General features: G+C 40.9%; 2 protein-coding genes and 1 long non-coding RNA gene across 7 annotated transcripts; 1 reads left to right on the forward strand and 2 right to left on the reverse strand.

The window, feature by feature from the left end:
- Positions 1-8,922: 8,922 nt before the first annotated feature.
- Positions 8,923-34,631, reverse strand: SAP30L (SAP30 like). 5 transcript variants are annotated; one of them, XM_042451008.1, is made up of 5 exons: positions 34,255-34,628; positions 29,443-29,565; positions 26,875-26,973; positions 21,594-21,761; positions 8,923-9,311 (listed from the first exon to the last, which is right to left on the reverse strand). In XM_042451008.1, exons 1-4 carry the CDS (start codon positions 34,465-34,467, stop codon positions 21,636-21,638), a joined length of 561 nt encoding a protein of 186 aa, XP_042306942.1. In that variant the 5' UTR covers positions 34,468-34,628; the 3' UTR covers positions 8,923-9,311; positions 21,594-21,635. The 5 variants fall into 5 exon arrangements, with proteins under 5 accessions (XP_042306942.1, XP_042306944.1, XP_042306943.1 ...); XM_042451009.1 differs by lacking the exon at positions 8,923-9,311 and adding an exon at positions 16,999-19,856; XM_042451007.1 differs by lacking the exon at positions 8,923-9,311 and adding an exon at positions 16,999-20,212.
- Positions 34,632-45,805: 11,174 nt separating this feature from the next.
- On the reverse strand, positions 45,806-116,768 carry GALNT10 (polypeptide N-acetylgalactosaminyltransferase 10). The gene is made up of 12 exons (XM_042450918.1): positions 116,471-116,768; positions 90,003-90,105; positions 87,813-87,951; positions 86,774-86,940; positions 79,990-80,175; positions 73,893-74,076; positions 72,175-72,292; positions 60,790-60,897; positions 59,006-59,227; positions 56,810-56,926; positions 53,564-53,713; positions 45,806-51,520 (listed from the first exon to the last, which is right to left on the reverse strand). Exons 1-12 carry the CDS (start codon positions 116,642-116,644, stop codon positions 51,353-51,355), a joined length of 1,836 nt encoding a protein of 611 aa, XP_042306852.1. The 5' UTR covers positions 116,645-116,768; the 3' UTR covers positions 45,806-51,352.
- On the forward strand, positions 84,445-89,143 carry LOC121922041. Its single transcript, XR_006102084.1, has 2 exons — positions 84,445-84,589; positions 89,039-89,143. It is a non-coding gene; the product is annotated as an uncharacterized LOC121922041 (long non-coding RNA).
- Positions 116,769-144,179: the final 27,411 nt, after the last annotated feature.

The following is a 144,179-nucleotide window of genomic DNA, read 5'->3' on the forward strand; positions in this document are numbered from 1 at the left end:
ATTTGCTGGAAAATAGCATCTTATTTTAAGCCAGGTAGTTGAGCTAAAAATTGCCAACTTTGATTTCATTGGCTCTGTGATAAAAGAACGTAAGTCTTATTATCCCACGACATTACAGCAGCCTAGTGTCAAGCTTTTCTGTGCAACCCTGAGGGCTGGAAACCTAGGATTTGTTTTTTTAAACGAAGAAGCTGGAACTGTTCATTGTAGAGTGCCCCCTGTATTGCTCATTGCTCATTTTTGCTGCCTTGACAGCCCATAAGGCTGGGACAGTGACAAGGAAAGTGGTGAGCCCTGGAGGGCATCACCCACTCAGTGACTCATGCCTGCGCTTACGTGTTTGGCCTTTTGGCAAATTATCTTCTCTCTTCCCTTCCTCTTCCAGAGATCTTACTTGTTGCTCTCCTCGGTATTTATGAGACTATTTATCTGATTTCAAAGGAGCCAATTCTTATCTCCGAAATGGTAAGGGAAGGGTTAAGCAGGACAGTTCCATAGACAGCACGGAGCCAAATAAAATACCAATCTGACAAAGAAGGGGGGAAAGAACAGAAAGAAAAAACAGGAATGGAAAGAAGCATGGAAACAAAACTAATTTTTTTATAAAGTAGGGTGGGGTATCTTGGGCCCATGAAAAAATGGATGTCTCTGGACCAGGCTCAGGCTGGTTTTAGGAAGCACACTTCACTACTCCCTCCTTCCCCCCCCCTCTTAGATTGACTGACTTAGAATCATAGAATCATAGAACCATAGAGCTGGAATAGACTGCAAGGGCCATCCAGTCCAACCCCCTGCCATGCAGGAAATCCAGATCAAAGCATCTCCGACAGATGGCCATCCAGCCTCCCTTTGAAGACCTCCAAGGAGGGAGACTCCACTCTGAGGGAGTGTGTTCCACTGTCAAACAGCCCTTACTGTCAGGAAGTTCCTCCTAATGTTGAGGTGGAATCTCTTTTCCTGGCGCTTGCATCTATTGCTCCAGGTCCTGTTCTCTGGAGCAGCAGAAAACAAGCTTGCTCCCTCCTCAATATGACATCCCTTCAAATATTTAAACAGGACTATCATATCACCTCTCAACCTTCTTTTCTCCACTTGCCCAAAAAGGACAGAAATGGGCCATTGTTTTGCACAAATCAGAGGGACACAAATGTAAAACTGCTGCTATGAGCGTTCACTTACATTCATAAGAAATGCTAAAGAGTTCACACCAGTTGCATGGATCTAGGTAGATTACAAGCCTAGGGACATTATTGAGAGGCTGTTGTTGTTATTGTTGTTGTGTCTCTCCATGTCATTTTTTAGATTTATGATGACCCCAAGGGAAAACTACCATAGGGTTTTCTAAGCAAGTTTCCTCAGAGGGGGTTTGTCATTTCCATCCTCTTGAGACTGCGAGAGTGTAACTTATTGAAGGTCTCCCAGGGGTTTTTATGCTCAAGTGTGGAATTGAACCACTACAATATACTGGCTCTCTTAATGGGAGATACATACAAACATTTCCACCAATGAAGGATGTAGGGCTGGCTTGCTGACAGACCAGGGTTTTAAAGCTGGAATGGGCATACTTTGGGCTTTAATAATGCAGTTATACATAATTATAACACTTTGATAGTTAAAGTGGGGGCTTTAACAGCTGTGGCTGAATCCTGCAGAATCCTAAAATGTGTACTTTGGTGAGGCATTAGAGCAATCTGATAAAATTCTAAATACCTCAAAAATGAAAATCCAAAAACTCCACAGGAAGGAATTGTTAAAATGGCATCAATGCGCTCTAATTGTGTAGTGTGAAGGGGGGGGGGAATACTATCTGAAGATCATGACCGCTATCCCTTCCGATAACAAATTCAGGAGGCCAATTGCCTGTCCATTAGGATTCAATTGGGGGTCACCTCAAAATAATGCACTCACTTCTACAAACTCTGAGGACTCTCAAGATAAACATAAATATTTAAGCTTTTAAATTAAGGGGGAAACACAAACAAGCAGAAAAACACAACAGACAAAGGCCCTGTGAGATAACAGAAACTGTGCAGTATTCAAGGTAAGAAAATAGCAGAGAAACCCATTGTCTGCAGAGGGAATTTCTTGGGATCCTTTCATATTATATACAGTAATTATAGTGAATATATCCAGTGGTAGCTGTGGGAGCCTACCATACGCCAAAATACAAAACATCCAAAATCCACCAAACAGCAATAACTTTATCAGAACAACCAAACTGCACACAATACATTATACAAGCTTTTGACAAACTGTAGGCTTTTAACTCCAACATCATCATTTTTCTTTGCTTTATCCTGTTTAATTTTCAACTCCTTTTAGAAGATGCCAGTGGAGCTTTGAAAGCCTCCATCATATATTTTATACATTTTACTTGGTCCAATAAAAGTATGACTCTTTTGTGGATTTTAGATGTTATAGTGTTATGATTCCACATTAACTACCATGGCAACATCCTATGGAACCCTAGGACTTATAATTCACAGAGAGGCATCTAGATTTCTCAGCCAGAGAGTTTCTCTAGTGCCTTAGCAGACTACAAACCCCAGAATTCCAGAGGACTTTGCCATGGAAATTAAAATGAAATCATAGTAGTATAACTGTGCAGAGTGTAATGGTCCCTAGGTTCACATTCCACATTCAGAGAAAGGAATTCCTGTCTATGCTGACACCTTTTGTAGAAAACATTGGAGAACTGAGGACATGCTGGTGCTGAGCAGCAGTTACACTGTAATCCTGGATCTCTCAGTTGTTTTCTTTGGCAGCTTTCAACATCTATACTTGTGTGTGTATCTGCTAAAAGGGGAAGGGGGTCCCAAAGAGACTATGAGTTAGGCAGATTGAGGGAATCTTAACAGTGACCTCTGGATGAAGGTGAGTTGAGCCATGCAGTACTGAAGGTGTCTTTGGAGACTGTGAAAGGCTGGAGACAAGCTAGATGGAGAGAATTCAGGGATTTGCATGAGATTCAATAGTCTGAATTGAGCAGTAGAGCTCAGGGAATGCATTCCTGAGATTAAAAATAACTCTCCATGGTATGTCTTCCTTCCAGCTAAATAGTTATATTGTACTCAAGTCAATGGTGGTACAATTCATCATCTGTCCTGAACTCATTACCACTATATGTATCCCAACAAGGAAGATTTCAAAGCGATTGTGAAAGAGAAAAACTCCCCCCCCCCCACCTTTCACACTACAAACTCTACACCAGGTGGACTGAAGTCCTAAACAGGAATGCTTTCTGTTAGCAGAAGAGAAATATGCTGCAATATTTTGTTGCGAGTCCTTACTTGCACCATTTAAAATTCCGAATTCACTGTCAGTTTGTAAGGGGAAGGAGGTCACACTCTAAATTTCTGTGGCCGACAAAAAAGATGGTAGATATGGAAGGCTTGCATAAATAGGGAAGGCTTCAAGCTGAAATCTTTGGAGAGTGTTGCATGTCACTGTACTCTGATGGTTTTGCCAGTTTCTTCCCCTAAAACATTGCCTATTGCACCTGGTGTTCGTTGGTGGTCTCCCATCCAAGAATTTACCAGGGTCGGCCTTGCTTAGCTCCCAAAACCACACAGGATCTGGTGCCTTTAGGATATTTAGGCCCCTGACAAGCCTAGTTAAAGAATTTTGTACCAGCTGGAGCTTCCAGACTACTCTTAAGGGCAGCTTCTCTCTTTCTCTCTTCTTTCTTTCAATACATCCCACATTTCTCCTTGTACAGGATCCTAGTTGACTTACAACTAATTAAAAATATTTGTTTAAAGTTGAAAGGTTAAAATTTAAAAATGATTAAAAACACAAAATTTAAACAACGTAAAACACTTTAAAACATAACAATAACAATAAAATAGAAACTCAAGTCCCATTAAAAGTCCCTGCTGCTACATGAATAAGTTCAAGGTCTTTGCCTGCCAGTGGAAGGAGGAGAGAGGGGACAAATTCCATAAGCTTCTCAGTGCCAAGGATGGCCACAAATGGCATACAAGACAAAGCTGATAAAAGGCACTTCTGAGCCTTTGTCATCTGAGCCTCCAGCGACAAAGCTAGACCCAGGAGTTCCTCTCGTTGTTGTTGTTGTGTACCTTCAAGTCTTTCTGACTTACAGCGACCCTAAGGGGAACCTATCAGAGGGTTTTCTTTGCAAGATTTGTTCAGAGGGAGTTTATCTTTGCTGTCCTCTGAGGCTGAGAGTGTGTGACATTCCCAAGGGCACCCAGTCAGTTCCATGGCTGAGCACGGATTTAAATCCTTTTCTTCAGAGTTATAGTCCAGTGCTCAAGCCATTACACCATGCTGATTCCTTCTCATCATTGTATAGGTTCACAGATACTTGTAGCATATGTTCTGAAAAATTAATCAAATAAATGCTATTCATTTTTTTTTAAATTGCTGTAAAATAATTGCATATCCTTTTACCTCAGGGCCTCTTCCAGTCCTCATTCAGACTCATAAAGCCATTTAAAAAAATCCTTGAGGCCTATTAGAGGTTTTAATCAACCAAAATAGCAACTCTTCCATGATACACAGCAGTTAGACTATGGATATTCCAACACCTTTATTCCCTGATGTTTCTGCGCATTCCGTAGTGTCATGTTAGTTCAGCCAGTCACCAGCATAAGGTTTAATACAGTGCAGCTGTTGTCCCTCTACTTCTAGAGAGTGTCTCCTCCTTTACAGAATAGCCTCCAGAGAGATTCTTGTGGGTTGTAGTGCCAGCCAAGCAGAGAATGAAATGAGCCAGGGATGATTTCTATTTCAACATATAATCCAGAAAAGTGATTTCAAAAAGATTGCCAGGGAGGCTTACTTACAGCATTATGGAAATGATTTCTCCCCTTTACTTTCCAAACAGATGTGGCAAGGGCAAAATACTAGATTCCTGCTATTTCATATTCATGGGAGTGTCTGGCTAATGTCCTCATGGCCAATTTTTCCTAGCAGAAACTGAAACTTGCCAGTGGGCAAGGCTATATGTGTTGCTATCCTCCTTCCTTTCCGTGTCTATTGCATGGAATCAGTAGGACTGCATTCTGATGTAATGGAGTAGTTGTGCTTTTCTTCACCACCTCCTCTTCTTCCCCCTCCTACTCCTCTTCCTGGTGGTTGTCGCTGTGGCGCGCGCATGTGTGTCTATCCTGTGGTATGCCATTTAAAAATATTACTTTCTTGTATGGTTGCATCCCATGAAGTTTCCCAAAACCAATGAACAATTCAGAATACAGTACATGCATGCATGCATGTGTGTGTGTGTACAATTTACGAGGCAACATAAAGACAAACTATACAATGAAGTAATGACATATTCAGATAGTAAAAGAAAAGTAAGGTTTAAAAAACACAATCAAACAAAAAACATCACCTCACAAACAAAATCCAGCATCTTCAAAGAAAGAAGACTTCAGTAAAGGAAATAATAAAATTTGGTATTTCATTTATTTCTGATTTTGCTGGCTTGCGAACAGTGACAAGGGTCAATATGAGGACTTGCCATGAAAGAACAACACAGCACAGATTTCAGCACATTCATTCCTAAGGCCCACTGTTCTTAGTTAGGCAAAGGTGAAACCAATATTATTTATTTATTTATTTAAGTCCCAAAATTGGGGACTCATAGCAGCATACAATTTCAGGAGAGCAATACAACTAAAACACACACAAAAGGTGAACATTAAAATGGAATTATAGTAATCGTTGTATCAAAATAATTAAATATCCTGTGGGCCTCCCTCCTCTTTCGTGGCCATGAGGTTGGGCTAAGGGGCTTTTTATTGTTATTTTTAAGGATGTAGTTGTTATATGTTTTTAACCTTTGTATTTTGATTGCACTTGTTGCAACTCTGTAAGCCGCCCTGATCGTTTGGAAGGGCGGGATACAAATAAAAATTTTATTTATTATTATTAATAAAATGCAATTAAATGATTCTTTCTTTCTTTCTTGTTCCATCATGCAGACTGAGGCAAGAATGGCCACCAAGCTTCATGTGTGAGCAAGAATTTGGAACCAGGTCTTCCAGCTGCTATTGTGATATTCTAACCACTAAACCAACTGGGTTCACATTTATAATTTATTCTTATTTTCCAAATATGGCTTACCAAACATAGCCAGACCTGTGCCTGAAGACTTTCTGTTACATACAAGAAAAGGTTGTCTGCATAGAGTTTAGAGACGGGGAAACTAAGACCCTGACAGAATGTCATAGCATGGAAGTGACAGATAAGGTGAAGTGTGTTATGGTGAACTTAGCGATAGCTGGGCTGGAGTATGCTTTGTGTCCTCATAGGCATGCAATGGAACTATTGATGGGCCAGTGTGAGTATCTTTTCTGAAATAATTTCTCTGACCTCCAGCTGCAATATCAGAGTTTGGGGAACACTGAAGCAGCTGAAGGGGCCATATGGGTCTGCTGCACCCCGTGGGGACTGAAGTCTCCTGATGTCTAGGAGTTCTTGGAATACTGCATCGTAACATTGGGAACAAGAATATATCACATCAGGCCAAAACTTTGCAGAAACTCTGGTTATTGACATATGTAAATTAGCCACTGAATCAGGTACCACCAAGACTTTTTCCCCCTCATACACCATTAAAAAAAAATACTATAGAGTTCTGGGATTTGTAGTTTTGTGAGCTATTTAGCCTTGTCAGAGCTCTGGTACCACAACAAACTACAAATCCTAGGATTCCACAGCATTGTGCCATGGCAGTTAAAGTGGTATCAAACTGCATTATTTCCAAGGTGCAGATGCAGTCTAGCTCAGCGTTTTAAGTTGTAGTTGTAGTCCAGGTTCATAGGTTGAGGCCTGTTTCATCACCTGCTACCTGATTCCTTTTAACTGAGGATGCTAGGGACTGTGTTTGAGACATTCTGTATGCAAAACTTGTGCTTCCCTCAAATTAAGTACAAGCACAAGAAAACAAAACTTTACAAGTGACCAGTTTCGGGAGGGTGCTTGGGTTTGTTCTCTTTGCTTTGTGATGCTCTGGTGGGCAACAGCAGAAGTGAGGCCCAAATTTCTCTGTCAAAACACCAAAAGTCTTCAGCAAATAATCACTCTTGAGCTTTGAAGAAAACCAATGGCTCACTTCTGGTTTTTGTGATTAGACATTAAGACAATAAGGCAGTTGGCCTTTTAGTGGGAATGTTTGTGGATCAGAAGTTGTACTAAGAGGCACTGGCACTGCTGCAGTTTTCCTCTCCATTCTCTTGCTTACATTTTCTTCAAGAAGCGCTTGACAATTCTTGTCATTTAAGGTGCCCCCCTCAGCCCTTTGGATGGCTCCTTCAGGGAGAGTAATTGGGCCATAATTTGTTTTTTATGTCAAGATGGCGTCAAAGATGTGGAGGATGTTTCTGAGTTTGGGGACTGAAGAGACAGGAGAAATCCTGACCTGGACCCGACCTCAACATAATGGCCATAAGCTCCAGTAAGTAACAGTCACAGGTGAAAGATTTACAGCCAGGAAGGCCTTTGATCCTAGGCCAGCCTTACAGGCACTCAGGTCTTTCAAATAAAATCACTGCAATGTGTTGCTTGCTTTTCCTGCTTCTACCCTTTCCCACACATAGGGCTATTGGGATCTCCATCCTAGACACTTGGCTAGACTGACACTTCCATTCTGCAATTTCAGATCCTCCCACAATTGCAAAATGCTGTACATTGATAAGCTGTTGGGAAAACCGAACACCCAATAGGGGAAATCCTCACTATGGAAAACAATAAGCCATAGAGACACTTTTGCCTCAAGAATTGTTCTTCAGGCTCAGCAAAGGCATGTCACCATTCTCAATGTCAAGATAGACTGGGCACTTGCAAATGGTCTGGGAAATGGTCTAGAAGAGCCTTACCACTCCAGTTCATTCATTTACTTTATTTCTTGACCCTAGGCCAAATTTTCCTGGTCTTTGGTTGTACTCCATTTCCTATTTTTGCATTTCAGTTATTAACAGGATCATTAACAGTTCAAAGCCGCGGAAGGCAAGCCCACCTATGGGGAGGGCTGACTGTACTTACAGTAGGTGCCCCTAATCCAGGTATTGTGATACAACCTCCAGTCCTAGATGCAGTCATACTCTCCTCAAAGGACTGTATTCGCAGTGTGGGGGTGCTCCTAGATTCGTCGCTCCAGTTGACAAATCAAGTAAATGCAACGGCCAGGAGCGCCTGTTATCAGCTTCGGCTGATACGCCAGCTGCATCCTTTACTGGACGTGGCGGACCTAGAAACTGTAGTGCATGCGCTGGTAACCTCACAACTCAATTTCTGTAATGAGCTCTACATGGGACTACCCTTGTGCTTAGTTCGGAAACGTCAATTAGTTCAGAACATGACAGCCAGGTTGATTACTGGTAAAACCAGAAACGATCGGATAACACCTATTCTAAAATCGCTTCACTGGTTGCCTATTAGTTTCCGGGCGCAGTACAAGGTGTTGGTTATTACCTTTAAAGCCCTAAATGGCTTGGGTCCAACCTATCTTCAAGACCACCTCCTTCCGTACAATCCACCCTGCACACTCAGGTCCTCTGAGAGGAATCTATTACAGTATAACCTATAAAAACTAAGTAATCGCAACCACCCAGAGGACCTTTTCGTCAACTCCTTCCAGATTATGGAACGGCCTGCCGTAAGAGATCCATCACATTACCAGTCTAGACAGCTTTAAAAAAGCCGTCAAGACAGATAGAAATAGAAAACCCAGCCACCAACTTAAACCATCTTACATCTTTGAATTTGCTACAGTTTATTTATTGCCTGATTGTTGATGTTGATACTGATGTTGTTTTTAATGTATGATTTTAAATTGTTAAGGTTTAATTGATGTTTTAAGGGGAGGGTGGGATTGGAGATATGAGATTGTATGTAAGTTTTAACTTGTAAACCGCCTCGACTGTCATCGACAGAGAGGTGGGATACAAATAAAAGATTTATTTATTTATGTATTTATTTATTCATTTATTTATTAGTATTAGTATATATTTGTTGTGCCATCCAACATGAGAATCTCATCTTCTGACATATTTTGGATTGTCTCATCATAGGATTTTTGTGGTAAAAGACATTCAAAAGACATTCCTTTCCTCCTTCTGCCCAGTAGTAACAGGTGTCAGCTATGGTGCACAGTCATTGTCTCTGAGAGATCTTCCACCAGTGTCACCTGTCACCATTGCTGCTGCCCAGTAGCTGTTTGGTATATTTAGTCTGGCTCCTCAGCTAAATACTGTCTGACCTGGAAGACCCTACAGCACTGTTGTCATCAGAGCCTCTTGTCTCACAGGAGCACACAATCCCATCACCAAGAAGAGGTAACACCACTGGTGGGAAAAACACATACAAAAGTAAAAACATATAGAAACTCATTGTTAAAATGTGATTAAACTATAAAATTAAAACCGTTTAAAACGAATCCATTAGAAAGAGAAAGACAAAAATTAATAAACAGCACATTCTTAAAAGCTCTTGCAGTGAGTTCCTAAAAACCTGTTGAAACAGAAAAGACGCCTGTTGCTGACAGAAGGAGAGCAAGGAGGAGTCAGCCAAGCTTCCCCAGGACGGGAGACCCAGCATGGGTCAGGGGAAACTAGATAACATATCTGGAGAGAATTTCCCCACCTTGGAAAAAAACAGGGGGTTTAGAATAGCCTGGGCAAAACCAATCTTCTTTTCAAATACTGTCGATGTGAACTCAGCTTAGCTCTTGAATTAATATGCCAGAAAAACTCAGTAGTCATTCCTTGCACCCTTTCACACAACACAACTGTAGTACTATGATACTATTTTAACTGCTATTGTTGTATTCTTTGCAATCCTGGGATTTGTAGTGTAGGGCAGGGCAGTTTGGGAAGGCACTCCTCTAGCGTCTCCCCAAACAACAAACCCCAAGATTTGGCAGTTAAAGTGGAATTACAGCACTATAATTGCATCGTGGGAAAGGGCTATTATAACCACTGAATTAAAAATTTAAATCTCAGCTATTATATTATAGACTCAAGCAGGTAAAAGATTGCTTGCAGAACACCCCCCCCCTCATTAAATTCCAGTTTACACTCTCCGCTATCCTCCAATCTGTCCTTTGCAATAAGGATGCTGAGAAAAACCCAAAGCCTGGTTTTTATCACACATCATGGAAACAGTGGAAAAATGACTTCTTTGGGGATCCAATCCACTGTAAATGTTCCATTTCATTCTCAGCCAGACCATTAAAACATAGTCAATCTTTTACATCCATATCCTTTAATACTGCATAATCCTACTTCCGGTATCTGACAAGTACAACCACTCTGAGGGAAAAGAGTTCCATTTGTGACAGGAAAATGGCTGTGATCCTTCTAACATCTGTGGAGCATGTTTTTCACCCAATCAGCAAGAGTGTGTGTGTGTGTGTGTGTGTGAGAGAGAGAGAGAGAGAGAGAGAGAGAGATTGATTGCATAGGCAGACCAGCTGTATTGCTTAGATGATACTGCCCCCCTACGGTCAAAAAGCATACAGGAAGGACCTGAAGAAAACAGACACAGATTCAGATGATAGTGCTCCAGAATAGTTCTCTGGATATTAGTTAGTGGGTTGACAACTGCAGCTGTCACCCAGCCATTTCAAGAACTGGAGTGTGTGTGTGTATTTTCTGTGTATGAAATAACAGTTAGCAATGCTCTAAAGATATTATTTCATTCTGTTTTATCTTATAAACCATTAAGTTTTCCACACCTTTTCATACTACTCTATTAACAAAGCCCAATCTTTTTCTATAATTTCATTTGATTTATGATTTACAAACACAGCTTACCTAATGCTACCATTTCCATTAGCTTTAGAGACCATTCTTCTATAATTGTGATGTTTTCTATTTTTGTGCCAACAAAATTCTGGCATTGGTAATGTTATACAAAAGCACTTTCCTATGCTTTTGCTCTTCATTTTTGGAGATCTTATTTATCATGTTTAATAAGCAGATCTCTGGTTTCATTTGATAACTACTGTAATTTTTAACATCCTGTGTATTTGACTATGCCCCCCCCCCCCAGTATTTCCTAACTTAGGACAAATCCACCACACATGAAACCAAGTTCCTTTGGCTTTCATACATTTTCAAAAAAAATTTTTTTTGATTTACCAAACTTAGCTATACTTTGAGATTTCATATACCATATCTGTGCCATTTTCAAATAATTTTCTCTTAAATTTTGTGGGCCTGTAAATTTATAGGTCTTGCTCCTAGAATAGGTCCAACTGTCCAGATCAATCTCCTCCTCTATATCTCTAACCCATTTTAATAATAATAATAATTAATAATTTGTTTTATTTATATACCGCTATTCCAAAGATCATAGCGGTGAACAGCAAGTAAGCTAATTAGCAAGTAAGCTAAAACAAGTAAGCTAAAACAAGCCTTAGACTTGTTTTTAAGTTTCCACGTTGCTTTTAAGAAAGTAGCTCCACTGATACAGTAATGGCAAAATAGTACACTTTTGCCTCACCTAAATGCAGAACAGAATTCCAAGGTTTTCGGGGACATATACAGTACTGAGAAAGCTGAAGGAGCTATATGCTAGTGTCTTGTTAGAACATATGTGGGTATAAATTGCACTACCCATTTAGAATGATTTTTAGTGGCAATGCAAAATGGTCATATCCAATTGACTGTGGTAGTTTTAAAAGAAGTAGCCTTGTTCGTCTCTTGAAGCATACAAATGAGGAAGGGAGGGAGAGAAATAAAGGTATGTGGCAGCACCATGACTTAAATAATTTCATATATGGGAATTGGTATCTCATACTAGCCTCATAGTCTTGTCACCACAGGTAGAAAATAAAACCAGTTAATGTTAGTCTCTCTTTTTTTTCCTAGTCCTTGTCTCTCATCCTTTGCTCATGGTTCTTTGTAAAAGATATATGGTACATACACTGGCAAGATTTTTTTAGTTGGCTTTCATTTTTAGATTTCTGTGTGGAAATACCAATCTTGCAATACATACTGAAGCAAAGCAAATAAACTTTATTATACTTTACTCCTGTCCTTCACCAAGAAGCCCTCTACTATGCTTTAAAAGCTGTTTCAAAAGTCTATAGAGTAGGCTAAGGTGACAGTGACCAAGTTGACACACTCAGATTTATGGTTGAAGATGGATTTAAATCTGGATCTCTCCATCTCCATCACCCCTTAGTATCACCACATTGCCTGTTATTTAAGCAGCATTTGGGGGCAATTGTAGAGCGAGTGATTAAGGAACAGACAACAACCCACTCACCCTAAATAACTGCACTAAGGGTTACTACCTCTGATTATTACTATTATTATATTTATTTATATCCTGCTTTTTCTCCACTAAGACTCAAGGCAGTTTACAGCACTTAAAACAATGTCGTTAAAATTTTACATCATACAGAAGTTAAAAAGCAATTAAACTGTCAAAAAAATTACAACCAGTTAAACACAAACCATATAAAACAACACCAAATAAAAGTCTACTTATGATTCCACTTTAACTGCCATGGCAACATCCTATGGAAGTCTAGGGTCTGTAGTTTGGTCAATGGCACCAGAAGAGCTCCCTGGCAGAGGATTCTAAATCCTGCCCACCCCCTAAATTCCTAATCCTAGAATACCATAGGTTGTTGCCATGACAGTTAAAGTGGAATCATAACAGTACAATTGTACAGTGTGAAAGTGCTCTAATATAAACATGCCTGAAAGGTATAGAGAACTGCTACAAGGCTAGATCAATAGTGTACAAATCAAGATGTGCTTCTTGGTTAGATGGTTAGGTAATCAGATGCTTCCCAGGCTGACTTTGGATTCTAACATGTATTAATTACACTGTGGCAGAAATGGGGATTGAGTTGTTTGCCAAACTGTTTTTTGTGGCTTCAAGAACCTCCCATTTTTATAGATGTTTAATCTATTTAAAAAAATGAGAATTGCTTCTCCAGAAACTTCCAGAGGGTGTGATTTTCAGCCAAAATAAGGCATGCCCCACATATATACTTTGTCTTAGCCCCCAAAGCAGTTTTTCAGAAACCAAAAGTGGAAGGTACAGCCCCTTTTAGGTCTGAAGTGATAAGAAATGGACTCAGGCCCTCTGTGGTTGCCCAATGCCCACCTTCGCAATGTGAAGTCTCAGCTGTGAGCACAATGCCTAAGATTAATTCACTGAGAATTCAGTCTAATTTGGAGAATACAAACACATTTATGTTTAACTGTGGTCCAAAACAAACTGCAGAAATAATCCAGTTTGAGATCACTTTAACTGTCCTGGCTCAGTGCTAGGGAATCTTGGGAATTGTAGTTTATTGTGGCACTAGAGCTCTCTGACAGTGAAGGCTAAATGTGTAGTAAACTACCCAGAAAACCCTTGTAGTAAACTACCCAGAAAACCCTAGCATTGAGCCAGGGCAGTTAAAGCGGTCTCAAACTAGATGATTTCTGCAGTGTGTTTCAGACCTATAAAACACTGCACATAGTACATAACTAATATTTTACCAGCTGCATTGGCTATTGTTTTTAGCTCAGTTGAAGCATTTGTTCTTCCTTTAGGGCCAGGATTGCCAGTCCATTATATGCAGAATGTATGTGCTTCAGTTATCATCTGAAGTTATGCTCCATTCTATCTTTGCCTTCAAGATCGCCAGATATGAGACCCAAGGTCTTTCCAGACATGGCCTCATTTTACTGCATTCCTTCTATATGGAGAGCCCTTGACCTATTCCCTATTCAATTTTTGGTAGACAAAGGCCTGAACTGGCAGGAAGGGGTTTGGATCAAATTCAGAATCTGCCTCCTGAAGACAGAAAGGTTCCTCCCATCCACAAGGAACCACTGATCCAACAGAAATAACCACTTATGGAATGAGGACAATCTTTGAGAATTTCCTGTGTATTCTACACCCCAAATCTGATCCAGAGGGTTGGGGAACAGAAGGGAAGGTGCCCATCGGAGAGCAAATCAAGGAATTTTCCTGCCAGTAAAGGAGAAGCTGAATCCAACTCAGTGTTTGATGCTTTTATTTAAGGAACGCTTTCTGAATGCATTTTCTATTTTATTTCCTGTTCTCTCTGTAAGCTGTACAGGGCATGCATGTCATTGAAGAACAATTGAAGGATAAGCAACCAAGTGGACCACTACAATCAGGTAATAAAGCTATGGTAGCTAACATGAAAACAGTAGCTAGCATTATATGGGTGCATCAAGCTTCATTATAAAAAACTGTCAGGGGGATTGACTTAACATTAACAGCTTTTGATGAAAGACTGTAGCATTTGATCATTAACAATGAAGAAACCACGAAGACTGAAAGGATCAAGGCCATAATCTGAATGAAGGGTATTACAAGTATTTATTTTATACTACAATTCAGTCTTTGTATTGTTTTCAGCTTGGGGAGACAAGATTCAAGTTCCCTATATTTATAATGGTTTCTTGCAACTGAGATGTTAACTATTACGAAAAGATAGCTATGAAGACGCTTTCTGCCCATACCTTCTGCCTTGGTATCAAAATATTGCTAATCACCTGTCCTAAGACTAAAATAAAGTTTCAATGGTAGCTTCTGATGACACAGTAAAAAAGTATATTGCTAGAACAAATGGAGAAAGGATTTATTCAGGAATATAGCCACATTCTATGCCAAAATGTTATTAGATTGTTATATAATTTATGTTTGCATGTTTGTAGTCTGCATTTACTCCAAGATTCTCAAGGCAACAAAAATTGCTCTTGCTCCCTTCTTTAATTTTAACTTCACAGTCCTGCAATTATGACTGAGCTGAAAGTGATAATCTCAAGTCTGCCACTCTGACCCATAGTGAGTGCCACTGGATCCCCCACATACGGCTTGGCCAAGTTTCTGGCCACACAATTGCAAACCCATATAAGGCAAACTCCCTACTACATGAAGGACTCAGCTCACTTCATAGGAAAAATCAACAATTTAAACCCGGAGACATACTAATCAGCTTTGATGTGGTCTTCTTGTTCACTAAAGTCCCCATAATGGTCACCATGGCACTCATCCGGAGGATGTATTTTCCAGAGGACATCACAGTCCTGTTCAAACATTGTCTGACCACAAGTTACTTCCAGTGGGACAATGAATTCTATGAGCAGAGAGATGGGGTAGCAATGGGAAGCCCTCTGATAGCAAACTTTTACATGGAACACTTTGAACAGCAAGCCCTGGAAACAGCATCAAAAAAGCCCACAAAATGGTTCCAATATGTGGATGACACTTTCACCATTTGGAGCCATGGAGAAGAAGATCTGACTGAGAAGAAGATTCTGAACCATCTGAACAACATCCACCCTAACATCCAATTCACAATAAAAAGAAAAGAAAAGGAGGAAACATTGCCATTCTTGGATATCCTGGCTATCTGCAAACCGAAGCAATGTTTACGCCACACAGTATACAGAAAACTTGCACACAGAGACAGATACCTGCACAAGAACTTCAACCATAAAAAAGAAGCACAATAAAAACATTGGTAGACCAGGCAAAAAGGATCTGTGAACCCCAGTTCCTGGAAGAGGAACTGAAGCACCTAGAATGGGCTCTACAGGCTAATGGTTATTCCAGCTATTCCATCGGATGGGCTGCCAGACCCAGAAAAACCCAGAGGAGGGAAGACAAAGAACCACCCAGGAGGAAGGTATTTTTACCATATGCCGGGGGAGTCACAGACAGAATAAGGAAAGTGGTGAGGAAGCACAACCTCCAAATGGTTTACAGACCAACCAGGAAGATCCAGTGGATGCTGTGCTCAGTGAAGGAGAGGAGAGATCCTCTCACGGTTGAAGGAATTTACTGCATGCCGTGCAGCTGCAAGCAGGTCTACATAGGGACTACCAAACGCAATGTTCAAACATGAGTTAGGGAACATGAGAGACACTGCAGACTGGGTCAACCAGAAAAATCAGCAGTAGCAAAACATATTATAAACCAACTTGGGTATAAGATGCTGTTTGAGAACCCTGAAAATTCTGGACCATGCCAACAACTATCAGGTTGGAATACACAGGGAAGCCATTTAATTCCACAAGCATCTGAACAACTTCAACAGGTTGGTTGGCAAAGTTTAGCTACCAGTCCTGAAAAACACTAAAATCAAGACCCAGCAAATGGAAATGAAAACCACCCAGGATCAGGGTTTCCTAGCAGACCATAGATCTCTAATTCAACAGACACAAATCCTCTTTGCATATCCTCCGACCCTGAGGTCTTGCCATTCAACAACAGAACAATACACAGATTAACATGGAAATCACTCCTCCCAACCCAGGGTCTCACAATATGTATATACCCCACTCACTTCCATGCCAGCATTCTCTGAAGATGTCAGTCACAGATGTTGGCGAAACAAACTCTTCTAGAACATGGCCACATAACCCGAAAAAGCCACAAAAAACTTTCTTCCGAGTGAGCTGCACAGATCTCCTCTTATACTTGTCACACCACCACACTGGTATTCAGTTGTCAGGCACCACAAAGGGATTCAACCAAGACTTTAGATCTTGCAGATCATTCACTGCCAATTCAGAAAAGGGAAGTGCAAGTCATGCTAAGAGATGACACCTAGGTGACAGAGAGCCAAGGTGATTTCATGAGCAAAGATCTCCTAGATGATCTGCCTATTCTGTGCAATTTGCCACTAAAGGAGGCTATCCACTCCTAGCCTCTATATCATCAGATTATTGGATTTATGGTTATCCAGTTTATCTGCTCACTCTTTGACCTGGATGTCTGACACTCAAGTGACAAGGCACAATAATTTGCTCAATTCATTTTGTAGTTTGGAATATTGGGAAGCAACCTGAGTATGGGCGGGTGTTTGGTCCAATAAATCTATATTGATTTAATAATTTATTAGAAATAAAAAGGCAATGCGTAGTAAATTACAGCATCTGAAATTGACATAATTCATATTATGTCTCTGATATTTCCTGCTCTATTACTCATATTCAATTTGGATGCCCCTGTACTATAAAATGTATTATGAGAAAGAAGCAACTGTATATGGCTGCTCAGGTGATCATTTATTAGAAAGGAATCTCAAGCATTTACATCTTTATCCAACAGTACAGAGTTTTAAGTGTTACAGAGTGGAAGGAAGGATACACTATACATCTTAGAGAAAAGAACTCTATAGTTCCACTATAAATTACTAGATTGCTTTAAGTTTATACAGTTATAATCCACAATTAAAGATACAAGTTTACCAAAAACATTTGTCGTAAAGATCAGTACAACACATAAAGACCCACCAGACTGAAGGCAAAAGAAAGTTGATTTCTTCTAGTAAGCCTGTTATAAATCAAAGGGGCATAAAAATGTATTTTTGTAGTGAGCAGGAAGACAAGATAGAGCGGATGAAGGCAACATAGTAAGAGACAAGCTCCATAAGCCTATGATCGAAAGATGGGGGGGGGGGGTGCATAAAACTATTGCTAAATTATTTCATACAACATATTTAATTGAAACTCTGAGTTTAAGGCATAATCCCCTTCCCCTCCACAAACATTTAAAATTTAACATCTAATAAAACAATTGATAAATGAGAATTTTATAGGAGAGCAGAGGTTACCCTGTAGCATTATTGATGATATTTAAAAAACAACAACAGATATACAGAATCACAAAAAAGCATGTGGGTTATCACAAGTGTGAGTGGTGATATTCTGCTTTATCACTGTAAAGGTCCTTTATTAAGTTTTGGGAGTGGTGAAATGTTTTTCTTAAGATTTGTCAATCTCTCATTTCATTGTACAGGGTGAAGTGACAACAAGTGCACCACAGATTTGCCTTCCAAGGCCGGAAATGCACAGGCCAAAAGAAGCGGCTTCTGGCTGCTTTTAGGGCATGGTGTTTATGAATGCCCCAAAAGTGGCCAGAAGCCACTATGAGGCTACCAAAGATGGTCTTAAGCTGTTGGAAAAAGGAGCTGATTAAATCCGGCCCTTGGCGATGGCCGAGTTGGGACTGTGGCAGTAGCCCACTTTGGAAGAAGGCCATGTGGTCATTGTGGCGCAATTGTGGCTGGAACAACCTCTGGCCGCTCCCAGCAGGTTGTATGTTTTGCCCCTAAAGCAAACACCCCAATCACATCAAAGAGTTTCAATATTATTTACATTATGTTTTATCAATATAAGGTAAAGTGCAAGATTTTCCTGTCCCACTCCCAATATTTGCATTTGGCTAATCTACTTGTTACAAAATTTAGAATACTGTTTATTAAGTCCTCTCTTAGACAAATCACCAACAGCTACATTTCTGGGTTCTACTTTGCTCATGGATCTTTTTATTCTGCTTTCGAAGCATGGGGGGGGGGGGACTAAACTCTTGCCATGTGTTATTTTGGCTTTAAGATTTTTTGCTTGCCTACCCAGGAAGTTTTTACTGACAAATCTTTCAGGTGGCAAAAAAACAAACTGTTTGGTTTAGCTTTGTGACTCAACTCAAGGGTTCTGCAAGAATATCAAGACTGTCCCTTCTGAATTATAACATTCCTTGCAAGACAATATCTGAAATTTAATGTAGACATTCAATATGCAATATTTACAATGCAAAGACACACTTGGAAGGTGAACAGGGCCTGATGGTTCTATCAACTGTACCGTATCTTCATAAACATGTCATTCCATTATTGTAAATGTCATTGCACATTCCCCTTCCCTTTGCTCTTTTCTTCATTCAGTTCAAGGGATGAACAAAAATTCTTGTGCTATTACTGTTACTACTACTACTACTACAAGTACAATAATTAACACACTGAGGATCATCATCTTTGATGAAGTCAACCTCAAAGAAGATGTGCCACAGTAAGATCTTTGGCTCTGATGCAAAGCCCATTAAAACAATTTATGGCCCTTCTAGTAGGGTTAAGTGGGTTCTTAGATGAGTATGATGGCTTCAAACAAATATTTTGGTTTGGAATGGTTTCATTCAGTATAGATGTGGTAAGCCCTAAGTGTTAAAAGAGTCACTCCCAGGCTGAGGTTCATTGCTGAACAGCTTAAACTGCATGTAAAGTTTACATCTGACAAGAATACAACCCAAGTCTTAATGAACTCTGTCAATGTGACGCTATTCTTATATATTCTACTAATTTTAGTCATTGCCTAAGGATTCATATCTTTGAAGCTCAAAAGTGCCGATGAAGGTTTTATTAAAACCACAAGAAATAGAAAGTTTCCTTAAATGGCATGCAGCATAATTTGCCATTATATTAAACAACTGCATTATGGTGTTTTTGGTGATTCAAAACAAGATGTTCAAGAATCACAGACTTCTCCCTGAATATAGATATTGCTGTTAATAGGATCTGTTTCTAACATAATAAGCCACAAGAATGGTCCACCCTGGGTACGAAGACATTTGCTCAACATTTGTTGGTCTAGCTGAGTATAAGGCATATACAGATGTTTATAAAAGGCAATAAGACTCACAAATTATGACACCTACAATTTCTCAAATCTGATGCTGAGATCTGTAATCCTCTTCACTTTGAAAGCATTGATTTGCTTGTGTAAGAATTTTTCACTGGTTCATTCATTTGGGGAAAAAGGTTCCTTGATTTGACCTAGAAAGCAGCTCCTTAAAAGAAAGCATTTGCTCTGTAGTTTTCTGTAGACAATCCATTTGTATTTTTGAAACTCTCCAGTTATTTTTCTGTACACAAGCCATGTGTATCTTCTCTAGATTCACTCTGAAACTTTGCAGTTATTTGCAAAAATAAGCCCCAGTGCACAAAAGTTTATATTTTTGGTCTAGAAATGAGGCAGAGGATGCTTATCTTAGAGAAATTGTGCCATGACCTCCAAGCTGCACAAGATGAATCTTATGAAGCCACAATTAGCCAAAGACCATTTCACCTGTAAAGATTATTGAACTGAATTTATGGCTACGTAGTTCAATCTGAAACCATTTAGCAAATTTTAAAATGTAAAGTAGCAAACTGAAGTATTTTAGCACCGTTTCCAATTACACAGTCATACATGTGTTTAAACAAGATGCATTAAATATACATATCCTATGATCTACTAACAGGACATATCTTGCCAGGAAATATCCATCCTTAAAAGTACAGTTGTATCCAATTAACTGGAAAAATATCCACACATGACACAAGCTGATGTTTCTTGAACATCTGTTTGCCAGAGAAATAAACAAATACACTGTTGCATATGAATTCATCATCTTTGAGACAAATTGTAGGCTTCCACATACTCTGTTAGAATTAGAAACAAGTGAAGATGTTAAAACTTCCTCCCTACACTCCTGCATAATAAATACACACAGTATCACTTAAGCAGAATCTTCCCATAGAGTAATTCACCAAAGCATAATATCATCATAGTATTTGAGAAATCATCTTTGGAGCAGGCATCTTGGTATCTTACACAACACCAGACACCTTTTATTTGGAGGCAAGTTTAATTTATTTCAGTGGTACTTAGACTGCAGCTTTTAAAAGCAAAGTTAAGGACTGTGATGTTGTATTAGTTTCAATATTCACTGTGAATAAAATACAACAGCATCAACAAATAGTATCACAATTCTGTTGTTTCAGTAAAGTTTTATTTTAGACCAGGCCTGAGTAACTTGGGACTGTTTTAACAGCTCAAAAAGGGGTCAAAAACTTGTCAACCATGTCCAGCTGGGATTACAAAAAATGGGCAGCAGCACCTGAAAAGTTAAACCTGGTAGGCCACCAATTTGAGGCTATCTTTAAGTCACAATGCTACCTCTGCACTGAAAAGTATGGTGATGCTGTATGCATATGCACTGCAATGTACATCATGCACTCAAATCTCAGAGAATCAAATAGGCCATTAATACTGTTTGTCGAATGGATATATACCTTTGTAAACTTAGATTGAACCTACATCCAAATGGCTTCTAAACAGTACCAGACTTAATGTGGTATTTCATTTATGGATCAAGGCACACAGCAACTTAAATGAAGCCATTTTTAGCATCATGGTGAATACAAACCAAAATATATATGCCAGTCTCTAGAAAAACAGCAGATAACATGTCAAAATTATAGTAACTCACCATTAAAAATTATCCTTTAACAATTTAACTTGTGAATTTATGAAACAGATACTGTATTCTTAAAGAAATTAGCAGATAAGCTAGGCTTATTCATCTATGAAAACTCTCTCTTGCCCGACAGACACAAAGGCTTAGAGACTATAGCACCCATGAAAATGTGAGACAAGTAATCTCATATTGTGCACAAGCAGTGAGATACAATTTAAGATTTTTTTTGAACCAGAAGTCCAGTGCTATGCCTGATCTGTGCTATAAATACTCTCTGGACACAATATGATCCAATTTCAAAATGTTGAATTCATTTCATATGTGACATACATCATAAATGATTTATTTCTATCCTCTGTACAGTTCTTGTCTTTGACATCTTGGTTTTTCCTGTGATCTTTATCCCTTAGTTAAATGTTGGGATTTGACACCACAGAAGTCATCACACACACCCCGAATTGTATACTCTTAACACCATGGACCAAACTTTTCTATATACTTTCTATTGCACAATATAATTTACAAAAAAGTCTATAAACAGTTTAAAAATATTTATAATGCACCTTTAATACCACAACTGCTTATGTCCAGAGTTTATTTAATTTTCATTCTAATTTGCTGCTTTCTGATTTATGATCCAATCTGCTCTTGTTACTTTTTACCATGTAGATGAAATAAGCAAGGGTCTCTTTCTCATTCACTGGGATGTTCCTGAAATGGCGGCTTACCGTCTGAAAGGAGGGGGAAAAATACATTAAGAATCCTTGAATTATGCACCTGATCCACAGTCTATGACTTTTGCATAGCTGGCTCACTAAGCTTTAGAGCATACAGTAGGCCACCCTTATCTGTGGTTTCAGTTTCTATGATTTCAATTACCCATGGTCAGCAACAGCCTGAAAATATAATGTAGACTCCCAGCACAGAATCAAGCTCCCCAGATTTCACAGTGTGGAAAGTGTATGATAACTGAAGTTAGGTTCTTTTAACACCACAAAAGAGTGGTGCATCATATAAAGTTGCTAGACAGACAGATATTCCACGGTGTTTAAAAAAACCAAAATAAAAACCATGACCTGGCAGAAGGAAAAAGGATAATTTTTGCTGAAGGAACTTCAGAATTTTTTTTTTAAAAAAAATATCCCTCAAGGACATCGAATGAATCAAAAATTTTAATGCTAGCCAGGGACTTTCAAGAATCAAACTGAATCATTTGCTTGCTTACTGTTATCACTCAGGTTCATTCACAGAATTGTTGAGGGGTCCAGATAATGTTGCTTTCCAGCATTCCTGTGTTTTCCTCACATGTCTTATCACTAAGTATCAATGAAGAGAAGGATGGAGTTGCTGTACAATATCTTTTGACTAGTAGTGCTAGGAGCTATCAGTTTGGAAGAGAGATGTAAATATGTATATCATCCTTGCAAGTGAGGATGAGTAATTTTCAGAATTTTCTCCCCAATGAAGAGAAAACAAATATTTCTGCACATTTCTCACCAGGTACTTGAACATTTCAAACTGTTTGGGGGAATTATACTGCACAGAAAAACAAATGGGCCTTTTTGCTTGAGCATCCTATCTTTCCTGACAAAAATCAAGGTTTCTAGGAAGCTATGGATATTTTTTGTACAAAACTGCTGTTGTTTTCTTTGCACAGAAAACAGCAATCCTGAGCCAAATATATATATTGCACGGAAATGAAAAATGATTATTTAATTAATTTATATGCTGCCTAATTTATATGCTGACCTAAGACAGCTCACAAATAAGTTTTAAAAGTTTACAATAATTTTTTAAAAAACAATTGAAATCATCTTGCTAAAACAAATAAAGGTTAAAAACATAAACAGACCACACACTCTGTATCAAAGCGTCCCTGACAAAGATTATATATTAAAAGACTGCTTGAATAAAAATGTCTTTGTCTGTTGGCAAAAAGAAAGTAGAGAAAGATCCACCCTAGCCTTCCAGGAAAGGGCATTTCAAAAGGTGGGAGCTGCCACTGGAAAGGCTTTTTCTCTTGTGTCCTCACCAAGCAAGACTGTGATGGTGGTGCTACTGAGAGAAAGCCTTTCCCTAAAGATCTTAGAACACTTGCAGATTGGGATGGGAGATATGGTCTTTCAAACAGTCTGGACCTAAGCCACATAGGGCTTTATAGCTCATGACCAGCACTTTGAATTGTGGCTGGAAATGAACTGGTAGCTAGTGAAGTTTGAGCAAGGGAGCTATATGCTCCCTATAACTGGCCCTTGTCAGACCTAGGTAAAAACTGAAACAACAACAACATGTGGCTGTCTGGAAACAGTGTTTGCATTTAAGAATGTGTTTAACAGAAAATCCAAATGACTATCATGGAAAGAAACCAAGTGTATTTCTGTGCAGGATATTTCTCCAAAAACTTTGGGATGTGTGAATACTGTGAGAAAACTAGGCAAAATTCTCACTGTTTTATAGCTGTCCCTGAAATAGTTGGGTTTCTCAACTATTGGGAAGAAAAATTTTCAGCCAACAAATAATTAACTGTGAATATTCTTTCTGCTACTAGAATGAAAACACTCAGAGTCTTTGTCCCACTTTCAGAGTGCAGTAGTTTCAGTAGTACTTTTTACCATTTGTCAAAGAGAGAAAGATGAAGTCTCAGCTTAGCCAGTGGAATGCAAATGTGGACTAAGTGTATCATTCAATAGGTTGTTACACAATAGGCTGATGTTTGGTACAGCTATTAAAGATCTGAAAGAAATTTGTGTTTCCTGATATTGGCCAAGATCCCACATTACCTTTCAATTTATGTGAGGAACCTAATTCAATGGAGGTTCCCATCAACAAGAGAAGGCAACTTTTCCTTCTTACCAGCAGCACAATCTACTATGCTGTTCTGGAATCACAGAATCATAGAATTGGAAGAGGCCATCCAGTCTAACCCCCCTGTCATGCAGGAAATCACAATCAAAGCATCCCCAACAGATGACCATCCAGCCTCTGTTTAAAGACCTCCAAGGAAGGAGACTCCACCATACTCAGAAAGAGTGTGTTCCACTGTTGAACTGCTGTTACTGTCAAGATGTTCCTCCTAATGTTGAGCTGGAATCTCTTTTCCTGGAGCTTCCATCCATTGTTCTGGAGCAGTAGAAAACAAGCTTCCTTTCATCCTCAATGTGACACCTCTTCAAATACTTAAACGGGGCTATCATATCACCCCTTAACTGTCTCTTCTCCAGGCTAAACATACCCAGCTCCCTAAGCCTTTCCTCATGAGGCATGATTTCCCAGAGCCTTCACCATTTTGGTAACCCTCCTTTGGACATGCTCCAATTTGTCAACATCCTTTTTGAATTGTGGTGCCCAGAACTGGACACAGTATTCCAGGTGAGGCCTGACCAAAGCAGAATAGAGTGACACTATTGATCTAGACACTATACTTCTATTGATGCAGCCCAAAATCGCATTGGCCTTTTTAGCTGGCCCTTCACAATGTTGACTCATGTTCAACTTGGGGTCTACTAGGACTCCTTGATCCCTTTCACACGTAGTCTCCTTAAGCCAGGTGTCCCCCATCCTATATCTATGCATTTCATTTTTCGGCCCTAAGTGCAGTACCTTACATTTCTCCATGTTGAAATTCATTTTGTTAGCTTTGGCCCAGCTTTCTTATTTATTAAGGTCATATTGAATTTTGATCCTGTCTTCTGGAGTATTAGCTACTCTTTCTAATTTGGTGTCATCTGTAAATTTCATAAGCATGCCTTCCATTCCTTCATCCAAGTGATTGATAAAGATGTTGATTAGCACTGGGCCCAGGACAGAAGCCTGTGGCACCCCACTAGTCACTTCTCTCCAGGAGGAAGAAGAGCAATTGGATTCAGCCAATCAACCAGTTACAAATCCAGCTTTTTTGCAAGAATATCATGGATGACTTTGTTAAAGGCCTTACTGAAATTGAGATATGCTATATTTATAGCATTCCCTTTGTCTACCAAACTGGTAATTTTATCAAAAAAGGAGATCAGATTAGTCTGGCATGACTTGTTTCCCAGAAACTCATGTTGACTTTTTGTGATAATGGCATTGCTTTTTAAGTGTTCACAGACTCTCAGCTTAATTATCTGCTCTAGAATCTTTCCTGGACAGTCCCCTAATATTCCCAAGCAAATGTTGATGGTGCAAGAAACTTTAAGGAAATTGGCAAAGATTGGGTCTACTGTAGTTTTTTGTGGGTTTTTCGGGCTATGTGGCCATGTTTTAGAAGAGTTTCTTCCTGATGTATCGCCAGCAACTGTGGCTGGCATATTCAGAGAATTGGGTCTACCCTTTTCACCACCAGGAGACTCTCATGAGCAGAGTTCTCCTAATCAGAAAACAGGACCCAAGCCATTATGTACAATATGCACAGTGGATACCATATATGCAAAAATAATATAGTCAAGTGGACAATGCTGCAAATCCCACACTATGGGGCCTAAATCCTATCATTATTCCTAATTATGGTCCAAACCACACTGCATAAATTATCCAGTTTGGGGCCGCTTTAACTACTAGGGAACTTTGGGAACTGTAGTTTTGTGAGACATTTAGCCTTCTCTGTCAGAGAACTCTGATACCACAATAAACTACAATTCCCAGGATTCTCTAGCACTGAGCCAGGGCAGTTAAAGTAGTCTCAAACTGGGTTATTTCTGCAGTGGTTTTTGGACCTATGTCAGGCCCAATGGTATTTACATAAGTGTAGGCATATCATTCAAGAATGGATTCAATGGGTATTCTCTAATCAGAACTACCAACAGAATTCAAGATCATATCTTGTATTTGCTATCTTTAACCTACTGGCATTAGGCAAGCCAATACTTTTTACAGTAAGATCTCCTTCACTTACAATATTGACCTATCTTACAGGCTTTTTATAGGCATTATAGAGATAAAATGAGCATGGGACACTTTTAATAGTTTAAAGCAGTTTCCCTCAACTGAGTGTCCTCTGAATGTTTAGGAATCCAACTCTCATTTTGGTTCAAGTGATATGATCAAGAGTGAGGTATGTTGAGTTGTCTAAAACACCTGGAAGGCAACAGGCTAGTCAAGATTTCCCTGAAGTCCTAGTCATATGTGCAACAGAACAATACAGAATTGAAAAGTGTTAAGTTCAGCCTAGTTGTTCAACAAAGAAAAATATAAATTACTGAACAGATGCCACTTTTCAATCAGAACAAACCTATATATAACTATCTAGTGAAAAAGAAAGAAAGAATATGAATATTTACTCGGTGTGACATCAGAACTTTTCATAGAATCCTAGAATCCTAGAGTTGGAAGAGACCCCAAGGGCCATCCAGTCCAACCCCATTCTGCCATGCAGTTACCCCTCCATCCAAGCATCCCTGACAGATGGCCATCCAGCCTCTACTTAAAGATTTCCAAAGAAGGAGACTCCACTACATTCCTAGGAAGGAGTGTGTTCTGCTGTCAAACAACCCTTACTGTCAGGAAGTTCCTCCTAATGTTGAAGTGGAATCTCTTTTCCTGAAGCTTGCTATGTTTTGTTTTGTTCATATTAACTAATGACATGTAAGATAATTTACTGGTTTGTAGGGTTTATTAAAGGAATGACTGGGGAAGAAAGAAAAGAGAAAAATCAGATTAACTGAGACAAAATTGCACCCCACACCTGTCCAGATTTCTCCATATGAGAAAAATTACAAAGCTCAAGGCTCTAATAACATACTGAAAACATGTAGGCATTATTAAACACAGTTAATTAGAATTACAAGTGAAAATTAGTACAAAATATAAACATGTTTGACTGCTGAAGTAGACAGCACACTCGGTATACTCTCATAAGCAACTTACTTCAGCTAGTTGAGCTTTATTGAGCCCAGGCCTAGTTTGCAACTTGTAATGCCTTTTGTAACGCCGTAGAGTGTTTACCTGAAGTTGAAACAAGTCAACCTGCAAAAGAAATGACAAGGAAAAGGCATACAGTCATATTTAAAACACATATGCACACTAAGAAGCAGCATACAAGAAACGTGCGCTGTTCCAGCTCAAGATCCACTAAAAAGATAACTAGAGCACAAACAGTAGCACAGTAGTATAGCTTTAGGAGAACTTTTATTTCAACAGATGGTAGAAGTGTCTTGGTTTTGTGTGGCTCTCTACATTGTGGCCAATATGTAGGTTCACTACCAAGAACATACTATCCTAGCAATTTTGTTTGTAAGCTAACAGAAGATTGTTCTTGCTATCCTAAAAGATTAAATCTTTATTCTACTTAAAGATGACATTCAGTTCAAACAATGATTTAACTATTTTTTAAGAATAAAAACCTGTTACTTTAAGAAATTGCATTTTCTGTTTTTAGTATGAACTTGAAGTCCTCCAAATTATGGGAGCCTAAACACCATGTCAAATAGCCAGGGATAATGGGAGTAGTGCAACATCATCTAGAGGACCACTTTCCCAATCTGTATTCTAGTGCATAGGGGCTTAAAAAACCCATTAAGGATCAAAGATATAGCTGTGTTAGTCTGTAGAATCAGTTTGTAGAGATCTTGTAACAGATTTGTGACTAACTAAAACAGGGGTAGGCAACCTGCGGCCCGCGGGCCGAATGCGGCCCAGCAAGGCCTTGGGACCGGCCCCAGCCCGGTCCTGCCGCCGATTGCCGCCGGGGCTTTTGGGGGGGCAATTGTCTATAGAAGCCTCGGAAACATGCATTTATATTAACATTTTTTTAAAAATCAGCAAATTTTTTTGCATGCCCTCCATTTTTTTAAAAAAAGTATCTTGATTTGAAAATTTTGTCCTACACTTGTCCTGGTTTATTTATATATTTAATTTTTTAAAAAAATTATTTAATTATTTATTTTTTGGCTTCGGCCCCCCAGTTGTCTGAGGGACAACAACCCGGCCCCCGGCTCAAAAAGATTGCCTACACCTGAACTAAAAGAAAGAAATTGGCAGCATGAGCTTTTGTAGACTTCAGTCTACTTCTTTAGGTGCATTTGGTGGAGTGGAAGCCAGGCACAGACATATATATGCCAACAGACATATATATGTCTGTAACTGGTTTGCATTCCACCAAATGCATCTAAGGAAGTAGACTGAAGTCTACGAAAGCTCATGCTGCCAATTTCTTTCTTTTTGTTAGTCTCAAATCTGTTACAAGATCTCTCTACATACATTAAGAATCAAGTTATCTAATGAAAGCTTTGTGGTCCAGTGTGTTGTTCTGGTTTGAGCGCTATGACTCTGGAGATTGGGGTTCAAATTGTGTCTTTCCCATGGAGTGACTTTGGGCAAGTCACACTCTCTCAGCCTCAGGGGAAGGCAAAGACAAACCCCCCTCTGAAGAAAGAAAACCCTGTGATAGGCTCGCCTTAGGGTTGCTTAAGTCAGAAACAGCTTGAAAGGACACAACAACAACAACAACAAAAATAAAGCTTATGTGACAAACAGCACATTTTTCTGTGCAGTAGCTCTGATTACATAGTTATGAGCCACTGAGGATGGAACTCAAGACTCAATAAAAGCAATGGTGCAGTAACACATGCCTCCCCTCCTAACTAACTGTGTTAGATGGCAGACAGGTGTCCAGGAACATAGTGTGCTTCCATTATCTCTTAAAGAATTGCTATTACATTTTCAAGTTTATAATCTGAATCATTCTACAAACTTCCACCAAAATGAAAGGACATGTTTGGATTCCAGAAATCTTCTTTGCTATTTCAGTTTGTTTTATGATTCAGAAAAATAATTAGGTAGTCACATGTTTATAATCTAAAGGACAGGAGACACACAGAAATAGACTGAATAAAGAAAATAAAAGCATATGGTGGTGGTGGTGGTGAATTCAGTTGTCAATGTGGATGGAATATAATTCATTTATCGAATTGACCACTCTCCTTTTTTGGCAGAGAGTGAGAACAAAAAGTTGGAGAGCAATTCTGATCAAGCTACTTCACTTCTCAGATGGGCTGGTATTGGCACCCTATTCACACTCAATTCCCGTTTGGCAGGGCCAGAGCACAGTCATGGTTGTAAATATCCACTGGGCTTAAAAGTTTGAGAAAACTATCCTTGCACTTTTTGTTCTGGCTAGTACAATCCAGCACGGTTTAGGATACAGCAAGTGAACTGCTGCTCAGCTCCTCCCTAAGCCCACTTATGACTGATCTGTCCACATGAGATAGAAAAGAATTTAACTGTATGAAGCAAGCAATGAGAGTTTTGTAAAATGCTAGGGAACTGCATAAGTGAAGCACTCTAAAGCCATTGATGGTGAAAAGATTATACAAGATGCAATTATAACATTAGGTAGTGTATTTACTATATTGTATTTAGAATTAAAAGCAAAGGTTGATCAAGATGTGACCAAAACAGAAACTCCTCCTCCTCAAATTTCATTATGTTACTTACCTCTGGGACATCTATGTCATGCTCTGGAGAATCTCCCCCATCATCACTCGTCTTCCTTTTCCTTTTGTTTCGAACACTCTGAATGAAGTTCTTGTGGAAATCACAGATATATAAGTGTCTTACCTAAGGATTAAAAAATGCACTGTGGTCACAGTACAGCAGAGGACTCAGTGAATTATAAAACAAGCAGACAGTTGTAAAGTTTTTATCAACACAGGCTGGATATTTTTCTGAGGGGAGGGGGACAGTGCTGATAGAAGCTTTCACTCTTTTAATTCTGAACTGTCAAGCACCAAGCAACTGAATGAAAGAATAGAACCAACTTGCTTTAGTACCAGAGGGCTTACTCAGTTCTGTCTGTGTTAAGGGGCAAAAGGAGCAATTTTAATAAGTATCTGTAGTCCAAGGAAAAGAATAGTCCTTCTGCAATCCCCTGTCCTAATTTTGTCCCATCTGAGTGAGTTCTTCAGGTATGAACTAGCAGACTTCAATAAGATAGAGTAGGGAACTGAAGCTGTTTCATAAAACGAGGCTGCATACAACTGCATACAGCTGGCCCTCCTTATCCACAGATTTTTTAATTCATGGATTCAAGCATCCACAGCTTGAAAATATCCAAAGAAACTATAAATTCCAAATTGAAAACCTTGAGTTTCCATTTTATATAAGGGACACCATTTTGTTATACCATTGTATTTAATGGGACTTGAGCATGCACGGATTTTTGTATCCACGGGGTGTCCTGGATCCAACCCCTGCAGATAACAAGGACCCACTGTATAGTCTTCCATCCCACTCAAACTAAAACTATGCCCTTCCTTAAACAGTTACAAAATTGGACAAGAGCTTCCAAAGTAGAGTTGAGGGAACTAACATTTGTCCTCATTAACATTAGTCCCATCTACAAAATGGAGACACAAAAGACTGTAGTAACTATAGAACCATATCACTAATCTCCCATGCAAGCAAAATTATGCTCAAAATTCTGAAACATAGTCTCCAACCATACATGGTGAGAGAAATCCCAGACGTTCAAGTGGGATTCAGGAAAGAAAACGGTGTAAGGACCACATTGCAAACATCCAGTGGCTAATGGAGCACAGCAGGGAATTCCAAAAGAAAATCAGCATGTGCTTCATAGACTATAGCAAAGCCTTTGACTGCATAGATCATGAAAGACATGGGAGTGCCAACACATCTGATAGTCCTGATGAGGAATTTCTACTCAGGACAAGAGGCTACTGTCAGAACAGAACATGGAGAAACAGTTCCCAATTGGCAAAGAGGTCAGACAAGGCTGCATCTTATTATACGCAGAACATATTGTAAGAAAAGCAGGCCTGGACACGGAAGAAGGAGGAATGAAAATAGGAGGAAGGAATATCAACAATCTAAGATTTGCAGATGGCACTATAATACTAGCAGAAAACCTCCCAGACCTGGAATAACTACTGAGGAAGATCAAGGAAGAAAGTGCAAAAGCAGGCCTACTGTTGAACATAAAGAAAACAAAAATAATGACAATGGAGAATCTGGACAAATTCAACCTAGACAATGAAGAAACTGAAGTATTAAAAGAGCTCTCAAACCTGCGATCAAACATTAATAGAAATAGGGACTGCAGACAGGAAATCAGAGAAGATTAAGAATGGGGAGAGCAGTTATAAAACAAATAGAAATGATTCTAAAATGCAAAAATATACAACTCAGCATAAAAGTTAAAATCATACAAGCCACTGTATTACCTATTATCATGTACTGATGTGAGAGCTGGATAGTTAAGAAAGAAGATAGGAAGAAAATCAATGCGTTTGAGATGTAGTGCTGGAGAAGTGTGCTGAAGATGGACAGCCAAAAAGACAAACAAATGGGTCCTAGAGCAAATCAAGCCAGAAATCTACCCGGAAGCCAAGTTGACCAAACTGAGGCTGTCATACTTTGGCCATATCATGAGAAAGCATGACTCACTGGAAAAAACAATGATGCTAGGAAAGGTGGAGGGAAGTAGAAAGAGAGGAAGGCCACATGCTAGATGGATGGACTCTAGTTAGGAGATCATAGGTAGGAGTCTGCAGGACCTAAGCAGAACAGTGAAGGACAGGGAATCTTGCAGATGTCTCATCCATAGGGTCGCCAGGAGTTGAGATCAACACAAGGGCAATTAACAACAACAACATCAAGTGCTATTTTGGGCCTGTATAACTGTCTCTATCTTTCAAACAATGAAAGAACCAAGTGCATCAGCAGGTGTTAAGTCATTTAACATGGCACCCACCATGAGCAATGGAGATATAATACAGCAGAAAAGAATAGAAAAGTATAATACAGCAGAATAGAAAAGTTCTGGAACCCCCCCCCCCCGGTGAGTTCCATATTCAAGCCCCATAGGCTTATATGGGACGCACGCCCCGTGCACCGCAGGCACATGCCCAATCCGCATTAATGGAAGTTGCCCTTCCATGCATTTCCAAGTGTGAGGATCTCAAGTCCACAGACTTGGAGGAGGAACCGTATATCTAATTTCATGGGCAGTGGAAGGGCTAAAGAACAATATGCTCTAATGCAAACAACTCTGTTCTCTAAAAAGGATTATCTTTATTGACAAAACAGCTAGGCTAGCCTGGCAGGTATGTCCAACAAAATTAATCAAGCACATATGCACACATGTGTTTTATGTGCTTCCCTGTGTGTTGTAGGTAGCATGCTGCTTGCCTGGAAAGAATTGTTTACTGCAAGGCTGATCCATATCTGTAAAAGAATAAATGAGGTACAGTCAAAGGGACAGAGAAAACCATTTCTTTCTATCATTCCCTCATTTAAGATTTCACAGTTCTGAGAGAAATCAGGCTTACACTGAAGAGTGCTACAAAGAGCAGTAATAATTTATCAAAATGCTGAATGCTACTAATTCCCTACTGCCACAAGCAATAATGCTCCAGTTTAGACGCCAGATGTGACAGATGTCACTTAATGTTAATACTAATTGGCCGGCAGCACTAAGATCTGCATAGTGCTAGCCAAGAAACGAATATGTTTGCAGTTTCCCACTTTAAAAGAGATTGTTTAATTATAGTACAAGATTTCAGGTCTGATAGTTTCTTAATGAACTGTTCCAAGGCAATGGTCTGAACTCTACCAACGCGCATTTATCAGTCAGAACCGTATATACACCAGTTACCAGTATGCAGACACACATCTTTTATTAGAAAGTGGTTTTTTCCCCTTCTCAAAGTGTCAGTGACAAATATTTTTAACTTGTCTGTGCTATGTGCTATATTTAGGCAGTTTTATGGCCCCTCTGCCTTCGCCCTTAAGAGCTCAGGACTGGTTGCAACCTCTTTTATTTCAGCTACACACAGTAATCCTGCACTTTTTACACCGGCTGTTTCCTCACATGCCTAGATGTGATTGTCCCAAGCACCATGCATTGCGGGTTTTATGCAACTGGTGTCACTCTACATTTTGTAAAAACTGAAAACTACCGTAGTTCTACCCTGATTTAAATTAACTTTCTCTGCATTTATTCTCACTACAGTTAAAAGTACTTTTCAAAAAGCCACAGCCCCTCCTTCCCCAAATAACTGCAAAGAGCAACATCTCTATTCAGTGTTCTGTCAATAAACTGTCAGTTGTCACAAACACTGCATGGAAAACACTACATTCTGCTTCTTCCACTCGAAGCTGAGATTGTTTCTATCAATTAGAAACCTTGGAGAGCGAGCGGCAGAGTTCCCTTCTTTGGAAGTCTTATTAAGCAGAGTCTGGATGGCCATCTGTCGGGGGTGCTTTGGATGTGAGTTCCTGCATGGCAGAATGGGGCTGGACCGGATGGCCCTTGCGGTCTCTTCCAACTCTATGATTCTACTCGGGAGGGAAAATGAGGCAGTGTTGAACAGCTATTAAGTAATGCTTGCCTCCAACAGTAAGGGTAGCCTCTTCCAATGGGATCAACTTCCTCCCAGAAAGAACTGCAGAACCCCTTTTCGTACAAACTTGCATCTGAGGAAGTAGGCTCAAGTCTGGCAGGAAACCTCATGCTACCAACTGCTTTCTTTCAGGTAGGCTGCATCTGCACTGCAGAAATAATCCAGTTTGACTCCACTTTTGACTGCCATGGGTCAATGGTATAGGATCCTGGGAATTGTAGTTTCCTGTGGCACCAGAGCTCTCTGACAAAGATGGCTAAATGTCCCACAAAACCTCTGTTCCCAGGTTTCGGTAGCATTGAGCCTTGGCCATTAAAGTGGTGTCAAACTGGATTATTTCCTCAGTGCAGATGCTGCCTTAGTCTCAGAGGTGCTAGAAGATCCCTTTGCAGAGACCTTTAGCAGAAGGGGCGCCTAGATGTCCTCCTTTTCCAGTCCTCTGCCCAGGAAGGAGGAGTCCCAGGGCCAAGAAGCCTCCCTTTGGGTCTCTGTGGGGCTTTCTAGCTGTCGTTTTGCCCTCTCCTTCGTATTTCCCCCTGGACGTCTTACATCTGTCCTCCTTTCCACGGAGGACACCTGGCCACCCAGATCCATTCATTTATCCCCGGGAACACACTGCGGAGAGCGGCGATGAAGGCAGCGAGCGAGGCCGGGCTGCTCTTAGCTCCGGCTGAGGCGAGTCAGCCTGGGATGGATGATGAAGGGCCTTTGTGGCTTCGGCTGTTCTGAGCTGTCCCTCTCTCTCATGGTTTCTAAACACGAGTGTTGCTTTTGCGTGCGCCGCCTGGGGTCCCTTCTGGGCGAAAGGCGGCCTGCCTGCCTGCCTGCCTGCCTGCCAATGCAACGTGTGTCTCTGGGTGGAGGCGGCCTGCCCCCGGGGACTCACGCTCTTGTCGATGTCCAGCCGGAGCTTCTTCTGGGAGATGCTCTTCTGGATCCTCTTGCTGAAGGAGGCGTTGCCGGCCGGGCGCACGCACCGCTCCCCGTCTTCGATCAGGCAGCAGCTCTGGCCGCAAAGCGGGGCGCCGGCGGAGGAGGCGGAGGCGGGGGCGGAAGGGGGCCCGTCCCGGCTGTCTTCCTCGGTGCTGAAGCCATTCATGGCAGCCCCCCGCCGCCCCAGAAACGCCCCTCCCTCCGCCTCCGCCTCCGCCTCCGCCAGGAACACCAAGGCCTCCCTGCTCCCTGCTCCCTGGGCCCGGGAGAGGAGAGGAGAGGGCCCCTCCGCTCCGCTCCGGCCCGCAGGCGCTCCCTCACCCTCACGGACCCGCCTCCTCCATCCTCCCGGAGGAAGTCCCGCCCCCCTAAGGCCATTGGGCGACGCGGCAGGGAGGCGGGAGGCGCCACGCCGATCCCCGCGCCCATTGGACGCGCCGGACGCCCGTCTCCGGAGATAGGAGTGACACTTCCTGCAGAAGGGGAGGGGCTTAGAGAAAAGGGTGGAAGCCCGAAAGAAGGAAGGACTGCTCTCTGACTCGAGGCTCTGGAATTCTGGGAGTTGGAGTTTGTTGGGGGGGGGCTTCCTTCCTTAAGCTCCGCTTCGCTCTGGGCCCACAACAAACTCCAACTCCCAGAATTCCACAGCCGTGAGCCAGACAAGGAGTTAAAGCGATACCAAACCGGTTTATTTCTCAAACCGGAGACCAGAGTTGAAATGCCTCCTCCTCCTCCTCCGGCAAGGAAACATGTTGTGTGACCTTGGCCAAGTCACACTCTCTCAGCCTCAGAGGCAGAGGCAATAGCAAACTCCCTCCGAAGGAACCTGGCAAGGTTCGCCTTAGGGTCGACGCCAGAGGACACGAAGGCACCCAGCAACAGCACAACATTTGCTGGCCTGTGTTTTATGTGCGTCTGCGTATAAGCATATACACGTGTGATTACACATAAGTGTATATATGCATGTGTACATACAGGAGCCAGCCTGGCCCAGCCATCTGAATGTCGGACTACAACTCTGGAGGCCAGGGTTTGATTCCCTGGTGGGCCATGGAGACCCACCAGATGACCTTTGGCAAGTCACACTCTCTCAGCCTCAGGGGAAGGCAATGGCAAACCTCCTCTGAACAAATCTTGCCAAGAAAACCCTAGGGTACATTCACATTAGAGCCACCATAACTCGGATTTGAAGGCACACATCAACAAAAGCCACAGTGTGTGCAAAGGGATCCGAAAGAGCTTTCGTGGACCTGAGCCCACTTACTCAGATGCATGCCACTTAGTAGACTCAAGTCTACAGAAACTCATGCTGCGAGCTTCTCTTTTCCAGTTAGTCTCAAAGTTACAAGACCACTTTGCACAATGATTTTCTAGACTAACTCAGCTGTTTGTTGTATGTATGTATGTATGTATTTTCATGCATAAGCACCAGAGCCAGCTTGTTGTAGTGGACTCTAGAGACCGAATTTGCAAAAAAAGGCACACAAAGTGAGGTTGTGATGTGCTTGAAAGTTAAACTTTTAGCAGACTTTAATTCACAATCCACACCTAAATAAATAAATAACAACATATACAGTATAATGTATGTACTCTATATTACATACAGCCAGCCCTCCATATCCAAGGATTTTCAAGCATCCATGGTCTGAAAATGTTTTAAAAACAAATGAATTCCAAAAAAGCAAACCTTGGTTTTGCCGTTTTATACAAGGGACACCATCTCACTGTGCCATTGCATTTAATGGGACTTGAGTATCCACAGATTTTGGTATCCATAGGGGGTCCTGGAGCCAAACTCCAGTGGATACCAAGGGCCCACTATATACATTAACTATCTAATGATATAAATAGTAAATAACTAATTTTAAAAATCACAAGATTAATTTGTGCGGTAAGATACTTTGTATTATGAACAAGATAATAAAACATCGTTATATTCCTTATTCTTACAATTTAAAACAAAGTTAACAGTTTCAAGTTCTGTGCTTTTCATTTTTCCCCCTACCAGACATCTGTTTTTGAAAACTGGAGTTAGCAATTTTTGTGGTCTCTTCCAACTCTATGATGCTGTGATTCTAGGGTGCAAAATAGCACTGGCACTGACTGTGCTTAAAACAAGCATAGCCCTGGGACAGGAAAAAAGTCGATTATCATGCCACCAGTGTCCCTATCTGTGAGAGTGATGTGTATGTCTGTGTGAATGGCTAGTTGGATATGGAGCCTGTGAACATAAATGGGTAGATATGGGAGGGCAAGGGCATGTCTGCTTTTGAGGATGGCTGGGTATAGTGTGTGTGTGTGTGTGTGTGTGTGTGTGTGTACGCGCCTGTTTGGATAGATGGATTTGAGCATGGGTGTAAGATGAAAAATTGCTTCTGTTTGGAAAACTAGCTGGAATAACAGAATGTGCAGCCTGTGCATTTGGCTGAGACTAGCACTTGTATGTTAATATATAGCTGGATTTTTATATGGCCCTCTTTCTCACTCTGAGTAGGCATGGACCGGGGTAACTGTGGTGATGATTCTTATATAAAAACTGGACTTGAAATGTTCAGAACTTGCCAACTCAAGTTGTTTGCAGGCACAATTTTCCAATGAATGGGTCTCATTCCCCCTGTGTGAAGCGTCACTGTTGTCTTTTTCTAGAGACATGTTGCTGTCTCTAGGCAAATGTGACTCCAAAGGTCTTCTACTCTTGAGATATGATTCAAACTCCCTGCATCACAGTCTTGACTTTTTTGTTTGCAAGTTGTTTTTATTTCACGTTGAGCCTCATTTTAAATACTGGATACATTACTTCTGTTCAGCAGCACAGCTATGCTCTTGTCCAGGATAACACTTACCTCCTTGCTTCCCTGTCCCAATTCCAGCCTCTGTTTCCCTGTCTCCAAAAACCAATCATCACAGCATTCCAAACCTGTTGAATACCCTGATTTGTTAGGTTGATTTGGGGATTCACTCCTAGCATCCCCCACACCCGCTTGTATATTTCACCTCAAAATAGTAAGTCCAGTTTTGTTCAGTGCTCATGTGAATGTGTTTAGGATTGCAGAGTTGCATGACAATGGATTTTAATCTGTGCACTTTTCTTTCTCCCCATTCCTACATTTTTTCTATAGATGAAAACACAGACCAGCCTCCTTGATTTGGGAGCAGTCTGCTTAACCGGAGGACTGGGAAGGCTCTAAAGGTGATGGTGGAAGGGATGGAGATCTCACATTTTTTCTCTCTCTACACACAACCAAATGTCCTGTTGCATACACTTTTTTCTCCTCTTTTTCTGGTTTCTCCAGCACGTTTCTCAAGGTTATTTTGCACAGGGGAAATTCCTTGTTCAGCAAGCAGGATACTTGGTTGGAGATTCAGGTGGTGGGCACTTTCCTTCCCCCAGCACAGAGCCATGTATGTCAGGACCCAGTTCTCTGGAATTAAGGCAACACACTATACCTCCATTTTTATGTACTATTTAAATGTCCTTAGACCCTGGTCACCAGAGATAAAGAGTAAAGTTATATGAAATAGTTTTATACTGGTAAATGCCATTAACAGGATGCCAGGCTGTTAGGGAGAAGGTTGAGTGTACAAACTAGATGTGATTCTGACTATGGTATCAACCTGGCACTCCTTAACTATCCTCAGTGGGTACCAATCCCGATTGTCATGCATTATATCCAATGTTTGCTCAAACCACTGTTTTGCTGGTTGATAGATCTCATTCTCCTCACACCCCTGCTATAATGCTCCTTGTCTGTGTCAGCTCAACTGCTCACTTTCCCTCTTTCTAGCAATGTTAGCATGCATTTGTTTGTCAGAGTCCTTCCCATGGATTGTTAGACTCAAAGCACTTGAACATTATTATTTTGATTGCCTCTGCAGCATGTCAGCTATGTATGTGCCCATGAAAGTGATTTATATTCACTACTGAAGTACAGGCCCATTTGAAAATAACGTTCCTTTCAATATCAAAGCCCTATTGAGTTTTGATTGAGCTTGATGTTTTGAGTCCATTAAAGATCTCTGCTACTGTTCTGCTGTCTCCTGAACAGCAAGTGATTTCTCAGGGTTGATGAAATCCCATTGCTGGTTGATGAAGGAAAAGCAAATGCACCAGCATCCCCTCCTGTATTCATAGGTGACTACGAGCCAGAAACAGTTTAATCCTGGTTTAAATTCAAAGTGTATCTGTGACTTCAGTGTAATTTCTCATCACAGTCTTAGCCCCCATCTCCCAATCAAAACAAAATTCAGGGGTGTATGATCTGATTTATTGCATTTATCCCTTGTTACTTTTGCAGCTACCTTCTTTCATTTGTACAGAAATTTATAAAGTTTATACAGCAAACACATAAAGGCTGACACCCTATTGAGGGCATGCATACCATATTTCCCCGAAAATAAGACATTGCCATATTTATTTTTCCTCCAGATGACACACTATGGCTTATTTTGAGGGAATGTCTTATTTTTATTAAGTATGGTACAACTATCTACATTTATTCAAATATAGATGAGTTGTCTTCTTCTGAAACTTTGTCATAACTCTCCAAACCTGGAATTCCATCCTGAATTTCTTGCGACTGCATTTCCTTTAGAACAATTGGCCCCAATCTTTCCACTTCCTTCCTGCCCCTTTCTGTTCCGCGCTGGGCCCATCACAATGTCTTATTTTTGGGATATGGCTTATATTATGCAAATCCTTAGAAATCCTGCTATGGCCTATTGTATGGGTATGTCTTATTTTCAGAGAAACAGGGTAAGCATAAGTTAACCTTGGCCTGGTCCAGATGGGCCGGAAAGGACGCCCTCATCACGTGCGAGGGGTGCCTCGGGGTGGCGCTTCCAGACACCCCGCAACCCTCGCATGTGACAAGGGTGTCAAAATGTGGCGTAGAAAGAACCCGCTCTTTGTGGGTTCTTTTTCCGTCGGTGGGAAGCCTTGGTGTTTGGCAGCTGAGGCTTCCCTCCGGTGGAAAACCAGGCGCCGGCAGGCCACCCTTATGTTTATATAAGCCTGTTTTTGGTTGTTGCTAGCATTGGTATTACCTTCTTCCTTTTGCAGTGAACAAAGCTCCTCCTGACCTCTCATGGAGCTTCTGAGCCCTCCCTTACATTTCATGTCTTGAGAAAGGCGGTGGAACCAGCATCTGGATATGTCCCTGTATTCAGACATGAAATGATTATACAGTGGGACCTTGTTATCCGCTGGGGTTTGGTTCCAGGATCCCCCATGAATAACAAAATCCGTGGATGCTCGAGTCCCATTAAATACAATGGCAGAGCAAAATGGTGTCCCTTTATATAAAATGGAAACTCAAGAATTCATACTTTTTTTGAATATTTTCAAGCTGTGGATGATTGAATCTGTATATTAAAAATCCGTGTATAAGGAGGGCTGACTGTATCAGTCACTGAAACTTCTGGAGGATTCCAATGGACTTCAGTGGATGGTGTAATTGCTTTAGTTCTGGATATGGGGACATAGCTAAATGTTCCTGCCATCCCTCAACCGTCATCTAGGCACATCAGTGTGTGGGTTTCAGCAGCATTTTTATAGCTCTGTATGTGGGTGTGTGGTAAGTGCAGAGCTATTATACTACGCTGAGCCATGCAGGATACCTGCAGAGTGTAAACAAAACTACAAGACGCCTGCTGCATCAGACCAGAGGCCTATCTAATTAGGAATAGCAATGGCAATAGCATGTACATTTCCATACCACTTATCAGTCAACTCAGCACTCTGTAAGTGGTTTACAATCTGCAAGCTAATTGCCATCAACAAGCTGGAAATTCGTTTTATGGACCTACGAAAGGATGGAAGACTGAGCTAGCCTTGGAGTCCTTTGGGATTGAATTCACAACCTTGTGGCTGCAATACTGGAATTTAACCGCTGCGCTGCCAGGAAGACCCCAAAGTTAAATACGCCAAACTAAAAAGTGTAAATAAAATTATAACAAGATGCCTGCTGGATCAGATCTAGTTAGGAAGATCCCAAAGTTAAATATGTCAGATTAAAAAGTTCAGACTTGCATATTGTGATGCAATGTATGAGAACTAATGAGAGCTGGGAAGATGAAGCCAAGAGTGGAAGACTCTAAATTTCATACATTTGAACAAATGGGCCAAATCTGGGGCTCCAGACATCTGTGTATGAGCAAGTGCCATCAAGTTACCTGAATTTTTTTACTTTTGCCTAATTTGGAAAAGCAAAACAAAAAAATTGTCTTGACATGTAATTGTCAATACAATCCTTTTTTATACCCCCCTATTGTCCCAATTTGACAAGGACAGTTCCAATTAATCCTCTGCTGTTCTATTCTTTCATCTTCCAGCTTCTCTCCCACTTTCCCTCTTACTACAGTATTTGTCTCACTTCTGTTGGTTCAAACTGAGTTAAAAGAGCAAAAGTAGTTTGCACTCAGGTCCACAGAGAGTGGGGAGTGCAGGAGGAGATTGGAGTTGAATCTTGCCCTTCCCAGTAGGCTCAAGCAAACGCAAATTGTTTCAACCTCTTCGAGGTTGTGTGTTCTTCCTTGTTAACTTTTGCCATCTTGACCATGTACTGATGTTGCTTGACCACATGTGTTCCAGTTTTCATCCATGAAATGTTGACTAGCATGTGTTTATTTGAGCAAGGGCTCATCTTTTGTCCCCTTTCAGAAATGGCATCCATTACTGTGCATAAAAATGTACATTTGGTTTTGGGAGAATGAACTTAATCCTTTCCCCCTTTCCTTTTGATTCCAGCATATGATGCCAAATGTGAAGCTATATGAATCATTAAGACATCTTTAATTCATCTGTGAAGGCTGGAGATTTACTAAAAGCCACAATGTTATAGGTCTATTTTATCTTTGAAGCAGAGCCACTGTGGTGTAGTGGTTTGAGTGTTGGACTAGGACATTGGGAGATCGGGGTTCAAATCCCCGCTTAGCCATGAAAACCTATTGGGTGGGCTTGGGCAAGTCACACTCTCTCAGACTCAGAGAAAGGAAGGGCAACCCCATCTGAACAAATTTTGCCAATAATTACCAAGAAAACCCCATGATAGGTTCACTTTAGTGCAGAAACTACTTAAAGATGCACAACAACCTTTGAAGCAAAGCATAACTTGGTTAGTCATTTAACAAGTATTACTAGATTCAGAACTTTATTTCCATAAAGAGAGCTTTCTCTCTCAAACCAAGATTGCCCTGCTTCATGAAAAATAAGCTTTGGGTCAGTAGTCTAATCTGAAAACTGTTTACAAAGAGGTCAGTCACAATGCTCAATTTAGTCTGACTAGCTTCAAGTGAAGGCCTCATGGAGATTGAATAGGGTTCTTTTTCTTTTTCATAATTGTTTTATTGTTTTTCTCATTAAGGGCAGTGTATAAAATGAATAATAAATGGAAAATAAACTGTAAAAGTTTAAATTTGGTTTAGGGCAGGGGTGGACAATTGCCAGGGTTTCAGGGGCTGACACTGGTCCACCATGAGGCTTTGGAGGGCCACGTTCTAGCCATGCCATCCATTTCCAACATTTAAACAAACCTTTTTTAGTCTCAAAGGCAAATAGAAGTTAATTTACTACTGCAAGGCTGCATCCACACTGCAAAAATAGTCCACTGTGAAACCACTTTAACTGTCATGGCTTCATCCTATGGCATCCCAGGATCTGTAATTTGTTGTGGCACCAGAACTCTCTGACAGAGTGTCTCACAAAATTGCAATTCCCAGAATTCCATAGCATTGCACCATGGCAGTTAAAGTGGGGTCAAACAATTATTTTTGCAGTGCGGATACAGCCCAAGGAAGTGGCAAAATTGTTCCCCAAACATGCACCCCGTGTATGTGTGTGTATGTGGAGTCCACTCATGGACATAACATGCAGTTCATACGCTATACTTTTCCCACCCTGGTTTAGGATAAGCAAAAGAGCTTTTGATAGGCTGAATATCTTGCACAAAGCTCCCATATGTCATGTGATTTCCTGATATAATAAGTAATGATTTGTGATGTCTAAATGACAGTTTCCACTGTTTTACCATTTTCAGTTTCCATAAGGGCAATAAATTCGTGAAAAACTTTGTACAAAAAAATTGAGAAAGCAACAGGTCAATGTCTGGAGCAGATGGAGGTTTTTGACTGCACTAGGAGTTTGGAAAGCATAATGATGAAAGTATGCTCCATTTTCTCATTCACAAAAAATGTCCATCTTTTACAAAACACAGCATTTCTATAAACTGTCAGAAAAGGACACAATAAAAATTTATTTTAAATATATTATAAAAGAAAGTCCATCCAGTTCTTAGAAACACTACACCTTACATCCAAATGATTTCCAGTTCATCAATGATACTACATTAAAGTGCTAGACTTCTTTTACCTCCCCCATCACAATAGGACATTGTCCCAAGATGCACAAAATAAATACACCAATTTATGCGGCAACATCCAATTTCAAAGAAATTGTTAAGCATGCATGACAAGGTGTGAAAAAAAGAGTCCCTGAAGACTGCCTCTTTATATATTTTTCTCCCCTGCCCCTTAAATTATATTTGGCCACTTGATACTACTGTCAAAGAAGCTAACGTTTTAGCTTGATTACATTCAATGCAATGTCATGAGATTAATTCACATAATTTTTTTAAACTTGGGATAACAACAACTCCTATTTATTAGTGACAACCAAATGTATTCACACGGTTCTAGCTGAACTGAATTATAGCCCACTCATCTATTAAAATCTCTGGCATTAGGAGAGTTTAGAACAAAATATAGTTTGAACAGCCACTAGTTATGGGTCACAAATTATGCAATGTTTTACATAACGGTTATCTTGTTTCATATAAATCTGGTCATCTTTAAGATTGTAAGTGACAAAGAATTGATTAGTCACACCTACAATTTTCAATCCCCCCCAGCCAAACTCAACATGACATAGCTGTATCTTTTCACCATATCACAGATAAGGCAGGTGTATACCTTTTAAGAATAAAAGGGCCTACTGAAAGATGACCAACCCTCACTGTACTTATAGTGTACCTCCGTACAGGTTGGCTACATGCTGTATCAACAGAAAGTGAGGCTGGCTGTGGGGGACACATCTAGGGAGCACATGGCAGCAAATAACAGGTATTAGGCATGTTCAGTATCTCCCACCCACATGTCCTTGCTCTCAAGACCCACTGCTCCTGCATGGGGCTGATATTTAATTTGGACCTTCCTTACCTACAAAGCAGCAGTGGTCATAAAGTTTAGAGGACACCTCAGTGCATATGGTATCAACTATATTTCAAAATTTACTCACTGCAACACTTTTCCAAAGGAATAAAATTGGTAGAAAATGCTTTATAATTTATAGCATGTTAAGGAGCCCTGTATTATTCTGCAGTGGTAGGCAAGATGCCTAGACCTTTGATCACTTAATGCTGCAATTCTATACACACTGGAGATTAAATTTGACATTAATGAGACCTGAGTAAGCAACCATAGGACCAAGTTATACAAAAAGTAACTCAAGGTTGTTCAGTTCTTAACACAGCTACCTTCCTGAAATTATTACTATTACTGGGTAATTCTAGATTTGTACACTAATCTAGACTTTTTCAAATAGACAGTACTTATGTCACTGTCAGCACTCAGTGAGACCTATAAATCAGTGAGACCTATAAATCAGGAAGCAAGCTTCTATATGCCATCTGGTCTTTCCTAGTTGTCCATATTCTTACATTATAACTTGATAAGAAAAATGGAGGTAAAAATTAACTCATCAAATTAGTGAACTGGTTGTTATGATGGCTTTTTATATGGCCTACTGATCCTTGCATCAATAAAGCCATGCCACTAATAAAGCCTAAAGGAGTAATATAGTCATAGGATGTCCTGATACCACTAGTAAGCAGTTACTTAATAGATCATGTGTCACTCCTACTGCTATTTTGGTATTCAGATCCCAAAGCCTCTAACTTTTTGTTCAATTGAACGGAACTAATTTCCCTGTGAAAAGATACTCAAACATATTTGATAGTGAAAACACATTTCAGACTTCTTTAATCTTATTTCTGATTATATATTAGCAAATATATTTAATGGCCCATATGCTTTGTGTAAATTACCCTGCTTTGATATACCATGAAAAATTATCAGTGTAGAACACTATGTGCTGAATCTGAGCTGGCATCCTACTGGTTAAACCCAAACAGAGTAAACCCATTGACTCAGCTGCTGAATAGTGAGTCAACATATAGGTAACTCTAACAGATTCAGTGTGTCTACTCTGCTAAAGACCAGCTATAGGATTTTAGTCCTTTTATGCCTGTGTGCCAACAACTGAGATCAGTAGTGACTCAGGAAGTTTTGACAGGATTAATCTTCACTGTGTGCATTTGGACAGTGGCCCACTTCTTTCTCCTACTATTTTTTTAAATTAATGAAATAAAAGATAGTAACTTCCAAATGTTCTTGTTAACTGAATCAATACCAACATCTTTCCATTTTACAATGTATGCTGAAATTGGATATTTAAACACAACAAATTTCCCTCGTAATACTAATTATACACTGCAATGACGTCTTGTACATCCCACACCCCACTCCATTCTTGTCCAGCAAGGCACTAGGAATTTTTCAAGTTTAGGCATCTGCTGTACATTTGCATTTTAAAAGGCACTTCCTTATTTTAATGATGCTGTGAAGTTTGAGGCTAAAGAAACATATTATTTTCCATTATACAACAGAGTGGTATGATGGCATGCAAGAAAAATTTCTTGCAGCTAAGGTATTTAGACAGTTTCCAAGGGTCTACACTACATAACTGCTAACAACAGAAATATTCTAATTCAGACTTTCAACCATACCTCTGCAAACATTCAAAATTATGTACTGAAATGTCATGTTTGAACAGTTGTGTTGATGTGGGCAGTCATTTCACACAAATATCCTGCTTTAAGGAACCCTCTGCAGGCAACAATTATACTGAAGATCAAATGCATGAAATGGGCCTGACTGGAAAGACAAAAACAATTGATGCACAATTAAACACAGTACACATGCCTGCCCTCAGAACACCCAGGTTCAGCACAACAAAGCTGCCTAGTCTAACACAAATTTTGTTATAAATCCTAAAACCTTGGAAGACCAAATGCTTATTTTCAGGCTGGTTAACTGATGGTCTTCTCAGGGGGAACACTGACATGTCTACAGATCATTTGTTTAGAGGTTCAGGTTTTGGCTATTAAGATCACAGATAAAACAGCAATTCAGTATACAGTGGTACCCCGGGTTACGAAATTAATTCGTTCCGCCGCCGCTTTCGTAACCCGGAATACTTCGCAAGCCGAAAAACCCATAGGCGCTAATGGGGAAAAGCCGCGATTTCGTGTGAAATAGCGCCGAAAAGCACCAACATTTTCTTCGTAACCCGAAATAACCTTCGTAACCCGGAACAGTTATTTCCTATGGGATTTTTTCGTATCCCGGAAATTTCGTAACGTGGGTATTTCGTATCCCGGGGTACCACTGTATAGTGATGGACAGATGAGATAAGATGGCTCTTTGCTTTTCAACCAGCAGGTGGCCCTCTCTAACTATGGATCATTAATGAGGAAGCTCAAGGTACACCATTCAGACAGATTGATAAGAAAGGTAATCGTTTTAAAATATATTGCTGCAGTGAGGAAGCACTTAAAGATCAGAATTTTTTTTAATAGTCCTTTTAATATTTGGCTTTTAACATTGTGTTTGGTTCCAGTGGACTGCAGGTAATGCTCTTCAGGTGTTCCCAACTACAATAGACCCATTTAATTTATATAAAAATATTTACCAGTAGTTAACATGTTCCAATAAGGTCAATGGGTTTACTCTATTTGGGATTAACAGTTACATTTCAGCCTATATTGCCAGACTGCAGAGGTTTAGCAGGAGCCAATATAGTGAACTAGCTAACAATGCACTCTGAGAAGTTCCAACTTAGAATCTCAAGAAGAACATGCTAGTTATTCAAAAAGCCACTATCTGTCACCACAGTCTCAACATGGAACTAATACTGACCTCCCTTGCAAAACAGTTGTAAAAACTAAAAATGTATGACATGAATGCACAATGCTAGAACATTATATAACAAATATTATGACTTAGTTGTGTCTTCAAAATATAAGCCAAAATGACTGGGTTAGGCATTTAACTGAAATTATTTTTGTAATATTTGATCTTATGCAGCAATCATGTCACTGCAGAAATTCTTGACTCCCAACAGCTTGACATGTTTGCCTTAATCTGTGTAACATTATGAATTTCTCAGAGTGTAGATTCCATACATAGGTCACAATGATATTGAATTTTCTGCCACATAAGATATTTTCACTTCCTTAACTGAGGGTTAAAAAGTAAAGAGTAATGCTTGACAGTAGGAACCTGTGGGAGAAACTGAGTAATTGAAACTTGAACATGGTTTGACAAAATCCCTTCAGTTACTTAATGGATCCAAATGGGCAAAACCATTTGAAATACTAGGCTATACAAGTACTGACATTATTTCTATTCTACAAAGAAGGTCATAGCCTCTCTCTATTGGTACTTCTCTTTCTCAAAAACCAAAAAAACACCAAACAAGCTACTTCATTAAAGATTTCCCCTAATCTTCAGCATAAATTTTATGCAGTGAACATCAGTAGATTTATGACCTAATAGCAAGGATAAGGTGGGGGTGTGGGTACTATGCAATATGCTCTCTAAAAGGGTTAGGAAAGAAGCTGTAACAAACATGACCTACTACTATAAATAATTAGGAGGGGCACTTGTGGACATTTCTTGCAAGATGCACACAGATCCCATATTGTTATATGATTTTTCATTGGGTACTTCTCCATGATGTTCCATGGAAGAAAATATTGGAATGAGCTCTTGAAAACAATAAGAAATTATGGTAAATAACTAGCGAGATCTGTAATTGCTTTGCCATGGAGGAACAGAAAAATATGAATTAACCACCATTTTGATACATTGACTTCCATTTGGTTAGCAGCCCATTAGCTGCAAGCAGAGGTATTTCTTAGATGCATTAATAGAAGACATGTAGATAGCTAATTCTTCAATACCTATTTCATCATAGTTTTTTGGGCTATGAGACTGTGTTCTATTCCTGACATTTCGCCAGCAGCGAAGATGTCTCTGAAGATGTCAGCCACAGCTGCTGGTGAAACGTCAGGAATAAACTCAGTCTGAAAAACCCACAAAAATTATGGATGCTGGCTGTGAAAGCCTTCAACTTCACACCTATTTCACCCTTTTTAAAAATCAAGAGTAGGGCTATCAGATTATTAATATATTTATGTAAAAGGGAAAAAGTCTACCTAAGATTTTTGTAAAACGAAGCTGCTTATAAATATCAGGAAAGGACCTGTAAAGGGCAGAGACCCTGGTCAGCAATCTTAACATGCACATGGAAGCTTTCACATCTAGTTCCTTGTTTTATTCAGTGAAAAATCTCTACATGAGCCTGGAGCATTTCTCTTTATTGGACTTAAAAATAAACCTGAGCATGAACTGAGCTTCTGAGTGCACCAAGAAAAATTATTTATTAACCACTGAAAGACTAGTGAGGTAGAATTGGAAGAAGCAAATGAGCACCTGTTACAAGGAAAAGAAATAGAACTGGATAACTGACCAGCCTGTTTTATCACTTGGAAAGTTCTTAAAATAATCCACTTTTTAAATGCCACAGGAAGATGTCCACTACTAGTTATATATTTAAAAACAAATCTCATCTTGAGTTGAAGAAAAATGCAAAGTTAGTTATCAAGCAAATGTAATGACACAACTTTACTGAAGCTGCCAGGAATGATGGATGATTTCTCACAGAACAATCCTATATGCACTGACTCACAACTTAATCCGATGGGATTTTCACCCAGTTAATTGGGCATACCTTTTAGTATTAGATATCCAAAATTATGGGGGAGGGGGGAGAACCACAATGAATGGTAATGTATTAAGTAGCTATCCCCATAAATAAGAAATATTGAACTCTTTTTTTGCAATTGATCAGTTAATCCAAATAGCTAAATATAGCAAACTCACACAATCACTGGTACTGGGTAAATCTTTAGCTAACATAGACTTGGAGAAGCTTTCTAAAAAGATAATTGGAAAAAAAATACAAAGTTTTGACACTAATTATTTTTTAAATTATCCAATTGGTTATCTGAAATGGGAAAAACGTAAGAAGGCCTAAGCTCTGAAACATGTGGAACTATATTCATTCTTGAATTTTTTCCACTATCTGTACAGCACCTCAGTCAAAGTAGTATAGCCTGTAGAATTCTGCAACATTATATACGTAGCCCTAAGCATGTCTGGGAGTCATTGCAAATTGGTTCTACATGGAACAGAATTACATTGATTCTGGACAGGCAAAAGGGAGCGGTGCTTCACATAAACAATAGAATCCGCTAACATGTGAAGTGGCAATGAACATCAGCTTGTATGGTTTTAAAAGAGGTTAGACAAAATCGTGGAGGATAAGTATCATTAGTCATGTAGGCTATGTATTTCTTCCAGGTCAGAGGCAGCATGTTGCTGGGGGACACAAGTGGAAGAATACTATACTGAAATTGTCTCTGGTAGGCTTCCCATAAGCATCTCATCAACATTGGCCCAATATCACTGAGAATTTCTTGGAGCAATCTCAGGACTTTAGCCTTAGTTCTGTTGGTATATGAGAGCCAAAGCGTTTGATGCCAGTGAACTAAACAGGTAATTTAGAAGACTGATTTGCCTAACTGGTATTAGAACAAATAAACTGAACAAATTTTATTTCAGATGTAACTGAACGCAATGGGCAGTCAGTCATCATTTACAGATATAGAGACCCTTTCACCCAACACAGTTATAGCACTATGCCTCCACTTTAACTGCTATGGCTGCATCCCTATGAAATTCTGGGATTTGTAGTCTGGTGTGACACCAGAGATGCTCTCTGGCTAAGAATTCTAAATGCCCCTTCCATGATTCCACAGGATGTTGCCATCACAACTGAAGTGGAATCATAGTGCTCAAACTATGTAGTGTGAAAAGGTCCCAAGTTGCTGCTGTTTACAATAGGTGAACATCAGGTCCCAATCAATCTCCAGTATCAAATCAATGATTTGACAGAACAATAACTGTACTGAGAAATGCCTTGGAATGTTATACAATAAAATGGCCCTGTATTTCAATACTGCAGTCTTACTGAAAGCTGTTTAATTATTCTAGCAGCAGGCTGTCACAGCAGTAAAAAACCTCTCTTTTAGCTTCTTATACAGTAAGCTGACAGAATGGTGTATGAAACTGAAACCAGTTTCTCACAACAGAAGAAATTTGTGTTGTTTGTCCTCCAAATATCTACTTTGAAAGGGACCTAAATTGGGAATATTTGTGTACAGGATTAGTGCATATGATTTCACCCTCTATCAAGCCCTCAAATGTTTTATTCACCTAGAAGTCATTACTTGTTAAATAGTATTATTTGGGGGGGGGGGCCTAGGGCTCAAACATGAGGTTCTGACAGATGAATACAGAGGTGATACCTAGTGACAGAAGTTGCAAATGTTGATACTGTAATTTAGTTAATAAGCAACCTCACTTACTGCGGAATTTAGGAACTATATTTCATTTATTCAAATTGATGAACACATTGAGAATGTTCTTTTCAATTTTCTGGGCAGGCACTGCCTGTTCTAAAAGACACTAGAGTATGAGAGTATAAGTCCAGAATAGGCATTTTAAAATTATATAAATTTGCATGCATTTGAAATGCTGGATTACTTGCAGCTGCCAGTAGAAGCTTCTTCTTTGTCTTTGCAGTCCCCCCCCCCCCAGTATTTAGGACAAGGAAGGGATTCCCCCTTTGAACAACTCAAATTCAGTTTCACAGAAGCTCGTGTGCCACATTCTGGTGGTCAAAGGTAATAGGATGGAGACCAAAAATACCAGCACATTTTATTTTTAAAGTTCTTACTGCCAGTAGCTGAGCCTTTTAGAATAGAAAAGAGCCTGTACAATGAATGGGAAACTATCACATGATGGAGTCATGAAGGGTATGTGACCTTCTGGGGACCCTAAGAGGGCTGGGCTAGGAACCCAGGAGGTCTAGATCCAACTGGAGAAATCCCCCATTCCAAATGTTGCCCTTTAATTATATTCAGACTGAAAAAAGGGAATTTTAAAGGAGTAATCAGACATTTTTAGGTAATGCTGGAGAAAAAATGAAATGTTAATGGGGAAAGTTGCCTACAACAAGAGACAGGGAGATCTAGAGAGAAAAGATCCACACCTCGGATCTTCTCTGGTAGTTACAGATAGTAAATTTAAGGCAGCATACTTACATATACTTATCACCTGCTTTGTGCCTTGCAAAGGCAAAACAACTTAATACAGTGCACCCGCATTATACGCGGCTTTGAGCTTATGCACCAAGCTGCATAGAGTGGGGCGTGCCGCCGTGCCGCCACATGCATGAGCCCCACTCACTTGAATGGGGCTTGAGCATACATGATATTTGGCTTACGCAGGGGGGGGGGGGTCTGGAACAGATCCCCTGTGTAAGCCAAGGGCGCACTGTACTACCAAAATGAAGGGCAGTGACAGCATTCTCCTTAGCCATCTAAACTGGGGTTGTGTCACAACACCTCTCACTTTTCCCTGCATTGTAAATCCACAGGCTTGGCTTAGATAATATGTGTTGCAGAATTCATGATAGTTACACATCCCCTCATGAAAGGAAAGTGCTAGCTTGAAAAGTAACCTTAATAGCCAAGTAACTTAAAATTCTGAAACAATTCTAACTTCCCTTAGTGAACAAGACTTCAAAATTTATAGCATGATTATAGAATTTCTAGATGAGATTTGTTTACCCAAAACATAACAATGCAGCATCATCAAAGTAAAGACTGGCCTGATAGTCACACCCTCTCCTGAGATTCTCCCTTTTAATTTTTTTTTAAAAAATTATTCTTTTACAAAATGTGTCATCTCTCCTGTAAAAACTATAGCTGTAATACATTTATATATATAAATATATGTACAGACAGTCTTTAAAGATCGAGGTTTTTGTTAAAGTTTTCTAAGACAGTTGAATTTGTGTGTTCAAATATCCACTGCTGTGTAGGAGATGAAGGGTTGCACGTGTTCATGAAGATTTTTCTATCATTTTCACTACAGTCCATGCAGCTGCCACTTACTGGATGGTAAAGGGTCTTGTCCTGAGAATGAGAATTAAGAAATCAATTTACAACATCAGAGAATGCACCAAGGTAATTGTAAAATACCTTAGAGGTGAACGATATTTAATTATTTACTCCCTAACAGCAGTTTTGATGGAGGAAGCAATATTTCTCATATAAAGTACTTTATACAGTAAATTCTTTATACAATAAATGCTGACTACATGCATTGTTTATTGCTTTTGATGATGATGATGATGATGATGATGATGATGATGATGATGATATTTCTTACCCACCTCTCCCCATGGATTGAGGTGGAGAACAACAACAGATCAATAAATATAGCACCAGTTAAAACATACATTAATTTTTAAGGACACAACATCAGTTAAAAACACACAACAATTTAAAAGAATAAACAAGATGGACAGGTTGCATATCTTAAATTGTACTTCTTTGAGTGGTAATCTGTAAAGTCACACAACTGGGGTATTTCTGTGCCTGTATAGAGCACCTTTGGAACCTTCTGGAATAGTTAAGCAAGATTTTTGGTGGCAGCACTGCCCATCCCCAACCCTACCCCTCAGTGTTCCTGCTCCTTTACCTCAGTTCCCAAGGAAGCCACATAGCAGCCTCCCCAAATCCCAAAATGCAGGACACAACTGAGGGGAAGATGGGTGGGTTTATGTGACTTCACAGATGGCCAATTTAAGAACTACAGTTAAAGGTAAGCGACCTGTCCTTTTTTATGCTCTCTGTGACTCACACAACAGGGAGACTAGAAAGGATGAGGAAGACAACCAAGTAGAAGTATGAAAGACAGCCCGAGGTCTTTACCAGAAACAGATCAAACAGAACCAGAGGGATGCACAAAGAAAAGCTGAAGTCATATGCTAAAATAGAAGTAAATCAAGGCAGAGAATTTAGAAAGGAGAAGTCCAAGAGCAAGCTGAATCAAAACTGAAGGTAAATGAAGACAGAGAGGTTCCTAGATTCTGCTAAAACAGTGGACAAAAAGCAGCTCAGGTCGATGAGTGGGAACTCTGAGGGATGGGGTTGGAGATGGGCAGAGCTACTGTCAAAAATCTTGCCTAGCTATTCCACAAGGTTCTGAAGGTGCTCTGCACAGGTACAGGAATACCCCAGTTGTGTGAGTCACAGAGACCATGAAGAAGAAATGTATGTATTAAAACAATCCACATTTAAAATTTTCATTTAAAATTACAATTTAAAATCAGGACTTTAAAGATAATAACCAATACTCTGTACCTTGCCCAAAAACTAACTGGCAACCAGTGGAGTGATTTTAATATTGGTGTAATATGATCACTCCAGGATGTACCAGTAACCAATCTGGCTACCTCATTTTGAACTAATTCAAAAGTCCAGCCTTGCAAAAGTTCAGCCTTGAGATTACCAGCGTGTGCAGTACCATCTTTAAGTTCTACAGCTCTAGAAGGGTGCAACTGGTGTAACAGCCAAAGCTGTTAGTAAGCACTCCTAACCATCATATTTATCTGAGCTGTCATTTGGAGCAGTGGCTCCAGAAATACCTCTTAAGTGCAAACATAGTTTTTCAGGGGCAGTGTAATCCATCTAGAACTGGTTGATACACCTCCAAACCCAGGTTAGGGGCCTTGACACCTCTGTTTTATCTGGATTGAGCTTCAATTTGCTTTCCCTCATCCAGCCCACTACTTCCTCCAGGCATACATTCAGAGGAGACATACTATCCTTAGCTGAGGCTATATTTGAAGGCATGGATAAATATATTTGGTCTTCATCAGCATACTCATAGCACCCTGCCCCATGCCTCCGGATAATCTCTCCCAGCAGTATTATGTAGGTCTTATTGTCCACTGTGGAACAGCTTCTCATGGCACCCTTAAGGCAAACAAGTTACTTTTGCTATCTTTGGCAAAAATGTGCTTGTGCTTTATTCATGTTTATTAATGATTAAAAATAATACAAAAACTCAACAACTTTAACAAAGCAGTGTCTTCCTGCTGCAGTCACATGATCAAAAATTACAGTAACTACCATGTTATTCTAGAAGTCACAATAATCATACACACTCACCTTCCTATACTTCCACAACTGATTTCCCTTCATTCCATGACAGTCATAGAGGGTTACTGGACTGTTGTGGGAAATGGCATCAAAGCAGAATTTTTTTGTGTGCTGGGGGTCACCTGGACGAATGTCTTCTCGCCAGCTGAATGTGAATACCTGCCAGGACAAACATCAAACCCTCAAAAAAGTAGTGAGGATAAAAAACTCTATCTTCTGTTTGCAATTTGTGCTAATCAAATAATTACTCAGTGTGAACATCTATTGACTCCTAAAGGCAGACAAGAAACCAAGCCATTATTCAAAAGTTGCCACTAGTTATATACAGATTACAGCTTCAACCCAAACTCAGTACTATGACTGTCTTGCATGGTGAGGCTGATGATGAGGCCAAAACCTTCTGCCAAAAGTTTTCACTTCTAGAACGGTTCAGAAAGAAGCTGTTCACAGGCCACATTGTGATGTACAGAACCACAAAGAATAACATAGGATTTATGTGTGGAATCCAAATTCATATACTGCCTTAGAGCATCACAGGAGAAGTATATAGTCTTTGGAAAGCATACACAAACAGCACACCACTAGGTGCTGTTTAATCCACATATGGAATTAAGAAACCAGCAGAGTTCAGCAGTAGATGGACATGAAGAAAGATGACTAATTAGGTGGTGGCCAAAGAGACAGTGAAAAAGGCAGAAATGGCAATAGCCCTCTGAGAAAAGAATTCTGATGCTAGGTTTGGTTGAGTCAAGCTGGCTGTTTAGTTTGGTGTATGTTTTAAGAATTTGACTCTTGGTTCAACTGGTCTAGGTTTACAAACATGAGCTGCTTGAAGACTGTAGTAAAAAAAAAAAGAGAGAGAGGAATATAAACCCTCTGAATAATTTAAGGAAGGAAAGAAAAGACAGGACCTACATCAGAAAAAAAAGGTGTAATCCCTGTATGTGACAAAAGAGTTAACACAGAGAAGAAAAAGCATTAGATAAAGCAAAAAGCAAGAGTTTCACAGTAATAAGACCAATTACATGCTTTCACTTGGAGGACAGAAAGCAGATCTCTTAAATTAAACTAGTATCACACTGATTCACTAATGAGAAGCTATAACAATCTGGGATGTTAAGGATGGAAGTAATTGCTACACGGTACCTCTATTAACACTAATAAAATGTTTAATTTAAATAAGCTAACATGTAATAACTGCACAAACCTCTTTGCAAGAGTGGGGTGAGGGACTGGATTTAAAACAGCACTGCCTTCATTTCCAGTATCCAAGCATACAAAAAGTTATCCAGGTGTTGTTCATAGAATCATAAGAGTTTGAAGGGGACCGATGGCCATCAGATTGAATCCCCTATTCAATGTAGGATATCCAGCTAGAGCAACCCCAGCAGGTAGCTCTTCAGTCTCTTTTTGAAGACATCCAGTAAATGAGACCCAACCACCTCTCTAGGCAGATGGTTCCATTTCTGAACTGTTCTTATGATCAAGAAGTTCGTTCTAACTGTCAATCAAACTCTACTCTCCTATAACATCAAGCCGTAAGACTTGGTCCTACCCCTCTGGAGCATCAGAGAACAAGCTCGCACCCCCCCTCTTTGTGGCAATCTTTGAGGTATTTAATGAGTGCAATCATGTTACTCCTCAGTCTTCTCTTCAACAAGTTGGACATGGCCAGCTCCTTCAACCTTTCCTCATATGTTTAGGTTGCCATACCTCTTATCATCTTCATTGCCCTTTTCTGAATTTACTCCAATTTGTCTATATCCTACTTAAAATGAGGCACCCAGAATTTAATGCAGTACTGCAGATGAGGCCTGAGCAGCACAGAATATATTGGGACTATTACTTTCGTTGATGCGGAAGCTGTGTACCATCAGGCTAATGAAAGTAATAGTCCCACTATATTCTGTGCTATTCAGGCCTCATCAGGCTCATCTCCAGTCCTCTGACACCTCACCCATTCTCCAAGATTTCTCAAAAATGATGGCAGGTGGTTCTATGAGTATGTCAGCACGTTCCTTCAATATTCTGGAATGCAGTTCATCTGACTCTGCAGATATGAACTCATTTTTTCAAACTCAAGAAGATAATTATATAGCAATTTCTGAAAAACAGTATGTTTACTTGTTTTTCTGAGTGCTATATTAAATGTAACACTTGCAACCAATATGCTAAAATAAAGCTCTCATTTTGGGGATCCCACACATTAGAGAATGAAATTACTGTTTGGCCAGTTTCTTCATTATCATCACCATCCTCATCCTCAGTTTTTACCCCACCTGTCTGTTCAGGATCGAGGCAGCTTAAAATAAGAATCCATATAATTCAACAATAATCCCAAATATTTCCTCCCTCCCCTAAAACATCAATTAAACATGTTTAATAATTAAAATAATACATTAAAATAAACAGAGATGGGAAACGGGGTTACAGGGTATTCAGTGTGATGGTTAATACAATGGGTGGCCAAGTTTGCTATTCAGGAAAGGCCTGCTGGAAGAGATCTGTCTTGACAGCTTTTTTGAAGCTGTCCAAGCTGGTAATATGACAGATCTCTTCTGAAAGGCCATTCCATAATTTGGGAGCCATAGAGGAAAGGTCCTCTGGGTAACCGCCACCAACCTGGTCTTTATAGGCTGCAGTAGATTCTTCCAAGAGGACCTGAGTGTGTGGGATGGATTGTATGGAAGGAGGTGACCCTGTGGATAGATTGGAGCCTAGCCATGTATGGCTTTAAAGGTCATTACCAGCACCATCTCTTTCAGACATCTATTGGAAATGTCAATCTTGTGCAAATGGTTACCAAATTTGCTGGCAGATCTGTTGCTATGATCTTTCATCACTAGTTTCAGAAGATGCTTTGAAACAAACATGTGCGTATATGTTATGGTTGTGTTACTATTAGCTATGGAACTTTATTTCTGTTTGTCCCCTGTGTATTAATGTAACATTTGATTCCAGAATATACTTATTTACATACAGTCTTTCTGACAAGGCCATGTACAATATAAAATACATCTCTCTTACATTCACTGTAGACATTTAGTTCCATTAATGGAAGTATGTATTTGTTTGGCATCTAAGCAAGCACACAAACTATGTTCTAGTACCCTAATAAAATCCCTTTTATTAGGATTACAGCAGTGAAACCACCGTAGGATTTTTGTATTGTTAATGCTGATAAAACATTTATTTCTGTAAAACCTCTGGAGACTCCTAAGAATTAGCTCATTCCAAACACACACACCCCCTTACCTGGACATTATTCCATGCTGCTTCTCCTTTGCTTTTCACACAGGTTTCAACCCTAAGTGGTGATCCTAGAGCTCCATGTTTGGTATCTGCACAAAGACCAGTTCCTACATTATGGATCTGAAAGATTAAGACACCAGTCAGTTCTATAATCATGTTTTTGGGCAAATTGAAAGCCAATGAAGCAGAAACACTATCCCACGGAGGTAGATGGCAGTTAATATATAGACATGAGGCAAGGTGGCGTTTTTAAAACAAAAGAATACCGAAGAAATGAATGCCAAGAAAAGGGATCCAGAATAATCTACTCTTGGTAACTTGGAAAAGAAACAAAAATCCCAGCAGTATGCTTAATGCTATTTACTGAAAGGAGAGAGGAAACTTTGTCATCTAGCCTGACAGTAAGAGCTGTTTGACAGTGGAACACACTCCCTCAGAGTGTGATGGAGTCTCCTTCTTTGGAGGTTTTTAAACAGAGGCTGGATGGCTATCTGTCAGGGATGCTTTGACTGTGAGTTCCTGCATGGCACGGGGTTGGATTGGGTGGCCCTTGTGGTCTCTTCCAACTCTATTATTCTATTCTATTTCTTTGGAGGATTCAGGGTAACAAGACCAAAACATTCCCAGTCAAGAGCAGCTGTTTCTACTGTGCCAGACTCTTCACCTTTTTGTGTGGCAGGGGCAGATAAAGTAGAGATAGCCAATGGTAGTATGTCACCTGCAGCAGGTAATTCCAGGACCGACACCAGAAGGAATCAACCCCTTTGGGTCAACACTTCAGTGAGACACATGTCTGGGATATCATCCCCCTTTGGGTTGGTTGGAAGAACATTGAAAGTGGCAAATGACATCCCTGGTATAACTCAGGCCCCATTCCCACTAGCTCATTTGCCCTGGGTAGATCTGGTCCGGACTCAATGAGCCGGTATCGAATCTCCCCAGAAAGAAGTTCCCACTACTCTTTACCTTGATCAATGCAATTTGCCCTTCTGAAGTTCACATTTGCAGTACTGCTTTAAAATGGAGCCTCCTTTGTTGTCAATCAAATTCACTTACGCTTTTGTCAAAGGTGATGTATCCTACAACCACTGGGCAACGGAATGGGTACTTTCCCCCCACCTTTTAAAATAAAAACTGGCGGCAGCATTCACATATTCTGTCAACTTGTGTGTGTATATGCATGGGTTGTGTGCCTTCAGGTCGTTTCAGATTCCCTCCCCTTGGCATCCTCTTCCTTTCCCTTCGTTTCCTACACATATGTAGCACAAGCATTTGCATATTGTTACATATACAAAAAATAATTTTTAAAAAATGCCACTTGCAAAGTGATGTGCCATGGCAGCAGCAAACAAACGAAAAGGAAATGTAGCACAAGCATACACATTCTATCAATATGTATCAACCTGTAGCACAAACATTCACATAATATGTCAAAAATAAAAATTACACACACACACACACAGAGGGGGGAGGGGAATATGCTTGCAAGAGGGGAGGCATGTTCCACCCACTGCCCACTCTCTGACCTAAATCCCTTCCCTGAACTTGACCCGATCATTTGCCGGCAGCAGGGAAGAAACGGGTTTTCCAAAAAGAAACAGGAAATAATCCACTTTCAGAAAATCCGCTCTAAGGGGGATTTGCCCTGGATCTGGTGTGCAAGACCCTGATGTGTTTAAACCGGCGCCAATGGGAACTTCCCACTTTTAATCTGGGTTACAGTTTGGTACAAAAGGTAGTCTGAATGGTCCCTCAGCTGACTTGCTGCACTGGCATTTTGCCACTGTGGTTTTTTACACATGTATGTTTGTACTAAGACATCCCTATTAGTATAGAGGCAGAGGGACTTCATCCTGTACTCAAATAATCTGTTTCCTATGAGTTGAATAATCATTATGACTGTTAGTAAGGAAAATGGAACTGAAAAACTGAAAATTGAAAAAGGAAAATGCCAATGCCATATTGCAAGGTGACATCTCCTGCCATATATACAGAGATCAACCCATTTCTTGCATGCAGTTCTCAAAAATCCAATGTAAATGAAATCACATGTATAGCAATGTGTTGCCTATCTCTGGGAACAGACACATCAATTAAAAATCCTTTGGTTAGAGCTGCAATCTGCAGTTTGTGCCATAGTATGGATGAATGTGATTTCTTGATCTCATTTAATATGCATAATTTCTTGAATAAACCAACCTCTCCCCAAGCAGCTGCTGGAGGCTCCACTGGTGGGTAGAATTTTCTCAAGTCCCAGGCAACTTCATTCATAAACCACTTGAAGCTTTTGCAGTTGAGATTACTGCGAAGTTCCTTCTGAGCAGCCACATCTCCTGCAGACAGATGTCGATATTCAGGTCTCCTCTGGTAAATATACTCTGCATATTCGTCCATCCATACTTCAGCTACACGTTTCAAGTTCTACATGGGTTCCATTATTTTTTAAGAAACAAAGGAAAAACAACCATATTCATCAGCTGAAAAGTCTGTATTAGGTATACAAGAAGAGATCTCAAAAAGATTCTTATTAATGAATCCTGTGATGTAAGGTACCTTTAAGACACAGCCCTTAGTGATATCAGCTGTAGTCTATATATACTATTAAGAGGGTTGGAGAGGGATTGATTGTTCTCTCTTCCTCATCTCACTCTCCTGGGGCTGGCTGTGCTCAGTAGCTCATGGGTGAATAAACTTACTGCTCTTACTTGAAGACTGGACTCTGTGTGGATTCATGTAAGATTGGATTCCAACAGCAGACATCACAAATCCCATCTTTGTTGTAACAAGTAAATCACCATATTATTATAAATTACAGTAGTTTACCCTTATCTGCAGTTTTGCTCTTGACAGCTTTAGCTGCCCATGGACAACTGTGGTTCAGGCTTCAGTACTATCTGGGGGTCTTGGAAAATATCCCTAGCAGATGGAGGACTATTGTACTCTATTCTTGAGGCACGAGAGTGAGAGAAGTAATTTTGCTGAGTTCAAAACAAGATTTCAAGTCAAAAAGTTCAGATGTACCAGTTGAAAAAGTAACATGTATACAAAAGGAGTTGTGAATCATGTGACTCTTCATACGCTGGGGACTACAACCCCCAACACAACTCCAACCACATATGCAAAGATGATTAGCTGCTTGATGTGGTGGCCAGAATGAAGGGCCAAAAACTGAACAACGGAAAAAGTATTCATCCTACAATAGTATATGGGTCTGTGCATCCCAATTTATAGCATATTGTTCTTTACAAAGAATAACAATAAGCAAATACAATAACAACATACAAATTCAACAACAAGCAAATCCTACGAAGATTAAACAAGCTTAGCACTTAAATGGAAGTCTTTCATTCTCAGGGTTGGCATATGTTGTATATGATGACATATTAAAAATGCATTCATCTATAGCAAATTAATTTTAAAGCTGAATGTATATTCAGGTACTCAGCTGTGAGTAAGAGGGAAAGAAAAGTAACTCTTTAGTCATATGTTTTTCTTCTGTTACTGCCTCTTTCCACCAGAGGGAGCATCTATCCATTTTTAAAATATGTACCTTGGACATCAAATAAAAGCACTCAACTCTTAATATAAAATTTACCATGAAGCACAAAACATGTGATGTATGATATTAACTAACTGTTATTAAAGAGGAAGAACTTCCATCATCCTGAAAACTGGCAGTTTTTTCCTCTGGCTGTGCAAATGCAGATTTACTGTGAATGCCCTAAGTTATACATAAGTTTATTGGGATTTTCAGGTTTTATTGACTTACTAATGAGGCTCATTCCATTTTCAAAAGCCTGGGCAGTCAAAGGAAGATTCCTTTACTTCAGTAACTGATCCATATTGTGGGTATGAAAGTAAACAGCACAAGATCAAGCCTGCTATGCTAACAGGTAATTGCTGTTAACATAATACAAGCTGAAGATGGGTTCTTTTTTGCACTCCTTGCACTCAGTGAACATAAAAGGAAGTATAGCTCTTACCCTTGCCAAGCTGACTCCTGTTGGAACCTTATATGGAACATATTTTCTGTAAATATGGCCTACACGGGAACAAGGGATGTCTTCCATGCGACCCCCACACATCCATACCTATGGGTGGCAAAGAGCACAAGCACAAGCAAGAATTTTCTGAATGTGACGGAAATCAGAGTTTATCAAGCAGGGAAACAGCAACACTTCAACACTTGGTGATTATTTTAACCATAAATGCATTTTTACTTTATCAGTACAGTACCTCTGCACTTGGCTTTCAGGACTGCACCTATTTGAAAGAGTCCAAGTCAGCATGTGTCATAAAAACACTGTCAGGCTGAATATTAAGAAAGAATACACACAGCAAAAAGTCTGGAATATGAGATTCAAAAGCAATGTACAGTTCTGCTTTAGGTGGCTCTAAGAATACAAAATGTGCAAAGGTAACTTCAGTGTACTAGAAAATGAATACATTTGCTACATAAATTCTTAGAGTGTTATCTATCTGAGAAACAGACACTTTAAGACTGCCATGTCCCTACTGAATATTTTGCAAACCTGGTACTAATGTAGCTTTCCAGTGCTGAGTAAGCATAGATGTATATTATGGTGCTGTAGATTTGCTATTAGCAACAGTCCACATCAGGTTATAATATTTATTTTGCATTAAAAATTAGCATCTGTTAACTGAATGCCTTTTCCAGAATTACAGCCTAATTAATGTCCAAGTGAGGCCAAGAAATTTATTCTCTCTGTGAGCGACACTGATGCTGTGCCAATATTCTATAAGAACCTTCTTTCATACCTAGATTAAATATGGGTATAGGTTCTGCCAGTCTAAGTAAATGAAGGAAAGCTACTGTTGAGTACATGCATTCCAGTAGGCTTAAAAATGAATTTAAATGCTTTGACCAATAATAATGTACTTAATCTGTTTTAAAGTACCATGCTCATTTATAAAAAGGCTGGTTCTAAAATTCCTTCAAAAGACTGTCTGGATATGTTTTCTTACAGCAAATATTCTAATCATTCAACAAAGGCTTCATTAAGACTATACTTGGTGGATTCCTACCAGAACTCCCAATGGTCCTCTGCTCCACCAGTTTTTATTCAGCATACAAAACTCAATATTGAGTTGTACTTGACTTGCCATCCAAACAGAAAATACTAGGAGAACAGTTTTGGATAATGCTTCCACCTCTCCAATTGGGTAACCTGAGAATTTTGTATCCCCACCCTGCCAACACACACACACACTATTCATGTTCTTTCTGGAAATCTGCTAACTATACACCATTTTAGCCAATACTTGATTGGAGCAAAATAAGTTGTCCAATACTAATGAATAAATATGTTCATAATCACACAAACCCTGAAAATATGTTTATAATGTGTATGTGTAATCTAGTTGTGGTGCTTTGTATGTAAATCACTTACAGCATTACTGTGGCAATAAGTATCAAACCATACAACTACCACTATGCAAAGATTTAATTAAGGGATGAGGAGGATGAAAAGAAGTGGGATTAGAATTCAGGGTTCAGAAAGACAGCAATCTTTAATCAAAAAGTGGGGAAAAGTGGGAAAGGGCCATTTCATCTACTGTACAGAAGGCAGCATCCCAGTTTCACTGTACCACAATACAATCATACATCTATTACTTTGTTGTTATTAACTGCTCTCAAGTCGACTTCGACTCATGGTACCCTGTGGCTGAGATATCTCCAAGACCCCCTGTCCTCAACCTCCCTGCTCACATCCTGCAGGCTCAAGCCTGTATCCTCCCTAATCAAGTTTAACCATCTGGCATGTGGTCTTCCTCCCTTTCCACTGCCTCATCCTCATTTTATAGAGCACCATCACTGTACATGGCATTTTACAAGAAAAAGAACAATAAAAAACAGTTGTCTGCCTTCAGGCTTACAATCTAAAGATATGACACACAAGGAAAGGGGATGGCAGTGAAGTAGGGGGTTACAGCCAGCAGAAACTGGCTTTTATTCTCTTCCTCTGAGGCTAGGAGGGAATGGAATGGGAATGGAGGGAGGACCTTTCTTCTGCCTCTGATGCATGGTGGAGCTGGGCATGCCTTCCCTCCCTCCAGGGCTGTGGTGATCACAGTTGGAATCGAGGGAGGGTCTTCCACGTTATTTTAAGAAGCTTAGCTATGTAAGAACTGTACTACATCTTTACAAGGGCCACGTGCAACCAAAGATATTTCACATTGGTATCCAGGTTACTGTAATGGTGCTATTTGAATGGCTGACTTGAACAACTGTGAATCCAAAAGCAAAGGTGGAGCTGGGCCTGCCTCTTCTCCCTCTCTGAGGCCAGGGCAATGACCTCCCCATTACAAAAGAGTGCCAGGTATGCAGATATGCCTAATTATACAAATACAAGAGGAGAAAGAGGGTAGTCCCAGAAGAATATAGGGAAATACTGAATTTTTGTGGGTACCTCTTTTTGTTTCCAACCTCCAAGAAATGGCTTTAGGTAAGAAGGCTTGAACATTTGGACTGTGTGTCATAAGGGAATACCCCTGGCAACAAGAGGGCAAACAGCATATTGAACTATGGCATTTTTGTGCTGGTTGAATACACACACAGCAAACATAATAAGGATCAGAAATACTAAGATTAAGTCTAAACCTCTGCTTTTGGGGCAAATTAAGGCTGATCTTATCCTTTTCCAAACTAACAATTGTATGAAGGATTTTCCTCTTGAATTTTATGGAGTGGACGTGTTTTTCCTATTAGCCTCACAGCTACAGGAAAGCTTCCTTACAAAGATGGCAAGACTAATTTCTAATATACAGGCTGCCTAAACATCACGAAAAGTGGAACTAGGTTTAAGGTTAACTCATTCCTTTAACATAAAGTATAAAAACCTTTGACTACAGTTGCCTGCCAACTACTAAATGGACAAATTATGTAATTTATGCTATAAATATCCTTACCTTACACTTTAGTATTTAAAACCGTCCGCCCCCCAAAATTTTCAACTGATTATAGTTTTTTTGTGTGTTTTTGGGGCGATGTGGTCATGTTCTAGAAGAGTTTATTCCTGAAGTTTCGCCAGCATAGGGCATTCCAGAAGGAAACCATGGTCGATTGTATTGAAGGCCCCCTGTCCATGCCCAGACGGAGGTCATCGATTAAGGCAAACATGGCTGTCTCCACTCCATATCCCACCCTGAAGTCAGTTTGAAATGGGTCCAGATAATCGGTTTCATCCAAGACAGCCTGGAGTTGGAAGGCGACTGCTCTCTCAATCACCTTGCTCAAGAATGATAGTAGGGAGACCGGTCTATAGTTGTTTCTCTCCAGGGGATCTAGGGAGGGCTTTTTTAAAAGCAGTTTGATCACTGCCAATTTTAGCTGCGATTATCTTTTAAAGTATTATTTGAAATGAAGTCCAGTGGGTAATAGCAGTGGCATCATGAGGCATTGGTGTCACCTGGTGTGACAGCTCATGGTGTCACATGCACCCTACATTGACCTCTTCCTGTTTCACAACATACAGAATCCTTACTAATGTTTTCTGTACTAAAGGTACTCATAAATTGTAATTCGCGTATATCACTGAATGCAATGGTAATAGTTGTGACACACAACTAGCAAAATTAAAATTATACCTTTAAATTACAGTAACATACGCCCAGCCTGAATGCACATGTACATGTGCATAGTTTCATGTGGTAAACATGAAAATTTGTTAAGATGTGGTTTTTAAAAAGATTTTCAAAAATTTATTTATTTATTTTACATTTATTCTTTCTCCTTCCACTGAGCTTCGTCCCACTCACAGTATCTTTTCAGCATTTTAAATGGCGAATGCCACAGCTCATTTCTGCTTAAAAGCAATTGTTTGGGGAGCAGTGATGCCACTCCCCCTTAGCAGGGTCAGCCTTGGTTAGTACTTGGATGGGAGACTGCCAACAAATATCAGCCGCCACTTAGGGTGTCACCTGGTGTGGTCCATCCCTTGCACACTCCCCTAGTGACACCTGGTCACTAGGGTTAATGATGTCCCAGTGCTGTAACTCATGTTGTCACCTCCATACAGGCAGGCAACTACCCCAGGGGAGACTCATATTTTCATCCTTTGTGGTCTTTTCCATCTCTGTGATTCTATGATCCCCAGGCAGGCGGGCAGGCAGGCAGACCAGGGGAGACAACAATGGGAGAGCATGGGAGGATAAAGGAATGGAGAGCATGATGGAAGCAGCAGCAGCAGGCAAGGACAGGTGTTTGCCCTCCCCCTCCTGGCTGTCCCATCTGGCAGGAAGGTTGGCTTGGTAGGAAAGAGAGGCAATAGTGGCAGGGAAAGGGGAGGAGTCAGTGGCCATCACTGCACCCCACCCCCACCACACCAATGGAACATCTTGCTCTCTATTCCTACTCACTGCCCTGCCCTACGCTCCCTGCCCTGGAAGAAATCATAGGACAGGGCACTAAAAGGGAAGAAAGGGCAGGGCTGGCAGTGGTGTGCCAGATATCTGGGAAAGCTGCTGCTGCTTCTGGGCAGCTCCTTCCAAGGCTGCTGGCCAGGTGAGATGATGACAGAGAGGAGTCCATGGCCTGCACTGCTCCTGGCACCTCCCTTTCCTGGCCTGGCAGCAGGCAGAGGCACCCTGGTAGGTGGACAGCTCATGTGTGTGTCTTGGGACAAACACCTCAGGTGTTCACCACCCTCTGAGGTGTCACCCAGTGCAGTCTGAATCCTTTGCACACTCCTAATGACACCCCTGAGTTACAGTAAATCAAGTTGGGATGCTGCAAATTTCCTGTTTTTTAAATTGATGAAACCACTGCTTAGAGGAATGACTGGGAAGGAGAAACAGATATGAGATCTTCTACACATTCTCTCCATTCAGGAAACAAAGCTCCCCATTCCCAAAAGATTCAAACAGGACTGCAAACACAGTATTGCTTCTAAAACATTTCAAGTGACTGCACATGTCTGTGTGTACATGCTGTCTAGTCACCAGTTGACTTATGGCGACAATGAACTTCATAAGGTTTTCTTAGGGAAGGGATACTCAGAATTGGTTTATCTAAAATATAACCTACAGCACCTGTATTTGTTGGTGGCTTCCTATCCATAACTAACCAGGGCTGATCCTGCTTAGCTTCCAAGATCAGAGAGGATCTGTTATGAAGAGCTATATCAAATTCTCAAATACTTACTCTATGTCTAAGATGAAAAAGACCTACTAAAATAAGACTTTCTGATATTTGTCTATTATATATTTTGATCTAACATTTCCTAAACGTTAAGATCAAACTAACATAGTTTCCTGGGCCAGCCTCTGTGCAGCATACTGGAAAATGGCCAATGTAATTACAAGGTTTAAAAAAGGATCCAAGGTGGTATCTTGGAAAGTGCCATCTGGTAAGTTTACCATCTGTTCTGGATAAAGTAATACAATTATGGAAGACAAAGTTATCAAGCATATAGAAGGGAGGCCTTATTAAAAATAAGCTCATGTAAAAGGAATTCTGGTGTAGTGTAGTTTAGTGTATTAATTGTGTGAACAGAGGGGGTGAGCCAACAGATATTGACAAATATCTTTTAGAAGCCCAAATAAATGAAGTCCCTCATTAAAGACTCAAGAGCAAAAGAAGTAGTCATGGAAAAAAGGCAATGCCTTTATTACCTCTCAGTTTATAGTAATGGCTTTGAGAGTCAGTGTGGTGTAATGGCTTGAGCACAGTACTATGATTGGAGATCAGAGTTTGAATCCTCACTTGGCCAAGGAAACCCACTGGGTGACTTTGAGTAAACCATACTCTCTCAGGCTGCACCTGCATTGCAGAAATAATGCAGTTTGACACCACTTTAACTGCCAATGCTCAATTCTATGGAATTCTTGGATTTGTAATTCTGGGGGTGGGGCCGCATGCTGGGGGCGGAGCTTCCACCCTCCGGGGGCAGGGCTTTCTCTGCTCCCTTTCCTGACCTCCAGCTGTCTGAGAGACAGCTAGAAGTGGGGGGGGGGGGGATTGGGAGAGGGGGTGACAGGCGCACCTGCTCCTCCTGCCCTTCCTTGGCTCCCAGCTGCCTCTCAGAGACAGCTGAGAACCAGTAAGGGCCCGTGAGGGGCAGGAGCAACAGGCGTGCGGCCCCTGCTCCTGTCCTCGGGGCTTTGCCAGGCCTGAAGTGTCCTCTGAAGGACACTTCAGGGCTGCCAAAGCCCTGTGGGGAGGAGGAGGCATGTGCCTGCCCTCTCCTCCTCGGCCCCTTCCTTCGGCCGAACGGGCTCCAAGGGGCCCTTTCAGCCAAAGGGGACGGCCGAAACCACTCTCATTGTTAAAGCAGACCTTTTAGCATTAAAAGCACCGAAAATATACAGAAATGCACTTTGGAAAGTCACACTGTCTCACGTTCAGAAAGAGTGCATGTCTCAGAAACTGACTGATATCATCATCATCATCACCACCACCACCACCACTATCATTGTTAAAGCAGAATACTGGAAAAAATGGACTTTCAAAACACATTTAATTAAAATAAATACTGGAAAAAATGGACTTTAAAAACACACTTAATTAAAATAAATACTGGAAAAAATGCACTTTAAAACACATTTAATTAAAATAAATACTGCAAAAAATGGACTTTAAAAACAGCACACTTAACCAAAATAAATACTGTAAATGGGCACCCACCTCCTCCTCCTCCTGCTCTTCATCCTCCTCCTCCCTGATGCCAAAAAAGGGCAAAGGAAATGGCCCTTTCCTTTCCCCTCTGGCTGCAGCCCGGCCCAACAGAGGAGGAGCTCCTCCTCCGGAGCCTGGCTGGCCAATGGGGGCAGATTGGGGCTGGAACAGCCCCGCCCCCTGCCAGCTCTCACAGGCTCCGGCATGGAGAAGGGGCAGGCTGTTCAGCCCCAGCCTCAGGAGGAGGAAGTCCTCCTCATTAGCCCTGCGCACAGCCCTGTAGGGGTGCGCGGAGGGCCAGCGGAAGTACCCGCGGCCCAGCACAGAGGAGGAGGAGGAAGTAGGTGGGCCGCGGAGGAGGGGGAAGAGGGTGGACTGCGCAGCTGCGCAGCGCCCCAAAAAAGGAGGTGGGGAGGAGGAGGTGGGTGGCTGCTGCGGGAGCGCGTGGAGGAGGAGTGCTGCCCGGCCCGCAGCCAAGGCAAATCTGGGCCCCAACCAGGGAATTGGCGCTGTAGCGGCAGTGGCAGGACTGTGCTGGGGCCGGTCCTGCCGCCTCGCTGGGCCGGATGTGGCCCGCGGGCTGGGGGTTGCTGACCCCTGACATTATGGATAGAAGCCACTACCACAAATCTGAAAGATCTGAGCAGAGCTGTTTATGACAAGGGCTCTTGGACATTTCTAATTTATAGATTTGTCTTATAGACTTATAGACCTCAACTTGTCATAAGTCAAAGCCAGCTCATGACAAATAAGAACAGGTCTTCATGGGCTGCCCTTGAAAAGTGTTTTGAAGATACAGCTCATGGCTATCTGTTGGGGATGCTTTGATTGTGAGGTCTTGCATGGCAGGGGGGACTGGATGGTCCTTGTGGTTTCTTCCAGCTCTATCATTCTATAACTCTAGTACGCAGCCTTTTTATCTGCTATGTGTTTTAAGTACCATATATCTTTTGTCCTAAACCAACTGCACTGGCTCCAGTTTATTTTCAAACTCAATTAAACATTCTGCTTTTGACGCATGTGTGTGTCTGTGTGTATGCCTTCAAGTTGCCTGTCAAATTAGGGAAACTCAATAATGTCATAGGGTTTTCTTAGGCAAGGAATACTCAGAGGTTGTTTTGCCAGTTCCTTTCTCTATAGCACCTTGTATTCATTGGCAGTCTCCCATTCAAGTACTAAGAAGGGCTGACCTGGGTTAGCTTTCAAGATCAGATATGATCTGGTGCCTTTTGACTTAAAATGCCCTAAATGGCTTGGGTGTAGGACATCTGAAAGACCACCTCTCCATGTGCAGGCCTGCCCAAATTTTAAGATCCTTAGTCAGGGACGTAGCCAAGGGGGGGAGGGGTTCTTGGGGTCCAGACCCCCCCTTCCATTAGAAAAATGGTGTGTGCTGCTGCGTCGCCACGCCCAAGCCCCATTATAATGGTGGCACTTAGTCTGGACCCCCCCCTTCCTAAAATCCTGGCTACATCCCTGCTTTAGTACAGGCCCTGTTGCAAACCCCAAAATACTAGGTTGGTGAGTATGTAAGACAGAGCTTTCCTTAGCAGCACCTTCATCAACTCATCTTGTTTGGGCTTTTTCAGCACTGCACTTTTTAGGCATACTGAAACCCTACCCTGTCACTAATATGTACAGTATGTATTGCTCCCTTCATCCACTTACACCAATCCCACCATGTACAGCCAGAAAGAGCAATGGTCAAGCACACATGTAATATATAATGTGGAAATGAATGTCACCCATTAAAACACTGCTTTTTGTTCTCTCCTAGAACTGCACCAAACTGATGCTGCTGCCAAACCAATTCCCAACAGTAATGTTATCTGGGACAAATTAATAAAGGAGAAAACCTGATTAAAAATGGTTTGAAAATCTGGTGTGTAAAGTATGGAGAACATTTATTTGGAAGATGCCCTAGGTCAATTCTTTGTGTTTTTTCAGAGACAGGATTCTCAGAATCTTTTAAATAAACAGATGGAGCTATAATACTGACTGAAATGTCCTAGCTTTAAAAATTCTGGTGATTTCTTCTTGTTGCTATGAACAAATCTTTTATTCTTATAATTTCACCAGAGTAATGAAATCCATCAGCCACAGATGAATGCATCTATTTATCTTCACCTCTGAAAATACACTCTTTCAGTTAAATGTCATTTTTTGTCACACAATACAAAGAAAAAAGTACTTTTCGTGGAATTAATTAGAGTCAATTTAACCCACTATAAATTATCATCTCTGACCTGAAATAAAACTCTGAAACAGTGTGTCAGTGGGCAAATGAATGAAGTAGTCTTATTTCTTCTAGATCAAGCAGCAAAAGTCTACTCTAGCATTTCAAAGACAAAGAGCTTGTAGAGACACTGTCATCACTCTTGGAGACTATGTTTTTTTAAAAAGATTCAAGTTGGAAAAAATGAATGCTGCTTCTACCCTCTCCTGCAGAGAATTACATTATTATGTCCTTTCTTTGCACACAATAGTTAAAAGGATAAATGGAACCAACTGTAATCTCAAAGGGGAAACAAGAAACCTCCAATAAGTCTTTATTACCCATTTTTTGTAGATAAACAATGAGAAGAAAGTGTCATTCGCTGCATGTTAATTGCCAAATGAATATAGTTTGATGGGTCTTTACAACATCATTCAGTAGTTCAGATTTGGAAAACTACTGAGGAAATTGAAAACAAGGAATGATTGTAATTATTATGGGAGAGGTCAGTTGCTGTTGGCAAGGCTAAACTATCCACTTTGTTCTTTGCTAGCCTCTGCTGGATTCCTACAGAAACAGTGTGGTTTATTCTTGCTAGACATTGGACTACTAGAGTAGGCAAATCTAAAGCAAGCACAAGGCACTGCAAAAAGGGGACACTACAAATACTTTTAAAGAATGCAAGCAAAGTTTTTATCAACTTAACATTTACCTTTGCGTTCAGAGTACTTTTATTATATACTTAACCACTGTCACACCAGAGCTGGACCAAGACATTTTACTGCCTGATGCAAAGGCCAGAACAACAAACCTCCCTCACCCTTTTCACCTATAACAGTTAACCAGACTGGTAGATGAATCTTCAGCACCCACCATTACATCAAGATAACTTATGGGCAAGAAGAGGAAAGCTAGTGTCATGCAACATACAGTTTTGTCCTTCAACAAAAGGGGAAAACCAAAGGGTGCCACAATTCAAAAAGGACATTGAGAAACTGGAGCGTGTCCAAAGGAGGGCGACTAAAATGGTGAAAGGTCTGGAAACCTTGCCCTATGAAGAACGACTCAGGGAGCTGGGGATGTTTAACCTGGAGAAGAGAAGGTTAAGAGGTGATATGATAGCCCTATTTAAATACTTGAAGGGATGTCATATTGAGGAGGGAGCAAACTTGTTTTCTGCTGCTCCAGAGACTAGGACCCGGAGCAATGGATGCAAGCTACAGGAAAAGAGATTCCACCTCTACATTAGGAGGAATTTCCTGACAGTAAGGGCTGTTTGACAGTGGAACACACTTCCTCGGAGTGTAGTAGAGTCTCCCTCCTTGGAGGTCTTCAAACAGAGGCTGGATGGCCATCTGTCGACGATGCTTTGATCTGGATTTCCTGCATGGCAGGGGGTTGGACTGGATGGCCCTTGCGGTCTCTTCCAACTCTATGATTCTATGTGGTTCCTCTCCACAACACCCATCTGAGGCTTAGTTGCCTCAGGCCCTGTGTCACAACTTATTCTCCAAAATATGGCAATATACCTTTTTATCTAGATACTTTGCTGTTGTTAGCTGCCTTTGAGTTGACTTTGACTCATGGAACCCTGTGTATGAGACATCTCCAAACCCCAATCCTCAACTGCTCTGATCAAGTCCTTTATGCTCAGGGCTATGGCCTCCTTGACCAAGTCTATCCATCTAATATGAAGTTTTCCTCTCTACCACTCTCCCCCTTCCCAAGCATTATTGTCTTTTCTAGTGAGACCTAGTCTTCTCATGATCTGGGTGAAGTAAAGTACAATAGCCTCCTTTTAGTCATCTTGGCTTCCAGGGGGAGTTTAGACATTATCTGTTCAAGTACCCAAATGTTTACCGTTTTGGCTGCCTACAGTATCTTTAGTATTCTTCTCCAGCAACACATCTCAAATAAGTTGATTTTCTATCAGCCTCCTTCACTGTCCAGCTCTCACATCCATACTTGGTGATGGGGAATACAATGGTTTGGACGATCCTGACCTTAGCATTCAGTTTTATGTCGTTGCACTTTAGGATCTAGTCTATTCATTCATAACTGACCTCCCCAATCCTAATCTTCTGATTTCCTCACTACAACCTCCGTTCTGGTCAATGGTTGATCCAAGGTAAAGGAAATCATTAACAATTTCAATTTGTCATCTGGGTTGAATTTATGTTTCCAAATTTGCATCTGAGAAAGTAGGCTCATGTCCACGAAAGCTCATGCTACCAACTTCTTTCTTTCAGTTAGTCTCAAAGATCCCTTTGCATACAAGATCCCTTTGCATACAAACATAACAGATAGCATTCAAGGACAACTAGTGGTAATCCTGTAACTTGATAGATGTCTGGACTCTTAACCAGCTTTCTGATTCATTATGGCAACATATTCATTAATTTTATTCTGTAAATATATACACAAGACAAATCAAGAAACTGGAAACTTTTGCTTTAAATCTAAATACTAATCATCCAATATATTTTCAAAGTAAAGATTTCAGACAACATAGCTCACCTTAAATGATATTTCATACTGTTCTCCTCCCCATATCTCCAGGCCTGCATCATATCCTCCCAGCTCCCAGAACCACTTTCTATCAACTGCAAACAGTCCTCCAGCCATTACAGGAGACCTTAGGGTAAAATCAGACTCCATGTTACAAACATATGGATACGCTTCTTTAACTGTTACATCTACAGATCTATATAAATTACATTACCAGCATTTTTTTTCAATTTTAATATTGTTCTACCATTCCATCTTAGAGCTGCTAGCTCTAAATTGTTTAAATTTCTATTTAAACAATTTTCTTTATACCCTAAAAAACAAAACAGGAGAACGTGGCAGAGCTTCTTTCAGAAATCAGAGAGCTCCCAGTCTTCTAGTATAAAACATGGATGGGTAGGACAAACCAATAAAATCAGTACAGAACTCTCCAATGATTTGCAGCTAAATATGCCCCCCTCCCTGTCTTGTCTACCTGGCAAGAGACCCTGGATGGAACCTAACCATCTAGAAACCTAACCTTACCACATGTGGCTCAAAATGCTGCATCATAAAACTGAAGGCCCAGCTATTAAATTGATATCATTTAGTTCATCTAGAAATATATCAATTTAATAGCTGGGCCTTCAGTTTTATGATGCAGCATTTTGAGCCACATGTGGTAACAGAGCTAGTTGGATGCCAGAAATGTACTCTTACATTTCAGAATAAAATTCTTTAAACTAAACTAAAATTCTTTTAAAAGCTTGACTCACACTATACAAACTTTTCAATTTTGAGGGGATTATTCATCTGTTTGATTTTTCTTCATGTACTTAAGATTTTTAAAAGTTTAATCGATTATTTCACTGATATACATGTGAACGAGCACAGTTACTCAGTGATTTTTCTTGTCAAATGAATCTGGATGTTCTCTGATTTCACAGTATCTGGATTATCTGTGAAGAAGACCCAACTGAAACATTTTTGTTAGTTATCCATCAAACCTCTCTGTATGAAAATGAAGTAGTAACACCTTGTTCAGGCAGAGTTCTCCTGATTTCCCAAAGGAAGGGGTTTGGGAGGCTCTGGAGGCTGCTGGGGGAGAGAGGGTAGGGATGTCATCCTTAGTGATTTGCTAGCACTACATTAGATTTAACTCAATGAAAATGTTGTTCATGTTTGCATCAATTTAAACAGCACATATTGTACGTGCTATTAATTTTTATCATTTGAAACCTATTTATTTCAATCATAAATTACTTTCATACATTTGTAATTGGCCTCCTGAGTTTCTCTTTTTTTGTTAGTTTTTGTGGACAGAAATGCTATGTTGTTGTTCTTGTTGTTGTGTATCTTAAAGTCATTTCCAATATATGGTGACCCTAATGCAACTTTATCATGGGATTTTCTTGGCAAGGTTTGTTCAGAGGGGGTTTGCCATTGCCTTCCATTGAGGCTGAGAGACTGTGACTTGTACATGGTCAGCCAGTGGGTTTCCCTGACCAAGTGGGAATTTGAACCCTGGTCTCCAGAATAACAATCCAATGCTCAAACCACTACACCATGCTGGCTCTCATAAAATGCTATAGACAGAAGCACTACAAATGTCCCTCCGAAATGAATTCTGGCCTAAAATGTTCCAAAATAGTTTTTATCTGTCTGAAAGCACCTAGGCCAAGAGCCGACTATCTCAGTAACAGCACAGCTTGTTAAACACCTATTCACACTTTGTTTCACAAACTTACTCAAAAGGGTCACTGGGATCTGGTTTCTGTAATTCAGGAGGAATTGGAATTCGCTTGTAATACATCTCCCAGTCAAATGCTCCTCGCATTGCATCTCCAGCTTGTGTTTCATAGCCAAAGTGGTCATGGTCTATTACATCAATCATTGGACAAACAATAGTCTTGCGGTTTCGAGCAATGCGGTCTGATGAGTAAAGAGAAAAGTGTTAAGTCTGTACTTGCTGCTTCTTTCATCTGTAACAAAAGAATACATCTACCGTGGAAATAAAGAACCTCAGAGCATGACACCAAGCTCAAGATACAGCAGGGCCCTAAACTCAAGATTCAGTATAGTATGCTATATAAATAGGTTCAAGGTGCTTTATTTTCATTTTTCTGTCACAAAAAAACAAACAAAAACAAAACAAACCAAAAAAAAAAACAGGTTCCTATCAAGTGCCCATTTGACTAATGAAAAAAAACTTCTGTTACCTTATCTATCCTTTGAGTTGAATTTATTACAACTCAATTCAATCAAATTTAAGTTTATAACATATGGAAACCAATTGTTACATGGAAACTGAAGGGAGCTGGGTAAGTTTAGCTTGGAGGAGTGCTGAGAGATGGTATGATAGCTATCTTTAAATCTGAAGGGATGTCACATAGAAGTTGGAGCCTTTTTCCTGCTGCTCATGAACCCAACTGGCTTAAATTACAAGAGATTCCACCTAAATACAGTCCTTCCTTGCCTTACGTGGGGGATCCGTTCCGGATCCCGCCGCGTAAGGCGAATTCCGCCTATGCTCGAGCCCCATTGGAAACAATGGGGCTCGTGCGCGGCGGTGCGGGAGCGTGCGGGGCGCAACGGGCGCGTGCGCCTATTCAATTGAATGGGACGCGCTGCCCCTTCTGCCCCGCGGCTTGAGCGCGTATGCTCAAGGCCGCGTATGGCATGGGCGCGCTGTATAAAGAAAAATTTTACTGTAAGAACCATTCAACAGTGGAATAGACTACCTTGGAAAGTGGTGGACTCTCTTGCTTTTGAAGTCTTTAAATAGAGGTTGGATTGTTCTCTCTCTGGAATTCCTATATGACAGGAGGTTGGACTAGATTGCCATTGTGGTCCTTTCCAACTCTATAGTACTATAATTTGAAGTTAGAAAGTCACTCCAATGCTATCTATATTACATTGTGCTTATAAACCTTACGTTTTGTCTATGTCACAACTGGCTGAACTCCTTACAAGGTAATAAATATTCCAAAACTCATAAATATTCTATTATTTTAAGCTCAAAAATTAGCACTCTTAGTGTTTGCAGCCTACCTCCTGTACCTACGTCAGTTTGACTGGTATTAAAACCTGACATAGGCCCTAAAGGAAATAACAGGCATTCTTGGATGGGCTGGGAACAGGTCCCATGCAGTCAGGAATCTATATAGTCAAGCTGACTGTAGGATGGATGTAGAACAAGAAATAAACAAGAAGCTGGACAAAGCAGACAGAGAAAAGGCATAAGATAGACTAATTAGAAAGACAGCTTGCAGAAAATCATGGCAAAATAAAACATTCTGTAGATGACAGAAGAGGCGAGACAGTAATGCTTGTCTTATACTACATTCAGAAAGTGTCCCAGGAATCGAGGTTAGAATACAAGTGTAATTCAGTTCAGGTCAGCCACAGAGTATCCAGCAGGATGAAGAGAGAAGCAAGCATTGTTCACCCAATTCTGCAGGGAAGCAAGGGGGCCAGCTCATCAGCCAAACTATCTTTATATTGGTCCTGCAAGACCGCATCATTCCAGTCCAGGTCCTGGGTCAAGAGCTGGAAGGCAGCAGTGTACATGGCAACAGGCCCCTTCCCTTGGTGCATGCATCAGATGCAACAGTCGGCAGTTTCGGCTTGCGTAGGGTCTCTCATAGCTCTCCCATTCCCTTCAAAAAGTCATCCAGGTTGGCATGACTGAACAAGAAAGGGGATGGGCCATTTTGTAACTGGACCAGCAAGCAGGCTGATTATGAATGCCACCTTTACCTGTCCAGTGAGGAAGTCTTCAGGATGGAGCTGCATGTACAGCTGACAATGAGCCAAAAAGAAACTGGTCTGAAGAGCCACACAACATCTCTGGTGTAGACACAGGGCACTTGTGCTGAAGTGGCTGCAATACAGGCAGTAGCTCCTGCTGGTTAAAACTGTGCCTGCAGACTGGCCACAGCTATAGTTGGCTGATGTACTTGCTCAGATAGAGCCTGGTTCTGTTGAAGCAGTGCCTCCATGCTGCCAGTGTTTGCATTAATTTCAACTTGTCCTATACTCCCGTCAGCAAATGTGCCAGAAATCAGGTGGCTAGAATACAAGAGCTATTAATTCAGACCATTTCAGTCATGGGCTATCCAGCAAGATTAAGAAAGAAGCAAGAGAGAGTTGCTCAGCTCATCAAGTTGACAGTCCAGATAAACAAAGGCGGGTTACAGACGGGCAGGGGAGGACGTCTTGGAGGTGTATTTAGCTGAATGCGGAGCCTCCAGACGGCCCGCCCCGGGGGCGTGCTTCAGGTGTTGGAGCTTCCACACGGGGGGCAGTGAAGACGCCTCACCTGGGTCCGTTTCGGACCCGGAGTTTCCAAACCGCCGCCTCGGAGGACGCTGCAAAAAGAGAGGCAGCTTCCGCACGGGCAGCCCAAACCACGGCTTTTTTTTTCTTTTGCCACATGAGAAGTGCGCAGCTTCGCAGCTGCAGCGCTAAGCAGCGGCGGCAGAAAGCCTGTCTGCGCATTTAAAGCACCCAAGCCCCTTTAAACTTTTTCCCTGTGACTTTAAAGCTAGGCAGGAGTGGTGTGAGGTAGCAATGTCCAAACTCTGTCCTTCCAGGCGTTTGGACTTCATGTCCCAGAATCCCAGACCACAGGGCAAGGTGGCTGGGGATTCTGGGAGATGAAGTCCAAACGCCTGGAAGGACAGAGTTTGGAGATTGCTGGTTTGGGGACCAGTGAGCCAGGCATGGTGGGAGGAGAGAACAGGAAGGGTAGAATAGAGTAGATAGGGCTGGGAGGGAACACATGTCCTGGGAGGCGAAATGATGTCTTTATGGGACATCATGGGACCTAGTGCCTTGTCAGTGCTCCCTGTCCCTTGATCCCAGGCCCAGGCCCCGGCCCCCTGTAGTTGCCCTTTGCCTTTCGGGGCAAGTTTAGAGGGCATCAAAAGGTCTTGGGCACATTCAAGCTCCGGGGTCTCTTTTTTTTTTCCTTTGCCGGCTGGCGAATGCGCAGCTGCGCAGGGCTAAGCAGCGGCGGCAGAAAGCCTATGGGCACATTTAAAGTGCCCAAGCCCCTTTAAAACAATGGTGGTCTCCTGCCAGCTGGTGATCAGCTGGTGTTGGCATCCTTGTCCGCTTGCACTTTGCCAGTGTCAGCAGCATCATAGATGCCTCCTCTCCTTTGGTCCCCGCGCTCCTGCTGAATCTGCAATGCGCAGCCACAGCTGTCTCCGCTGCCACCGCTGTCCCCCTGCCATCTCCCCTCACCTCTTTTGTACATATGTCAATATTTACAGTTTTAGCGTTTTTTATTGTTAGGTGAAAATGGCACAGGAATGTGTGTAGGGGTGCACTTTAAAGTCCAAACTTTCCAAGCAGCGCATGCGTACACATTGCTCTAGGGTTAGGGTTAGGGTTAGGAGGCTTAAAATGCACCGCAGCTGTGCCTCAGCTTCCACAGCTGCATGGCAGCGGACGTTGCAATTAAAGCCTGACTGCAAACTGCGCATGTTCCAAGACCCCAACTCACTATGCGACGGAGCTTTTAAATGGGCAACTTAAAGTAGCGGCGTAGCAATTATGGTGTACCGGTGCAGCAGCTCTCATGGCTTCTTCCACTTCTCGATATGTGTCAGCATTCAGGTAGGACTGCTCCAGTTTCTGCAGTTACTCCAGTTTCTGGGACCATATAGCTATAATGTCAGCCGTCTCAGTATGAGACCAAGACGTCCCCCTGCCTTTTTTCGGGGTGCTGGTGGATGGCTGAGCCATCCTGCCTGGTGGCAAAGGGGAGCCGCCACACAGCTGTGCCAGGAGCAGCCAAACTGTGCCCGTTCCCAGGTGAGAATGGCGCAGGAATGTGTGTAGGGGGTCACTTTAAATCTCAAACTTTCCCTTTTCACTTTCTACAACCAAAACATCCGCCGGCAAAAGTTACAACTTCCAGCGGTTCTAGCAACGCATGCGCACAAGTGGCTCTAGGGTTAGGGTTACGAGGCTTAAAATGCGCCGCAGCTGTGCCACAGCTTCCACAGCTCCATGGCAGCGGACGTTGCAATTAAAGCTTGACTGCAAACCACGCATGTCCCGGGAACCCGACCCATTATGCGACGCAGCTGACATGGAGCTTTTAAACCGGCAACTTATATTTGCGGCGTAGCAATTCTGACGTATCGGTGCAGGGGCTTACAGACGGAGCTGCGTAGGTACGCATCAAACAGAAAAGAAGCGGAAAAAAGCAGCACCTTTTTAATGCCGCTTCTTCCCGCTTGGGGCGTGCGGGGGGCGTGTTCATGACGGCATTCAGGTAAAGCCCGTCTGAAGGCTCTACCTTCATGACGTCATGAGTACATCCCTTTTTGCCCGTCTGTAACCCGCCAAAGCCAACAATAAGTGAAACAGGGTCTTAAATGGTAGCCAGGCCAAGGTCAAAAACTGGAACACTGTAAAAGTACTGCAAGTCACCAAGAAAGGAGGGTTTAAAGAAACAAGTTGCAAAGGAGTGGCTGGGAGATTTACAGGCAGCTGTTTCAAGACCTCAGGTGCCTAACTATGTCAGGGTCTCCTACTTAATAATCTCTGGGAGCAGCACAATCTTTCTTTGTCTTGTGGTTGCTTGATAAATTATGGCAATTGATCCTCAGCCTTTGCAGCCTCTACTGGGGAGCAGGGCCTCCCTCTGCCTCAACCCCCAATTGCTCAGATAGAGCGTTGCTATCAGGAGCTACAGATTCCAGGCTATCTGCCTCCTCTTCACTATCTGAATCCTTGGGCGAGTTATGACAATGCTAGAGAGACAAAATGGAAAAAAAAAATAGAAAATGGGCTGTAAAGAAAATTAAACAAAGGATAAAGGTGACATGGAACTCAAGTGATCAGGGAAAAAAATTAGGACTAGGGCAAAATTTCATATAAGTCCTAGAGGCAGGAATGAGAGAAAGGAAGTGGACAGAAAAGGAAGACTTGAAATATTTGTGAGACAGTAAGCATAGGCTTCCTAACAGGAATAAACCTTGAAATGGCAGCAGTGCTTTCACAATGAAACAGAAAGAGAATCCTGCCTTTTGAGGAAGCAGCATTGTTACTGGCTAATTGTAAGAAGACAATATGTAAGCAGCAAGAGGAGACTGACTTTCACATACTACATCTCAAATCTACATCAGCCTAGATTCAGGCTTCTGGTATTCAAGTGTCTTGAAAGAAGTCACATCCAACATTATTTTCCATTTTTTTAACCACCTATCTGCTTGGCATTTAAAAAAATAGCAACAAAATCCCTTTCCCCTTAAAATGCCATACTGTTGTCACTGAAGAATGCAAACCAGACGCTGTCAAGTATTAGGGAAAGCCCCATAACAAAGGGGCTGTGCAGACTGTCCCTGAAGGGGCGGCATGCAGCTGGCTTGGTTTTTGCCAGATTGGGGTCATGGCAACTGCATGCTGCAGCCCCAATCAGGCCTTTACACAGTGCAAAAAAGAGCCATAAAAAGCAGCTCCTTTTGCGCCCTGGAATAGGCACCATAGCTGCCGGCACCACGGCTTTATGGCGCTCCTTTGGCACTGTGTCATCTAAATGCAGTGTCAGAGGAATGCCGTGACACCACGCACCATGTGGTGTGGCACACAGTGGGGCATTCATCATGTGGACATAGCACCCCGACTCTGCCCCTAAGCTGGCCTTTCCTACCATTCTGCACAGCCCCAAAGTGTCATTAAAAACAAAACATTTTGAATGAAACTGTATGTTAGATTTTAGCCTTTTGCATTTCTGAATGCACAGTATATATAGCTAGAAAGGTAGTAAAAAAGAGCACTGCTACCTCTATTTATCAGATTTGAATGTATGTTAAATAGCTTCCTTACCTAAAAGGGGTGGCAACCAGTTCACATTGGCCTCACAGTGGGAGTCTAAGAAAGTGATAACATCTCCAACTGCTGCTGTAGCCCCCAGCATTCGGGTCCTTATCAGCCCTTCTCTCTTCTTGGTTCGGAGAATCCTCACTTTAGGAAACTGGGCCATATAGTCTTCCAAGTGCTTTTTAAGATGTTCTGCATGCAAAGATAAAGTATCTATTAATCTCTTTGATTTTTTTTTTTTTTTTTTGGCAGCCTTAGAACTGTGTTTCCAGAACATGGAACAATTTTTCAGTTAACTTCAAATAGTTTTATATTTTCCAGAATTTTTGGTTTAAACATTTAATATTAACATCTATCTAGACAATCATAATTAATACCTTTAAACTGCAAACAGAACTAAATGCAAAACAACTGGAGAAGCAGGTGGGAAAGAACAAAAATACCTGAAACCATAAAGGCATAGAAATGTCAGAAAGCCTCTTATGAATGCTTTTGAAAGCTTTGATAAAACTGTGCTTCAGCAGCATGTCTGAACAATAAAAATACATAATTTCTTTTTTGATCTTCCATTAAAATGTTAGATAGAGTATGTAGCTTCAAGTACTGTATATACTCATGTATAAGTCTAGAAATTTAAGTCAAAAAAATTGACCCCAAAAACCTAAGTTGACTTATCCATGGGTCAATGTAAGTATTGTATCTTAACTCTTATTTAAAAGAAGGAACCATAGCCTTGTGAAAGGCAAGAGTATAATCTGTCCTGGAAGCACCAACCCCCTTTTCTCTCTTATCTATCCTACTTTAAGAGTGAGCGGCAAGAGTTATGGCTGCTGGAATTTTTTGACATACTTTGACATTGTTTTCCTTTGCTCCATCCTTTAGATCGTTTGCTATATGCCCCTAAATTTTGCCCTCAACTTATCCATGGGTCATATCAAAATCCATAATTTTGGCCCCCAAACTTGCCCTCAACTTATACATGAGGTCGACTTATAGGTGAATATATACGGGGTAGTCACATTTCAAAAAGATGATCACTGCTCCTTTTTTCTAGCTATAAACCTTAGACTAAGAAAATATCTGCAGCTAGACAAATCTACTAATAAATTATTAAATTACAGTGGATTCTTCCCATCTGTCAGGGTTCAGTTCATGATCCCTCTCTTGATGGGAAAAAACACTGATGGTGGCACTCCATATTATTCAATGGGTGATGACATAAACATGTTGGCATCAACATGTCTGCATGCATGCACTGCCACTGAATAATCTGAAATGTGGCGATCTGCAGGTGGTCGAATCCATGGACCACTAGCCTGCCGATGTAATCGTCCCACTGTACTACACAGTCAAAGAGCACACGTTTGTCCATTAAACAACACGTGAGTAATTAAATACAATGATCCAATTCTGATATACATGTTAACAAGCACATAGTTAACCCATAAATGTATGTTAATAATGCAAGCAACTTTTAAACCACTATTTAAAGCAATATGATGTTTGTCATAAAACTCCTCTACATTTTTATCACTGTATCTGTCTGTTCCAAGAACTAGGTATGCCCATGCTGCTACTCAAGTTATTTAGGGCCCGAACAGACAGTCCAAAGTAAAGCTGCTTCGAGTCACTTTGGAGGTATGCTGTTTAAATGACACATGCATCTTAAGAGGCCAGAAGCTGCACAGAAGCAGTAGAGGCGCAGCTTCTGGCCTTTTAGGATGTGTCCATCATGTAAACAGGAGACCTCCAAAGTGATCCAAAGTAGCTTTATTTTGGCCTGTCTGTTTAGGCCCTAAATTCCAAAGGTCTTTCCCATGTTTTTCAAAACTTATATAAAATTGCTGGGATCGTTTAACTGTAGATGTAAGCAAAAGTGTTGCGAATATGTGGGGTGCTCATCTCCACTTCTCTTTTTCATCTAATACTAGGCAAGCTGATATTCTGAACAAGTGACTGGACAGGATAATGGACAGGGTGAAGACCAAAAAACCAGACCCAATCCAGATAAATTGATGATCTGGTTATTGGTACTTCATCTGTCCATTGCATTGCTTTCTAGAGGGAACGAATCAGAGTCACAGTCCCTGGGTATTCTTGAATCCCAGGAAATCAGGTTAAGAGTTTCTGGATATTCTTGAATCCATCATTTAGCAGTAGAGGTATAGGCTGCTTTGGTAACTCAAAGCTCCTTCTATCAGCTTATCAAATACAAGCCTACCTGGACAGAATTAGTCTCAGCAACAGATTCATACTAAGATAGTTTCTTGTTGGGATTATTCAAAGGATATGCCTTTGGAAATAACATGAAAACATCAGTTATAGTCCAAAACAGGGCAGTTAGACAATTAATTGGATATTCTCACATACCAATGGCATATATCTGTCTGTCCCTGGTTTTCACTCCACCAAATATATATGAGGAAGTGGACTGAAGTATACGAAAGCTCATGCTGCCAATTTCTTTCAGTTAGTCTCAAGGTGCTACAAGATCTCTCTACAAATTAATTGGACTGGCTGATACAGTCATATTGTGGCAGTATTTTGCCCCATCCACAATGGTTACTCAGCCATTTTTAGGTTCAATTTGTGGTGCTGCCTTTACCTGTAAGGCCCAGGTTATCTAAATGAGGATTTCATCCCATATTTACTATTCAGACCCTAAAGTAAGCCCAAGCCTCTCTTCTATGCACCTCTGTCAAATGAGAACACAGTTGGCTGCTAAAGAAATTGCCTTTTGAGCAGCTTCACCCAATCAGGGTATAGCTAACACAGAGAGACTTGCCTAGTGCTGACATTATGATCTGTTTGGTATTTGGTGAAGATCCTTATCCTCTTAGGAATTTTAAGAACTGTTTTATTGTTTTTAGATCTTTGCATTGTTCTTTTTTCTGTTATATTTTGATTTTATTATGTAGTGTACTGTTCTCATCTCTTACTATTTGTTTCATCTAAGTTGTTTATATGCTGTTTTATTATCAATGATTTATTAACTTTGTGTTTCATGTTTGTAATTTATCTTTACACCACCAAGATAATTTCAGCTATTAGATAGTCTAACACAATAAAAAAATAAAAACAATAAATTCCAAGTATACTACAACAAGTAAAAGCTTGTTTATATTTCACTGATAACTACTTTGTATTTTAAAAACAATCAAAGGAACAAATGATGAAAGGTAACACTTTCCTTCAAAAGAACAACTATTAAAAGACACAATTTGCTATGGCAGTTTAAATAAACAAAAATGCAAACGATTATATAACTGCCAACATGTTATTACACTACTAAGCAGTAGATTATTCCACTTTCATATAGTTATATTGTGATGTTAAAAAGAACGATCAGAAGTAGTTAGCAGTATCAAAATACATTGTCTTAGCCAAACATCAAGAAGTACACCTGACAAGTTCACTCATTGTTTAACAATTCTAAAATCCAGCAAAGATATAACTAAGTTCTCCTAATAGCTGCAAATTCCCATGCTTGAGAAAGTATGGGGTGGTTGAGTCATTCCAACTAGCTCACACGAGTATAATTAGCATCTTTTAGGCTAAATTAATGAATAATGGTTGAAATTAAAACACAAAGCAATATATCCATGGAATGCTCCAAACTACAGGGATTCTGAATCAAGGTTCCAGTGAAGGCATTCTGATTGCTGTTTTTGTTCTGATACTGCTTTGTTTTTAGTAAGTCAGGAATACACCCAGGCTGGTACATTGTTCTTCCACTTTAAAAAATAATTTTGACTTTCCTCACGCTGTTGAAAGTATAGCACATTGTGGTGAGCATATGCATGATTACATTTGGGAGACTATGCTTAGTTTTGGTTTAAAAACTGCAGAAACAGCAACTGAACTTATTAGTGGGCTGGAGCCACATTCTTGTAATGTACATTTCTAAACATCGAAAAAAAGAAAAAGGTAAGGACAGAGAAAGGATAGTTGTGCATAAAGTTATGCATGATGTAGAGAACCATCCAACGGCATTTCATACAGCACATAAACTACGGAATTTGCTCTTAAAGATTATGGTGATTTCTAGCAGCACACAGAGCTTTAAAAGGGGCTTGGACAAATTCACTGAGTATAAGACTACCAATGATTACTTGTCATGTCAGCTATATGCTATATCAAGGACAAGAGGCAGGAAGCCTCTGAATGCCAATTTTGGGGGAATAACAGCAGGTAAGAATGAGTGCCTTTATTTCCTGCTTTTGGAAAATACTCTGACTGCTGCTGGAGTATTAGCATCAAGGCTTGTTTTGTAGATCTAGGTTTTTTTTGCTTGAGAAAGGGGGTTGTCTTCTATGTAGGAACACTCTGTGTATCTCTATGGTCATTTGGTCAGTGTTGCTTGTGAAGAGGTCACTTCCCATAGCCCCCCCTTTTTGGGAGGGTCAATAAAGTTTTATTACCTTTTGTTCTCTGTCCTTTCTCTCTCTCTGCTCTCACGAAGCATGGAAGCAGAAACCAGGCTGTGCTGCTAAAGATGTATTTTTTTCTTACTTGTACACATGAGAGTCAGCTCTAGGGACTCTTCTACCAAGTATAGTTTTCTGTACTGATTAGTTATTTTTGTAGAACTTAGATGTAGCAAAAAGTAAGTTTCTTTTTACCTACCAATGTATCCTGTTTATTTGGCAGAAGCTCACATCTAGTTGTTTTTACTAAATACCTGTGGAGTACACACTTGTTGCTGTTGGTGCTGCTGCTGCTAAACTGATTTAACCACAATTAACCAAAACCATTTTTCTAACAACTGCAAGCCTTTGGTATACATAGGCAGACATGACAAAGCAAGCAGATTGGAAAAGGATAATTCGCCACAGCACATACGTTCTTAATTTTTAAAAAACTTGATAGAAATATATCATTTACAAAATATATTTTAAAATTGTACTATCATGCAATGGATAGAATGGGGAAAATATAAAATAAATAAAAATAAGAACATAGCAGGCTCATTGATTATAATGATAATAATAAATATCCTGCTTTCTTCCCAGGTTTTAAGGCATTTTACAACAGATTAAAACAGCATAGCTAAAAATTCACAAAATACAAAAGCTAAGAAGTGATTAAACTATCAAAATAAATTAAAACCCATTCAAAACATAAACCATAACACAACAGCACAACAAAAATGACAAATAGAAAATCCAGCATAATGAACAAAACCCAACCTGCCTAAACAATCAGTTTTGTTCTGTTGAAACAGAAAAGTCTTCACATGTTTACTAAAAGAGAGTAGGGAGGGTGCCAGACTAACCTTTCTGGGAAAGGATTTCCAGAGCCTGGGGGCAGCCATTGAAGAGGCCACCTCGCTGTTCCCACCAGATGTACTTGTGAGAGTTGTGGGACAGAAAGAAGGACCTCCCTAGCAGAGCTCAAAATATGGGGCAGGTTCATAAAGGAGAATATGGTCCTTCAAATAACCTGGACCTGACTCATAGCATGAAAGATTTCCTCTACTCCTGATCACATATTTCAGAGTTGTTGCTTAATGTTAAAAAAAAAATAGCTGGGGAAAAGATTAGCCACAATGTTATGGAAAGGGTAGTCTGACAGATTCAAAAAGTGGGAAGAAAATGTCTTCTAATTAGCTCATGTAAATTAATTGCACAGTTTGATTCAAACAACTGAAAATTAGGAGAGGGAATGTAGGTCAATTGCACAGCTTCATGTTTTGCACAAAAAAGTCCCCAAGTTCACTCCCTGTCACTTTCAGTTAAAACGATTTACTAGCAGATGATGATGTCAAAGTTCCCAGCTAGAGAACTTGGGAAGAGTAGAAAATGCTTGGCTAGTTGGGCCAAGTTGATAGCATAAACAACCAAGGAAACCTTTGATCAGATGGGTTTAACAGATGTAAAAGTTAAAAATAGGAGGTGTCTCCCCCCCATAGGTACATGAAATCAAAAAGTTAACATCCTCCATAATATCCCATTTTATGTTTATTAAACCATATGGCTGAAAGTATTGGAAACTATTGTGATGACTTAGAGGCTGAACAGACTGCCCCTAAGGGGCTGAACAGACCACCTCAAGAGACAGTCTGCAGCTGCCTCTTCACTGAATCGGGGCCATGGCAACTACACCACAGCCCCAATGTGGACTTTCCGCGGCACCAAAAGGACCCACAACAAACAGCTTGTTTTTTGCACTGTGGAAAGGGCACCATAGCTGCTAGCCCCATGGCTTTTTGGTGCTTCTTTGGCACTGCGTCATCTGGATGCAGTGCTGGAGCACTGTGATGTCACCTGCCATGCAGGTGGCATGATGGTAGTGGTGGGGAATGCATTGTGTGGACGCCATGCCCCCACTCTGCCCTGAGGCTGCCATTTATCATGGTCTGTACAGGCTGATAGCCATTTATTTTCACCTTTAACTAGAAAAAGAGTTCAGATAAAGAAAGGTAGGTAAATAAAACAATTTATCATATTTCAGTGTTTACAGATTATTCAATTGACTTTAGGATTTTAACCAATGAATCTGAACACACGTTATTTTTCTATATGCCATATTCTGCAGGGAAAAAAACCTAAGTTACATGTGACAGGGCTTTCTCTGTAGCAGCACCTTGACTATGCAGCTCCCTCCAAAGGGAGGTCAGTCTGGCTCCATCCCTTCTGAGTTGCCAGGAAATTACCAGCAAGCTCCACTGTAGTTATTTAAAAATCTATTTTTAGAAATTCTTCTGCATATGTGCAGACTAATTTGATATATAACATGTGTTTTGTTCAGTCATATATGTCTATATGAACAAACACTACAACAGACATACCTCTGTCACTGAAATCATCCACTAGCACAATTTCAGCTATCAGTTCAGGCGGAGAGCGGTTAAGAACACTGTGCACTGTTCTGAGAAGTGATGACCATCCTTCATTGTGGAATGGAATTATTACGCTGGTGTTGGGGAGTTTTTCCAGGTACAGCTTGCTATTGCAGCTAGAAGATGGATGAACATAGTTACTGCTTGATCATGAACCATGAAATGGTACTACTACTATAACTGTTAAAGTATTCATTCATTTGATTTCTTTAGGTAGCTAAATGTTAGACACTAATTTGATAAACAGCATGTATTAGACCAATTAATGAAGGACAGGATTGTTCCCAATGGCTCATATCTGGCAAGAAACATAAATCTCTCAGAGCCTATGGAAAAACACCAGCAGCTTTCAGCTTTAAAAAGCTCCAAAAATATGTACAAAGAAAAGTATCAGTAAAAACACAATTTATTGGAAATTATATACACAGAACACACACACACTGGGCTCACACCATACATGGGCTTGTTGTATGCGGCTTTGAGCTTATGCATACAGCAAGCCCCATAGGACAAAATGGCACCAACATAAGAATAAATGGACTTTCAACTTACGCATTTTTTCCTATGGGCGGAAGAGGGGGGTCTTGAATGGATCCCCTGTATATAGGAAGGGCTCACTGTACACACACACGCTACAACTTCTTGATTCTTTGGCTGCATCTACTCTGCAGAATTAGTGCAGTTTGACACTGCTTTAACTATTAAGGATCAATGCGGTGGATTTCTGGGACCCTGGTGCTCCAACAAACTACAAATCCCAGAATTCTATGATATTGAGCCTTGGCAGTTAAAGCGGTGTCAAACTGCATTATTTCTGCAGTGCAAATGCAGCCTTAGTTACAATTTCAGAAGAGTTCTAGAAGTAGTATTAGATAACTCTGCATGCACTGAGAATGTGTGGGATCATCAAGGTCAATGCCAACTGAAATGATACTGCAAGAAATATTTAAAAAACATCAATTCTAGAAATAAGGACTTTTGCACTTACTTTGGATGTCGTATATCTGGTAGAGAGCGATTGAAAGAAATTTTGTCACTCACAAAAATATTAAAACCATTTTCCCTGTATGCCTGATCAACTCGCTCAGCATCAGTCATAGGATAGGGTTTTCCCTGTTCTCCATTTCCTTCAAACACAAACAAATGAAGTCATTATTATCACATTCTAACTGTAGAAAAATTACTCACTCACCTACCCACCCACATTCAAATCTCAAGAAGCCAGATCCCTTCTTTCTTCAGCTCTAGGCAATAATGATCATGCCACATTCCATCATTAGTACAGTATGATTTCATAACAGTCCAAAACTGTTAAGTAGCCAAGCAGCTGTAAGGGTAAATGACAGTTTTAAGAATGCTGGTTTAAGAACTGTGAATGATAAAATTTTAATATTTTGAAAAGGTTTGCTAATATGGACTCACTAAAATTATCCTGGTTTATAAATGACATATGTATTGCATTGTTCATTCCATCCCCCCGCCCCCCATTTTGAGATCTCCTATTCCATGCATTTTTAATTGTGACACCAACTACAGAAACAGGTTATTCACTTAACATTAACTCTCCCCCCCAGGATAAGTTTGCCTCATATGGACTGGGTCAAATGGTGTCTTTAAAAACCTGTGGAGGTTTTCTCCTGTTTATCTTCTAATGACGCCACTATTTGCCATTGGAGGACACAATCGAACTGTGGCAAATATTCAACGTCCTCATCACTGACTACATACATCTGATTATCTGTCAGCTCTTGCCACTTGCACTTCTGGTACAAAGGTCAATATAACCCAATTTAATAATGTTGCTCTACGCAGAGAAGGACTGAACATGCTGCCGCTGCCACTACTTATAAAACCTTTCCCCCACTTAGATGTCTTCCTAATTGGTGTTACTGTGTCAAGCAAAAGACTGCCAAAATTACAGCCCAGAGCTCTCTTGCCATGGCGTTTGGAGGTTTTGCCAAATAGTTCATTCTCCTTTTCTAAGGCTCAGACCAAGAAGAAATGTACTACTGCCTGCCACCAGCACAGCCCTGCCACTTTCCAGCTAGCTACAATATTTATAGTTCATGCTGAGCCAGCTAGTGCAAGAAGACAATGTATGAGCTCTATATGCACATGCCTGTTTATTTCATTTTGCTTCAAAACAGCAGGATACAGCACTCAAAACTCTGCTTAACATAAATTACCATTTTCTTTCTCTCCTTTTAATTTTAGTTCATCCAGGGCTTCTGCATTTAAGCCTTCCAAAAACCACTCCCTGACACATACTGGTACCCATCAGGTTTCAGGGAACACAGAATACAAACATGGCTGCTCAGGTAATCTCCTTATGCTGTCCCATACCATTTCTAAGTCTTGGAGGATAGGATTGCTTTTCCTCAGAACAAGAAATCACACCTGCAAGCCTTTGGCTAGCTCTGGCCATAAAAACAAAACTCATTCGGAGCAGGAGAGAACCTTGCTCAAGGGACTTCTTGATGGCTGCTTCCAGACTTTGAAACTCCCTCGGCAGGGAGGCTAGAATGACTGCCTCCTTGCTCTCCTTCTGCTGATAAGCAATAACTTTTCTATTCCAACAGACTTTTAGGAATTGACTACAATGGATTTCAAAGGTGTGCTGTCTTGTTCATATTTTAATCTTTTGCCTTTTAATCAATTTTTAAATAGTTTAATTGTATTTTAAAATAACCTGTATATATTTTGCTGATGTTTTGTGTATATTTTAATTGGTACTGGTTTTAATATATGTAAGTAGCCTTGAGTCACAGAACTGACACAATATAAATGCAACAACTACAACAACAAATGTAATATTTTGTGCTGGCAACTATTTTCCCTTCAGGTTGCTGAATATGGGAGTGAAGTAGATGGCTTGCCAGGAGCAGCTGGAGGCTGTTCTGGCTGTGATCATGTTGGGACAGTGTCAACTGCACGGCCTGCTTCCAAAGTGGGCCGCCACTGTGGTCCCAAGCCACCAGGAGCCAGATTTAATTGGCACGTTTTTGATCCAGTCTAAAGGACTGGATCGCAGTGCTGGAGTGGCTTCATGCTGCTTTGGGGCATGCATCATTTGAATGCCATGTCCCCAAAGCAGCTGGAAGCCACTTTTTTTGGTTTGTGCATTTAGGGCCATGGAAATGCAGTATTTGACAAAGATTGATTGAGTTAATATCTTTACCTGTCCGTTGCAAGTCTTTCCTTATGGAATCTCTATCATGCCAGTCTTTTTTTCTTTCTCCATTGCCAAAGTAAGCTTCTTTCTTTTGCCTTGTATGGAAACCCTTTAAACAAACATGATAAGCATTATACTTCTGTAAAAGCACCCAAAGGTTAAGTGGAATCACTGGCATGCCATACTTACAAAAATACTTTATTGGTTTCCTTGGAATTTTATTTCAAACTTACTTGCCTGTTTCAATCCATTCCCTTTCAGCTTCCCAATGAGTAAGTGACTGAGTTATGAAATACAAGTTATGAGATAGGACAGGGCTACTCGAAGTGATGGTTGCTGAGCCATTGGTTGCCAGTGCCTGGAGAGTTTCCAGGAAAGAAGGAAAAATTGTACTGTATTCAATGGACACTAATATAGTGCTGGTCCCTGGCACAATGGCAGAAAATGTTCCCCCTGAAAGTAATGAGATAGGGCACCTCTGGTTCAAATCTGGCTTTTGCTATCTATTCACATTAGCTTCTACATCTGCAGTGTGAACAAACTTTTATAGGCCTATTGTAGTGATTACTCAGATATGAAGTTCTCTAAACAAACCCTGTATTGTATACCAAAGTAAGAATCATCTATGCCACAGCACTTCTGATTTCTGTGCATAAATGTGAAAGTTGAATACCTCTCTAGGAATCTCTAGGTCCTCCAGTGCAACTCTGTGGTCAATGTCTGACAGACCATAGAACTGCGCTGCAGGAGCTACAAAGGCCTAGTATTCTCTCTAGGAATCTCTAGGTCTTTCAGTGCAACTTTTAGTTAAAGTTGACCATAAAGTTGCACTGGCGGACCTAGAGATTCCTAGAGAGAACATATTTATAAAATCCATAAATAATCAAATCCGCAAATATCAAAGCTGCAAATATGGATGGATGAGTGTAATTATAAGTCATTTACTTTGAAAGGCCAAATATAAGAAAACTGTTGATGGTGTTTGTGATGTTTGTTTTATGTGAATTTTGTGAGTAATAATTTTTTTTAAAAAAAGACTGCATACCACATGCTGAAGACCTGTGGTTGGCTTACATTATTCCTGATCACACTATGATTTGGTTTAAATAAGGCTCAAATATGTTATTTGGGGCATCCTGCATAACAGATACTGGAGAGTTGTTTTGGCCCCAAGCCATGGGAATTCTTTATACAAAGGACACCATATTACTGTTCCATTGTATTCAATGGGACCTGAGTATCCACAGATTTTGGTATCCACAGATGGTCCTGGAACCATACCCTAGCAGATATCAAGGGCCAACTATACTGAATTGAAGAATTGTGCAACTAAATGCACACATAATTTACAACCCAATGTACATGTGTACACTTTGTGCATCCAAGCACATCTCCATGCAAAACAGCAGTGCATACACAATTCTCCTTCTGACACCTTGAACTGAATGTGGACAAAAACACCCCATCACTTCCATAAGGGAACTTTTACATGTGTAAGACAACAAAAAGATTCTAGCCAATGCCTTTTTAAACCAACCAAATTGTCAAAACCCTTAATCAAGTCTGAAGTCACCAGATAACTGAAAAGGCAAGAGGCCAGTGTGCAATCACATTCTTCTGTTACTTTCAACTGGACAGTAGAATGCCTAAATAAAGTTATTAACTAAACTGCAACTAAAATTAAGGGCAAGAATTCACTTTCCACAATGTTTTTGACACTGGTTTGTTCTGGACTACCAAGAGCAGGGGTAGGCAACCTGCGGCCCGCGGGCCGGATGCGGCCCGGCAAGGCCTTGGGACCGGCCCCAGCCCGGTCCAGCCGCCGATTGCTGCCGGAGCCTTTGGCCTCTCGCGTGAGGGCATGGGGCCTTTGACCTATCAGGAGAAGGTGGGCAAGGGGAGGCAAGCAGCAGGCAAGGGGCGCAAGCGGTGGGCAAGGGGGGCAATTGTCTATAGAAGCCTCCAAAACATGCATTTATATTAACATTTAAAAAAAAATCAGCAATTTTTTGTGTGTCCTCCATTTTTTAAAAAAGTGTCCTCCATTTGAAAATTTTGTCCCACATTTGTCCCAGTTTATTTATTTATTTTTTAAAAATTGTTTAATTATTTATTTTTGGGCTTCGGCCCCCCAGTTGTCTGAGGGACAGCAACCCGGCCCCCGGCTCAAAAAGGTTGCCTACCCCTGACCAAGAGGAACTGTATGATTCAGAAGATCATAGCTATAAACTACATCTATTTTTATTTTTGTGCCTAACAATTCATTGGACTTCATATACCTGTTTACTGTAGCAAATTCATGCATCTAACTAAAGTACATTTCCCTCTAAAATACTGGCTTAATTTAGATCTAATTTTCCTCCATGGTTTTCTTATCTCGTTTTAATTAAAAAGATTCAAGGCATACTAATGTAACAAAAAAGGATTCAGATTTCTATAAATCCCCTGTTCTATTGCCTACCATGTTTTGCTCAACATATTGCCAAAGGAATCTAGAAGCATTCAACACCTAAACACACACAAAATGGAATTTTAATCTTTAGTCTAATCACTATTTAGTATGGCTGGTTCCAGCTAGAGTAGAAGAGTGAATACTGATGTAATTCAACTATTTTCTGTATCAAAAAAGATTTGAAATAATTATTCTGGAACTACTGGAGCTGGAGTTATTGTGGAAGAGCTTTAGAGAAACAATCAGGTAGCAGTAACAGTCAGTCAATGTTCTATAAACCTTCATCTTTAGGCTGACCACATAATTTGAAATAAAAATCCATTCAATAAGGCCAGGAGGTAGTTACACTGTGGAAGATAGAGGACAGGTATACAGATAGCAAACACTAGATTACATTTATTATCAAGAAAAAACTTGACTGTACATCTAATCATTAGTTGAATGACATAGAACAAGTATTGCTATACAGAGGGAGAAAGCTCTTGCGCTTCAATTAAATGAAGCCAGTAAACCCACAAATGCTAAAACAATTTGAGGGAAATCACAAGCACCAGATTTTGCAAAAAAATTGTTTTTAAATTATATACATATGTGAAACTAAAACTGAGTATATTTGAAAAATGGACACAAATCTATTATGCAATGGGGAAAATGTGTAAAAATGTACATGTTAAAGAATGCATACATCAGGAAAAGAATGTACCAAAATAAATATGGATTTCTATGTAGGAAGAAGAAAAGAAGTCTCATAACCCAGTACAGAATTTGGACAGGAAAAGAATGCCCGTGGGATTATAAGAAATGCAATGAAAACAAAGTTGACAGATTTTTACAATCATTCAGCAGCACTCTCTTTAAAAACATTGATGATGATGCAAAGGGCCTTTTCTATCTCGGCCCCAAAAATTTGGAACACCCTTCCCGATGAGCTCCACTCCATCACCCCCCTGGATTTCTTTTAAAAAGAAACTTAAGACCTTTTTTTTCCATCAAGCTTTCCCCCATGTGCTCTGATATCATGTGGTTCCCCCCTATATGTATTTTGCATCATGGCTCATCAGCTCAGCTGGCTTTGATTTGGTTTAATAGTTTTTAAATTGTATTTGTAATTTTTATACAGTTTTATTGATATGTATATATTGTATTTTTATTCTGTACTGCTGTATTGTTGTATTCTTTTGTTCTGTACACCACTTTGATCAACGCGGAAAAGCGGTATAGAAATAAACTTGATGATGATGATGATGATTATAATGTTTTTCTTTCAGTTATATCCAAAATTCACTCCCACTCCACTAACAGCCAGCTAGGTAAACTCCAGGCATGTGTGTGTGTATGCCTTCAATTTCACCTGTTGACTTATGGTGACCCCATGAATTTCATAGAGTTCTCTTTGGCAAGGAATACTCAGAGGTGGTTTTTCCAGTTCCTTCCTCTGAAATATAGCCTACAGCACCTGGATAAAGAAAATTAGCATGGGCTTTATAGGATATATCAAAGCCTGTGACTGTATAGATCACAAAAAGCTATGGATTGCTTTCTGGTGCTACAGGGGCGCCTTATAATGCCCCTTGTGTGCAGTACCGTTTAGACGCTGCGTACGACAGACATCATCATGGTGTGCGCCATCTGTACAGGCATGCGCCAAGATGGTGCCTGGGGCACATGGTAGGTTTTGGGAGTGTGTAAATGGTCAGCCCTCATGCAACCCTGGTTCGGGCCCAGGCCAGCACAAAGTGCTGGTCTGTACAGGCCCTAAGTCTGCAGGAACTTAGCAGGGCTGTTGAGGATAGAGTGTCTCATTCACAGGGTCACCAGAAGTCAAAGTCAACTTGAGGGCAGTTAAGAACAACAAATCTGGGATTCATTGGTGGTCTCCCCTCCAAGTACAAAGTACTCCAAGTCCCATATGGGATCTGGTGCCTTTAGGGTATTTAGGCCCCTGTATTCCAGGCAAACATTGGTACTAATCATGGCTAATCACATGTGCATTGCCCAAGACTGCCACTGTTTCTAGAGATTCCTTCTCCAACTAAAAGAGTCAGTTTCTTTCCTTTTCTTTTCAGCATAATGGACCCCTTTTCCTCCTACAGACGTTGAGAAAAAAACAACAAAACAAAAGTGAGTATGTGCAAATGCCAAAACAAGGAGAGGATGAAAGAGACTGTAGCTTGTACTCCCACCTCCCCTGCTTAAGATACAAAAACTAGGTGGGGGAGGTGACTGTGCTACCAAGACAGTTAATTAATAATTAGCAGGTTTTAAGCAAGCATTAAGAGAACATTTTCTCCCAAGCAAGTGCCACTTTGAACACCTCATACATCACTAAAAGCAGCTTGGTTTTAAAAAGCATAACACATTATCAAAATTGTACAATTACTGCATAAACAAAGTAGCTCACCAGGAAGGGCTGATCCAACCTTTAACTATTCTTTAAAATAACTGTACATGCAATGCAGTGATCAAACATGATTTCTGTCCATGGTCCTCCCTCCCTTTTGTTTTGTTGCTTTTTTTAATATTGGAGGGAGCAAAAGGGCCCCATATTGCAGAAAAGAAGAACCAATCTGAAGTAGTGGTTTACGTGTTGGACTAGGACTCTGGCTGGCATCCTGTTCAATATTTGCAAGACTGTAAAATGGATTTATAAACTAGTACCATTTGGGATTCATGTTTATGGTCATTAATGACTGAGCATGACCTCCAAACCAACCTCTTAAGACAGGTAGCTCCCCAACTCAAGTGCTTTTAAGGTGCCTGAGGTCTGGGCATTGGGAAATAAGAACTGCAGTGGCCTCCCACTCATGGGGCATGCTAAGATGAGCCGCTGCAGCAGGAACCTAAGGAATCTCCCCAGCTGCCTCTGAATGCACCACATGACTTGAGGGGCACTGCAGTCATCATCTCCTATCACTCTGATCTGCAGTGTCTCAGAGACAGTTCACATGCCACTTGGCCTAACAAGTAGATTTTGGGGAATGGCATCAGCAGAAGTAGCTATGACACAGCAATGTTGTAGCAACATCTGATAATACATTATCTCAGCCAATTTTTTTCCTGCCTGCTAACAAGGACTATACACTGATGTTTTGACTTGGATTTGCAATTTTATTCCTGTTATTATATTGTGTTTGCAAACACATTTTTTTTAAATTATATTGTACTGGGGAAAGGACTGGGAGCAGGGACGTAGCCAGGATTTTGAAAAGGGGGGGGTCCAGACTAAGTGCCACCATTTTGAGATGCTAAGAGCCCCCCCAAGACACAAAATGTAGGAAAAATGTAGGATATGATGCACGATAAAATGTAGGACAAATTGTAGGATGTTCAAAAATGGAGAACACACCCAACTAAAAGCCAAAAACATTAATAAAAAACAATATAAATTCATGTTTCTCAGTCATGCTCAAAATGGAGAACATTTTGACATTCTTCCTGGATAGGAGGTTGGGATATAGCTTTGTGTGTTAGACTAGGAGGAACTTCCTGAGAGTAAGGGCTGTTCAACAGTGGAACACACTCCTTCCTTGGAGTGCAGCAGAGTCTCCTTCTTTGGAGGTCTTTAAGCAGAGGCTGGATGGCCATCTGTCAATGGAGATGTTTTGATTGAGAGTTCCTGCATGGCAGAATAAAGGAGTTGGACTGGGTGGCCCCTGCAGTCTCTTCCAACTCTAGGATTCTATGACTCTGGAGACCAGGATTCAATGAAAATCTGATTCTCTCCAACAGAGAAGGCTAAATATCTTACATGGGGTACGTGTTGATGACGTGGTTTATGCATCATGTCCAAATTGTGCGCCGCACAAGGGACATCACAGCGCTTGTCACACTCTCTCAGCCTTAAGGGAAGGTGAAGGCAAATCCCCAAAAACCATTGGGCAAGTCACATTCTCTCAGCCTCAGAGGATGGCAAAGTCAAACCCTCTCTGAACAAACCTCCCAAGAAAACCTCTTGAACGCACACACTCGCACACACCCAAGTCATGAAAGGCAGACTCTCTGAACAAACCAAGAAGACCCAATAGGCAAGGAAGTCACACACTCTCAGCTTCAAGGAAAGGCTGGCAAAGCAGGTTGTTTCGAAATTCCTCCTGGGCAGAAATGTAGGACGTGTCCTGGATAAAGGATGATGTCTGGTCACCCTGATAAAATGGAGGATGTTTTGACATTGCTCTTGGGCTGAAATGTGTGCCGTATCCTGGATAAAGGAGTACGTGTGTTATCCTACCAAAAATGGAAGACATTTTTACATTCATCCAGGCCAGAAGGTTGAAACATAGGACACATCCTATAAAAGGAGGACATCTGCTCATCTTACAAAAAATGAGGACTTTTGAAATTCCTTCTGGGCAGAAGTCTGAAATGTAGGATGTGTCCTATAGCCATGAGCCAGAAAAGAGCCAAGCCTCAATATCTGAACCCCAGAACATACTCTAACTCCCAGAATTCCATAGCAATGAGCTAGAAAGGAGCCAAGCCTTGATATCTGGACCCCAGAACATACTCCAACTCCCAGAATTCCATAGCCATGAGCCACAAAAGAGTTAAGTCGCTGCCAAACCTGGTTATTTCTTGAGTGTGGATGCAGCTTGATGCAGCCTCTTGTCCCTCCCTCCCTCTCCTCCAGGGCTTTTTGGCTCCTCCCCCTCAGGCCCCACAAAAAGTTTAGGGGTGGCACTTGTGCTCCTCCTGGCTTTGCCAGGGCCGGGAGGAGAGAAAAGGTGCTTGTTGGAGCACGCGTGTGCATGCGCACAGCCCCAAACAAACACCAGGGAGAGGCCCACTTCTGCTCCTCCTGAAGCCTAGAGGAGAGCAAGTGGCGCTCTCCCCAGCGTTTGTTTGGGGCTGGGCGCATGCAGCCGACGCCCCAAAAACCCCCCTTTTTCCCCCAGAAGGGGGGGGGGCCAGACCGCTGCCCCCCCCCCCTTAACTACGTCCCTGCTGGGAGGCAAAGAGAGACACTTACACACACCAGGCTTGCAAAGCAACTGGGGCTTTTTCCCTGGGCTAGGGAGCAGGAGTAAGCAGTAAATGAGTAAGAGGGTTTTACAAGAGTAGGAGTAAGATTAAGAAATAAAATCTTACTGTGGAATAGGACAAGGAGTACCCCAAAATCACCACTACTCTCCAGCCCTGGCTCTATCAATGCAGTAGCCCAATCTGTAATAAGAGGCTACCAGTGATCTACTTTAGGTGATTGTTTTATGGACTTCAGAAAAATTAGTGCATGTAATATTCTGAGAACATACTAAATATGCTAAAAAAATTAACCATCCAACATTTTGGAAAAAAGTGCACTATATGATACACTGTACACTATTTGATACATGTGATACATTCTAAGAAAATCGCCTCATTTGAGATATGGTTTTGGAGAAGAGTCCTGTGGATACTTAGGAAACTAAAAAAGACAAATAAATGGGTCCTCCAGCAAATCAAGCCTGAACTCTCTCTACAAGCCAGGATATGACTAAAGTGAGTCATATCCCTCAGAACGTCTGGGCAGCAGCTACTGAAGGTGCCTGGGGCTAGATTAGTCTCCACCACTCGGAGGACGTTCTCCATAGCTGCCCCAGCCCTTTGGAATGCGCTGCCCACAGAGCTCCGCTCGTCCACTACCCTGGCCCAATTTAGGAAGGACCTTAAAACCTTCCTATTCCAACAGGCATTCCCCGAGTAAATATCCTGTGGGCCTCCCTCCTCTTTCGTGGCCAAGAGGTTGGGCTTTGGGGCTTTTACTGTTGGTTTATTTTTAATGTGTTTTTATTGTAACAGTTTGTATTTTTAATATGTTGTAAGCTGCCCTGATCGGAGGAAGGGCGGCATATAAATAAAAATTTTATTTTATTATTATTATTATTACTTTGGCCATATAATGAGCAGACAGAACTTGCTAGAAAACATAATGCTTGATAAGGTGGAGGGTATTAGGAATACTGCACTCTAGATAGATAGATTCAGGGGCCATGAGTCTGCAGGACCTGAGAAGGGCTGCTGAAGATAAGGTAACTTGGAGGTCTCTCATTCATGAGGTTGACATGGGTCAAAGTAGACTTGAAGGCAGCAAACAACAACAGAAGGGTCCTGAAGGATGTACATGTGTTCAAATGTTTTCTTCTCTGAAGTTGCCCTAATGGAACTTTCAAAGTGCTCTTTAATCTCTCCTAATTAAATAACAACACTATTTGTTATGAACAATTTTTAATGAAGAAATTTTGGAAAAGGTATCTGGTATTCACTGGCTTTATTTTTTTTTTAACTCCTCTCATGACATCTTCCCAAAACTCCTTTCTAAATCCTTAGTATAGATATTATTTAAAAAACAACAATATGATTGAAATATAAATATACATGAATAGTTTATTTCTAAATGCCTCTATATCTGATGAAAAGTTAATTCTGGTACATAAATATATATTAAAGCAGTATATTTTGTGCTTAATCAGTATTTATTCATGTCATGCTGAAGTTCTAACTTTCTGATAAACAACACCAACAGAAAGCAGCTGCTATGGAGGCAACTAAGGAAGCAGAAAATATCCCCTACGCAACTGTAAACATGTGTTTACTCAACAAAAATAGATATACTTTGCATCTTTGGAGGGAGATCCAGTCATAATAAAATGAGAAATAAATAAGAAAATAATATAAACCCTGCCTACTGCTTCACCAAAACATAACTGCTACTAAAAGAACTTATATGAAAAACAAGAGCTGAGCCAAGATAAATCATGTTCTACCAACCCTTGAAAATGGCTAAATGACCTCTGAGTACTGTATGTGTTTCAAATGGTTCTTTCAAGTACAGTATAGTTGTTTTTTGTTAAATAAAAGGGAAGTATAGGTATATGCTAATTCGCTTTATGCAATTGCAAACACTCCAATAAAATAATTTCTACATGATGCTGTGGACATGTTTGAATACAACACTTAAACCAAATGTGTTAGCTAGATCAAACTACATTACTTAGAGCACTGAGACATGTCATAGTGTTACTTTTTCTGGAAAAGTCACATCACTGGGCTAAACTGAGCTATAAACATAAACAGGTGTCATGTCTCCCTGAAATGAGCACAAAACATCACAAGGCACACAACTGTTTCCTGAGGTCTTGGTGATATTTCTAAGCATAGTTGCCAATACTTTTAACTACCATTGTTGAGATTATGGCAACAAAGGAAGGCGGCTACTTCCAGGCATCTTTCCACAATTCCTGAACACAGCCCTAGCTGAGCTTTCCCTTACCTTTAGGCAACTCTGTGTTCTGTATTTTATTTTGTATTGTATTTAATTTCTGTGATATGCTTTGTGAGTTAACGTTGTGTTGAAAACTAAGAAAAAATCTAGTTGGATCCAAATGTATGCCATGGATAGTTTATATCCTACCTAGAGGATGAGATTAAACCCGTATCTTACACATGGGTGAAAAGTGTTTCCACTCTGCCCCTCTACAGGAGGAGCGGGTAACCCTACTAATGGTGGACCTTTAAGCTTTATGACAGGGGTGGGCAAAGTGCAGTGCTGAGGTAGCATGGGTCTACCAAACTGTTTTCACAGCCATTGACTCAACCCCCTCAACTCTGCTTGACATCCTGTTTTTCTGCCCCCCCCCCCAAAAAAAAAGAAAAACAAAGAGGTGAATGGCCTCTTGCAGAAACCTCCAGCAGCAGCAGCAGCAGCAGCAGCAGCAGCAGCAGCAGCCTTTCCAATATGTCACAGGGATTTCTTAAACTGTTTAACATTATAAAATGCCAATAGACTTCCACCCCTGATGTTAATTTATTTGGGCATTTTTGCCAGTTTGCCACCCCTAGAGCCACCCAAGTTGCCCACTTCTGCCTTGTGGGTTATTTTAGAGGGTCCTAACCTTGAGAAAAGTCTTAAGCTTGATGGAAATAATTTTTAAAATCTATGTGCACGTGTGGATCAACGATACATGTTGGCTTGGATTCCAGCCACAATAAAGTAATAATAAAAGCTATAAATATGAGAATTGCTGCTAGATACAAGTTGAATAGGGACATCTATTTTTCATATTGTTCCCATTTGTAAATGCACCAAGGTAAATATAATACTACAGAGAGGCACAGCAATCTAATTTTTAGAATAGTTTTCCCATAGCACTCTGCCAAAAAAGTAACTTAAGTAGGAGGAAAGGAGGAAGGGAGGAGGAGAAAAAAAAAGTAATGTGACAGCACCTTTAATACTAAAATTACTTACTTATTCAGATACAGTACAGAGTGATATGAAGGTCTCAGATACAAATCATATTTATACAGTTGTGGGAGTGAGATAGAATGTAAAGTAATAGGATCAAGAAAGATGCAAATCATGTCTCTTATCCTAAATTCGCAAAAGCTTGGGCAAAGTGAGACAGGTCTTTTCAGATCTTTACAGTGGTCAGTAGATATGTGAAAAGAATATACCTGTTAACTAAAAGTTAGTTTCCCTGGGTTCAAAAGAAAATTTTCCTTTGGTTATACAGTGGGCCCTTGGTATACGCGGGGGATCCGTTCCAGACCCCCCCGCGTATACCAAAATCCGCATATGCTCAAGTCCTATTTGTTCCCAATGGCGGCGTGCATGCATGCGATCCGCCATTGGGGACAAAAGTCCCTCTCCAGGCTGCAGTTGGCCCTTGTATGGCAGCGGCGGCGAGGAGGACGAGGCCAAGCTTTGTCCTCCTTGCCGTCACCACCGCGAAAGAGCCGGGTGCAGCCTGGAGGCCTCTTGGCCTTCACGAGCAGCACCTGGCCCTTGAACTGCAGTGGAGGAGGAGGAGGCGGCGAGGATGCAGGAGGTGGCGGTGCGGCAACAGAGCAGGTAAGCAGCGACGGGAAGGGGGAGGGAGGGGAAGGGAAGGAGGGTAGGTAGATAGTTGGATAGGGAGGGAGGGAAAGAGGAGGGGAGAAGAGGGACAATTTTCCCTGATTTGCCATGCGCATATGCTCAAATCCACGCATGGCAAATCCGCGTATAAGGAGGGCCGACTGTATATGCAGTAGCAAGGACTCTTGTATTCAGCTGTTTCTCTTTCTAGTCCTCTTTGTAATTTTTTTGTTCAAGGACCACAACATATAAATCCCTTATTGTATGTCCAGCAGAGTTGAAGTGTTCTGCAATTGGTTTATGGGTACTGCCATTGCAAATGTTACATTTGTGTCCATTAATCCTCCTGCGTAGAGACTGACCTTTTTCTCCAATGCAGTGTAGAGGAGCATTGCTGGTGTGTGTGTAAATATGCTTTCAAGTTTCAACTTTTCTTAAGCAATGGCTCCTCAGAGCTGGTTTTGTCAGTTCCCTCCTTTGAAATACAGACTACAGCACCTGGTAAAAATATGACTATCAGAAAAGTCAATAATGCTAGGAGAAGTACAGAGCAGCAGAAAGAGGGGAAGATCACAAGCCAGATGGACAGACTCAATCAGAGAGGTCACAGGCATGGATGTGCAGGAACAGTAGAGCAGTGGAGGACAGGGGGGGTATTGGAGATGTCTCCTTCACAGGGTCGCCATGAGTTGTGGCTGATATGAGGGCAGTTAATCACCACAAACCTGGCATTCACTGGCAGACTCCTGTCTAGGTACTAAGCAGGGACAACCCTGCTTAGCTTCCAAGACCAGATGGTATCTAGTGCTTTTAGGGTAGTTATGTTAGCATTGCTGCCATAGAATGACAATGGAAGAAGAGCAAGTTAATGCACCTCTGATGTTGTGGGTGATATTATTGGCCCCTGTAATATTGCTCCCAGAATAGATGTGGGGTAGGAGCATTCTCTCATTTTCATCAGCACTTGCTTAGATACCACGGGACCTGGTCCCACAAGAACTTCATGAGCTCTGTGTTAAATTTACAAGCAGCAGTCAAGCCAACACTAACATTCGAAATCTTGCCTACTAATTCATTTTATTTAATCACTATATTTATACAAAAAATCTGTTATATAGAATAACGTGGATTCTTTGGATTAGAGATGGGCAACTTGTGGCTCTCCAAATATTGCTGGACTGCAGTTCTCACAATTCCTTTCTTACAGGTTCTGCAGACTGAGGCTGGTGGACCGATGCAGTCCAATAATATCTGGAGGGCTGGAAACAATAAACATCTGATGATAGAAGATTTTTGATCAAAGCAAAAAATGTAGAATGACCTTTATTTTGATAATGTTGCAGCAATGCAAAAAGAACCACTTCTTCCATCCAGCACAGGTATAATTTATTGAAAGTAAAATACATTCGTTCCTTGCTATCTGCGAAGGATCCGTTCCACCCTCCCCCCATCGCAGATAGCAAAAAACACGGATGCTCAAATCCCATTGTTTTCAATGGGCACGTGCACACATGCATGCACGGCAACATGAACATGTGTCCATTTAAAAAGCCAGGGTTTGCCATCTGCGGAAGCTCAAATCCGTGGATGGCAAGTCTGTGATTGGGGTGGGCAGACTGTAATAAGAATCCCAGTCCTTACTGGGACTGTAGAGTTTTAGGAAATGATAGGGACTGAAAATACTGTAGATTATGAACACATCTTAAAAACATAGAAAATCAGCAGCTTATCTTCTCTGTCAGAAAAAAGGGCAGGCATTTGATTCAAAATCATCAGGATAACTGTTCTGCATAATATAAAAATGTTTTTCAGTACCTAATTAACAAGAAAGGAGTATGTATAATTCCTGAGTTTTATTCATAAGACCTTATTTCAACTCATATCTGAGAATATATTTATAACCCATTCAGAAGCTGCCAAACAGCTGGTTTTTAGATATTGTCAAAGTCCATTAAATACTGATGTTTAAAACATCTGCAGTTGATTATAATAAACCAGGAAAGTAAAGCAATATGTTGTAGCTGTTTTTGAAAAGAATAAAACAATAATCAAAATCATATGTTTGAAATAGTCTGCATTTCAGTAAAGGTCTGTGTTGCAGTTTCAGCAAAAGGAGTTTAGGCATTTTCCGACACAGGTTTAAAAGATCCCCTTTCAATAATGGATTGCTACTTCATAAACCAAAAGAGATAAAGAGGAAAGTGTACATATGTACACACACTGCAGAATTCCAATTGTTTTGAGTAAAAAGTCAAAAAGATAGGAAAGCTTCCATACAACGGTAATTTCAGACAAAATGTGAGAATTAGCATAATAGGATTTTAAAAAAAGATTAAATAATAAGTTTAAAGAGACAGTATGATATCGTGGTTTGAGTACTGAACCAGGACTCTGGAAGACCAAGGTTCAAAATCCCCACTGGACCATGGAAACCAAAAGTGTTTCTTTGGGCAAGATGCACTCACTTAGCCTCAGAGGAAGAAATGGCATACTCTCTCAACAAATCTTGCTGAGAAAACCTCATGATAGGTCCTGCTTAGAGTCAGCATAAATTAGAAATGGCTTGAAAGCAAGTATCATCAACTAGAAAAATTAAATTTTAGTATCCAAAAGGTCTGTGATTTTTCTGTTCCACCAGTACAATGTAGAATTTTGCTTGGTGTTCTGCCTTCTAATTAAGACAGAGAGGCAGACAGACACAGACACTGCTGTGAAGAAAACAAAGGAATGAATTTGAAATGGCCAAAAGCATATATTCATAGTATTTATGAACAAATTCAAAAACCAAATGTTTGTTCCATCTAGATAAACATCAGCCACACCACTAGTTTTAAGCCATAGAACTCTAATAACAAGGTTCTGAGTAAATATGAATTAAAAATTGTGCTCCAAATGATAAAGCCCCATGTTGCTGCTCATACTGCCCCTACCTCTTGCACTATGGTAATATCAAGAGAAAAATGTTCTTGAGGTGGAATGTATATCTTTCACACACTACCTTTCCCAAGGGTTGGTAGAATTTAATTGGCCATCCTGGCTTCACTTTCCAGTTCTGGCACAAGTGACTGGGATCACTGCATCTCAGACTCTGGCCTTGGTCACATCAGGGGGACACAGCCAGGGTAGGATGGAGGGATGCCCAGAGCCACTCACCTTAGGCCAGAAAGAGATAGGGCTCCCGTTGGCTTGGAAACTCTGCCAGCCCTGACCAATTGTGGCACAGAGCCAGCACTCCAGAAGAAGAGGTAGCACACAATTTTCTTGGGTTTTTAAAAATGTATTTTTGTAAACAAAACAAACCCTGGTAAAAGTAATATATTAATACTGTACTGTCAACACACTGAGAAGAACGACGACACCACCTAAGTGCTAGCTGCTTCAGTTTTCGTTATACAAGCACTGCAATGAAAGCCTCCAGTAACTGAAGGATAAGCTCATTTCACAGATAATCTTACTGAGGAATTGACTTCAGTATGACTATGCATAGTTCACAAGCAGTAAAACTCCAGCCCTACCTTGTAATAAATAATGAACACACAAACAATGGCAGCCAGCCATACATGTTATTATCACAGCCATAATGATGAAGGCCTATTACTGTAAAATGTTATTCAGAGGGGAAAACATCAGATAAATAGTATGACGTGGATAGAAGCATAGCATTACAGAGTTGAAAGGAGCCTCATGGCCAACCTTGCTCAATGTGGGATCTCTACTAAAGCATACCTATCAGTTGGTTGTCCAGCCTCATTTTGAAGATGTCCAGGGATAAAGATCCCATCACCTCTTTAGGCAATTGCCTCCATTGCTGAAACACTCCTACTATCAAGAGGTTCTTTCTAAAGTCCAATCAAAATCTAATCAAGAGTCTCATGTAAATCCCATAGTTTTGAATCACAGCTAATGTTAACACATGCACTGCGTATACTCAATAATACTTTAAGTTAGTCTGTTAAATGGTAGTCAACTATCAAAAGCCATCAGCTTTATTCTCTTGTCAACTTTTTAGAAATTAACATTTTGAAAAGCTGGCAGGAAACATTTTTTTTAGTATTAAACAGATAACAGGAAATTGCCAGCACCCATCATGATGTGTAATCAAAAATGAGCAGAAGACGTTGAACTCTAAGAATCATCTGGTGTGTCATTTAGAAACACATTACTACATGCCATGAGATCTAGTGGGGGTTCAAATGTACCTGTGAGTTGTTCCATATGGCAATCAACTGTAAAAGCCAAGAGTCTATTTATTCAAAGTATACTTATTGCACTACTTCTGAGCACGATAAAATACTCTGTCAAAGCTTAGAATAGCTTATTGTAGGATGGCTTTTATTCTAGTTATGCTCTATTTAAAAGATTTAAATTTAAATAATCTACTCAATAAATTCCATTAGAAATCTGAGAGGCTCATTACGCAGTTTTAGCACATTTAATCATCTCCTTTGTCTATATAGCAAGAATACTTGCTACCTTACTTTGTATTAAATGAAGGAATTCTTAAACTTGGATTTCAGAGTAAAGTACACATTATCAATATTATTTCTACATGCACATTACTATTCTGGACAGTTTCAGAAATTTCAGAGTATTTAGTGAAATTCTGGTGTACAAATGCTCCATTTTTCTCGGGCTACATTTTCTGTACCCAATGCCTGCTATATCTGAAGTACCATCTCCCTTTAGTTGCTGAATGGATAAGCAATGATCAGTCAATTACCTTCAAATATGGCCATAGTGTTGCACAAGGTAACCTTTGCTGTTTCACAAGACTTTTTCTTCTTACAGAGGGCCAGAGCAGACAGGGCAGAAAAAGTTGCTTGATCCTGCTTTTTCTCAAAACAGGTTGAAACCCCGCTGCCCATGTGGCCCACTGCCAAGGCAGGCTGAGTTTGCATGGCCTGACCACACAGTGTGGTGTCAAGCCACGCTGCTGAGTAATCTTTTTGTTGCCTCCCCATCATTGCACAAATACACCACTAAGTACCTCCTATGCCCATCCAGATGTCATCCTATTGCATGGCTGTCCCTCTGATCGGCCACACAGTCACATGTGCGATGTTCTACCTGTACAGGGCATCGGTGCATCCGTGTGCAAGTGATATATTGGCAAAGCACAATTGTGGAGGCCCCTTCACCCCATGCACCCCTGTTAGATTGTCTGGTCTGTGTACAGTGGTACCTCGGGATACGAAATACCCAGGTTACGAAATTTCCGGGATACGAAAAAAATCCCATTGGAAATAATTGTTCCGGGTTACGAATGTTTTTTCGGGTTACGAAGAAAATTTTTGGTGCTTTTTTCGGCTTTTTCGCACGAAACGCGGCTTTTCCCCCATTAGCGCCTATGGCAATTCGGCTTACGAAGGCTTTTCGGGTTACGAAAGCGGCCGCGGAACGAATTAATTTCGTAACCCGAGGCACCACTGTATATTGTAATTTCTTCCATTGGAGTTGGCGCCCTTTCATTTCTTTGCTTTGCTGCAGCTCCGCACTTATGAGACAGCGTTTATATACAGGGGTGAAGACGCGCATCTTCCGAACTAAGGTGAACTATCTGCCCTCTTTGGAGGTGTGCGTCATCTAAACACTCTGCTTTCAAAGTGGTTGGATATTTTTTATTTTGCCTGTCTGTTCCACGCCAGAGTTTTCCTTCCACCTCCCTTATCCTTCCTGCCCTTTTTGGCATTCCTGGATTGTGCTGTTCAGTAAGAACACTCTTGAAGAACCAAGTTTAAATGTTTATCCTTTCCCACAAAAAGCATACTGCTTTGATCTTATTGGAAAGGCTGTATATAAATAAATTATTATTATTATTATTATTATCATCATAATTCAGTTTCATGCAGAACATCTAGACTATTCATGAAAAGTAAGCTTTTATTTTAAGTTGAAGTTACATTTTCTACATGTCTAAAATACACAGTCGATTTCTCTTGCAAATTTGTGTTGACAGATAAAATAGCTAAGTGGTTTGATCATTCTTTTCCCATATAATCGTTCATATTCATTCGTATATTTGGGACCTATGCATTCTACTAGTAGCACTGTATTCCATTCTCTCTAGTATTGATTCTTGCTATTTTTTATTCTAAAAATTGTTAATTCTTGAGAAAACTTGGCACATGGAAAAGCATGGGTCAGTACATCAATTAAAATATTTTCTATTTAGGCAAACAGGTGACACATTGTATATACAGTATTGTTATGTGCCTTCAAGTCATTTCCAACTTATGGTGATCCTTGCCAAGGATTTTCTTGGCAAGATTTGTTTAGTGGGAGTTTGCCTTTGTGTTCCTCTCAGGCTGCAAGAGGGTGACTTGTCCAAGATCACTCAGTGGGTTTCCATAGCTGAGAAGGGATTCAAACCCTGTTCTCCAGAGTCCAGCACTCAAACCACTACACCACACTGACTCATGACATTTTTCAAAATTATGTTCATGGGTATTTTTAATTATCTTCCAGAAGAATATCAGTAATAAAAAAACAAACCAAGGAACTAACTTGATGATTGTGGCAAGAGACTGCTTCATCATATGCATTTCTTGATGAAGCGTCACACAAATAAGTTGTGAACAATTGCTCTACAGCCTAAACAAGGCATTTAATAACAACTTGGAGTCAAAGTAGGACACTACTTTCAGAAGCATTTCATACTCTCAAGAAACTGGGATGTCAGTTTCAATAAGGTCCTTTATCAATTGTATCCAGTATTACCTACTTCTTCTCAAAGAAATAAATCTTGTTTAAGGAGGTGAAGTTGTAGAGTGAATAAAAAGCATTGACTTAAACATCCAGGTGCACAACTCCTTCCTCAGGTGATTTTAATAATCACAATTTTTTCCTGAGCAAATAAGGAAGTTGGATGGAGACAGCCTGTGATCCCTATACTACCTTTTTTCCTATCTGAGAAAAACTGTCCATTATATCTGAGGGAGATCCTGCCATGCAGACAGACACCATTAGGACATGAGGAACAACCATGTCCTAGTTTATTTCATTTTTAAAAGAATATTTGTAACAGCTAAAATCCCAAAATAGTCTAGCCTAAGGAAGTTCATAGAAGGACAGAAAACCATGCCCTACGAGGGACGACTTAGGGAGCTGGGGATGTTTAGCCTGGAAAAGAGAAGGTTAAAAGGTGATATGATAGCCTTGTTTAAATACTTAAAGGGATGCCATATTGAGGAGGGAGCAAGCTTGTTTTCTGCTGCTCCAGAGACTAGGACCCAAAACAATGGATGCAAGCTCCAGGAAAAGAGATTCCATCTCAACATTAGGAAGAACTTCCTGACAGTAAGGGCTGTTTGACAATGGAACACACTCCCTTGGAGCGTGGTAGAGTCTCCTTCCTTGGATGTCTTCAAACAGAGGCTGGATGGCCATCTGTTGGGGATGCTTTGATTGAGATTTCCTGCATGGCAGGGGGTTGGACTGGATGGTCCTTGTGGTCTCTTCCAAGTCTATAATTCTATGATTGTAGGTTCTCCTCCTCTTCCTGGAAAGTCTTGGAATATTCTCTCCTCACCCAGCAGCCCTTTATTGCCCACCACAAGTTGACCAGAAAGCCACCTTCAACCAGGGAAGGTAGACTAGGAAATCATTCTGTCCTAACTTTCTTTAGTTATCTTAGAATTCAAGCCAATGTCTTATAAAAATATATGGGTTGCATTAAACGTAGGTTTCATCTAAATGTTTAGACTACATATACACTGCTGTTGTCTACAGTCACTGAACATCTTGAAAGCATCAAAAAGGATTAAAAACTGAACTGGCTTTTCAAAATTAAATGGGATTCAAACACAATTCATCTCTACCAGGTACACTGATTTAAAGGACACTTTCATTTTCTATGGAAGCGAGAACCAAGTTGATCACTTCTCTAATATAAATATTGACACTATCTGTGAAATATGGACACTCTATTTTCTCCTTATGGAAAGAAATACACTGGACCAACCTATGAACTGTGGATATTTGCTTTTTACTTTGTTTAAGTGTAGAATGAAACCTGAAAGGCAAAACGCAAAACAATCCATTGCATAGGTTCCTACGTTCGTATACATAAAACTCGCATGCTCTCACAGCATAATTGCTGGTTATAAGGAAGATCCTTGCACTCCTCACATTATTTTATCAGCAATGACAGAAGGAATGCAAAATGTAATGTAGTAAGACCTGGCTGGAAGAATGAAATAACAGTAATTAGCTGCAAATTTATAGGTAAGCAGCCAGATGTATACCATTTAGGCAATATGAAGTATACATAGGCGACTTGACTTAAATCAATGATTTTAACTATGATTCTATTATTTTAACTGATCCCTTTTTCTCGCTAATTTATATCATGGTTCAGATAAATGATTTTAATTGTATTGACTTAAATCTACAGGGCTATATAAATAAAGCATAATAATAATAATGATAATAATAATAATAATAATAATAATAGAATTGTAGAGTTGGAAGAGACCACAAGCTCCATCCAGTCCAACCCCCTGCCATGCAGGAACTCTCAATCAAAGCATCCCAGACAAATGACCATCCAGCCTCTGTTTAAAGACTTCCATAGAAGGAGACTCCACTACACTCCGAGGGAGTTTGTTCCACTGTTGAACAGCCCTTACTGTTAGGAAGTTCCTCCTAATTTTGAGGTGTTCCCCATCCTATATCTGTGCATTTTATTTTTCCGCCCTAAGTGCAGTACCTTAAATTTCTCCATGTTGAATTTCATTTTGTTAGCTTTGGCCCAGTCTATTCAGGTCGTTTTGAATTTTGGTCCTGTCCTCTGGAATATTAGCTATTCCTCCTAGTTTGGTGTCATCTGCAAATTTGATAAGTATGCCCCCAATTCTGTCATCCAAGTCATTGATAAAGATGTTGAATAGCACTGGTCCCAGGACAGAGCTCTGTGGGACCCCACTGGTCACTTCTCTCCAGGATGAAAAGGAGCCATTGTTGAGCACCCTTTGGGTTCAGCCAGTCAACCAATTACTAATCCATGTAACAGTTACTTTGTCAAGCCCACATTTTACAAGCTTGTTTGCAAGAATGTCATGGGAAACCTTGTCAAAGGCCTGCCTGAAGTCAAGATATACTATATCCACAGCATTCCCTTCATCTACCAAGCTGGTAATTTTATCAAACAAACAAACAAAGAAAGAAAGAAAGAAAGAAAAAGAATCAACCCACCACACAATCTAGTCTAACCTGTAGGTAGACAGTTTAATCCACATCAGAGAAGAGAATGCTCAGTCTAAATGAGAAGTATACCACCACCACTACCATCCCAAAAAGAGAAAGAAAAGAAAAAACACTTAATTTTATTGTAGACAATCTTGTGGGGGAATGTTAACACATCCAGAAAATGACTAGAACTAATTCTGGGATATTACTGAGAACTCAATTTGCATTCATTACCAGGTGCTATAATAATGAAAAATATACCAATATTAATTCTTCACACTGTTTAGTTCACATGAACCTTTATTAGAATGAGCCACAAATCTTTATTTTTGGAAACTGTAGATCTGTGGAATTGGGCTTTTTTTTTTTAAAGAGAGACATACTAGGTTAGTCACAGCTTTGCAACAGTAATTTAACAAATGCTTTCTTAATGAGAAAAAAAGCTGAAGATACATTATTCATTCTAAGTATGTTCTGACTGCGCTCAGCTGTGCTAGTAATAAAGTAATGCTGCAACACAGAAGCACTAAATTTTGTCATTCTTTAGTACCGGTAGTTAAATACCATCACTCTTTGTTTATATGTCACCACTAAATGAAGGTACTATTGTATGTATATTACTATAGTATTGCATATATTGCATGTACAGTCGGCCCTCCATATTCACGGCAGAATTCACTGCCTGAAGACAATCATTCAGAGTACTCTCAAAGGTGCTATAAGGTCCCTTTGCATACTCTCCGACAGGTTATCCTTTGCCCAGAATGAGAACTCAGCCTGTTAGTCTGTGGGCTTTAGATTATGTAGTTCCTAATTATGCACTTTTCAGATTATTATTTGTGGATGTGTGAGAAGCTGCAAGCGAAACAAAACATGAAAATAGAAAAGGGGAAAAGCCTACGCATGAGGTGATAGTTAGGACACTGAAATTAAGGCACAAGAAGCTCAGTACTCATGTATACTACTAACATTAATTATTTTCAGTACTCCCTGCATATTTGTGTTTCCTGACATTTTATCTTCAATAAAAAGGCTTGCCCCCCTCATTACCTTCAGGAAAGAAGTATGATACAATTACCACAGCTGCATCATGCATAATCAAGGTATTTACCGAGCTATTTCCTTTTGGAGGGGGATAAAACCTCCCATAAATTAAGAGACTTATGTGGTTTAAGAACTCCGAGATGAGTATACCCCAGTAATATTTTCATGCTCCTATAGCCAGAAGACTTGCAGGCGATAAATGTGTAAACAACCCCCCCCCCAAAGTAATATAAGCTTATTCAGAGATAAGCTCCATTCATATTAATGAAATTTTCCTTGAATTTACAACCAAATTTTGTGGCATCTGACTAAAAAATTACAACATAATTTTTTTAAAATGCTTCCATGTTAGATATGTGAAGCATTGCAACCTTATATTTTTAGCTCTCAGGTGACCTGAACAATAACAGTGTAACAGCTAAGAAGCTCTTCTGATTCTTTGTTGTTGTTGTTGTGTGCGTTCAAGTCATTTCTGACTTGTGGAAACCCTAAAGCAAACCTAACATGGGATTTTCTGGGGCTGAGAGTGTGTGACTGATTCCAAGATGCAGAGATCTTGTAACACCTTTGAGACTGAAAAAAATAAGTTGGCAACATGAGCTTTCGTAGACTAAAGTCTACTTCCTCAGATGCGTTTGGTCAAAAGGAAGTAGACTTTAGTCTAGGAAAGCTCATGCTGCCAATTTCTTTCAGTCAGTCTCAAAGGTGCTACAAGATCCCTCTACATCTCTGATTCTACAAACTAACACGGCTCTTCCTCTGAATTCTACCTCTTTTGATTCTAGTTACTCTTAATGATAAGAGTACAAAAATAGCAAAGATGCCAACCTTATATTAATAGAAAAGAAAAATCTAGGAACTCTTCATAGAGACACCAGAGGTAATCTAGATATCTTGTCCATAGGCAAGATCATCCTATGAGTCCATTTTATTAGAAAATGAAACTGCAGAAAAAAGAACAAGTATTGTACATACACTATCTCCAGCTCTGAGCGTTTTACTTCTAGGAATAAAGTACACACAATCAGCAGACCACTAAGGTAACAAATCCTATCTAATGGAACGTGACATTGACCCTCAAAGCATGGCCCAGATGGGTGGATGGGAGGGAATACCTTTGGCACAGAGTCAGCCAACCCAGGGATTAGGATGGGGGTGATCGGAGGGATAAGCAAAGGTCCCACACGCTTAAAGCAACAGGTGGCAAAAGCCACCTCTCACTTCATGGGTGTTTGGTACGTGGCTGGTATAACAACATGGGTCTAAATACCCAAAAGGTACCTGTCTGATTTTGGAAGATAAGCAGGGTTGGTTCTGGTTAGTACTTGGGTGGGAGACCAGAAATGATTACAACCTGCTGTATGCTGTATCTCAGAGGAAGGAACTGGCAAAACTACCTCTGAGTATTCCTTGACTAAGAAAACTCTATGAAATTCATAGAATCATAGAGTTGGATGAGACTCCAAGGGCCATCCAGTCCAACTTCCTGCCATGCAGGAACTCTCAATCAAAGCATACCCGACAGATGGCCATCCAGCCTCTGTTTAAAAACTTCCAAGGTGGGAGACTCAACCACTCTCTGAGAGAGTGTGTTCCACTATCAAAACAGATCTTACTGTCAGGAAGTTCCTCCTTAATGGAATCTCTTTTCCTATAAGCTTACATTCGTTGCTCCATGTTTTAGTCTAGTGGTCCCCAAGCTGTGCCCTGTAAGATTTTTTGGAATTCAGTTCCCAGAAGCCTCAGCTATGTTGGCCAACAGTCTGGGACTCTGGTAGCTGAAGTCCAAAATCCCTTAAAGAGCACAGTTTGGGGACCACTGTCTAGTCTCTAGAGCAGAAAACATGCTTGCTCCCTCCTCAATATGACATCCCTTCAAGTATTTAAACAGGGCTATCATATCACCTCTTAACTTTTTCTTCTCCAGGCTAAACATTCCCAGCTCCCTAAGCCATTCTTCATAGGACATGGTTTCCAGGCTCTTCACCATTTTAGTCGCCCTCCTTTGGACACGCTCCAGTTTCTTAACATCCTTCTTAAATCCTGGAGAGAAGTGACCAGTGGAGTCCCACAGGGCTCTGTCCTGGGCCCAGTGCTATTCAACATCTTTATCAATTACTTGGAGGACAAAATTGAGGACATACTTATCAAATTTGCAGATGACACCAAATTAGGGGGAATAGCTAATACCTCAGAGGACAGGACCAAAACTCAAAAGGACCTGAATAGACTAGAAAGCTGGGCCAAAGCTAACAAAATTGAATTCAATACGGAGAAATGTAAGGTACTGCACTTAGGGCGGAAAAATAAAATGCACAGATATAGGATGGGGGACACCTGGCTGAATGAGACTAGATGTGAAAGGGATCTAGGAGTTCAAGTAGACCACAAGTTGAACATGAGTCAACAGTGCGATGCGGCAGCTAACAAGGCCAATGCAATTTTAAGGTGCATCAATAGAAGTGTATCTCTCTCTCTCTCTGGCTTTACTTCACGAATAGAAGTATATCTAGATCAAGGGCAGTAATAGTGCCACTCTATTCTGCTTTGGTCAGGCCCCACCTGGAATATTGTGTCCAGTTCTGGACACCACAATTCAGAAAGGACACAGAGAAACTGGAGCGTGTCCAAAGGAGGATGACTAAAATGGTGAAGTGTCTGGAAACCATGCCCTATGAGGAATGACTTAGGGAGCTGGGGATGTTTAGCCTGGAGGAAAGAAGGTTAAGAGGTGATATGATAACCCTATTTAAATATTTGCAGGGATGTCATATTGAGGAGGGAGCAAGTTTGTTTTCTGTTGCTCCAGAGACTAGGACTCGGAGCAATGGATGCAAGCGCCAGGAAAAGAGATTCCACCTCAACATTAGGAGGAACTTCCTGACAGTAAGGGCTGTTCGACAGTGGAACAAACTCCCTCAGTGTAGTGGAGTCTCCCTCCTTGGAGGTCTTCAAATGGAGGCTGGATGGTCATCTGTCGGGGATGCTTTGATTGTGATCTCCTGCATGGCAGGGGGTTGGACTGGATGGCCCCTGTGGTCTCTTCCAACTCTACGATTCTATGATTCTATGAAATTGTGGTGCCCAGAAGTGGACACAGTATTCCAGGTGGGGTCTGACCAGAGCAGAATAGAGTGGCACTATTACTGCCCTTGATGTCGACACTATAATTCTAATGATGCAGCCTAAAATTGCATTGGTCTTTTTAGCTGCCGCATCACACTGTTCACTCATGTTCAACTTGTGGTCTACTTGGACTCCTAGATCCCTTTCAACGTAGTCTCATTCAGCCGGGTGTCCCCCATCCTATATCTATGCATTTCATGCTGCAGCTTCTCAACAAATACAAGGGGTCACTATCTGTCTGAGGAGTCTTTCCACTTCTAAGAAAACTTTGTGAAATTGATAGGAATTCATAGGGATGCCCATTAAGTTAACACCATCAAGAAATGGCAAATCCACCTCTGTGTAGTTTTTTGTGGGTTTTTCTGGCTATGTGGCCATGTTTTAGAAGTTTACTCCTGACGTTTCACCAGCATCTATGTCTGGCATCTTCAGAGAATGCCTGCCACAGCTGCTGGCGAAATGTAAGGAAAAACTCTTCTAGAACATGTCCACATTGCCAAGAAAGCCCACAGAAAGCTATGGATGCCAGCCATGAAAACCTTTGACTCCACCTCTCTGTGTTTGATGCCTAAGAAAACACTGTAAGATGCATGAGGTGACTTGGAGGCACGCACGCAATGAACTAACAAGCAATATAAAAGGCATTCTGAGGACAAAGTGGTCCACAGACGATTTGAAGGCGGCAACCCTCGGTTTTCATCCCAGTCAGACAGACACCTTCTCTGTGAATGGCATCCCTCCCTTTATCTTCCTGGAAGGCAAGGCTGCTCCTTACCGGAGGCAAGCAAAGCACCGCGAAGGACGACGACACGAGCAAAAGACTGAGGCCACATCCCCAAAACAGTCAGTATGAATATAAAAACACTCAGTATAAATATAAAAACACTTGGCGTAAATACAAGTATACATCCATGCTTCTTAGTCACACTCAAAAGGGAGGAGGACATTTGGGGGATTCTTCCTGGACAGGAGACTTGAATGGAGGACATGCCTTGGAAAAGGAGGACCTGTTCAAGAAAAATGGAGGACGTGACCAAAAGAACAGCTACAAAATAATAATAATAATAATAATAATAAGACGCAAAACACTTGGTATAAACATAAATGCATGCTTCTTAGCCATGCTCAAGAGGGAGAGCATAGAAAGACTGTAATGTTGGACAGGTCCTGGAAAAAAGGAAGACTTCAAGAAACAATGGGGAGCGAACAGGAGAAGAAGAAGAAGAAGCTAAAAAATGGAGGACATTGGGGTGATTCCTCCTGGACAGGAAGGAGGACAGGTCCGGGAAAAGGAGGACACTCAGCAGCCTTTCAGCCTCAGGAAAAGCTGTAAGGAAAGGGGCTGGGAAGAGGACGCTAAATCATACTTAATGTTAAATGTAATGCTAAATAAAGTACCAAATATGAAATATTATTTGCTATTATGATGATTATTGTAATATTTGACATTACGCATTAGCATTACATATTAATGTAAACATTAAATCTCAAACATGTAATTGAATAATTAAATATCTAATTAAATATTCCTAAAATAATAAGTGATGCCTGATATTTAATGTTTACTTTAATATTACATTTAATCTCTAATATTAAATATTAAAATAATAACAAATAATGTTTGATATTAGATATTGACATCGATGTTTAAAGTCAGTCTCTAAGGTTAAATATTAAACCAATGGGCAATATTTGAAGTTTAATGTTTACATTCATGTTAATGTCAAAATGTTAGATTAAATATTAGTGTATCAAGCATCGTTTGTCATTTTAATATTCAATATGACACATTAACATTAACGGAAGGGAGGGAGGGAGGGAGGCGCCCTGCCTGACCTGCGCCTCTTGTCCTCGTCCATCCCTGCTGCCTCCTTTTGCCGCCGCCGCTGCTGCTGGGTCCCCGGGCGCCCTCTCCCTGTAGAGGGACCAGAGCCCGACGTTGGGGATGAAGACGAGGACGGCCAGCGCCAGCCCCACCGCCTGCAGCAGCCGCTTCTGCTTCCGCCGCATCCGAGGCGCCGGAGAGGGACAGGCGTCTTCCCTGGCAGACAGTGAGACAGCGGAGGCACAGGCAGAGGCAGAGAGCGCCGGGCGAGGAGCAGGCGCCCCGCCGTCAGCCACTTCCGCTCCGGAGGCCACGCCCACTCCCTCCGCCAGCAGAGGGGGAGGGGCGAGAGAGAGAGGGGGTTGCCACGCCCACCCCGCCAGCCACAGCCACAGCCCCTCCCCTCCCCTCTCACACGGAATGGTACTGCCCTCCCTCCGCCTCCCCCTTCGGCAAGGAAGAAGGAGGGAGACTCAGGAGGAGGCTGTGCAGCCTAGGCCTCCCCAGAGCAATCCCAGGGTGGGGAGAGCCCGGTGCCTGAGGCTGAGAGAGTGTGACCCGCCCTTTCCCTGACTCCGAATCATTGACTCTCTTCCTCCTCCTCCCCCCCCAGTGCCTCTCCTTCCTTCTCCAGCCACACTCCCAGCCAGGGCCGCCTCTGAGGAGGCCGAGAGAGTGTGACTCGCCCAAGGCCGGAGCAGAGTCTCTGAGCCACGAGGCCACGCTGCCTGGTGGAGGGGGAGGTAGTCCTTCTTCCTAAAGCCAGGCTGTGGAGAGTAAGGGCCCAGGGCGCTGTGGAAGGGCCTTCCAGTCAGAGGGGGAACAAGAAGGAAAGAAGGGGGCCCTGGCAGTGGCAGCTCCCGCTGGCCTTAAGAGGGAGCCAAGGGCCATGGCAGCAGTCAGGGAGACTGGCTGAAAGACGCTGGCAGCATGAGCTTTCATAAAGGCTTCTTCAGGCTACTTCCTCAGATGCATGAGGCATGGCACATGGATCTGAGTAAATAGACTCACGTCTACGAAAACTGATGCGACTCACTTCTTTCTATTAGTGTCTCAAAGGTGCTGCAAGATCCCTTTGTGCCATAAAGGCCACCTGAGCCAAGCTCCAGCCTCCGCAGGCTTTCCTGGAAGGAAGTCCCAAAGCAGAAAATGATTAAAGGTGACAATGAAAGTTGGGGATGGAGAAATCGACAGCGTTTGAGCTGTGAGCTAAAAGAGTTACAAAAGGTAATAGTTGAATCCCATTAAGACATCTTGCACCTCAAAAAACAACCATCAACCATCAACCCCTGTGACGTCTTCATCTGAACTTAACTTTTAGTAGTTGTAAGGTGTACATTTTAACATCTAAAGCTGAAAGGTTGCATTTACGTATTCAAAGACGTATCCCTGTTAGTCTGGGAAATCAGTAGGCAAAGGGATCTTGTAACAGATTAACTGAAAGAAGCTAGAGAAGCGTGAGCGTTCATAGACTTCTTAGCCCACTTCTTCAGATGCATGTGTGCTTCTTTCTTTCAGTTAGTCTCAAAGGTGCTACAAGATCCCTTTGCATGCTTCATTTACTTACCACAAACAAACATGAAGCTTTTAGAAACCGATAGGCAGAGAGTCTTCTCTGCAGCCCCTCAGTTTTAGTGCCCAGTTATACTGTGCGTGAGCCATTTTGTTCTCAATCTTCCCTTTGTTTGCCAATTGCTGCATTTGTTTTCCCCTCTTTCTGACGCATGATGCACTTCTGTCTATTCAGTAGCTGAATATTTTGTCTTGTCTTTATAGACTTGTCAGTAATTACAGTCATAACAGAAATTGAAAAGGCTTCTTTTTGCCACCACTGCTCAGAAATGTAAATAACAAATTATCCTAAAATTGTAATCTAAAGTGGGCTGATGGCTTAGAAGTTTTTAAAAAAATCTGTTGGAACAGAGTCAGAATAGCTTCCTAATATGAACATAGCTTAGTACCTGCAGAGGTCCATGTAAAAGTGCATGCGTCCTTGCATCTGGATCACAGAACTAAATGCACAGCACCAAAGATGAAACACTCTCCCGTCCCTGGCCCAGATTCAATACTGCATCTTACACAGAGCAATGACACAAACTGAGGTCCAAAACACACTGCAGAAATAATCCACTTTGGGACTGCTTTAACTACTCTGTCTCAGTGCTAGGGAATCCTGGGAATTGTAGTTTATTGCAGCACCAGAACTCTCTGGCAGAGAAGGCTAAATGTCTCACAGAACTACAGTTCCCAGGATTCCCTAGCATCGAACCAGGGCAGTTAAAGCAGTCTCAAACTGGATTATTTCTGCAGTGTGTTTTGGACCAGTATCTCTTTGTTGGTCTGACTCCTGGGCTATATTGTTTTTTTTAAAATGCCCCAGAAATGACAGTGACTTGTCAGTATGTATGACTTCATCTGCAATAATGCATCAGGATTTCTTAGTGGTAAAGTGTTAAAATTTTGTGCAGGTAACTGAGAATAACTAAGAACTTTAGCTAATGCGTAGAGAGTTGTATTTGCAGATCTGTGTTGTTCCTTTGCTCTTACTACTAGATCAGGAGCAGGGATGCCATGCCATACACATTGCCTGAGACTCCAGTGATCATATGTTTGCAGCCGTATTAACATATAGCACTGCAGGTAATGTCAGATTTCAGATAAATTTTTCTAAAGGTCATTGAACAAATCTGTACATATTGCAGAGTACCTGCATCTAAATTTCGGTGCCAAAGACATATGAAAATGCTAGGGTGCCTTTTTTTTACTTAACAGCTTTTCAGGAATGAGCCTTGTAATGATTCATGGTAAATTTGAATAGTGTGTATCTAGCAGGAGGAATATCGTGAATTGAAAGCCAAGAATAATTTCCCCTTTGGACAAGAGGATAGTCTTGAAATCTCTGGTTTTACAGAGGTGTGAGAACAAATACCGGTAAGCATATTTAGTAACAAATGCTACGCACTGACAAATACTGTTCCATGACATGGCCAAAAAGAGTACATGTCTTGTGAAGAGAAAAGCAAATACATAAAACCAGCCAGACAGGAAATACCATGTTGCAATACAGTATTATCTGTTTGCCTTTCCAGGACTATAAAACTTGACAATACAGTAAGGAAGTACTGTTTATTTGATGGTGCTACACAGTGGACTTACTTCTGAGTAGACATTTCACGACTGCAGTATGGTTTTTCTCTTAACCTGCCCCATATCTGCCCCCACTTAAAAATATAAATTCAGGGCCTAATCCACTAGGTGGCAACCTTCCAGCAAATTTAAAATTCAACACATGCCAGCCAACTACAGTAATTATCCCAAAACAACATTTAAGTAACAAATGCTGGTTAGAGTACCTATGTCACCTGTAATTTCAGTTTAGGTTGTGGACCTTAAAAGTCTCTGAGGTTTAGAGTTAGTCATAGTTGCGTTATTTCCCCCCTAGAATGCAAGTATTTTCATTTTTTCCTGGTATATAAATGAGAGAGAGATCTCCACAGATTCATTCCACATGGTCCCTCACAGTCTGGGCTCCCTGCACACTTTGTCATTGTTATATTTTATTTATTAATTAATTTATTTTATATGCTGCATTTTTCCTAAAGTGCACTCAAGACAAGTTCAGAAAATATGTTTTTTAAAAAGTAAAATTTTAAAGATACAATGAAAAACATCATATTAATGTAACAAGTTAAAAATATAATATCATTAAAAAACATAGAAAAGCCAACACCACAATAAGAAGCCTTCCTGTGTGCAGTTACATATTAAAAGCTTGCTTGAAGAGAAAAGTTTTTGCCAGCTGGAAAAAGGAGAACAGGAAAGGGGACCAGCCTATCCTCCCGTGGGAGAGACCCAAAGGGTGGGAGCAGCCACTGAGAAGTGTCTTTGTCCTGTCCTCATCAAGCAAGCCTATGATGGTGGTGGGGCTGTCCTCGATTGTGCCCTCCTAGTGTGCAGGGAATAGTATTTTCCCTATTGGATGAACATGTAAGTTTTCAATAGGAAGTAAAGGTGTATAATGCAAGAGAGATGTTGTTTTGAGAAGTATACAGCTTGGATCACAGGAATATCCAGTTTCATATTTGCCAACTGGTGGCTTTGTCAGGGTCTAAATACCCTTAGGACTGAAGCATGGCTTTGGCGCGGCTTCCAGTCACTTAGGACGCATGCACCATTTAAACAGCATACTGTACCTCCAAAGTGACCCGAAACAGCTTTAGTTAGGAACTAACTAAAAGAAAGACACTGGTAGCATGAGCTTTCATAGATTCATTTCATTGTGATGTTGACCTTCCCATGACTGACCCCATGGTTCCTACCCTTGGATGCCTTCCACTCCCACCCTAGACCAAGTCCCCCCTTCAGAAGTGTTTGTATGTGTATGTGAACAATTTGGAATTCCCTAGAAATAATAATAATAATAAACCCCAGGGTGAAGGCACTGTTGATCTATTGCCCAGGTGTGCTCTAGGACAGGAATAAAAACATCCGTCCTCCAGGAGTTGGACTGCCTGTCCCATAATTCCTCACTATTGGCTGTGCTGATGGGACCTATAGTCCACTGAGAACAACAATCTGTCCACCCTTGCTATAGGAGAAACTAGGTTAGAGATTTGCCACAACAAAGGCATTGTTCATTTAAGGACACAGTACTATGGTTCATTTATACTTCTGTAGGCTTCCTCATGACGTTAAATACACCTTGGATTTGGAGAGCACTTCAGTGAAAAGGATGTGACAAAGCATATAGTCTCAAGTGTATGCAAAAAGGGGCATATTCTCCCTGTAGTAGAACATTCTCATGATGTTGCAAGTGATAGCATTTCAGAGCTAGTTAGTGCAGAAATGGTAGCTACTTTGATGCATGCTTAAGATTTAGGAAATATTATGTCTTCAATTAGTTAATTGATTTCCCTGGAATTTCATAAAAATAAATGTGAACATTATCCATCATACAGATCAGAATTTATCCCTTGTAGGTACCTAACAGCACAAATGTCGATGTCAATCATGTATGTTCCTCCATTGAAAACCTCCAAGGACATGGATTGTTTTCTCTGAGTATGTATTTGAGTATGTATTAAACTTCTTCAAAATGCCTGGGTTTATTCATGGCTACCTAAATCTTAGATCACATTGACTACAAATATATCTGGCTCACTAGCATTTACATTTTTATATTCACAGGGAAAAATCACCAAATACCTTGGACTATAACAGACATTAAATTAAATTCAAGATGTACTCTATCCAATCAAATTTTTCCACTGTCAAGAAATGTTATTCATTTTCACCAAGACCCCTTAAATGAATTTGCAAGAGAGCCTGACCAATTAGATTTGGACTTAATTTTAGAATATGTTGACTGAGTCCCAAAATAAGAGTTTCATTACATTTTTTATAACCATGGAGCAAAAAACACAGGTGGCCCCTTTCTCGTACTAGCTTTCTTGGAAAGTAAGGTCCAAAACACACTATAGAAACAATCTAGTTTGAGACTGCTTTAACTGCCCTGGCTCAATGCTAGGGAATTCTGGGAACTGTAGTTTTGTGATACATTTAGCCTTCTCTGTCAGAGATCTCTGGTGCCATAATAAATGACAATCCCCAGGATTTCCTAGCACTGAGCCAGGCATTTAAAGCAGTTTCAAATCCCATTAGTTCTGCAGTGTGTTTTGGACCTAAGTGTCTGTTTACAAGCCACCAGTCAACCCAATAAACTTCATAGAGCTTTCTTGGGCATGGAATCCTGAGAGGTGATTTTGCCAGTTCCTTCTCTGAAATATATTGGTAGCCTACAGCACCTGGTATTCATTGGTAGTCTCCCATACAGGTACTAACCAGGGCTGACCCTATTTAGCCCCCCCTAGAAAGCAGGGCATATTAAGAATTGGGTTTGTTTGTTTTTTGGTCAAGTCAAAACTAGAAATAAACCATGCTATGGGGCTGTGTGGGGAATTCATGAAGCGGTTGTGTTTTAGAAGAAACAGTAAACTTCAGACAATCTTCAGCTTGATTCAACATTCCAGGCATCTTCTTGGTGACAATGGGGACGACACATGATAAAAGTAAAACATTGCCCAATATGATCAGGTTTTTTCCCCCTTTCACTGGCTGTACTAGCTGAGGATTTCACAGAGGAAAAGTCCAAAAAGCAGCTTTTCCAAGTTCTGACACAGCTGCTGTCTTTGGATGGGGTGAATCTGCTACTCTTTATGAAGCCACAACCAGAGCTTTTCCTTAAGATAGGTCCCCAATTCAAAACCAAATTTTTCTATGGACAGTTTGTACCCTATCTTCATGAAGAATATACAAATCAATGTTTGTCATCACCAAATGGAGTATTACTCAACACCAATTACAGTGGTCTTGTCCAGTATTACTGGGATGTAGGGGTGGGACCATTTGCTTCTCCAGATGATGTTGAGCTGTAATTACCACCATTTCTGACCACAGGAGTTGCTGGCTGAGGCTTGAGAGAAGTTGCTGTTGACGGGGGTTGAACAACATCTGGAGGGTCACAGACTCCTGGCCTTCTGATTTAGGAAACTGCTGGTACTAATGGGCAATGCCATCTTTTTGTTCTGATAAAAAGTGCTGGAGAGCTAGCATGGTGTAGTGATTTGAGAGTTGGAGTTTGACTTTGGAGAACAGGATTCGAATCCCCGCTCAGCCACGAAAACCCACTGGGTGACCTTGGCCAGTCACACATACTCAGTATTAGAGGATGGCAGTGGCAAATGCTATCTGAAGAAACATGCCAAGAAAACCCTGTGATACAATTGCCTTAGGATTGCCATAAGTCGGAAACAACTTGAAGCTACACAACACACAAACAAAAAGAGCTCATGTTTTTTCTACATCACGCTTTATAGCCAGTTTTATGACACTGTAAAATAAGTGTCAGATACTTCAGTAACATGATGGGGTGCATACTACACAGTAAATTTAATGGTTTTCATTTCAGCTTTCAATGTAATTTGTCTTTCTTATGTGATTTATTTTTTTGCCAGTTTCACCCTCCCTTTCTAAGGCTTTCTTACACAAGGCAGTAAACTCCTGAATATATTTTCTTGAATCAATACATGAGTCAATTTGGATGAAAATGTGCTGCTAGCGTCTTAGACCATTTAACAGCCTTATTTTCAAAATTATATTTACTTTTGTTTTGGTTTTCCCTTTAAAATTTTGAATGTACCCTTTAACCCTATTTACAATCTGGGGATAGAAATCAAATGCACCTACAACCTGGAGTGGGTTTTGTTACAAATCAGAGATCTTATATTGTAAAATAACATTGAAATCCAGAATTCTTCTCATTGAATATGTGCACAGACTTACACTCATGCCCTGCCTATTGTACTAGATAGGTCTTTGGTCTATCCATCAGGACTAGAAGTTGCGCTAGCATGAGGTTGTGGTTTGAGTGTTGGAATAGGCCTCTGGAGACCTGGGTTCAATTCCCAGCTCAGCAATGGAAACCCACTGGGTGACCTTGGGCAAGTCACACTCTCTCATCCTCAGAGGAAGGCAAGGGCAAACCTCCTCTGAACAAATCTTGCCAAGAAAAATCCATGATAGCTCTGTCTTAGGGTCTCCATAAGTTGTAAATAACCTGAAGGCACACAACAACAATGACTAGGAGCCACTGATAGTGTGTCCTCCATGTAGTTGTTCAATTACCATTTCAAGCCATCTGCATTTTGCAGCCAACTCCACATTTTGTAGCAGTGAATTCTACAGTTTAACTGAGTGAAGAAGCACTTGTTTAATACAGGATCACCCACTGTTCATCATCATTGAATGACCCTGAGTTCTAGTGTAACAGGCATGGTCCCCTACCCTTGTCTCTTCGGACTGAGGTTCATTGTCGTTTGTAACCTAATCTCTATCTCAGTGGTGGGCAAAACTGTGGCCTCTAGTGCTCCATTTTTTTATTTTGCAAAATAAATTCTTACTCCCTTCTCCAAAGTGGCTTTCTGAGGCCCTCAGGCCATTTTAGTCCCAGGGAAGGTGAAGGCCTTTTTTAAAATAACTGTGACATCAAGCCTTTTGCTGGTCTACCAGAATTGTAGCCCAGCATCCAAACTACCACACCATGCAGGTTCTCTGTGTGGAACCAAAACATCAGAGAGCCTTCACTTCAGCTAGCAACAATAGGATATATGATTTCATTGATAATCAAGTGAACATGGGGCAATACCAGGAAGTCCCTTTGACTGTAAGTGCCATGCCAAAAGGGAACATTTTCAGCTCAGTGATTGCATTCCTCCTGTGGGTGGGCTAAGGAGGCAGGTCATGACCAACACTGGAGGAGATGAGGCCAAAGCGGTGTGTGTTGGCTTGATGCAGTTCTCAATCCGGATATTTCTTTTTTCCACCAATCATGCAAAGCATAGCTGAATTCTCTTCAACTCTGCTCTGGAGTAAACCACAGTGTTTTCATGCTTTCAAAGTCCATCTTAGTTTTATGCAGGGTTCAGAAGATGAAATACCTTTAAATATTTCTGATCTATGATTAAGAATAACAGCAGAAATCCCATGGTTTATAGTACGATTCCATTTTGAGTGCCATGTTAACATCCCATGGGATCCTGGGTTTTGTACTTTTGTCAGAGCTACCAGAGAAAGCCTCTGGCTGGGAATTCTAAAGGCTCCTCTTTAAACTGCAAATCTCAGGACTGAGTAGAATGGGACTGTCAGTTAAAGTGGAATCGTAGAGCTATAATTGTGTAATGTGAAAGTGTTCCATACTATGTGCCCTTGTACTAGTTTGTTGTTGCATTAGAGCTTGTGACTTGCTCAGGGTCACCCAGTGGGTTTCATGGCCAAGCTGGGAATCAAACCCTGGTTTCCAGTCATAGTCCAATACTCAAACAACTATACCACGCTTGCTTTCTAGTATCTATTATTGGGCCCAGCCTCGATTAAGAAGAAGAGCCCTCCCTCCAGTCCATCTGCCTTGGTCCAGGCCTCAGAGGGAGAGAATGCTGGACCTGATCCGCTCACCCCCCTCACCATTCCCTTCTCCTTTTGTGTAGTGTCTTTTTAGATTGTAAGCCTGAGGGCAGAGAATCGTCTATTATCCCCTCTGTTGTAAGCCGCCTGGATTCCCATGATTGGGCGGCATATAAATAAATCCTATTATTATTATTATTATTATTATTATTATTATTGATTATTATTATTATTTTATTATTATTATTATCTGGCACTACTAGTACCTGGCAGTAATGAGGGGATTCCCTATCCTGCCTTAGAAAGTTACTGCCACCTCTGGCACTACGTAAATGCAGAATTCAGAGGGGGATGTTAGCTCTTCCTGTGGAAAACAAATAATTGCTCACCTCCCTTGTTCAGCCACATGCCTCAAATCTCAGGCCTCAATAATGAAATCTCCTTGGGAGGACTTAGTCAAAGTAAAATTGATGAGACAGTTATTGATTGTTCCTATGACATTCTCGACATGACCGTGACAAAACCAGACCTTATAGGATGCATTTATTGCAGGATTTTCTTCTGATCCTACGGTATTAAAGTTGTTTACAGTCGTACGACATATTCCAAAGTCAATGTTAGCAGCTCCTTGGTTTCATTTTAACAAACCTAGGCTTAGACTCAGGGAAATTAATGCCCTGTTTGCAAAACCCCAGGTATTCAGGCACATGTGGTTATAATTTTTGTGGACTATCGGAGAGCGGACAAAATGGGAACATTGTTTCTTACGATGTAGCAGGCTTAAAAAACAACACATCTCATGAAGAACTTTCCCGGTGCATAATGTTTTAACCCCATTCTGTCGTTTATACTGCCTGTATGCTTATTGGGCAGTTTTTAGGCAGACAGAGACTGTAGCTGTGTCGGCTTAGAAACAGCGGTTTGAAAGGGTAGGTGGATGTGAAGAGGGATAACTCACTATAAAGTTCAGCCAGGACACACGGATATATTCTATAGTGGTCTACAACAGAACTAATACAAGAAGGAAATAATTTGTTTCTCTGACAAACCTCTCATTAACCTCCCTTTGAATAATAGCCTTTGTATCTTGAGGGGTGGGGGAGCATGAAGAAATTGCTGTTGGTGCCTGTATATTATCATTATATTAACTTATTTATGAAGCCTTACATACACAGCGCTTACATGCAATCTTTTTACGGACGGTCCCTGCCCCTCAGGCTACAATCTAAAAAGACATGATACAGAAGGCGAAGGGAGTGGGACGAGAAAGGGTAAGGTCCACAGTCTCTCACCTCCGGGCCCTGGACCAGGCAGGGCTGGAGGAGGGCACGGCTCATAATGGATGGTTATCATTATCCAGGGAAAAACATCATCACAAGTAGGAAATACATACAGTACAAGGAAACCGGAAAGGACGATAAACAGCCAACACCAGAACATCAGATAGTAAGCGACAATTATGCGATGCCTGGGAAGGCTTCTCTGAATAGATGGTTTTCCCTCCCGTTTTGACGCTGGTTAAGAAGTGATGCTCTTGCTTGGCGGAAAGGTCCAGGAGTGCGGGCAGCAAGTGAAAAGGGCGACTCCGGGATGGGCAGAGGAATCCTGGGCGGGACAGCGACCCTGACTCCAGAACGGAGGGCCCCTGGTGGAGTGGGAGAAGAAGGTCTGATAGTAAGGAGGGGCCATCCTGGCGGCTTTGAATGTCGACAGAGGAGCTTATACTGAATGCGGAAAGGGAGAGGAGCCAGTTGAAGGGATGCCCACACAGGAGAGAGGGTCAGAGCGGTGGGTGGACTGATAATGCTGCAGCTGACTGCTGGACAGAGATTAAAGATGGGGTGAGAAAGAGGAAGCCCGCAGGAGGACATTACAGTCATCCAGTCGTGAGATCATGGCATGACCAGCGATCTTGAGTAGAGCAGTGAGATAGGTCGCTTTGGCACTATGCTACCAAACGAATCTACAAGCCTTGGCTGTGTGGATCTGCGCGGATACCCGACAAGAAGAGTCAAGATCACGCCAAGACTGCGGGCCTTGCTGGACTGTTGAATGGAAATGTTGTCCACAGAGACAGAAAAGGAGTGTTGAGGTTGGCTAGGGGAAAGCCAAGAAGCTCCGTCGTACATGTGAGCTCAACGCGAGGCTATCCATGTGAGACACTGTAAGCAAGATGGACTTGCTGTCAAGCCTTGGAGAAAGGTCAGGGCAAAAGTACAGCTGGGTGTCATCGCATCAGATCGTAGGAAAAGCCAAAGAGCTATGAGTTTTCCTAAGTATATGTACTGTTCATGTTCTCAGGTTTTTGCAAATTAAACAACCATGGAACCTACTCCCAGGACAAACAGAATATTTATTTCTATCTGGAGCTGGATCTTTTTATTCCAGCAGCAGCCCTCCCCAATTTCAAACCTGTGATGATAGTTTTAATTAAGGGCATTCCTCTGTGATGGGAGTGGAGCACAGGGTATTTATGTGAGAACAGAAGCTTTTTTTGGGGGAACACTGTATCTTTAACAAAGAAGACATAGCCATCCAGATTCCAGAGACAATAGTGGAGCAAAGACACAGGGGAGGGCTGTGACTATCCAATTGTCTATACATTTGAAACCTAACCAGCTTCCTTCATCCTCCTCTCCTCCCTACTGGCTGGAGCTCAGTGTGGATTGAAAATACTTTTAAAGTCCCAACGGGTAATAAATGAAGATCTTCACTTTTTTTTGCAATAGTTTGGACAGGCCCTTTGATTGTGCCATCCCTCCCACCTGCTCTACATGTACATGCATAGCTGAAAAAAAGGCAGAATGAGAACGCTTTCCAGTGCTTAACAGTGATAGTTATATGCATTGGAGATACTAACACTATTGTCATAAAATATGCATTTCAATTTAAATCAATGGGTCTGTGACCTCCAACAGAAGTCTTTCGATCCACACTCACTAGAGAGAAGTTGCAAGTGCTAGCTTGGGTCTGGAGAACATGTTGAATCCCCTTCGGAGAATACCGGTTACTGTCCAGTATCTGCTGGCACCGGCAAAAGTGGATAGGACAATGGTCTGCCAAAGGGCATCAACAAATAAGTGAATGAGCTGGAGCTGGTCTTCATGATATTGCTAAAGCTTTTTTTAAGTAGCCCCCTTCTTCTTTAGGAGCTACTGGCATAGCCTATGTTGCATCATTAATTTACTCATTTATTATTATTTTTTTTGCTCTTCTCCCTATGAGACTCATTACTACTTATGTATAGACTGAAACAATATAAAACAAAAGGCTTTATTATACAGAGTTAAAAACACCAACACGCAGTGCTATCACAAACTAAAATAGCTTTAAAGACCTTTAAAATATAATAATGAAGCTAAAAATACATGTTAACATTTAATTTCAGTGTCAAGATTTTGATCGTTGGCTTTCACAATGGTGCCAGGTATAAAAAAACTATTATTAGACAAGACTCTTACTGCCATTCCTCCTACAGAATTTAGGCTATCCGGATTATTTTCTTTCTAAATATGTATTAAAAAAGATTCAGGAAATTATCCTGTTCTCCCTGGCAGGGCAACAGAGAAGTCATTGGATGAGGTGGAAATAGTACCCTGCTAGTGAAACGGGAAGGCCTCAGCATAAAAAATAGAAGGGAAGGCTCTCAGGATCTCCGACACTGGAACCACAGCAAAAATAACAGAAGTAAAATAATTCCTGAATTGACTGGGGCTTGACCGACGCCCGATAGGGGCGGCTCTGTGCACCCCTGGAAGTCTGGGTTGGGGATGCGGCAACACGATGCCATGCCCACAAACCTGCTGGAAAAAGGTGCAGTGCAACCGGCTCTATTTCTGGCGCTACAGGGGCCACCATAAGAGCCCGCAGTGTGGCTTATGACATGCCTCGTGCGCAGCGATGTTTATTTATTTGGTATTTATATCCCGCCCTTCAGCCCTAATGGCTTCAGGGTGGCTTACATATTATTTTTAATCAGACATTTCCTGCCCTCAGGCTTACATCTAAAGACACGAAACAAAAGGAGAAGGGATGATGGAGGGAAAGGGGATGAGGTCCAGTGGTTCTTTTCTCCCTCTAAGGCCTGGACCAAGGCAGATGGATTGGAGGGAGGCTCTTCCTTCTTCCAGGCTAGTCCTGATGGAACTGGACTTGCTGTGAACTCCTTCTCAGGCCGGCAGATGGCAGTTGTTTAGGCACTGTGTACAACAGACGTCATGATGCGTGCACTGTCTGTCCAGGCATGCACAAGATGTCACTGGGCACACGGTAGGGTTTCTGGCAGTGTAAACACTCAGCTCCCATGCAACCGAAAGGCACAAAGTGCCGGTCTGTCCAGGCCCTATATCTCAACAAAATGAATCATGTTCAAAAGTAAGCATGTATTAATCAAAAATATCAAAATATGATTACACAAACCAGTCAATACCCAAGCAGAAATGCAAAAATACCCGATAACAGTGTACTTACTAATAATTTTATGTAATAGTAATATATAAAAATAGAAAAGAGAACTGAATTAGCAACATGTTAATTGTGAGTGGAATACCATACATTGGGCAGGGACAAAAGCAAAATTCTTAAAATTCAGACGTAAGCATAACAGTGCCAAGCTACCTGACACCAATGAAGCAGACAGACAATACAATGAATTCAACACAATACCATTTCTATTTGTTGTTGCCGTGTGCCTCCAAGTCATTTTTGACTGATGTGAGCCTAAGCGAGCCTATCATAGAATTTTCTTGGTTCTGTAGATATATAAAGTTGCTTTGGTGAAAAAGTTATACTTTACCAGTGACCAAAACCTATAAAGCTCCAGCAAGCAATTGATGCTGTTAGTGAGCAAAGTCCTCTGAAAATACCCAAAAGAAAGTAAATCAAAATATACTTCAACTAAACAAAAGGGCATGAAACTCCAAGATAACTGTAACAATAACACAATTGAACAGTCTGTACCATTTGTAAACAAATGTTTACAAATTTTGTTTTTTTATTTATATACCGCTATTCCAACAGATCATAGCGGTGAACAGCAAGTAAGCTAATTAGCAAGTAAGCTAATTTGCCCCCCAACAGTCTGGGTACTCATTTAGCGACCTCGGAAGGATGCAGCCTGAGTCGAGCTTGGGCCCTTTTGCTGGTCTTGAACTCGCCCACCTTGTGGTCTTGAGTAAATGGCTGCAGTACAGGCATTTAACCACTGCGCCACCAGGGCTCCAGTTGCGCACAGGCTCCAGTTGCGCCCACCAGGCTTATTACTGTTATAAACAAATTTGTAAATTTCAGGTTATAAGAATGCAGTACATAGAATCTGCTCTGAGAAACTAAACTCAGCGTTAAGGTACTGTACAACAACCACATTCAAGCACAGTCTTGTAAGAGCATCTCTCCTTTATATACCTGACCAAGGACTGAACCGCTGAAGGGCCTTTCTCTGTATCCTCAAGTAGGATCAGGTTGTGCTGTAACCCACAAAACAAACAAACAAACAAACAAACAAAAAACCAATCTGTGGAATTCTGGTTTAAATGCATAGAGGTAGGGAACCACTCCTATCACCTTTAAGAACCATTTCAATATACTTCATCAGGTTTTTGATGCCATATTCCAGAAGCTACAGTAACATCAAGAATGGTAGTACTTGTAAAATGAAGAATGCCAATTGATTAAAGAAAGGCAGTTTAATCAAGTAAACAAGAAAAATGAAGAATGTTAGTGTAATATTATGTAAATGTACATTTGGATGAAATCATTAAACTTCAAAGGCTTTAATAAAAAGCAATGATTTCCCTTGGCATTGGAATGAAGCCATTGTTAGTGACAGTTGGGCATCTAAGTGAAAGGTATTCTACAATTGGGGTGCCACAGCAGAGAAGACTATCTTCCACATCCTCTTACTGCTGGGATACAGATAAGGACACTTCTAGCAGATACCAGCCCTTGGGCAGGAGTATATAGGATGATGGTCTTCTACAAGCATTTTGGTTCCAAGCTGTTTAGGGCTTTAAATATCATCACATGCAGCTTGAATTCCAACCAGAAACATATTGACAGCTAGTCCAATTCCTTTAAAATTGTTGCTCTGTGAATCTTATGATATTTTTCTTAGCAAAACTTAGATAGAATTGTAGGCTGGAATTTAGCTAAAACCAATGCTGCACCTTCTCTGAAATGCCAAAAAAACTGCTCAAGAGGAGTTACTAGCCTTCTGAGGCAAGTTTAAAGTCACACAGGTGGCTGCATGATGGAAGTTGGAGTCACTCTGCTCCCTGGATTTCACTAGCAGAAACACCCTGTTCAATTATGTCCTTGGAACCCTAATGCTGAGAGCTCTGAAATATGTTGTGTGCTGGTCTGTCTTCTTTCTTTGGAAGGTGGAATGGGGTACCTTTCCCTCCTCCTTGCTGTAGTTTCATCTTTTGGCCCAAAGGTAACCCATGGCCCTCTAGGTGTTATTGCAACAAGCCAATTTAAACCAACAAGGTTAAAGGGCAGTAATGGAGGGAACTGTGGCCTGGTACATACGAGCAGGAAGTGCCGTCCTTGGGCCAAAATTAGGGTTCGGGAGCAAGCAGCAACTGCATGCTCCCAAAACCTAGTCCGTAAGGACGGCTCCATCATGGCAGCCTCCCATCCACACAGGAGCTGCCATGATGAGGCAAGCATGGCACTGCATCCAGCTGTTGCTGTGCCATGCTTACATCATGGATGCGCAACAATGTGTGAATGGCACACTCAGGGCATCGGGACCACACCATAAAAAGAACCTGCTATGAAGTGACATCGCATGGTTTGGCTGCTGTGGCATCCCTCAGCAGCAAAAACGGGTGGCTCCAGCCCACCATTTTGGGGCCGTCTGTTGAACCCCTGTAATCCCCCCCCCAAAAAAAAAACACTAGCAGGTTTCTAACTACTGTTCTAGTTTCTCATCTGTGTTTCCTCAAACATATCATCTGACCAGAAAGAGGGTTACCACATACTTGAAAACACTGTCACAGCATAATTTTAATACAACATGTTTCCACGGTGACCACTTTCAATTCTGTTCCAATATCCCTGCACTGATCATTTGGAATCACTGTTTCCTCATAGATGTGACTGTTAATCTTTCAGAAAGAAATGAAATGTGCTCACAAACCATTTTGTCTGTGGCACTAAGTTGTTTTAATTAATTGCTCTGGTACAGACAATTAATTCCCTGCCAATTTCAACTGTGGACTTTTGATATGTTTGGAATCTGTGTCTCCAAAGGAGAAGGCACTACTATACAAAATACAAAAATTCAACCCCACCCCACCCCACCCCTGTAGAGCAGGAGTGAGCCACTATTGCCATCCAGATATAATTGAATTGCAGTTCTCATAATCCTTAATAATTGGCTAGGAGTGAGTGAGAATTGTAGGACAAAAACACCTGGGGGGGGTCAACTTAGTCATTCTTATGGAAAAGTATGAGTTGAATCAACTGGAAATCCAAAGGTATGGGAAGTACAATTTCAAACATAGCTGTTTCTGAGTTTAATATCTCATTGCAATGAGTTTGATGTAGAGAGAAGTACAGAGTGGCTTGAGCATTGGACTATGACTCTGGAGACCAGGGTTTGAATCCTCACTCAAACATGGAAACCTACTGAGTGACCTTAGGTGAGTCACACTCTCTCAGCCTCTGAGGAAGGCAAAGACAAACTTTCTCTGAACAAATCTTGGCAAGAAAATCCTGTGATATGTTCACTTTAGGGTTGCCGTAAGTCAGAAATGCCTTGAAAGAACAGAAGAACAACATGGTTCTCAGTAAGAACTGGGAAAGAGTAGAGACTGAAGCTTACAAATTCAAAAAAGGGCTAGCAATTCTTGTTATCAACCCTCTTTAGATATAACTTGTTTGTTCTTGTTTAGTCAAGATAAATTTTCATCTTCACTATAGTGGTGCTATTTATTTTATTCAGGTAAACAATCTTTTAAAAACATTTAATCAGAACTAAATGGAATGAAATCCTTTAATTACATAATAAGGCTGGCTGTTTTATTTCTGTCCATCTACAGTATTTTCATCTGTATGTGTTTCAGCCAGCTTTTCTATATACTAATGCATTGCTTGTAGCTTCAACCTTAAATTAAAGAAACAGAAATAGAAAGCAAGAAAAATATTTTACACTCTCCAACTTGCAAAGGATAAATAGAGTAAATAAATATATCCATCCATTCAGAAAGTAAAATACATAGATCTTTGCTTCATTTCAGCAGCTACCAGCTGTGCTGATTCTGCTTTAGGAGAATTCTGAAAGAAACTGCACAGGGTTGCTTGGTGAGCTTGTTTGCATGTCAATGTCTAGAAGCATTTTCTTGCTCACAGTTATTTCCTGACAGAGCCAAATCTGAGCTTTGAAAATAAATGGGAAAGGCTGGGCCACCCCCAAGTGAATGCTCTTTCCCTTGTCCTGAGTCCCGCTGGGTGCTTTCGTACAGACAGCTTCTCATGATACTAGTCAGGAGACATTGTGCAGCTATTCTGTTTTCCTCTCCAGAACTGAAACAAGGAAGAAACAGGAAGATGACATCTGGTCTTTCTGCCAGTGCAACTCCAAGAAAAGCAGAGCTTTGCTTGACTGGGTGATTCTGAGAATTAATGTCTGAGAGAAGGTTGTGCAACAAAAACCTTATCTGAAAGTATTCCCCCCTGCTTTCTCACGCACACCTGCCCCATATAGTCAACCTTTGCAGTAAATGTTCAGCTGCTAATTTCACACAGGCTCTTTATTTTTCTTCTGAGCCTTTTTGACCCCTGACATTAGTGACGGTAGCTGGCAAGTACACCTGGGGCTGACAGAAGTCCCTAACTCATGTTGGCTGTAATGTATGGAAAGGCATGAAGGCAAAATAGCCGTGGGAGTTATCGCAGAGAATAAACCAGCCTTTTACATCTAGATGATGAGTCTTGTCTCTTTATAGTCAGCTTTTTTGCTTACAAATATACTTTGTTGCCTACTTTGCCAGCTATGGCTTGGTTTATTGACATTTCTGATTTAATGATTCTCCAAACAAGATTGTACATACAGGTTTCAGGAAATACAAGTAATGTTTAAAAGTGCTGGAAAACAGTATGAGGGAAGGATCGCCATTTTATTTTTTCCTCCTTTTAGACTTTTTATTCTCTCTTAACTTTCTGGCTGAAGGTATACTTCATGATCTTTGCCTCTTTGCTTTTACAGTTAAACATGTGCATGCATATGACCAAATAGGGGGAATGATTAACCTAAGATACATAGAAATAATTATTGGGTTCGAGTTTCAACCCTGATATTAGTTTTTCAGCGTTGAAAGCTAGTTCTAGAAAGAGAAGAACTGGGAAGAATGACCATGTCAATATCCTGACTCCTCAACCATGGGGAGACAAAGTGTTAAACTACACCAGTTGTGGCTGGACATTCTGATGCCTTTGGATAGTGAATCCTCAGGTTTCATCCCATACATTTCAAGAGCTATCCAAGGTGCTGAAATCCACATCTCAAATAGATCCAACACCCTGGACAGCTCCTTAAAAGCTAAGCATAGCATTTTACATTGATCAATGTTGCACAGCTGCCTTATTAACAAAGTAAGTGTGCAGAGCCAATCTAGACTGGGACCACCTTGTACAAAAAGGGAGGTTTAGTCATTTTATTTATTAAATGTATGTTTCACCTTTCTGCCACCAATTGGTCCTCAGCTGGGTCCCCATGAGTGACCCATCTCTCTGGAATCACCTCTGCTCCTGATATGCCAGTGTTTTTTTTAAAAACAAACAAATAAAGCCTCCATGAATGTCGTGCATATATCACTTTAGTAATAACCACAGCAGCACGAGCACCAGCAGAAAAGAACTCTTTAAACATGACAAAGCTGCTTCAATGAAAACATGTCTTGGCGACATCTAGGGATGTAATTTTTTTACTAATGTCATTCTTATAGAAAGCAATGAACCATTACAGCAGTTTTGTGATGAAAGCATTTTCTGCACTGAAAATCATATTTCTGTAAGAACTTTCTGCACAGAAAATGCTGTTTTCTGTGCAACCTCTGTTCCACCAACAAAAAATTATCCCATAGCATGAATTATGTGTAGGATAAGTCCCAAACTATGAAGATTCCCATCAGTCAGGGATTTGCCAGATGCTCTCCACATGCTGTAATATTCCTTTAATATTTTTTAAATCTACCTTTGATATTGATTTCAGTATTATTGCTTTCAACCGTTTCTATGTGCCTATCAACATGAAGTTAATATTTGGCAGTACTGAAAGTTGTTTTTGAACTTTCTATATGTGGTGAACACATTTACTAGTAATTTATATAATGGTCTCATCTCAGAATTTTGGAAAGTTACTTTTTGGGAGTTCTGCTTCTAGAATTCCCCAGCCAACACTGCTATTGCATCTAATATGGCTCTGGAAGTTGTTTCCCAGTTTTCAAAGCTCTGATCAAATTAAGATCAAAACAATTGCAGGGAAACACAATTACAATTTTATGAGGTGTTTAATAAATATAATAAGTGTGTGTGTATGTGTGTTTGCATGTTCATGCTTATGCTTGTATTTGTTTGCATGGGGATATGTGTGTGTGAATATGCTTATGCCCTAAGCCCTAGTTTTGAGGTAAAAGGCAGAGTATAAATTATGCTGATGGTGATAATGCCTGATATAAGCTAACTGAGAATCAAAGTCCTTGAGCTAGCCTTCCAGAAGCCTTCCCTAAAGGTTTTTACAACTTTTCTCAAAATGATGGAGCCTTAGGCTATTGCAGATCTGCTTGGTGGGTGCCATATGCAGCAGGATAAACTGGAGACTGCCCCTGTAAAGGCTCTCTCTTTTGTCTTTTTGCCTCCACTGTAATGATCTTTGTGGAGATTATTATGTAAGATCTCCTCTGATCATCTCAGGAAATAAATGGCAACAAATAAGGCTTTTTTTAAATATTTTAGGATGGAGGTACAGGGGGAATGAAAAAAGACCACTGTACCTATAGCTCATTATTTGCTATGGTGGTTTGAGTGCTGGAGTCCAGGAGACCAGAGTTTGAATTCCCACTCAGCCATGGACAAGTCACTCTCTCAGAGGAAGGCAATGGCAACTCCCCACTGAGCAATTCTTTCCATGAAAGTCCAGTGATAAATTCATCTTAGGATCTTCGTAAGTCAGAAACAACTTGGAGGCCCACAGCAACAATGCTGACAAAAAGGTGCTTACAGTTCATTTTGTCTTGCTTTCCAAAAGTAACACACTAGATCACTAATAATTTAACATTTTAAAAAACCAAACAAAATGCTAGCCTTGCTTGTGATGCATTAAGTGCAAATTAGCTTTAGTGGCTTTGGAGCAACAGTCACAATTTAGTTTGGTGTAGCCTCACGGTCTGGCTCCCTAATCTACTTAAAGTGTTTGGAAAGTTCAAATAAAAGCCCTTGCATTTGTGAATAAAAGAGAGAAGAAGCAATCATGGTTAAGCCCAGTCATTTCAGCATTATTTATTTCTTTTATGTGCTATGCACTGACCTTCTCTGAGCATTTCAGAGGGGAGGCTGGATGGCAGAATCTCCTTTGCTGGCAGAGAACACAAACAAATGTAGCTGTGGGAAGCAGGGCTCCCTGGGCACAGCTGTTCCTCTGGCAATGATTCATTTTTGGCAAATACTGATGTGCAGCATATGGAAGTAGCAAGAGGATGGAGGGGGCAGAACATTTCCAAAGCTGCTGTACAGTTTTCATGCATTTGGACATTAGTTGGCAAGAGCATAGAGTCAGACAACGTGGAGCTTTTGGAAAAATCATTACCTCTATGGTGATATCCAGTTTACGTTGTCTGACATGTCAAGACAATCTGATCCATTCATCAACACATATTAAAACTGGACGCAAGGGACTGGAGCCACATCTTCTCCTTAAAGGACCCTGTGAGGCTGCATTCTTATTTGCACCCTTCTGTGCCTCCACACCCCCCCAAAAATTAGGGGATATTTTTGTCACCCCCAATGGCCCACAGTGCCTTTCAAACCTGGAGAAATGGCACAATTGGCCAGTTCACTGTGTTTAGGACCTTTTTGCAACTACATCCATTCCAGCTGCCTGTTTGTATGCCTCATCACCTGTTTCACTTCCGTGGGCAGACACAGAGACCCCCAAGTGTGACACAAATGAACCAAAATGTGAGAGAGAGCCCAGCTATAGGAAAAAGAAACAAAGGAGAACTTTATATATACAATGGCCCCAATGCCATTGTTAGTTCCAACTAAATCCATTTAATGAATGGAACATGTAAATATTGATTCACCAAGCTATGTTGGTTCCATGGATCCATTCCAGATGAGAGCACTTTATTTGAATCCAAACATTGTTTTATTTATTTGAGACCAATACATATCAAACAGAGTCCTTTGTCAGGGCACACTTTATATCAAGCTGAATTTTCTTCTCAACAATGCCCCCATTCCCAACCTTGTATCCCTGAAGATCTCCTTGCTTTCTTTCACCTAAAAATTCAGAGGCTCTCATATTGATCTCTGTCAGCTCTTGACAATCTGGCCCAGTTATACAGTGCACCTGCACCATACGCGGGTGCACTATACATGGCTTTCAGATTATGCTGAAGCTGCATGGCGAAAGAATGAATGGCTTTTGTGCCATGAGCACAAGCCCCATTATATTCATTGGGGCTCGAGCCTACATACTTTTTGCCTTACATGGGGGGTGGGGGTGGGTCCGAAACAGATTCTCCACACAAGATAAGGACCCATTGTACATACCAGTGAAGGTGCTTCTGTTTGGGTTTTTATTCTGCAATTGCCCTGTCTTTTTCACTACACAATTATAGCACTATGATTCCCCTTTAACTATCATGATTGATCCTATGGAATCTTGGGGTCTGTAGTTTGGTGTGGCACTAGAGAGCCCCTTTCCACAAATGCAAACTGTTAAGAGCAGAGTGGAATTGGAGAAGTGTCTAGCTATGACCCAGTAACCAGAAACAAAATGATTACATATCCAGCTGAGATCCACTGTGGTCCTCTGGATGCCTTATTGGATGATGTAGCCATTTTATATGCAGCTATGAGGACAAAACTAGACACTTCTCCAACCCTTGCTCCCCACTTTCCACCAGGCACAAAATGGGAAAACTACAGTATCTGTCCCTAAACCTGTTTTTCAACTGACAGCCACCCCAACATGGCCATTTCCATGTTATTGGAGAATGTTTGGAGGATCAGCAGAGATTCATCCAGCTATTTTTCTGTGGCTTGACATGCTACAAGCACATCATCTGGAAGGACTGCCCAAGGACCCCTGGAGGTCCCAGTGGATACCTGTTGCAGTGCATTGAGCTACAGGAAAACAGCTGGATGTGTTGCTGCTGACCCCCCCCCCAACTCTTAAAGGTCACAGAAATGGCCCTGTTTCCAGGGGAAGGGGACTGTGTTGCTAAAAAGGTGGGATTTTGGCAAGGTCCTAGCCAATGTGTGAAAGGAGGAGCTGGGTGAGGCCGGGATTGCTGTGAAGCGGGGCTTACAGTGAGAGAAAGGATACAAAACGAAGGTTTGTCTCTTATAGAAGTTAGATAAGGGAAAGTATGGCCTAGAGAAAAGCTGTAATAGAGTTAGGACAGTCAGCTATGGAGAAGAACTGAATAGGATTCTGGGGAGAAGTGAATGATTAAATAGTTCAGCAGCTAATATATTATTTAATTGTGGATTAATAAATGTATACTTGTTTATTATTTTTATAACTGTATTGGGCTGTTCCTGTTAGGTTTCAATAGAGAGTGTGGTCATACTTACTGTACCACAGTGAACCTATTGAACAACACATCCACTAGTCCACATAGGGATCATCTTGAGGCTCAAGTATCTGATCAGGGGAGGGATCTTGAGGGGAGTGACAGGAGCCCAAGGGTTTGGAAATGTGGGGCCAGCCTCAAGAGGGGATTGGTCAAAAGATGTTATGGCAGAGATGTAGTTGTGTGCCCAAAGTACATCTCCCAATGCAAGATATCAGCCTATATCTTGCTAATTTTGTTGTCTCTAATATGACTTTAAAGGATTTCTGTTCAAGAGATGCCTGTTGTTTTTTGTTTGTTGCCACCAGATTTGATTATGTCTTAAATTCTCACAGGCATCCTCTCAGAAAACCTCACCAAGTTAGTGAAAGATACATGTCCCGTTGAACAAGCAGAAGGGGAAAACCTATTGGATGAAGTGTCAGGGATGATGGGAGTTGTAGCTCTTCACCTCTGGCTTTAACTCACCACCTTGTTACGCACCAGCGCTGACCAGTTTTGGCCAGTGGATAAAGCTTTGTTCTAAAGCAGCAGAGTTACAGAGAATAGGCTGAAGACCCTGACAAACTCTCCAAGCCTTCTCACTCTTGCTTCCACAGAAGTCTTCACCCTTCTTCAGGATCCAGCTGGCTCTTGTAGCTTCACCCAAGACACCAGACAACTCAGTAGTCTTATATAAAAGATCTACTTTATTCTACTATATACAACTCCAAAACTATCCAACACAACTCCACTCTACTCCAATACTCCTCTACCACCCACACAATACATTGGGATTCATAGCCATTATTATAGTCATTGCAAGATACCACCCACTCTTGTCAGTTTCCACCCAGTGGGCGTGTACAACCATTTTCATTGGTTCTCTTGTTTCATCCCACAATTAATGATTTCATCATCTCAACCTTGTCCACTTAACAATTCTCAGGTGTGTTCAATTATCCACTTTACATTTCTGTCCTTGGCATTTAGGACTTGTTAATTATATTACCTTCTACACCTGTGTGGCTTCTAATTGCTTTTGCTGAGTCACCCTGACTCTCACATACAAGTTTTATTTCTTTCACTGTATGTCCCATGTTGCTTTTTCCTTAACATGAAGGTCCTAAAACAAATAATGCAAATCATTTCAAAGTAACAATTTTTCATGGTATTATGTGTCTCACTTTTGCCTAAATCTAGACCAAGGCAACTAAGATACTGTGAACTGGGATGTTTTCTAGAAGATTGAACAGAAATCAAATACGCATCAGGGAGTTCAAATTGTGAGCATTATTTTGCCAACTCCAAAGTTCTTCATTTTCTCCAGTTTAAGTTTCAGTCTCCTCTTGCTGGGGGGTATTCAGTTAACAATCTGCCAATTCCTTCTGCTTAGTTCATTGGATATAAAGTAAGGATTACAAAATTACTAATTAAAAAAAATTAAAGGAATCAATCCTTTAAACCTGAACAAAGTATGGGGGAGAAGGGTGTGCTTATAAAACATGAAGCAAGGATAGACTTTTAACTTGGCTCTTCAGCCATCAAAAAGTAGAGTGCTGGCATCAGTTTCTCTAATCCTTTAATTTTCATTGAACTCCAGCCAGTCCTCCTTGGAGGCACAACAATGCATATTTTAATCCAATGCCACATAGTTGGAGAGTTCACTTCCTAGACCACCCTGGCCCACAACCCAGTATTTATGAGCCAGAAAGTTTTTTCTTCCATAAAAGCTGGTGGAAGAAAGCTGAAAGTGATGACTCCTGCCTTTTCTGGCATCCTTTTGCAGGAAAATAGTCAGGGAGCATGTAATGTAAAAAATAGATTTGCACTGTTAAGGCTAATTGATTGCAAGCCAGAAGAATTCTGTATTGAAGCCAGGGCTATTGCCATGGAGAAATGTAAAGAGACACTACCTGCAGCCAAAATGAGAGAAGCCTCAATGGATGATAGGCAAACCTCTTCAAGCAGTTAAGGACACACAAGAAGCAAAAGTAAAAGGGGGAAAATAGAGTCAGACCCTGAATACAATTGTTTGGCAATTCTGTGCAGGGACAAGAACTACTGTAATAATCAATGTAGTGAAACAGAAAATAACAACAAAAAAGGAAGAACAAGAGACCTCTTCCACAAGATCTGAGAAATCAAAAGGACATTTAAAGCAAGAGTGAGGATGCTATATGCCCATCAGAGGAACACTTTACATGACCAAGTAGAAACAAAAAGATGATGGAGACAATACAATGAAGAACTATTTAAAGGGATGAAAGGATGACAGATTCATTCAATAAAGGGGTGAAATAGACTGCCCCAAAAGGGTATCTTGAAGTGGCTGCTGAGAGAGCTGGGTTGGGGCTGTGGCAACTGCACGTTGATGCCCCAATCTGCCTTTTGCTGGCCCAAAACAAAGTGGCACAATGCCACTCCTTTTTGAGTGAGTAAAAAGCCAGCTTTTCCTGTCCAGCTGTGGCTTTATGTTACTCATGTGGCATGGAAACACTGTGCTGCCGGAGAGCCCTGAAGCCAGGATTGGTATGTTGTGGTACTCAGCTCAGCCTGTCAGAAAACAGTGATGCCTCACCAAACTACAAATCCCAGGATTCCATAAGATAGAGTCATGGTAGTTAAAGTGGTGTCAAACTGCTTTATTTTTGCAGTATGGATTCACTTGTGGATATTGTTTCACTCTTTCATCTACAGGACATAAACAATTATAATGGTAGTTTTCCTCTGTTTTACTATTGGCCAAGTCAATGTTATCATCTTTGACTGCATTTGTACTGCAGAAATAATGCAGTTTGACATCGCTTCAACTGACATAGCTCAATACTGTGGAATCCTGGGTTTTGTAGATCATTGTAGCACCAAAGCCCTCGGACAGAGACGGCAAAATATCTCATAAAACTACATACCCCAAAATTCCACAGTACTGAGCCAAGGCAGCTATGACCACTTCAAAACTCAAGCCCTGTCATACTACACAATTATAGTGCTATGAGTCCACCTTAAATAAAAATAATAAATAATAAAATAAAACTTTTATATAATATAAGAATACAATTTAAAATATATGAAATGTCACAGAGTAAAGATTATGTGTAGACTTGGCCAAGGGCCTTCTCTGCCATGACACCCAGCTTCCAGAATGGCCTTCTCATTGGAGGCTTTTTTAAAAAAATGTAATCAACTTTGCCCTCATTTTGGCATTATTAAAACTTAGCTTTTCATCAGAATATTAATGGCCAGAATATTGTGGCCTGGCCATGTTGTAAAGCTTTGATATAGTGTGTGCATATGATTGTTGTTGCTAGGTGCCTTCAAGACATTTCCCACTTATAGTGACCCTAAGGGGGGGCCTATCATAGGCTTTTCTCAGCAAGATTTGTTCAGAGATTAGGATTGCCATAAATCAGAAACGATTTGAAAGCACACAACAACAACAACAACAACAACAACAAAAACCCCTGCTCTGAAAACTTGTGATACCGGGGGTGTGTGTGTATAAATATTTCAATAAATGACAATAAACTAATTAAATTACCGTGTGAGAGAGATAAACCAAACCCACTTGGTATGGTCAGTTAAGTCCACTTGTGTATGCAATAAGAATAATACATTGCTGTCAGAAAATAGACATCTCAGAATGTACCATTGCTTGATATTTGAATACCTACAGCTGCATTGCCAAATGTAGGAATTAAGGCTTCTGTTAACTAGGGGTTTACATTCACCAGCCATAGTCTGCAATGCCTTCTACTGGAACCTTTTCTTTCATTTTCTCTCTCTCTCTCTCAGCAAATGACAAGAAGAAATTGTACACCCTGTAGGCACATAATTTGTGCATCACAAATTTGGCTTCCTTACAACACTGTGTTTGCCCTTGGCTGGAAATGGCAGCTTTCTGAGCAAATAAAAGCTAAGCAAGGCTCATAGTAGCAAGCAGAAGTGAAGGAAAGAAGAAAGGAAGATGGGGTGGAGAGGTGAGAGGGAGGGAGACAAACAGACGCACACAAAGGAGAAAACTGTCCTGAGGGTAAAGAGTTTCTGTTCTTTTCATAGAGGAAGAATATGATAAATATATGTGCCAATAAATATAATAAATATAAATGATTTTTTTCAATGGATTCCTCAGTAATTTTGTTTTCCCTTTGACGCCTGTAGTGGAGGAAAATGACTTCACATTTAGGATGGGATTAGTCATAGTTGAGAGAGATGAAAAGAGATGAAATAATATAGAATCATAGAATTGGAAGAGACCACAAGGGCCATCCAGTCTAACCCCCTGTCATGCAGGAGATCACAATAAAAACATCCCCGACAGATGTCCATCCAGCCTCTGCTTAAAGACCTTCAAGGAAGGAGACTCCACCACTCTCTGAGGGAGTGTGTTTTACTGTTGAACAGCTCTTACTGTCAGGATGTTCCTCCTAATGTTGAGCTGGAATCATTTTTCCTGTAGCTTGCATCCACTGTTTCATGTTCTAGTCTCTGGAACAGCAGAAAACAAGCTTGCTCCATCCTCAATGTGATACCCCTTCAAATACTTAAACAGAGCTATCATATCACCTCTTAACCATCTCTTCTCCAGGCTAAACACCCCCAGCTCCCTGTCTATCCTCATAAGGTAGGGTTTCCAGGTCCTTCACCATTTTGGTGGCCTTCCTCTGGACACGATCCAGTTTGTCAACATCATTTTTGAATTGTGGTGCCCAGAACTGGAAACAGTATTCTAGGTGAGGCCTGACCAAAGCAGAATACAGTGGCACTATTACTTCCCTACTTCTATTGATGTAGCCTAAAATCGCTTTGGCCTTTTTAGTTGCCACATTACACTGTTGGTTCACGTTCAACTTGGGGTCTACTAGGACTTCTAGATCCCTTTCACATGTAGTCTCGTTCAGCCAGGTTTTCCCAACCTATATCTATGCATTTCATTTTCCCACCCTAAGTGCAGTTAATTTATATTTCTCCGTGCTGA

Source organism: Sceloporus undulatus, chromosome 2 (assembly GCF_019175285.1).
Source record: "Sceloporus undulatus isolate JIND9_A2432 ecotype Alabama chromosome 2, SceUnd_v1.1, whole genome shotgun sequence".
In the NCBI taxonomy this organism is placed as follows: domain Eukaryota; kingdom Metazoa; phylum Chordata; class Lepidosauria; order Squamata; family Phrynosomatidae; genus Sceloporus; species Sceloporus undulatus.

What these genes read in the sequence shown, in the direction of transcription:
- SAP30L (XM_042451008.1), bottom strand. Translation starts at nt 34,467, where the DNA reads ATGAATGGCTTCAGCACCGAGGAAGACAGCCGGGACGGGCCCCCTTCC. An exon ending in GGCTGGACATCGACAAGAGC is followed by an intron (nt 29,566 to 34,254) that starts GTGAGTCCCCGG and finishes TTTAATCCTTAG; the next exon opens with GTAAGACACTTATATATCTG. An exon ending in ATGACATAGATGTCCCAGAG is followed by an intron (nt 26,974 to 29,442) that starts GTAAGTAACATA and finishes TTTCTTTTGCAG; the next exon opens with GTTGACTTGTTTCAACTTCA.
- GALNT10 (XM_042450918.1), bottom strand. Translation starts at nt 116,644, where the DNA reads ATGCGGCGGAAGCAGAAGCGGCTGCTGCAGGCGGTGGGGCTGGCGCTG. An exon ending in GACGAGGACAAGAGGCGCAG is followed by an intron (nt 90,106 to 116,470) that starts GTCAGGCAGGGC and finishes GTTTGTTTAAAG; the next exon opens with GGTTTCCATACAAGGCAAAA. An exon ending in CAGGAGTCAGCTTGGCAAGG is followed by an intron (nt 59,228 to 60,789) that starts GTAAGAGCTATA and finishes GAACCCATGTAG; the next exon opens with AACTTGAAACGTGTAGCTGA.